This window comes from Erpetoichthys calabaricus, chromosome 3 (assembly GCF_900747795.2).
Source record: "Erpetoichthys calabaricus chromosome 3, fErpCal1.3, whole genome shotgun sequence".
NCBI lineage: Eukaryota > Metazoa > Chordata > Cladistia > Polypteriformes > Polypteridae > Erpetoichthys > Erpetoichthys calabaricus.
In genome coordinates this window covers 68,166,803-68,304,058 of record NC_041396.2, presented here as the reverse complement: position 1 = coordinate 68,304,058, position 137,256 = coordinate 68,166,803, and the positions used below count along the sequence as shown (strand labels likewise).

The 137,256-nt window shown below is 37.4% G+C and overlaps 2 protein-coding genes across 2 annotated transcripts; both read left to right on the top strand.

The window, feature by feature from the left end:
- Positions 1-1,896: 1,896 nt before the first annotated feature.
- On the top strand, positions 1,897-14,235 carry rsad2 (radical S-adenosyl methionine domain containing 2). Its single transcript, XM_028796905.2, has 6 exons — positions 1,897-2,541; positions 3,793-3,954; positions 6,534-6,763; positions 8,062-8,211; positions 9,746-9,778; positions 13,499-14,235. The coding sequence occupies exons 1-6, from the start codon at positions 2,172-2,174 to the stop codon at positions 13,661-13,663; spliced, it is 1,110 nt and encodes a 369-aa protein (XP_028652738.1). The 5' UTR covers positions 1,897-2,171; the 3' UTR covers positions 13,664-14,235.
- A 31,771-nt stretch (positions 14,236-46,006) lies between these two features.
- LOC114648087 (probable E3 ubiquitin-protein ligase RNF144A-A) lies at positions 46,007-109,580 on the top strand. Its single transcript, XM_028796903.2, has 8 exons — positions 46,007-46,822; positions 84,751-84,896; positions 87,585-87,689; positions 89,768-89,828; positions 98,843-99,053; positions 100,144-100,291; positions 101,660-101,749; positions 108,046-109,580. Exons 2-8 carry the CDS (start codon positions 84,762-84,764, stop codon positions 108,175-108,177), a joined length of 882 nt encoding a protein of 293 aa, XP_028652736.1. The 5' UTR covers positions 46,007-46,822; positions 84,751-84,761; the 3' UTR covers positions 108,178-109,580.
- The last annotated feature ends 27,676 nt before the right edge of the window (positions 109,581-137,256 follow it).

Genomic DNA, 137,256 nt, shown 5'->3' with positions numbered 1-137,256 from the left:
TTTCACACCTAAATTTGTGATCATGGATTTCTCAAATTGAGCCACAGTGGAAAGGTCGATGCAGGGGGTCCCGCTGGTGCCATTGGGTTTAAATAGCATGACTTCTGTTTTGTTCTCATTAAAATTTAGAAAATTCTAGCAAGATAGTGTTTGTCTGTATGTGTTACTGATTGATGTCCCCTTGATGACTGGCTCCTGCCTTGCCCATTAAGCACCTTACTTTACTTAAATGATAAACAAAACAATAAAATTTTAACAAGATCAAGCCATTGTGCCAAAATATAATACTTTGACAATTACATTTTATCAAGGTTTTCTAAAATAGACATTCAATTGATTAAGTATACCTGTTAATGCAAGTAATGTGCTCCTCAAAACAGCTAATCAAATGGCTCTAATTCAATATATGGCATGCAGCTATGGTCAGGTAGTTTAGTTGCTGTACAAGCAAACATTTAAATAATCAAACATTACAGAGACTTTTACTTAATGCAATGGCCTGCACAGTTCAAGGATCTTGGTATGATAGAGCAGCTTTGGGATGAAGTGAAATTGGAGCTTTGTAGCATTAATTAATTTTCAAGAACTGCATGGTGCTATTTAGCCAGCCTTTAAACATATGAACAACTGAGGCTGTTCTATAGGAAAAAATGGTCCTACCCAGTACTTGGTAGGAGGACATAATAAATTGGCCACCAAGAGTAAAGTCTGGACCTGAAAGTTCAAAAACTGCTAGTATACTGCTGGGTACATCGTTCTCTGTTTTTTTCAGTTAGCAGCGTGGAAAAATGTTATGTAACTGTTTTGTGAAATGTTCCCAAAAACATTCCATTTCTATTATACATCTTATTTTCATACAATTAGTGCCGTTTTTTTAATATATATATATATATATACCGGTTTTGTGTAGGCCGAAACTTTTCAAGTCAGTCATAGACTAAGGGTAATACCTTCTCAGAACTTTCTCCAGCACTGTTACAGCCTTGTATTATGAACACCAAAAGTGCCCACAATATTCCAGAAGTCGCTTTATAAATGCATTATGCTGCATTCACCTCTCTAAGGTCGGTGATCCATGTTATTTTATCCAAGTAGTAACCATTACACTGTCTGTCCTTTTTAGTGAGCACTATGTCTAATATTCCACGTTATCTAGATGTATACTCATGAAATAATAACTCTAAAGCGGCACTTTACTGGGATGTATGGGTTCCGAGAACCACTGCGTGACAAATACATGGGTGAGTTCTTTTCATATGAGCGTGGTTTTTTGGGATTAGAAAAGGTTCATAATACATGAAAAAAAAAAAAAACCAGAATTCATTAAGGGTGGTACGGTGGCGCAGTGGGTAGCGCTGCTGCCTCGCAGTTGGGGGACCTGGGTTCGCTTCCCGGGTCCTCCCTGCGTGGAGTTTGCATGTTCTCTCCGTGTCTGCGTGGGTTTCCTCCAGGCGCTCCGGTTTCCTCCCACAGTCCAAAGACATGCAGGTTAGGTGGATTGGCGATTCTAAATTGGCCCTAGTGTGTGCTTGGTGTGTGGGTGTGCTTGTGTGTGTCCTGCGGTGGGTTGGCACCCTGCCCGGGATTGGTTCCTGCCTTGTTCCCTGTGTTGGCTGGGATTGGCTTCAGCAGACCCCCGTGTGTTCGGATTCAGCGGGTTGGAAAATGGATGGATAGATGGTAATCATTAATGTACAGTAGACTATAAGAAAACCTGAACTAAGCCTGTGTTATTATGTGTAGGGAAAGGAAAACAGCTGGCAGGGGAACTCGAATACAGGACAGAGGATTCGTGAAGCGGCAGCACTAACTACGCCGTCCTCATCTGATCAAGACGTAGGGTAATACTTTCGGGTTTGGTCATATATGAAAAGTGATGCTGTTAGTTAATATGGTAACATTTTTAAAAAGTGTTTACTTTCGCTGTTGTATGTTTCATTTACAGAATTTTTCCTTTAGTAGCATATTCATAATAATTTATCTGATTTTAGGAAAGGTTGTTTATCACTGTATAGCTGTCTACAAATCCGCCCATGAATAAATTAGTCAAGTTTCTGTTTTCATTCATCAGTTAAACGCTTTCAGTTTCCAATTCTCGGGCAGCCAGTCAGGTGACGATCTTGTGTTATCTGCCAGAAGCCGTTCAGTATTTAAGTCAGCAGCAATATTCAATGAGTGCTATAATATTCAACGAATGCAGAAGGCTAGAAGAACATTTGAAAGGGGAAAAAATGTTTGAAATCCCGATTACATCTTTAACGTTTCTGTTGCAATTATGTTTAAGAAAGGTATTCTACATTTTAAGAAGCAGTATCGGCGAATTTGTAGTTGTAATGCATGGTGCTCTTAAGGCAATAAGAACAAAATCAACAGAAGCTCAACATGGAGAAGAGTCGAATAATCCAGAGCCGACAAGTGTCAACTACCACTTCACTCGACAGTGCAACTATAAGTGTGGATTTTGCTTTCACACAGCAAGGACGTCATTTGTTCTCCCACTTGAAGAAGCAAAACGAGGGCTGCAGTTACTGAAAGATGCCGGTATGTTAAAAAAAAGACATACGCAATGTTTTAAGTTTATTCATTTTTCTCCTGTTACCCTTAATGAGCTTATACATCTGCATTTCAAGTATTATTTACAGTATTAAGATATTATAGCGGCTATTCATACTGTTAGTTTAAGCAAAACTGTAAACCAATGTCTGTTGTTGAAATATTCTGCATATAGTTCCTTAGTATCAATACATATAAACAAAAAGTAAACATTTTAGCTCTTTTTGTAATGTATTTTGTTACAAAAGAATCATTTTGTTTAATTTAGCTCAGATGTCGACTAGGGTAAAGTCGGCTTGACACTCGACATTCGTTTGATTTTCACAGCTTCTGCCTTCGCGTCTCCGTTGCCCTGCACCTTCATTCGGATGTTTAAAACTATACTATAGTTGCGAAAAATGGAATATATTGAATTCAAGATCTGCTGCATTTTAAAAACGAACTAAAATGTTTATTTTTATTTATTTATTTTTTTTACTTAAAACTTGTGTTCAATTGTGAAAAATCTCATCTCTATATACCTTCTTAGGGATAAATAGGCGTGAAACGTTTGAGAAATCATAAAAACTTAAGTTCAGGCTCTGAAATCAAGATTGGCAACCAAATGTACTGTTTCAGAAGTGATACTGTTTGTGGATGAAAAATAAACTTTTAAGAACTTTGAACTGAACTCTGTTTATTAGCTTTCTCCTGCATCCTGATAAGGGAGACACGTAGACTGAAATTCTGAACTGACGTTAATAAAACACTTAATTTGCTCAAAAGTCTGAACTTGTTATCGTTTGGATGTCTGAGTTCATGCATTATGATTTGTTTGTGAAATGTTAATATGAAGTCCATTTGACTGGTGTACCATATGCGCTCACATAGCTGTATTAAGTGTTTACTTGGTGTTTTGAAGTTTTATTAGATAAGAAGGAGGAGCCCAGCACTTATTGTAGATTGTACACACCACCAAATGATATTCAGAAAACAGCTTCACTGTTAAAATGAAACTGATGAATTATCATTCTTTTTATAGACATTATAATAAATAACAATAAATAAAGCTAAAAAAAGCTACCTAATCCAACTCATGGTTTTGGAGTAAGCTATCCTGGTAACACTGGGCACAAGGCGTTAAACAACACTGGATACATTGTCAATCCATCACAAGTCAATCATAATACATATAAGCTTAATAGGTAATTATTTTTCTTTCTTGGTATGTTGTTGGTAATCTTTTTTTTTTCTTTATAGGAATGGAGAAGATCAACTTTTCTGGAGGAGAACCATTTTTGCATCAACGTGGTGACTTTCTGGGGAAGCTGGTTCAGTTCAGTAAAGAAGATCTTCAGCTTGCAAGTGTTAGCATCGTGAGCAATGGAAGCCTGATAACAGAGAATTGGTTTAAAAAGTATGGTATGTGAAATCGACTGAAACGTTATTGAACTATCCTTAGTGAATGCTCATTTGGTTTTGTGTTGGCCTTTCTCTCGCTATCTGATATTTGTAGTTAACTAAAATATCAAAACAGAAATTCCCCTCATATTTATAGCATTAAAAATGTGAAATTCTCAAACACCGTTTTTCATCCTGGTCTATACTCTCATATTTTCCAGCTCTTGTAATCCATCCTTTCAATAAAAGGTCTTTTCATTTTTATAGATACAGTACTTCTGCTTTTATTGTGCTCTGAGATTGCTGTACCCTCATGTCTTATTTTCTATGTTCATGTTTAAAGTCACTGTTTATCAAGTGATTTAACTGCCTTAAATTTCCCCATTGTTTGTGTCACTGAGCTTGTGTGTTTTCTTTAATGAACTGACATTAAATCTAGGGCTACTGTCTCACGACCTTTACTATTGTGAAGTGGAGAGATGGTGCTGTGCACCTACTTGCACAGCATATGATATTTTTATTTTTAGCTGCCATAAGCTTCTTAGATTAAAATATCACTGCATAATATATTATATAGATCTAGTAAAAACAGGTACTGCTACACAAGATGTTGATGGTTTGATACAGCTATGGTTTCTTTTCTATCCACCCATCTATTAATATTTTAACCTGCTTATTCCACTATATAGATACCCAAGTCAAGAGCAAAGTGTTTATATTTAAATGCATATCAGTACATATCAATGTAAAAAAATATCCAGTGTTTGTCATTTTATGTCATCACATAATACCCAACAATATCTATTTTGCTGCATGATTAACCAGCATGTGAAAATGTTCTATACAAAATATAAAAACAATGACCCATTTGGAAATGTGAAGCTGAGTATATCAAAAAAGAAGCAGTTCATAGTAAAGTGGTAAAAATTTACCAGTACACGTTTACAGCTGAGCATTGTATTGTTTAGCCTTTAATCATTCTGTTTAAAGAGGAAAGAGAATATAGAATAAAAACGAGATATTCTCCAAATGTGTACTCTATTAATTAATTCATTAATTGTAAACAAGAATTTTCATTAAATAGTTTGATTTGATGATGATGATTGGTTTTCTGCTGTTCGATACTTTGTATTTATAATACTGTACTTCTATAATACTATTATTAAACACATTACTGTTCATGCATTTTTACCACTCTAGGTGGCAGCAAAGCATGAGCACACACAGTAAATGAACCTAACTTTACATTAGGTAATGCAGCCTTTGAGAGTGTCAAGCTCCAAGCAATGATTGTTTTTGATATTTAGCTGAGGTTTTGGAAATATCATAAAAGTTCAGTTTTGTTTATTAAGCTTATAAATTTACACTGATTTATGAATAATTTTATTTTTATATCAATTTATGTACCCTTAATATTTTAAGAGTACTTTCTCAATATGTTATACTCAAATGAAAGACATGAGCTTAACAAGTCTTTATATGGTCAATATGCAGGCTGCAAGGTGGTAAATCTAATATTTACACTTAACAGTACGTAGTTCTCATTACATTACCCACCAGCAAATACCCAAAAAATCCTGCCACATACACAAAGAGTGACATTTGCCAGAAATATATGCTTAAGAAAATAAGGTAGGCCTAAGTGGAACCACTGACTTTAACTTGTAAGAAATTTTAAAAAATGTATCATGTAAGCAGTGCAGTGTTAGCTCCTGACTTTTATCCAGTGTTGCCCTGGCTTCTCTTGGCCCTGTATTGAATACTTCTCGTTAATCGAGAATGGAAAACATTAATTATGTCCTTTCAGTGTGTGTTCTTCCTGTGTATGCAAAAAAAGAATGAATCATGGACAAAGTTAGAGTGGGTGTGAAAATGTGCCCTGTCGTTTGCTCATAGTCAATCCACGTTTACTTCTCAGCACTGACAGAATATATTTCAGATTTGTATTGCCCTGTAATTGAAAAGGTGATTTTAAAATGGAATAAAGTGGGCATCATCTTCTGTAATACATCCACACTTTCTTTCTTACCTGATGCTGAAATTCTAAAAGTAGCACATAGTGACAACATTATAGTAATATAATGTAATAATATTAACATATAATAATTAATAATATACTGTATCATAATCTTTTTAACACCAACAGCAATAATAATACTATTAATAATATTACATATTTAATTAATTTGTACTATCACATTACAGAACAGCTTAATCCATCATCACCCACATTTTATTCTTGGTATGGTATAAAAGTACATTTACCAAAATTCCTCATTAGGTAGCCCATGACCTAGTAGAATAAGCAGGCCTAAACATGAAAGAATAGATTGAATAATTATCACGTAACTTTCACCAGAATTCTTTCTGTTTCCTACTGTTTTATCTCTGTCATACTGCAAGTTATAAACTAATATACTATATACTACTGTATGTGTTTGCATGTGCAGTATGTATGTTTAAATCGTATACGTCCTTTGTAAGAGTTGAATAAAATTACAAAGTAATCCAGGTATTCCTAAATATTCTAAAATTATTCTAAACATTGTGTCATGTCAGATTTGTTGCACTGACCTTCACATTTTCTTTTACTATGACAGGAGAATATCTTGATATTTTGGCCATTTCATGTGATAGTTTTGATGAAGAAACCAATGCTCATATTGGAAGGGGAAGTGGGAAGAAGAGTCACCTCAAGAATTTATACAAAGTACAAAGCTGGTGCAAAAAATACAAAGTGGCCTTTAAACTAAACACAGTTGTTAACTTCTATAATGTCCAAGAAGACATGAGTGAACATATTAGAGAACTTGCCCCTATCCGTTGGAAAGTAAGTCGGTGAATTTGCTTATTTAAATTTCAAATTATTATTTCTGCATTTTTGTGACCATTTTGTACATGATACTCAGTCTAGGTAGACATTTTCTGCTTTCTGAGCAAGGCAAACTTAATATAGATGATCAGATAAATCAATCATTGGTGATACATCAACAGAACACTGTAAATGTACAGGCATGCATTTTCATACATCAATATCTATCAAGGGTAGAAGAAATTTCTTGATGATTATGTTTAGTTTGAGTAGTGTTTGTTCCTGTTCTGTGATTAGAGAAAACCAGCAAAACATTGTTTAGTTAATATGGAAGAATAAAGCTTATAAGTTAAAAAAAAAGGTTTTGTTAAATAAACTAAGTAAGTTCTTAGAGACAGTAAGTCAAAATCATTGTATTTTTACTATTGTTATTTTGTAAATTTAGTTAGGAGTTTAAAAAAAATGTAACACTAAACTAATATTCAGCTAGTATTATTTTTTCTCACACACTCATGAAAATATTTCATTCATTTGAAGTGGTCATATGTATGCAGTTTTTAGCTTCATCAAAGCCTTCTGAACAAGGACAAATTGGGCCTACCAATTAAAGAGAGATACCATTGGCCTCTAAAGAGTGGCTAATTTGCATCAATTTTAAGAGTGATACAATTGGTCTCTATAGAGTGGCAAATGTGCATCAATTTTTTAAGTGATTGTTTAATATTGAATGAGTTCCACTTGGTAAAATTAATTTAGATAGTCTTAAGATTAAAACAAAAAATCTAAGCTGTGATCATTCATAGTAATACACATAAATTATATTATGCATGTTCCAAAGACTGCATGTGTTTTGTAGACATTTGACTTTTTGGGCTAAGATTTAGCTGTCAGCATGGTTGGTTTCAACTGGGCCCTATTTAGATACTTGCCAGTCCACTGTAGGACACACTCATGCACACACCAAATCTCAATGGCTGACTGAAATCACATGACTGATGCACCGAAGACAGACTCTGGATCTCAAAAACCCTATACTGAATTAGAAATTGGACTGACAAAAGAATGACCAGATTTAACTTAACCATATATTTGAAGTTATATTAGACCTGCAAACATTTATTCATTGTTCATTCTACACTAATAATTATATTACAATACTTACAACAGACTCTCTTGTGCTGTGTTTAGAAAAACAAAGTAAGGATCTTACCTCTATTCAGCATTGTCTCTCAGGAAGAACTATAAAAGATTTTTTCCCCATTATTTAAACTGTGTGTACCTTTCACTGATTATTTTTCTAATTGCTTAACTTAAAGGTATTTCAGTGTTTAGTCATTGATGGGGAAAATGCTGGTGAAAATGCTCTGCGAGAAGCTGAAAAGTTTGTGATCAGTGATGAAGAATTTCATCAATTTCTGGAGCGGCACAAGGACATAGAGTACTTGGTTCCTGAGTCAAATCAGAAGGTACATCAAAAAGTGTTAGTTTTTCTCTTTCGACTGGTATACCTTATTGTATCTTTCTGTTTTCCCTCTGTTCTCCATTTTATATAGACTTTTACATAATATTTGAATGTTACCCTAGAGGATAAATTATATATTCAGTGGAGAAGCCCCAATTATATATTCAGTGCAGAGGCCCCATGATGTTAACAAAATTTAGCTTTCAGAAAAGAAGCATATGCACAAACCTGTCATACTCAGTTTTGCCATATTTTCATTATTCTTTCTAAAACCACTTTGTGCCATTCATATGTATTTCCACATATCCCCATCTTTAACTCTGCAGCCAGGGAAAACTGCAGGACTGACATGAGAACTGCATAAAACAACTATAAATAATAAAAGACATCTATTTCAATGACAACTTAGATAAGTGTGGATAGGTATACAATGCTAGATCACAATAATTACTAATGCTTTCTTGCCAGATTAAACTCATTACCTTTTATTTCATTAGTGCAGAATTAATTTCTAGTAAGATTTTGCAATTTTATTTAAGTTTTAACAATGTTATTAATGTTTATTGTTATCAGTATTTGTGCTGCCATTTTGTTTTTCATGGGCACCACCATTGTGTATATTTTTTCATGGTGACAGCTGTGTTCTTGCTGGCAACAGTGCTATGCAGCTTCATTGAGAAAAAAAGAAGTTTCATTTCTTGTCATCATCACTAGACAGTATTTAATCTGTTTGGTGTTTAACACGAATGGCTTTCAGCATAAGATATTATGATATAATATATAGCATTAAGCAAGAAAATACTCAAGGCAGTATTCTCATCTAGGGTATAAAATGACACCATTTTGCAAACATGTCATAAATAATTCTACGCCTTTTGCCACTCTATGGTAACTTACCAATATTCATGGATGGGCAGAGCCTTGAACCATAAAACAGAATAGCATGAAAGTGAAAAACTGCAAATGCAGTTATAGAACAAACTTAAACTGAACCATTAGTTGAAACAAACAATAGGGGTGACAATTTGAACTGGTCATCAGACGTTGACACGTATAGTGAAACTGATGTATACGGCACTGTAAGATGGAACTACTGTGATATGCCTGGTGAATTTGGTCATATGAAGGTTGACCATGGTGCTAGTGCAGTGGATATAAAAAGTTTACACACATCTACCAAAATCACAGATTTTGTGTGATAAAAAAATTAAACCAAGATAAATCCTGTCAGAATTTATTCCACCTGTATTGCCAAATTGCAATCTATGTAAAGAAGGTGAAATGAAATCATAAACTGTTTAGTGAAAAAAGGAAAAAAATTCATACAAAAAACTGTTTGCATTACTGTCATATTATTATTATCACTTTGTTTGTTCTGTCTTATCCTTAAAAGTTGTATTAAATTGTTTTCTTATTTCACATTTTACTTTGGTTTAAAACTCTGAGTCCACCAAAAACACTGATTATACTATTATGAATATGAATAATATGAATTATAATTATGAATACTATTTAATCTTTCTATTTCCCCTATGCAGATGAGAAACTCTTACCTGATCCTTGATGAATATGTAAGTATTTTATTCTTAAAATTAGCTTTCAGTTAATTTTGTGTTTGTGGAATTAGATTAATGACTAAATATGTTGGTAAACATTAAGATTAATGATTAAATATGTGGTAAACATTAACCAATAACAGCATAAAATGTCTTTATTACTGAAGTGTTGCCTTGAGGTCAGTTTTATGATATCCATTTAGACTAGTTCAGTTCAGTTTGGTCCTATTTATATAATATAGCATGAGTCATTACCAATCCTAGAATGTTGTAGCACTGCTAAAACAAACTAATAAAATATAAAACTTCAGTAATGGACAAACTGCAATGTATAATACAATATTTAAATGCTCATTTTATAATTGATTTGAGAAGGGATAATTATATTAAACCAAAACAAGCTGGAGAGCAAAAGAACAAAATTTCAAATTGTACAATTTTTTTCAGCATCTACCCTTGATCAATGAGTAAGCCATGTCCTCACTCTGCTAACTAATAATAGACTACAATTCACAGTGAAACATTCACTCTGTTTTCAGCTCCATAACCTAATTATATTGGCAATGATGTCAAGGGCCACCACTGTATACAAAAAATGCTACAATGTTCAGAAATATTCTTCTTCTTCATTTACGAGTTGCTTATTTTTATAGAAGGTATCCAGGGTGGCAACATTGTAGCAGGGCTGTTGACACATATACTCCAGTCAGTATCACCGGAATGGCACTACATGGTCATCTTGTGACAAACTACTCACTTAGAAAGTGCCGCAAGAGTGCAGTGAATTAATGAATATGAAGCAGAACATTTCACACTGGCGTAGCATTGCCACTCTATACTGGTAGAACAACATATATTAGCAATGCCAGTGCATATTGCACATACTTCACTATGAACTTCTTTTTGAGCTCTGTGTTTATAAACATAGCTGCATTTGGCTAAAAAAAGTGTCCATCCAATATTAAAATCCTTTAAAATATAGAATACTATGAAACAATGTACCTGTAAGAACTACTTCTCTTGTGCATGTAAAACTGAGCAATGTATTTAGCTTTTCTTAAATGACTTCTTTTGGTATACATTGCAGTTTTACAGGAGTTGAGGATAGGTATCTTCTATTTTATAACTTTCACAGACAGATGAAATTCTTAAAGTCTGCACTCACCAAATGATAATTTTGAAGAGCATAGCCATAAATGAGTCACAATATTAGTTTGGTAGTGTAGGATTTTCTCACACTCTTTGTTTCTTTTTGCGGCATACCCCTGTCCTGTGCTTCCCTAATTGCACCTTTATTCTTGACGCTACTTTGTCAAGCAGGCAACCATTAACAAACCCCTCCCTGTTAATGCCAAAAGATGAGCATAAAGTCAAATTATAATATCTGATTGAATTACCCAGGTTACATTTATGTGCTGTGCTTTCAGCTCTTTTACTTTAAATGTGCCACATGCATTTAAAAAAGAAAAATAAAGTTTGCTATACAATTATAACTAAGAAGTTGGGATGCTTTGTAAAATTTAATTAAAAACAGAATGCAATGATTTGCAAATCTCATAAACCAATATTTTATTCACAACAGAATATAGAAAACATACATATCAAATCTTGAAAGTGACACATTTTAGTATTTCATGAAAAATATTAGTTCGTTTTGAATTTGATGGCAGCAACACATCTCAAAAAAGTTGGGACGGTTGCAACAAAAGGCTGGAAAAGTAAGTGATACTAAAAAGAAACAGCTGGAGGAACATTTTGCAACTAATTATGTTAATTGGTAACAGGTCAGTAACATGATTGAGTATAAAAGGAGTATCTTAGAAAGGCAGAGACTCTCAGAAAAAAAGATGAGCAGAGGTTTACCAATCTTCAAAAAACTGCATTTACAAATTGTGGAACAATTTCAGAACAATGTTCCTCAAAGTAAAATTGGAAGGATTTGAATATCTTATCATCTACATTACCTAATATCATCAAAAGATTCCAAAAATCTGGAGAAATCTATGTGCGCAAAGAACAAGGCCGAAGATCAATAATGGATGCTCGTGATGTTTGGTAACATTGGGCGGTACTGCATTAAAAACAGGCATGATTCTGCCACGGAAATCACTTTATGGGCTCAGGAACACTTCCAGAAATCATTATCTCTGAGCACAGTTACCTGTGCCATCCACAAATGCAGGTTATAGCTCTATCATGCAAAGAAGAAGCCATATGTGAAAATGATCCAGAAACGCCGCTGTCTTCTCTGGGCCAAAGCTTATTTAAAATAGCCTGAGGCAAAGTGGAAAATTGTTCTGTGGTCAGATGAATGGAAATTTGAAATTCTTTTCAGAATACATGGACTCTGTGTCCTCCAGACTAAAGTTCAAAAGCCTGCATCTCTAATGGCATGGGGGTGTATTAGTGACAATGGAATTAGTAGCTTGCACATCTGAAAAGGCACCATTAGTGCCGAAAGGTATATACAGGTTTTAGAGCAACATGTGCTCCCATTCCAAAGATGTATTTTTCAGGGAAGGCCTTGCATATTTCAACAAGACAATGCTAAACTACATACTGCATCTTTTACAACAGCATGGCTTAGTAGTTAAAGAGTCTAGGTGCTAAACTGGCCCACCTGAAGTCCTGACCTTTCACCACTTGAAAACATTTGGTGCATAATGAAACAAAAAATACAACAAAGAAGACCCAGGACTGTTGAGTGGCTAGAATCCTATATCAGACAAGAATGGGACAACATTCCTCTCCCAAAAGTCCAGCAACTAGTCTCCTCAGTTCCCAGATGTTTACGGGCTATACAGTGGTAAACATGGCCCTTTCCCAACATTTTTGAGACATGTTGCTGCAATCAAATTCAAAATGAGCTAATATTTTTCGTGAAATAGTAAACCGACTCACTTTTTGGATTTGGGGTTGTATAATAGGAGCAGCACACAACAAATTTTCATATGGTATTTTTTGTTATTTAAAAGAAGTAAAGAAGGCACTTTTTTTGGGTGCTTAATATTATTTGTTCTTGTATATACAATTTTGATAAGGGTCTGTGGTGTGTTATAGGATATACAGAAATTTGTATAGACTACATTTTTATTAATTATGATGCCAATTAATGACAATGTTTCAAATATTAAATGATTAGTACTTCATTTGTGCATTTTTAAAAGTGAAACTTAATATATTTAGACTATTTTATTCTTACACTAAAATGTTGCATGTATAATTAATACATCCATTCAGTTTTCTTTTACCTGCTTCTTCATTTAGTTTTGAGTGATACAGAGCCTGCTTCACCCCAAGCCTAGAGCACACCCCTAGATACTGAATCATTATGTCTCAGGACTCACTTATGTGCACGCTGCTGTTAGCATTTTAGAGTCTTCAGTTGACTGTGATAGCAAACCTGAGGCAGTCCACCAACGAGAGGAACTCAGCACAAAAGACCCTTCAGCCCGTAATAAAACTTGTGTGAAAGCATAAGGACATGGCCACATTAGCGTAATTTTATTCTGAAAGTTAGAATATTTAATGCAAGGTTTTTTAGCATGGAAACTGTTAAAATGTATAGAATATTGTTTCCAGAAGAAGTTCTAATGTACAATTAAATATATTTGAATTTAATAAATGACTTCCATTTAATACCATATTAAATTTCTTTTTCAGAATAAAATGTATGTGTAATTATAATCTTGAATGATCATACGTAATTTGCTTGTCATTTTTCATATTTTTCAGATGCGGTTTTTGGACTGCAGAGATGGTAAAAAAGACCCATCCAAGTCTATCCTGGATGTTGGTGTTCAGGACGCCATCCAGTTTAGTGGTTTTGATGAAAAGATGTTTTTGAAGCGAGGGGGCAGATACATATGGAGTAAAGCTGACATGCGCTTGGAATGGTGATTTACTTGTATTTCTCCCAGAACAGTGCCAAACTAATGTGTTATACTGTATGTGAAGTGCCATGCAAGATTTTTCATTATTTTGCAGTTTAAAAGATACACCCATGTTACAGTATAGTATCAGGTCTATAAACCTGAATTTGGAAAGCTGTACACATTAGCCTGTAGTTGCAGTGATAATGTTTTAATGCTAGATTTTATTTTCACTGGTCAAAGCCAGAATGCACTGAAGGAACTTAATTATCTGAGATACCTGGAATAATTTACAAAATATCTAGAAAAACATGAAATTTATTAGTAGTGACATAGATACCTTCACCAGGGCCCAAGGATGAAAAGGAGCAAATAGTTCCCATTCCCACACAAGTGGGGTAAGGCTATCAAGGATTTATATTCTGCTCTTTTAGAAGTTCTAAAGTGGATATATAAAATCTGTATAAAGACAAAAATTCTTTCATTCTACAATTCTAAAGTATTTTCAATAACATGGTTGTTATATCATTTAAAGTATTTATTTTTCTGGAAAAAGTGTATATAGTCTTGATTTGTAAATAAATGTATATAATAATATTATACCGCTGTTAATTTTTTATAAATTGAAAGGTACTGTGAAACTGATCTTCATTATGAGCAAATAAGGATTAGACAACAGTATAATGAATAGAAGCAATATTGTTTGAAAAGAAGGCACAGATAGAAATGTGAAAACTGAAAAACATCAGTTTTAGTTTATTATTTTTTATTTATTAAATTGTATTTTCTGGCGCAATGGTTAGTACTGCTGCCTCATGGATCCAGCATCTAAGTTTGAATTGATGGTGTGAGGTTCTCTGGGTGGCTTTATGAAACCTTCCCAAATATATGCTGTTCAGGTCAATGGGTGATTCTAGATTGCACCTGTGTGTGTTTAAGTGTAGGTGCGTTTGTGTGTGAGCTTTGTAATGGACTAATGGCCTGTCAAGCATTGGTTCCTGTCTCGCACCTAATGCTCCAACCTCCATATGACAACTGAATTGGATAAACAGTGCTGAAAAATGTTATGTAATTATTTCCATAAAAAATAAAGTTTTTAAAATTACTTACATGATTTTATTAGAGGTATAAAAAGTGTGAATGGTATCCTTTATATGTCATCCTTTGCGTCAACAAAAACTGAAATTTCAGTAAGTATGTTGACTTTTGATATTGAAATTCTTAAATTGGGTGGCACGGTGGCGCAGTGGGTAGTGCTACTGCCTCGCAGTTGAGAGACCTGGGGACCCGGGTTCGCTTCCCGGGTCCTCCCTGCGTGGAGTTTGCATGTTCTCCCCGTGTCTGCGTGGGTTTCCTCCGGGCGCTCCGGTTTCCTCCCACAGTCCAAAGACATGCAGGTTAGGTGGATTGGCGATTCTAAATTGGCCCTAGTGTGTGCTTGGTGTGTGGGTGTGTTTGTGTGTGTCCTGCGGTGGGTTGGCACCCTGCCCAGGATTGGTTCCTGCCCTGTGTTGGCTGGGATTGGCTCCAGCAGACCCCCGTGACCCTGTGTTCGGATTCAGCGGGTTGGAAGATGGATGGAAATTCTTAAATTTGGATGCTTTGGAAATGTTTTGGTGCTACATAGATAGATAGAACTTTATTTGTCCCCAGGGGGATATTTGGCTTTTTACAGAAGATCTTTCAATAAATAAATAAAGATACACACACGCTTTTGTCTGAACACACACCACAATGACTATAAAGCAAGAAAATTAAAAAGAAAAAAAGTTCTGACTTGGCTGTTACAGTGAATCATTATGCAGATGTATTGCTGGTGGTATAAAGTAGCCCCAGTAGTGTTTCTTGATGCTCTTCTGGTGAATAATTTGTTGGCTGAAAGTACTCAGTGTTAGTGTGTCCGAGAGTGGATGTGCTGCATTGTTTATAATGGCACTTAATGTGTTGCTGGGTAAAATATAATTGCATATTTATATCCAATCTCTGTTTTATTTCAAATCCACATGCTCAAGAAAAAACAATTAAATACAACGTATTACATAATGGTGAAAATGTTTTGTGTACACTATTAAAAATAAAGGTGCCAGAGTGGTTCTTTTGAGTGATGCAATAGGGGAACCATTTTTGGTTCCCAAAGACTCATTCACATGAAGGTTCCAGAAAGAACTTTTCTTTATTTAAACCTGTGACAGGCCCCATGCAGTAAATAACCAAAAATAGATAGCAACCGATTTGTGAAATACTAATGTGTTATGATTTTAAAAGGACTCTTTTGGTACAAACAGTAACACAGGCCAAGTCCAGGTTTTCTTAATCTGTTAATGTCCTGCTAGGTAGCCTACCATACAGTAAAGATTGCAGGGTTTTTTTCTACATATTAGGAAGTTTATCAAAGCACAAAGAATCAACATCATATACCAGAATGACATGGTGCTTTGTCAAGCAATGGTTCTATGAATGCCATTAAAGAAGCATTGTTTTTAACAGTGTAGTTCTGCATATAGCCTGAGGCTGTGTAAAGCATACGACAACAAAGGTAGAGTGTCACATTTTATGTAAAAATATCGATTGATCAATAAGTAAATAAATTAAGTATCTATTCCTGAGTATAACAGCTGCATTTTTTTAAAAGTGAGCCCAGTATAGTGATTTCTAAAATGTTTTGGGGTTAGTCCATCTGAAATTTTTATTTGTGTCTTATAATAAAATTATACAAGATTTAATAAAAAAAACTCTTTCCACCTTTAACCAACAATATCCATGTCTAAGTGGTGCGGCGGACGGCTGGGACTCTTGCCCAGCCGGGAAGCCTGGAGGATGAAAGGACCGGGAGGAAGACAATACCTCCCCCGGGACACAAGAGGGCAGTCCCCCTGGTTTGCATCATGGCCACGGGATTGGAGTGTGGAAGCTCAGCCCTGTTGGGGACCGTGGCCACCGCCAGAGCCCTGGACTGCAGCACATCCGCCACACCAGGAAGTGCTGCAGGAAGATCAACATGGAGCACCTGAAGCACATCTGGGGGAACTATAAAAGGGGCCACCTTACCCCATTCTGGGAGCCGGAGTCGGGATTTTCAGGACAGAACTTGAGAAGGGAGGAGTAGAGGCAGCAGAAGAGAAAAGGGAAATAAAGAGAAAAGGAAAAGAAAGAAGGGACTGAGCTATTGTAGTGATTGGAGCACTTTGTGCTGTGTGCTAAAAAGAAAAGAAAAGAAAAAGTGTGAGCTTTTGTAAGTGTGTCTGTGGTGTCATTCTGTGTCGGGTGTTGGGTGGCTGGCACACCACCTAGAGTTGTCACAGTGGCTACACGCTTTGTGCTTACGAGAAAGAACATAAGAATAAAAAATTATTTGAATTACTTGATAATATTACTTAATAAAACAAGCAACTCCTGATAATTCCAGTTGATTTCATTGGAAAAGACTGCTCTGTGTGATCAGTTGTCTGCCTCATTTTCATATACCAAGCAGCACGAAGACAAACCACCTGCTGGAACAGTGTGAAAATGTTTATTGTGAATTTGCGGTGAAGTGCTGCACCATGCTAAGAAAGTGGATCCGGGATATTCAACTTTTATTTCAGTTTCTTATTTGTATTTCCCACATTCTGTGAAATGTTCAAAACATTTTCCTTTGTATTACTTGTGATTACAGTCATCTTTTTAATACTTCTTCTTCTTCGTCTTTCAACTGCTCCTGTTAGGGGTTGCCACAGTAGATCATCGTTTTTCTTATCTTCCTGTCCTCTCCATCTTGCTCTGTCACACCCATCACCTGCACGTCCTCTTTCACCACATCCATAAACCTTCTCTTAGGCCTTCCTCCTTTCCTCTTGCCTAGGAGCTCTGTCTTTTCAAAACCCTCTACATTCAAATACTTATTTTTTGTTAAATAATATAAATGTTTGGGGAGTGTGGTCATATTCTTAAAAATGAAGAACAATGATGAAGTGAACGTGTGTGCCTGGTACTTCAAAGGATGGGCTCAGACATTTGAACAGTTTGGGTGACTGGTTGCCATTGATTCTATTGATTCTCTGTTTAAAAAGTGATCCAGGCATGCTTTTTTTTTAAATATTACTCAGAATGGCTTTTCTTTTTGGTTTTAATGAATTATTCAAAAGATTTATAAAGTGTTGCCTTCATTATATGCAAGCATGCTAAGCCATTTTATACAGTATATATGGAGTATGTAAAATATGCTTTTAAGAGTAATCATAGAAGCTATTAAATATTTTAGATTTTTTTTTCAAGGTGAAGTCTTTTGTCTTCAATGCATTGAAAAAATGCAAATGTGATGTGAAATGAAAAGGGCTCACACACACTTTACAGCATGAAAAAAGAGATGGGAGAAAGGGACACTTTTCTATTGAGTAAAACAAAGGGGAAGGGACAATAGAAAAAGAAAAATCAAAAAGACAAGGATATTTTGGCAAAACTAACATTTTAAACTAGATAAGCATTAGCATTTTTTCAAGTAAGGTAAAAATTTGAGTTTAGTTTATTTAATACAGCATTCCATGAAAACCTCTAAAGCTTAATAAACATTCACATTTAAAATTTTTAGAACATTTTGTGCAAAGTGCCTGAAATTATTCATAAATTTATAAGGACTTGTCATAATATTAACTTAATTATTGCTCAATTCATGATTTTGTAATAAATTGCTAGAAGTCAAGTGGAAATATTCTGTTCAGAATTATTACTTTATATTAAAATTAAAATTGATTTCTACTTGCTTTTTGTAGAGTAGTTCATATTTTCATGTCTTTATTGAATAATCTTTTTAGAAGGTCATATCTAATTTCAGAACTGGCTGCTTGCTGTTCAAATGTTAGACAGTGGAAGACAATGTATTCATCTGAAACATTTATTCATATTTTTTTCTTTGTTGACATGGTGACGAGAGAAGATGAATCACTCTATCTGTGAAAAGGCTACATTTATTATCTGAGAAAGGGTAACTCAACCCTGTGATTAATATACAGTATCACACAAACATACACCAGTTACTAAAACGTTTGTGATGGTCAGGTGTTTTATTATTTTTCCTTTTTGCTTAAATAAGCAGCACACTTCTATTTTCAGAGGAGACAACAACTTTAGCTTGTATTTATTTCACGTGTCTATAGTAGATTAAGCACATGGCATAATATAACATTCTCAGACTCGCAGGGTCAGTAATGTCTTGCAGCAATATTCAGATGTTTGAAGGTTTCCAAATGTAGCTGTATTATAGATATTGTTACAATCTGTACTCAAAAAAGTCAAAAGCTTAAATATACATTAACAAGAGTTCTGTAAGTGTTTAACCACATACAAAGTTAGTACCCAACAGGGTTGAGCTTCCAAGCTCCAATCCCGACAAGCACACTTATATGGAAAAGTAGGCAATCATTAGGGTTTTTCTTTATTATTTGAGTATATGGTGCATGCTTTTTATCTTCTTTTTGGTGTACTGACAAGTACAACTGGGAAGTATAATTTAATTTCAATCAACATTTTATTTGGAGATAATACAACGGGCCACAAGTGTCACGGTGGTGCAGTGGTAGTGCTGCCACCTTGCAGTAGGGAGACCAGGGTTTGCATCCCGGGTCCTCCATTTGTGGACTTTGCATGTTCTCCCTCTGTCTGTGTGGGTTTCCTCCCACTGTCCAAAGACATAAAGGTTAGATGTACTGTCAAAGCTAAACTGGCCTCAGTGTGTGGGTGTGTGTGTGTGTTTTTGTGAGTGTTTTCCCTGCAATGGACTGGCATCATGTCTAGGGTTTGTTCCTGCTTTGCACCATATGCTAGCTGGGATAGGACCCATCTTCCAACCATGACCCTGGTGCGGATTAAGCAGGGGAGTACATGACATGACAAAACTGGTCACATTTTGTGTAGGGGCACATACTGTACATATACAGTAGTGCCTATAATGAGTAACATGTAGTGCTGGTTTACACTGGAAAAGTTGCAGCATTTGATAGAGACGGGTTTGGGTCACAGGTTAGCGATTCAGTAAAAAATAGCAAACTTTATTAAAAACATTCTCGGAGTTCATGCACTTTTGCAATTTGGTATATTGAAAAAGCCAACAAATAATGTTACACTTCTTCTTCACAATGAGGTTTTCTAGTTGATGTGTGGCAAAGTTTTGAAACATCCTTTTAGGCTGAGATTATTTATGCTTTAACATAAGCTCTATATTAATTTTTCTAAATTGGCTACCTTTATTTCTTCGCATTATACAAAATACCTGACTTCAATAACTAGTATGCCTGGCAGTGAACTGAATACACGTCTTCAGGGTCCCAGCATTACTGAGTTTAACACGTAGGACTAGGCTGAAGGAATAATCAAATCCTAACATACTGATCAAGCAGCATAAATTCTAATACACTTTAATGTTTTAATTTGCAACAAGCATTTACAGGAACAAATGTAGTTGTGATGTGTAATCAGATTTTGAAACTAAGTTTACAATCCACATGAAGCACTGGAATTATCTCATGGTGTGATAAATGTCTAGTTAAAATGATAATTACCCTACATTTCTGGGCAAAAAGAATAGAGAGTCACCACGCTTACTGAAGTAATAGCACTGTTGCAGTTTTTCAAAAACGTCCTGAATGAGGCCTATTGCTTTGCACCTTCCCCAACCATAATCTATTGTCTATGGGAGATGAGCAAAAGCTTTAGTTTCATCAAAAAATTACGATTTCCAGTCTTCGACAGATCTCTACGTTTTAGGGTCCCATGATATCGAAAACATTGATGTCTCAATGATGGGTGTGTGTCTGTTTCTGTGTGTGTCTGCGTGTCACAGTTTCTTGAGGATGGTCTACTGCTAAAACGGCTGGATGGCAAAATACCAAACTTGAAATTGAGGCCTCTTATGAGATAACGATGTGCTGATTCGTTTTTGGGCCAAATCGTGCAAGAGAAAGAGGTACTATAGAGGAACCCTCAAATACTGTAATTCTGTGATTAATTATGAATTCTTCTCATCAATTGCTGTCTTAATGACCTATTTTATGATCAGAAATATTAGCAACAGAGAGGTAAATAATTACTGAAATGTTATAAAATAGTTCAGGTAACTTCCTAGGGCGCAAAGCCTACTGATGCCCACGTCCAAATTTTTTTTCAGTCCTTTCATTTATGAAGACAAATTATTGTCAAAGTTTGAAATCAGAGATTTATCTAAGGATAAAGCTGCTGCCAGTTGCTTTCCATATAGCTGTAACAAAAAGCAGGGTCACCATCTTACTTAGAAGTAACCTTTTTGTTTTTGGTGAGATGCTACCACTTTTTATACTATATGTGGCTGGTAATGCATCATACATTGACAAGTTTTGTGTGAGTTATGGATAAATTGTTGTTCAAATTAACTGCTAAAATGCATGATCCCTTGTGCAGAAGTGGAAGGAGGAAGACAAACTTTTCTGTTCATTAGAATAATATTCACACAAATTTAAGGAAATGTAATGCTTAACATGAAAAACTTTTTTTTAGGATATTTTAAATAATAAAACTAACATTTGTTTTTTAATACATAGCTACACTGAGAAAGTCTCCAGATTTGGTTTTAGCTTTACGTCACCTTCACGTGATGTCCCAGGCCTACTTCTTGGGAAGGTGACTTTCTAACAATTACACAAATGCACAAAGGCACTGTGGAAATAATTCTCTAATAAAGCAAGCATGATAATCTAAGGCATTTTATATCACAAATGTGATCAGAATTGGATAATCTCATGATATTTATGTAAAGCTGACATAAGACATTGTCTAGCTGTGGTTAAAATTTTTTTAGGAAACAAGGAAGAAGAGTGTGGTGGATTGATCTAAAGCTAAGAATTGTGCTCAGAGAGTGGATAAGTCTGCAAATGAGGTTACATAAAGTGTATTTTGAAAGGCATGCTGGTATGAAGGATAAGAGAAATGAGACACTTCCTATACCTAATCAGTTAATTCACCAACAATTGTATGACTGAAAATGGTTTAAGGAGGACAGGATGAAAGAAAGAATGCTGATCATTTTCACTGTGTGCTTGCATATTAAAAGAAAGCACATACACACACAAGATAGACTACAACAGGGTTATATTGGTAAAGCTGGGGAAAGGGCTGGTTGAGAATGTTGGAATTGGTCAGTTGTTAATTGGTTTTCATCTAATGCTCTAGAATCTCTGCTTTTGGGTAAGCTTTAGGGATTGTTAGGTATGCTTTTAGATGGATACCTTTTAAACTAAACTGACACTGTAGACAGAGGACTTTTTAATATAGCATTATATTTTGATCTTCAGTTATCCACCTCACTGAGGAATAGACCAGAGCCCTGTGTAGGTCTCCAAGACTTAAAGTATGCCTATTTCTGTAGCACATCTAAGTGATAACCATTTACTTTAACAAGGCACTCCTTTTAATTTGGTAGGTGAATGTTGGGTTTGTGAAATGTCAGATATGAGATGTCAGTTGTGGGAGATATGCTTCATCATGTGGTGCTTCAACTCCAGTGTCGCCAACGCAGTATTTACAAACCTCATTTGTTATTAAATCATTACATATATATATTCCAGGGCTCCATTCATTATCGACAACGTCCTCAGATTAAACTTTTCTTTCAGCAGCATGTATTTTATTCTCATCCCCTCTTCCATTCATATTGCACAGCCAATATCTGCATGATCTTTATGTTCTGCTAGTGTGCCCATGCTTAGAAAAAGCATCAATGCTGTGCCTTTTTTAGGTCTCAGGCACATTTACTTTGTGCTTAGACTTTCTCGTTATGTTAGGTCAAAATTCAGTTCTCCATGTCTAGCCTTCCCTGGGTAAGGGTTGCAAAGAACCTTTGCTGTAGAGAACCTTAGACTAATAACTAAGAAATTGTATTTTTCTGCACTACTCTCTTTTACAGTCTCAAAGTGGAAAGTCCAAGTGATTTCTAAATCAGACTTCCATGACATAGCTCAGGCACTGCTGGTGTCCTCATCTTTTCAGATCTTCCTCTTTCTGAAAGCTAGCTTTTTGTCCACAGTGTCTGTAAATATTTCATGTTCCAATGCTTCCATATCCTTCCATTATTTTGTGTTTCAGTGTTGTCATACTGTTGATCATTCCACCCTACTTCCAACTGCTGATTAAAGTGAACCAATTGACTTTGAGCTCACTGGGTCCCAATTTAACATACCATCCATCCTGATCTGAAAGTCACTCCACTGTCTAATCCAGATCTTATTATTTTGACTGATCACTCCTACCAACAACTGATGGACGGTTTGCTTGTTTCTGGTTATTCTATGTGAACATTATTCTCATGTACAGTAAAAGGCTGTCCGCCTCTTTCCACTTTTGCACACATGATCATTCATTTTAGCCACTGGAAAAGCTGCAAACATCAAATTCTTGTTAAGCTTTTGGAGGTATAAATGATCTCGGTGCTCTCTGGAACCACAGAGGATTTTCAACTTCTTCAGGAATTCCAATTAAGTATGTTCCCCTTGTTAATAATCTTTTGATTGTATTGCTCCTTCCTGATTCTACTGGTTATACTGGTGCCCCTGATGAAATCTCTGAAAATATTTCTTTTGGCAGATTTACACATTTTGCTTTCTAATGAGCTGTCTATTGATGATGTTAAAACTCTTCATGCTGCTGCAGCCAATGTCGAAAAGCCCTCTTGGGTAAATTTTAATTGTGCACAACACCTATTTGATGGCTCATGTGTTGCACCTGATGGCCACACGGTGGCACTCCAGTCCCTTTACAGTTTCTTGCAGTAACAGCCTATGGCCTCTGTCATGTTTTAAAGAAGAACATGGGTGCATTGAACAAACAAATGTGGTTCTCCACGGGGCTTTCAACCTTAGCAATGCACTGCTGTACTCACCGCACAGTGTGTCAGCAATATAATGTAAATAAAGGGCCAGCTGTGACAGCAGCAGCTATAGAAACTTATACTTTATTGATTTCCTTTACATAGAAATTTATAATTTATTGATGCATTCATAGATTTCATTAAAGTGGGAAAGCAGCTAGTATTTCAGAATGTGTTGGTGGCTGTGGTTGTATTTTCTAAAATGGATGGGAGAAGTTGCATGGAGGAAAGTTGACTCTGTAGCTCTATTGAAACAAGTAAATCATAGGTATTGAATTCCATGAAAATTGGCTAGCGACAGAGGTTCTCACCTTGTAAATAATGAGATGAAAGACTTATATAACAGACTTCAAATTAAACGAGTACTACATTGTAGTTATTGCAAATAGTCTGCTGGACTACTGTAGTGGAATAGTCAAATAAAATTATTATTAACAAATTTGTAAATATGTATGCTGAAAGAGACATCAAATTGCTTGAAGAATTACCTTCAGTCTTGATATCAATAAGTGGCTAACCCAACAGAAAAACAGGACTTTCTCTTTATGGAATTTTAATGGGCCATCCCATGAGGCAACCAGCGTCAACACCTTTCACTGCTAAACAGATATACAGTAAATGAATTTTTATTTTATGGCAGAGATAAAATTAACTTATTGAATAGCATTAACAAAAGTCTTGTGCTCTGCTGATTAATAGGAAGCCACCCTTACTAACGTAGTAATCACATCTATACTTATGTTTTCCAATTAGAAAGTTCCTTGGCTCCATGACGAAAGGGTCCACTCCAGGTGCTCCTCACCATTCATGCTACCCTCGAGCTCACCCGTAAAACAGTGTGGATCTATGCATCTCAGTGTCATCCAGCTCCAGTCATGATGAGATAAAGACCTTTCCTTTCCAAAGTTCTGGCTGTTAAGTCTATTCCTGACCCTGTCTGTAGTGGACATTTGACTGTACAAGATGTATATGGATATTTCAGCCCCAGCACTGAGAAACCTCAAATCAACAGCTACCTTGACGTCAAAGTGGAACCAGGACATCATCAGCCTTGCAGTATCCTGGTGCTGATGAACTACATTTGTGAGGCAGAGGATAACAAATATTGAAGTAGACTATTTGAAAACAACACTTATGTGGCCAATTAGCGGACCTCACATTCATTGAATGTCTCATCCTCATTCCTTACATCAAGGTTTTTTGTTATCTCGTATTTCATTTAGAATAGTAGATTTTTAGGCATAACCTGTTTTATTGAGCCCTACAGTGGGCTGGCGCCCTGTGTTGGCTGGGATTGGCTCCAGCAGACCCCCGTGACCCTATGTTAGGATATAGTGGGTTGGATAATGACTGACTGACTGTTTTATTGATTTTTATTTATTTGGCTGATGCCTTTTTCCAAGGCAATTTACATCTTGTGAGATACAATTAATTACATCTCTTTTGTTTTCCCAATCTGAGCACAGGCAAGAGAAGTGAGTTGCTTCTAGTCATAAAGTATCAGTAGTAGGAATTGAACCCACAACCTTAGGGACTGAAATCCAGAGCCTTACCACTACACCACACTGTTTATTGCCTACATTGTCTTCTACATATTGTATGTTTGTGGTAATACCTCTGTTTGAAAGAAAGGATGGATTTCTTTAAACTCCACAGCCTGCTTTTTGGCCATACTGGCATGGTAAATTGTATAGATACTAATAAATGCATCCCAGTTTGGAAACCCATTACTAAAACAAGCTTCTTCTAACTCATCTACCAAATGTAGATATTTTTCTCAGTCTATTCACTGCATTAATCTTACTTTTTTGGTTTTTATATGCCCAGAGTTCTTACTGTTCACACCCTACCAGTTACTTACAGCGCCGTCTACCCCGTCACTGGACACTCAATTCCAAATTTTTCTTAATTTGTCTTTATCTCCATGATCCATAAATGATCTGTGTATTTTCAATCATGTTCCACTATAACGGTGCTGGCTACTGCTATATTTGGACACTTGAATATGCTTATAATTAATAAGACTTATAACCATGGGGAATTTAACAATGATCTTATTTAGAATATTATGCAAGCTTTTTCACTTTTTCCTATTCAGTAGTCTCTTACTCTGTATTGCTTTTAGCAGCACTAATTTTGTTTGTGAACAGAATGTTCATTTGTAGTTTCCCAATGAATTGCTTTATTTAGCTCATGTGATTCCCCATGTGGCTGTACACTCCAAATTTCCACAACCATCCTATTATGAAAGGCAAAAGGATGCCCTGGCCTCTTAGAAACCAGCACCAGTGCCTAATAGGCCTTGGTATGTTTATTCTTCATCTGCTGTCATTGTAATGGACATGAAGGCAAATTAACTGGCTTCTGCAATAGAGGCAGTATTCAATTCTACACACTCTGCCCTGAACATAGCATCAGCAGTTATCGTCTCTGTTGGTACTATGGTCCTGCAAAATTGAATTGCACTGGATATGTAGTTGGCCTCTCGACAAGGCACATATGCTGCTGTTAGATAGCGATATTGCAATCTGTAAAAGAACCTGCCTCGACACACACAAAAAAGTTTGGGGCAGCCACCCGTATATTATCCCAGGCTGCAAAAGGGTTATGAAAATCGCAATGATGTGCAAAAATTGGAGTCCAAGATTGAACAGAGGTATATGGAAGTTGACTGGTCTTTTAGGGCAGGGAACCAGAAGTAATGTCATTGAGGTACAGAGCCGGAAGTGATATCATCCTTGGGGCAGAACTGAGAGTGACATCATCCTTGAGCCCAGAACCGGAAGTGACATCATCCTTGGGCCTGGAAACAGGAAGTAACGTCATCCTTGGGTCTAGAACCGGAAGTGCTGTTCTTAGGGTCGGAACCAAAAGTGGTGTAGTTAGGGTTGAATCAGGCAGAATTTCCCGTATGTGGTCTGCAGAAATAACAGAGGAAGGTTTAGTGCACCCTGCCACCCTCCGGCCTGGTGTGGAATTACTTTCATTTGGTCCATTCATTCCATACATGCTACACTGATCCCTTTCCCACTTGGATAGAGGCAGTGGTGCAGTAAGAATTATGTTTCTGGACTTCTCTAGCGCCTTCAACACCATCCAACCTCAGCTCTTTAGGGACAAGCTGACAGAGATGGGAGTAGATTCATACCTGGTGGCATGGATCGTGGACTATCTTACAGACAGACCTCAGTATGTGTGTCTCAGGAACTGCAGGTCTAACATTGTGGTCAGCATCACAGGAGCGCCACAGGGGACTGTGCTTTCTCCGGTCCTGTTCAGCCTATATACATCGGACTTCCAATGCAACTCGGAGTCCTGCCATGTGCAAAAGTTTGCTGATGACACTTCTATTGTGGGCTGCATCAGGAGTGGGCAGGAGGAGGAGAATAGAAACCTAATCAAGGACTTTGTTAAATGGTGTGATTCAAACCACCTACAGCTGAGGACCAGGCCCATCATGGACCCCGTGCTCATCAGAGGTGACTGTGTGCAGAGGGTGCAGACCTATAAATACCTGGGAGTGCAGCTGGATTATAAATTGGACCGGACTGCCAATACTAATGATATTGTTAACACTATACAATATTATTGACTATTATACCTGCCTCGCACTCTCCACCTTGCATTTTTTAACTTGCACCGTGTTTTTATCACTCTTTAATTAATATTGTTTTTTGTATCAGTATTCTGCTGCTGGAGTATGTGAATTTCCCCTTGGGATTAATAAAGTATCTATCTATCTATCTATCTATCTATCTATCTATCTATCTATCTATCTATCTATCTATCTATCTATCTATCTATCTATCTATCTATCTATCTATCTATCTATCTATCTATCTATCTATCTATCTATCAGCTTCCTCCTATGCGCACGTGTGTGACAACTTATATTCCAGATTCCTCTCATAACATTTCCTCCCTGACTGAATGTATTTGTAAAGCTGCAGCAGATGCAGATCATCTGGTGTTCACCCTCACTTTTACACTTATAAAATGAATGCCAGTCTGGATATAGCACCATAAAACCTGTACCGCTCTTTTATTTTTTCATTGTTAACATTTGCATTTTGTATTTCTGCATTAAGTTGTGTGTTAAGACTGTTTCAGACTATGTTCAGATTTACCCCACAGCTTGTATTCCTGTTCTTTCTTCTCTCTTCTCCTTCTACTCTACTTCTATACCTCCTTCTCTTCCATTTTCTTCTACTCTAGAGTATGATGACATGAAAGCTAAGAGGGGCATGGTAATATATATATTATATACGTAATATATATATTTATATATACGTATAAATACTTATCTAAACTGACTAAATTAATGTTAGCTGCAAAGCATAATGCAATTGTTATAAAAAAGAAAGCGCTGGCCTAGCTATATCACCAATACAGTTTATATAATTGAAAAAAGTGTTCTTTAGAGAGTTCCTTTTTTTCTGACTGAAAAATCTTTCTTAAAGTCTCAACAGCCTATTTTAGGAGACGTAAGATAGTATGATATAAGTGTTCATTATAACTTTCTATAAGGCTTAGTTGAAGGCAAAAAATTAGGTAAGTGTCATTTTTCAGAAACACAGTGATTCTTGGATGCTTAATGTGAATCTTCTTTTCACCAGTAAAGCTGCTGTATTTATTAACTCCAGATCAGTTATAGTTCTTTAAGAGTGTGTCAACTCTATAGAGCCAAGTCCACCAATTAAGACTGGAAGCATCTAAATGTAAATGCAATCATGAAAGTCATGCTGACTATTCATGTGGATATGCAGTCAAAGATTTTATACTGCCACATGAAAATGATGGGCAATGATATGGCAAAATAATGTTTTATTGGGAGATCAGAGAGAACGTGAGGACAAAAGCAAAGTGTGGGTAAAGAGCCTGAGAAACAAAAAATGAAAAGATCACAAAAGTCCAATGCATTAACCAGAAGTAAAGTCAAAATAAAAACACAAAAAGATCTTCAGAGAGTTCCTTTTTTTCTAACTGGAAAATCTTTCTTAATGTCTAAACAGCATTTTTAGGAGAAGTAAGATAGTATGATGCAAGTTTTCTTTAACCTTTCTGTAAGATTTTCAAATAGCTGATACAAAAGAAGTTGATTGTAATTATCCAGGAACCTGAATGATGTTAATAGCATGCCACCATCTTTTATTATGGTGGCATGATGACATTGCCACTTCTGGCCAGTAAAAATGACACACTGTTGCCAACAACATGGCCTGAAATAGAATAAACTGGCAAATATAAATAAATAATAATAAATAAAAAACAAAATGGCAACATAAATTTTACATCATGTGATAATAAAATTGTATGGCAACACTTATGGCAAAAATTGTGTTTTTTTATTATATGCTTCTGTTGTTTGAACATTTTGCATTTTTTCCTCACTTCCTTTTTTGATCTCTACTGTAGTAATGTTTTTGTTATTCTCCCCATGTCACCTTCTCCACTATTAATATATTAAGACTATTGGATTTAACTGAAGGAGGCCTATATAAATTTCTTAGCTTAAGGTTTCTGTTAAGGCATTAAAAATTCCAAGTTGGCGTTGTTCAGTTTCCGTTGGTGCTTCCTTTTCCTAATAGTGAGTTTTATTGGCCTTTTGCTTATTTTTAGTTAATCTGTTGGCTTGCTGACATTTTTTACTACAGCATTCGTCACTATTATAATCTGATATGGATTTTAAAGGTTATAAATATTGTCAATTAATAGCAAAATTGTTAATAAAAAAGCTGTTGAAAACATTAAATATTACATTAACATGAAGAAGCATTATCATCACCATCAACACAAAATTTTTTAGTCATTTTCTTGGTTTACCCAGGTTCACTAGTTGTCCTCCATAATTCAATTTCTGCAGTACAAAGCAGGTATGGCAGCATACATTTTTCAGCCCAGATGCCCTATATGACAACAATTTAATATATTATGACATAAGACCTTATTCCAACCCCACATTACAGTGATATCAACTTAAGGCAGCATCATTACCTATTAAAAAAAACAAACAGAAATGCCTTTAGTATTTACTGTATGTTGTATTTCATAGTTTCAGGAGTCCGTTTTCTAAACAGCTTTCCTGGAGTTTTACCACTGTTATTGTCTATAGTCTAACATATACTGTAATTAATGTATCAATACTGTCCCTTACTTAAATATAAAGTAAAAAAAAAATCCCTTGTGGGTATCATGCCACACAAATAAGTCTACAATGCTATTTATGGCTGTGTACTTCGCACATTTATCCTTTCCTGCCAAGGATGGCATCAGGTTGTGGATCAAATTATATGGTAGAAATATGGAGAACTGCAAGGAGGTGTTAGTGACTAAGACATAGTCTAAATTTGGACTTGAGATTGGATAGTGAAAGCATTTTTGCATACTTAAATGCTGCCAAAGACAGATGGAAATTCAACAGCAAATTGAATAAGTTTAAAAAAATGTAGCTGAAAGATTGGCATAAAATTCAAGCAAATGTTCTAAACTCAGTATTAAAACATTTAAATGTTTTCTGTTCTCTGTATATATGTTTAAGTGTGAATAAATGCACACAGTATACATATTAAACATAATACTATGCACACATAAATACACATATACATCATTCACACATTCAACTGTTTTCAAATCTCTTTAATCTAATTGACCACTGTGGGAAAAACAGATTCAATTGCTGTATTGAAAATGATTTAAACACAGGAAACATGCTCTCTTAAATAAAGTGTATAATAATAGGTTTTGGCATTACAATAATTGTGTGTATATTTAAGTTACCCTGGCCTAGAACAGAATGACTTAATTCATACTGATGAAAAAGGAAACACAATGTTTCCTGAAATGAGAAAAACTATACCTTTACTTAAATAAAGTTTATGAACTTCAACAAAACGCAAGGCAGAGGATCATTACAATGTCACAGGCAGGAATATCATGTACCAGTTCTGCCAGACACTATGAATTAAGCTTCTCCACTGTGACCCAACTGCAGGCAAGGTTTCAGTAAGGCAGCTGGACAGATGGCAGTCTAAGATACAGTATGTTCAGACTTAGGTGACCACACCAGAGCATGCCCGACACATCAGACAACTAAGAGATTGTGTCAGATCTGCCACAATTACAGCTTCTGAAACTGCTGACAGTGGAAGCCCCTGTTGAAAGAAAGGAGAAAACTGGGAGTAGAATTAAGATACTGGATTTGTAAACCTTATGCCTCACATCCAGTATCTTTTCTATTTCATTCTCAAGCTCACAATCTACTACCGCTGTAGAGAAGGTGTCCTTGGATGAGAATATTTACTGTTAAATAATGGTTGTAATTGTGAAATGGCAAATACTGGTTTCATTTGAGAAATGAAATGGGATCAAAGATATGCACTTAAAAATGACCGGGGAAAGGTAGTTGGTAGCCTAGGTAACTGGACTCACCTTTACAATAATTTACATAAAATACAATACCTCTTTATACCCTTTTGCCCTAAGCCAGAAGCCCCACTTGCTAAGCCATACCTGCTGTATGTGGGGAAACTCTTAATTTTCTGTCTACCAATAGTTAGCAGAGGCTCAACAGAACTTCCTACACTATTCACCAATTACTCTTTAACCTCTTGAAATGTTCACTCAAGCTTGGAATTAAAACGCTTGAAGAATCAGTATGTAATGAAGTAGACTGAAAGCCACCTGGCACTCAAAGGGGCACATTTTTGTAGGCGCAGAACTTTAAATATTAATAGAGAATAGTGCTAAGTGGAGAATCTCTTTCCAGTTTTTCCAATTTTTTTTTTCAGTAGGTTACACTGCAAAAACTTTTACAATTAGCCAGTCAGTATTTCTGTTTGTCCATTACTCTCTGGACGTTATCCAGAGGTAAGATGAATTCTTTTGTTCACTTTAGCAAAAAAAAGTATCCAGAAAATGATTAAAAATTCCAGGTCTTCTCCAAGTCAAATCCTTTATAGTGCTAATTTTGTAAGTAGCAGTGAGTGTACATCTTTTAAACATGTATCAGCAACAACGAAACTTATACAATACACTTGGTAGGAAATCAGTAATGCCACCAAAAAATTTTATAAAATGTCTTTTGTATTAGGAATTCCCAAAATGACCTAACTGTTATTGAATAATTATAACATTTCTGCTCTAATAGTTTCTGAAACAAACAATCATTACTCTGGTAGGTTATCTAGTGAGGTAAGGCCTACCTGTGTTTTCTTTACTAGATGCAGAATCTCACTGGCATCTTTTGTTTCAGTGACACAAAGAAAATCAATCAGAAGATATTAAAAGTTTTAAAACCACATTTATATCATATTTTCCAAATTGTCTTGTCAGGGTACTTGCTCTATGAGAAATATCAAACGAATTGATTAATGAATAAAGCCCATCAAACCCACCTTGCATTTAATCCCTTCAATGTTTTAAGATAAGATAAATTCTTATGATATGTAAACATCAAAAAGGGTGTTAAGCTCCATCAAGTTAAATATTCTTGGATAGAATATCCTACAATTATGATATAAGAATTAAAAATTAATTTAGACATTTCAAGTGCTATCCAGTTTGTTTATTGTATTGATTTGTCGTTATATCGAATGTTGGGCTCCTGGTCAATTGCTCCTAAAATGTAATTTAAAATTCATTCAGCCATTTTTGTGCTGTAAAATAACAAATGGACAGACTTATTTTCCAATTTATTTAGAATATATTGTAATAGAAAGTTGGCCTTTGTGGCAACTCTTCTTATCTAGAATATCATCAAGGATGCCAAATAGAAAAAATGGTATTTGTTAACAAAATAAATATAAGTGAGGGAGGAATACAGGGAGAACCAAAATACAAATAAAACAAAAGTAAAAACAACTCGTCTCTCTGAGTTTATCTACATGGCATTTGTCTAGTGAAGGGCTGGCTCATCCATTCTCCAGTAACTAAAAGCATTTTCCATCTCTGACTTTCTCTATCTCTCTATTTGGACCCTGACTTTTTTGTCCTGCTGTTGGAACTTTCATGCTCAAACACTTCTCCTGGCCCATAACTATAATACATTTTAGGCATGAGGCAGCTTTAAATTCCTTGTGAGTGTCACTTCTGTACAAGCGTCAGAAGAATTTCTTTTTCTACAGAGACACCAGGCTAGAGTTACCACACAGCACTTAACTTTCTTAAAGTGCAGAGTCTCTATTTAGTTGGCTTGTACCTTAGAAAGACTCCATTAGATAGGTGTGACCGTAGAACCAAAAAACATTAATACCATTAGCAAACTATGGCTATATCCCCACTACTACAATCTCATTTAAAAATGGTGCTTTTAAATGAAAATGATCTCCATCCATATTAGTATTTTCACATCGTATACAAAAGTATCTTTGTCCACACTAAAATGACCAAAAATGCATATGATGTAAATATTTGCCCACATTGGGCATGTGTGCTTCATGTAGAAAAATCCTTGAATGGATGATGTAGTGAAAACTTCAGAGCCCTGTGAAGATCAGATTGCCCTGTGCGCACGTAGGGCTCTAGTAATGCATTCACAGCATAGAAAAAGAAATAAAAGCCATCATGTCATATTAATGCATGGATCACAGTTGAAAGTAGCGGTCTTCAGAAGTGGCAATGGTAGTCTTGTCTTTCAATAAAATTACCACAAATGTTAAAGTGACACTTAACATAAAAGTGATCATCTCTTTGTTAACTTGTGAGAGGAGTAATCATAAGCAATTCACAGCAACTGAAGTGCATCTTGTATCAAACTGCATTTGTAAAACTAGCTCAGTAGAGAAAATAAATTAAAAAAATGCTTTAGCTTGTGTCTGCATCTTAGCTTTACTGCATTGTGCTTCTGTGTCTGTGTCCTGTATTCTTGTGAGCCTGGCTGCATTCTACAACTGTCCACTTTATTAAGCACCTTTATTATTAATTTTGCTACTCCTCACTGAATGAATCAAATTTAAGTAAGAAGCATTGATAAAAGGCTGTCAATTGAGTTATTTGCAATCTGATTTTCACAGTGCTCTGAATGTTTCGCTACAACTGTAACATCACCAGTATAGTCAGTCAGTCAGTCATTGTCCAGCCCGCTATATCACCAGTATAGTGACCAGTAAATTACTTGCCTTTTGTGCATGTATGCAGCATTCAGACTGCACAAAATACAATTTAAATTCATTAAGGTAAACAATGCAACAAGTTCCATGGAAAGCAAAACTTCTGTGTCCACTATGTTGGAAAATAGTTTTCTTCCATGGAGGGTAATATGAGACATTGTAATGTGCAGGATTAAATCGGGGAAGGGCTACATAATAAGCACAAACAAATGAGAATGCAATTAGAGTCTATGGTTTTGAAAAACTGCATTTCTTCCCTCCACACTGAAACGCCAACTTGGCATTTTCAGAAGTATATGGCTTTGGAGAGCATTTTCAAAAGTGTTTGTCTTCGGGGGTTGAAAATGCTGAGGTAGTGTGGATAAACGACGTTTGTGTTTTTAAACCAAAGCATAATAGTGTGGATGTGGCCTATATTCCAATTCTATCTGAGTTTGCCTTAAAATAAATATTGCATCTTCCCCCTGAGGCCATATTACCTTCTTTTGTACTGTGCTTCGCTGCCTGTTTACATTCTGGGTAATCCAACAAACACAAAGGACATAGGATCCTGGTGATGTCCTTGCCCCTGGCAACCTCGCCATTCATTAAGTAGACTGAATAAATATAAATATTGACTATTCTATCAGGACAAAATATTGCAATGAAAAAGGAAAAGGAAATATGATGACAAAACAGAAAATGAAGTAATGTGTTGGGTATTTTTAAATTGTGCAAATAGGGAATGGGGCAATGGAGTAAGAACAATCCTTAGTTTAGAAAGATTCAGTGGATTGGATTAGGCATTGCATTGTTAGACTAACAGTTAGATTGTCTGTATTGATCCAATATGCACCTGGCAGTGCACTGATAACTCCATGCCCTCCACCTGATGATATTTAGTTACACTCCAGCTCCTCCTAACCCTAGTCAAGATAAGTAGTTTAAAAGGGATAAAAAATACTACGCCACTATTTGAGTGATTTCGTAATTAATGTGGTTATTATTTAACACATGTGGAGGAACACTGTGAAAGTATTTTTTTCTCTTAGCACACAAAAAGTAAGCTAGGGTGCATACCCCTTGAATGAACATCCTTAATGGTGTGCATTTGACACTTTGAAATGTGGTTATCTTACTAGCAAGAGAAGATGGACAGAACTTGGTGTTAATGATATATATGTAGGCTTGATGTATCTTCATATTGTCACTTGCACTTCTTCTTTTCACGATGCGATATGTTTTGCTTGCATAGTCACAGGCACGCAGGAGTTGGATGTGCTAAATTAAATAACTTATAATTAATTTTGATGAGAATAGCCTGAAAATATGCATTTACTTAGACATTGTAAACATTTCTTTAGGTCGAGTTCTATATAAAAACAAATTAACACTGTTCAAAAATTATAAATTATTCAGCTGTCCTATTCACATGCTCTGCATGTGACCAAAAATATTAGCTTTATTATTATTTGCATGTGTAAGTTAAGTGCTTCAATATATAACAGCTTATTCATTCTCAATAATTCTTTTTTGGAAAGCACAATTTTCTATTCAACTTTCAGTATTCGCCCAGCAGGTGTGGACACAAGTCAGAAAATCCTGCATGGCAAAAGAGTCCATCAAAATACACACAAACATATAAGCAACATTATGTAGACAAATGAGTACTACCAATGTACCTTTGGACAATGAATGCATACATAAGGACAACATAAAAATGCCATACATATGACATAATGATGCTCCATACTCAGTAAACATACTGCTTGCGTTGTTATATTCTATATAAAACTAAACATTTCATAAACCTGAATGTTGAATATCTGCTCACTTAACAATGAAGCATGCACATTTGTTTAATTACCTCGGTGACATTTTGCATTCGATAATTTCTAGCAGGGCTTTTTTCCTGGCTTCCTTTCATAAATTCCTTTCTTGTGGAATGCCTTAGAGATTGTTGATTCACTTCAGCTACTGACTTTTTCTGCCTCACTACAAGTCATTTTAGGTTTTGCAGTGGAGCCCATGAAAGAAGAGTTATAAAGGTTAAACAATTTAGATGGATGACTAGATTCAGACAATGTGGTAGTAGTTTAACATTTTGTTTTACTCTGATACATTGGGATGCACTGAACTCAATGTCTTTAAAATGTTTTTGTACCCTGTCAGAGACTTGTGCTTCATTGTAATCAGAACTCTGACTTGCTTAAAATGCTCTTTTGTTTTCAGTTTGAAGCTTTCTTTCTTTTTCTTTTTCTGACACAGAAACACAGAGAGAGAGAGAGAGAGAGAGAGAGAGAGAGAGAGAGAGAGAGAGAGAGAGAGAGAGAGAGAGAGAGTGCTAGTCCTCAAATTATTTTAAAATGGGCGGTTCACTGATTTTCAACACAGATAAAGTCTAACAACTTTCTCTGCAACTTGTTGAGATAGCATATTGTATTTAACCACATTTGACATCACAGGTACAAAGAGGGTTGCTTTTACTCTATATTCTATTTTTCATTTTCAAAAGATTTATAAAAGTTTTTGCCACTTTCTATCTCATGTATCATGCAAAGTTTTGTAAAGTAATTCAAGGAAAATTTCTAATTCCTAATGTTTCAGGTTTTCAAGACGAAAAATATAGAAAAAGATGAAAGAGACAAAATATTTTAAATTAACATGAAAACTGATCTTACACAATAACCTAAAATCCCACTGATATAATGAACCTAAATGTTTTGTTAGAATAACTGGTTCTAAAGATATCACCCTTACTCTCTGATCCTTCACTAGTAATCCTGCTCTACACTGTATAAAAAGCTACATGTTAAAAATTAATGTCACAGTGAAAGGACACTATGAATGTGGCTTCTGAAGAAAAGAGGACACCAAGAGGCCAAGAGGTAGAAAATAGAGTTTTTATTTTATTTTAATGATTACATATGTTCTCCCCGTGTCTGCGTGGGTTTCCTCCAGGTGCTCCGGTTTCCTCCCATAGTCCAAAGACATTCAGGTTAGGTACAGTGGCGATCCTAAATTGTCCAAAGTGTATGCTTGGTGTGTGTGTGTGTGTGCGTGTGCCCTGCGGTGGGCTGGCGCCCTGCCCAGGGATTTGCTCCTGCCTTGCACCCTGTGTTGGCTGGGATTGGCTCCAGCAGACTCCTGTGACCCTGTGTTATATAGTGGGTTGGAAGATGACTGACTGACTGATTACATATAAGAGAATGATTAGTAGAGTGTGTAAACAAAGTAATAAAAAACAATGTAAACCCTAGAGTCAATAAGGCATTAGCATGGAGAAGGCTTTAAATCCTATCCCAGAGCAACTTTTGGACATGCCCTGGAATTACTTCTAGAGTGAGGGTGGCCTCCTATTTGCTCTAGGAGAACTACACTTGAACCCCCTCTAGAGGCCACTGGTGCACCAGGACCAAAAGGAAGCCAACCAGCATTCTGCTTGCTGTGCCAGATGTGCCTACAGCCTAGTCTTTATTGTAATGTAGTTTCTTTGCTGCTTGTCCTGTCAGAGGGACTCTTTTGGTCACCTCTGGCATTTCCTTTGAAACCATATTTTGTTACATAATAAAATTAAGAACTTTGGGGAAACTTGCTTCTCCTACTTATACCTCTTGCTCTCTCTGTTTGACTAGAAACCATTGTGTAATGTATTTCCAGGACAACTACTGAATCTGCAAAGAAACATCACCCTGACATTACATTTCTTTCTAATTGAACAGGACAAAGCATGACGTCTTTCACAGGGTTTGTCTCATTCTTCTTTGTAGGCTCTTGTCTGGACCTGTCTCTCTCAAACCCACATACCTACTGTCCCAACCAACTTAATATATAAACTAGTTTGAAATAAACTTCAGTCATGGTGCCTTTTAATCTGTTGAGAGAGCCAAAGTACCTGGCACACTGGCTAACAAACTGATAAATAATTACCCAGCAAAAGTACTAGGAATTGTTAATGGTTTATTTTGCACTGATAAGATAGGAGTGTATGATTACAAAATTAAAAATGTCACAAGTCTAACAGACTATAGTTCCTGGATACTTTGAATAAGCATTTTATAAAAAGAAGTGTCAAGTTCTGGGCCTACAAAAAAAAAGTGGACAACCAAGTCAATACATTTCTTTACAGGTTTACTGCACAATTTTTTCAACTTATTAATACACTGTGAAAACGTATAATAGGTAACCTCTCATTGGGGTTATGTACAGGTAGATCATTCTCATTCATACATGTATAGGGTTTTAGTACTATGCTATAACATTTAGGGAAAATGAGAAATTTATAATATCTTAAAAACAACTGAAATTACATTAATTAAAAACAAATCCTAAATTGTTATTACAGTATCCTCTTTGTTTTTAAACTACAATACATTGGAAACAAGTACTGTGTTTGGGGCAGCTTATGGTTACTGACATTTCATAGAAATTTCCTTTAAGTTATAGAAATTGGTATTATAGCTTTAATCACAAAACTGATCAAAATATAACTACCTCTGGTTATATGTTTGCAATGCCAGGACTACTTCAAGTTGTGCAGTATGTTAATGCTAATAAACACAATATTAAAAGTGTATTCTGACCTTATTTCTACAAAATCTTTATTTTTAATTTTTGATAATATGATGTACTGGTTCCTGTCCAGTAGTGCTTCCTGCATTGAGCCTGATGCTTTTGGGACAGGCTCAGTCTCCCACGACTCTAAACTCAGAATGACATGTTTTGTTATAGCTTTATCAACATAATAATATACCCCCTGCCCCCATTCCCTACATGACACTGACTTGGATTAAGTTGATAGGAGAATGCCATGATTTGTGTAACTTTGCATGTGTTAGTTTAAAAAGATAATTGCAATACTTTGTGTGCTGAAGACTATAAGCACTGGGATTTGGCACTATTAACACGTTTAGAAAATTATTCTCATTACTGCCACTTTTCCGTTGGTATCTTCAATAAAGCTGCATAGTTCGTATTTGTGGATAGCAAATACTTCTCTTTTGGCTTTCTTTTCCATTAATTACTTTGCAAAGACTGTGATGAAATACTGTCAAGTAGATTCCAGCTACAGAACTCTTCTGTTGTTTCTGTCTTGTGCCCTATTATTGCCAGGATAAGCTTCATTTGCCCCACAGCCCTTCCATGGTTAAGAGGGTTAGAGAAATGGATGGATAGACATTTCCCTATGGGTGCAAACACTGCTCTTCATGCACCTAAACAAATACACTGTACATTTTAAATATTGAAGAACCTAATTAATCATAGGTACTGAGCTCTTGCCACAAAAAATCAGCAAACCTGTGGAATTATTCATATCTAGCTGTTAGTTGTGCAAATATGAATTGTAAACTTGCCCCAGGGCAAGATATGCTTATATATGCTTATACAATCCAAAGTACCTGCCATTGCCCTGTACAGTATTTCTGTATAATGGATTAAAGTAAGTAAGTCAATGTTTATACGTTTTTAAAATTATGAACCGTTTGTCATTGCTGGCTGAAATGCTGGTGTCCTGTCTGCCATCTACACTAACTCGCCATCCTTTTTGCGTATGATTGGATTCTGTAATTCCTGTAACTCCTTGCTATGTTGGAACCATGAACATTATTTTGTTGTACTTACTGGTTTACAAAAAGATGAAAACAAACTGGATAACTTGTTAAATAATTAAATAATTGATACTGTACATACTGTAAGATGGGCAAAACTACTGTATTTTGTGTTGTTCCCTCTATTTAATCCCATAAACTGCATATATTAGGTTGGGTTAATTGCAATATAACTGCAACATTTCATTAACATCCACTCAGCTGTTTTGGAGTAATGCATGGTTTTTGTGATGTTGGGCTTCCGATTATGACTCCCCAATGAAATTCCTGAAATAACATAAAGCCTGTATTTTAAATAGCATGTAGAATAGCTTAAATACAAAATTTAGTGAAAGTAGACAAGGTCATTTTTGAGTGACGCATGATTTTTTTTTTTAATTTTATTTATTAATTTTATTGTAATCATTCCATACAAATAGATCAATTTATAACAAAAAAAAAAACTGAACACAAATCAAACCCCACCCCTGAGAAGGAGAGCTTAGCCAAAGGAGAATTGCTTAGGGCTTTTTAATAAGGCAACAATAAACAAAAGAAAGGAAGAAGTATATATAGGTAAATAAAAAATGGAGAAGGGAATTAAATGCGGTAATAGTTATTTCTCTTATTCTAAAATAATATTGATTAGATCCTGCCAGGTTTTTAAAAAATTCTGTACAGATCCTCTAACTGAGAATTTGATTTTTTCCAATTTCAAATAATATAAAACATCGGTTTCCCACTGACTTATCAGAGGAGAGTTAGGATTCTTCCAATTTAACAAAATAAGTCTGCGTGCCAAAAGTGTAGTGAATGCAATCACCGTTTGCTTGTTCTTCTCCACGTCAAGTCCATCTGGAAGAACACTGAACACAGCTGTTAATGGGTTAGGAGGGATTGTGACACTAAGGCTGTCTGAAAGGCACTTCAAAATTTTGGTCCAAAATGATGTTAGTTTGGTGCAGGCCCAGAACATGTGACCCAGTGAGGCAGGAGCTTGGTTGCAGCGTTCGCAGGTTGGATCTTGCCCTGGAAACATTTTGGACAGTTTTATGCAAGACAGATGAGCTCAATATATAATTTTAGTTGAATAATTCTATGCTTTGCGCATATGGAGCTCGAATGAATTCTCTGCTTTGCTACCTTCCATTCCTTTTCTGATATATTGATTAAGAGATCTTCTTCCCAATGTCCTCTTGGGTCTTTGAAAGGTAGGGACTCTAATAAGATTTTATATAATGTGGAAATGGTGTTTAATTCCTTGAAATTGAGCAGTATTTTTTCCAGCATGGTGGAGGGTACGAGGTGAGTGACGCATGATTTTTGCTATGGTCTGCCATTACACCACACCCACCATCCCTAGCTGTCATTTCCACTGAACCACTGATGATGAACATAGCCTTCCCTATAAGAAAACAATGTGCCAAATTCATTACCATCGGTTGAACCAGTTTATCATAGTAGCAGGGTTTTGATTTTTTGATGTAACTTTTAAAGGACAATAAATACTTTAATGTCTACAGCCAAATGTCATGAACATTGACTAAGCTATTTTCGAATGATGCATTTTGACCCCCTAGCCCCCCGGATTTTAAGTTGGTTCAGCTTTATTATGCATGCAAAATTTTATTAAGACTGACTCAACCATTTTGGAATAAAGTGTAGTTCTTAGGCTGCCCCATTACACTTCCCACCTTAATTAGATTGTTAAAATGCCATATGTCCTATATTTTAAGTTGGATCAACATCAAACTATGTGCACAATTTCATGAAAATGAAAAGCCATTTTTGCATGATTGGTAAACAAACAAACAGGGAAAAAACTAATAATATGTAATCTGAGGGTTGAAATGAGGTCCTTAATGTGCAAAATGGATAAATAACATTAATAGAAGCAAAAAACTTCAAAAGACAAATAGTGGGTATTTTTTATTTATAAAGATAAAGACTGGTTTTAAGTAAAAATTCCAATTGTGTTAGGCAAAGCAAATTCTAAAAATGTCCATTCTGTAGGCAAATGACTGTTTAATTCAGACAGAAAAGAACTGAAAATTAGAGCATTATATATACAGACACAAAAATCAAAACCAATGTCTAATAAATTATTGGAGGAACTTATTTTATATAATTTCTTTTAGGACTTCCAGCTGCTTGTATTAATTTCTGTTCTCCACCCACAATATCATATTTACAAAAAGGTGTTGCAGTTATTAAAAATCAAAGACATTAGACATTCCACCACTTTGTATGCATTGAACTTTGAATTTGAGTGCTCATTGGTTATCAGCTTTCAGACACAAACTTGATCCTGTCCCTAACAAAAATCATATGATTATGTTAGGATGAGTCACAAACCATTTCAACTGAGTTTCTGGGAAAGTTAAACTGCATGACTGGATGTCAGAGGAGTAAGCCGTTGACTGCCCTTAGTTCACTAAGATAATTTTAATGAAGAGTACAACTGAACATGACTGGAAAAGTTGTGAAGCGTGATGGGGTTGTGAGTGTTATCGTTATACAAATCAAAGTTAATATTATGTTAACAAATTACATCTCCTAAAGGCAAACTATTAAAGATAAATGGTCCCAGCTCCAAGTCCTGAGGAACACTGTGTCTAACCGTGGGGAAGAATAAGGAGCTTCAAAAACTTTCTGCACATGCTGAAAATTATTTGGTCTGAAGTAAACCAACTAAGAACTGTGCCTGATGGGCCAACTATACCCTCAAGCCAATATTTGTAGTGCATTATATTCCCAAAAAAGTAGGAAACCCTAACCCCTATAATATAAGGACTTTTAAAATGCATTTCATAACAGTTAAAAAGAGATAAGAATCGTTCCTTATATGTTAGGCCATAGATGAGCCCTAGAGATTTTGAATACAACTTACATTCAGATGTAACTTATTGAAGCTAATGATATTCAGTTGTATAGAAAATGTAGTTCTGGTGTTATCAAATTTACAAATCTTTTAACTGATTCAGCCATAGATAGGGGTGATGATCCCTTATTAACTATGGAATTGGTTCTTATTATACAGAAAACATGAATATGTCTTTTACTTATTCAGAAAAAAGTAATTTACAAGGGATTTACCAAGCTATATGGAAATGTAGCACTGTTGCTAAAACATTTATATATAAACAGTGAACTACTGGGAATTTTTCTCTAATAAATGCAATTAAATTTGTTCTGAAGACAAAAAATGCAACCTTTCATTACATTGTCATTCTACACTTTTTTGCAGGTGTTACTCAGTCTCAAAGAAAACACACATTAAAATACAGGATATGTAATTGAACAGCTGCATCAATTGATACATGTTTAATATTTCAAGAAAAACACTTTACTGCTGGTTCTAAAGCTGGGAATTCCCTCAACTCTATATGATAATAATTTGTTAAGAAAATGTAAAAAAAAATCCTATGTTCACATTTTACACTGTTATATGGATGATGTAATCTGATCTGTGCATGACTTATGATTTGAAGACATGTCAGTAAAACTACAAGAGTCATATATGCAGTAGCAGAACATTTAGGCTTTGATGAAAATTTCTCAGAATATATTAGCAGACTTTGTTCTGGAAATAATTAAGTTATGCAATGTACAGATGTTCAGGTAGGTGCTGTCACATTTAGAAGTAAAGAAACGTATTAGACATATATTACATCTGCAAATGGGAACACAATTGACTGCCAGATTGAAAAAGAAGCTGATATGCTATTACTATTACTATTTGCATTTGTCCTCTCAAAAGAGAGCAGTATTGGTGGTCTCCAGTGTCTCAAAAATCTACGTTGACATGATAAATGAGGAAGTAATATCAAACCTCAAGCAAAAATGACCTAGTATGTCTGAGACTTATTTTGCCAAAGACATAAAACAATATTAATTAGAGCAGGCATCTCAAACTTGGTCCTTAAAGAGTAGCAGTAGCTGCAAGTTTTCATTTCAGCTACTTTCTTGATTTATAACTGATTAGTTCTGCTAATATCATGTACTTTGTTGCCTTGCATTTCACTGAATCACATTTTAAGATTACAAAGCCTAAATTGTTTATTTTTTTAATCTAACAGGCTGCCAGTTAACAAACAGTAAGTACTGAAGTGCTTAAAAACATTTGCATGTTCTGAGAAAAAGAAAATAAACCATATTATTCATCAAAGTAAATTATTATTATTATTTATTTAGCAGAAGCCTTTATCCAAGGTGACTTGCAAAGCTACTTACAATACATATAAGAATTAAGGTGCAAGCATCAAAGCAACAGAAAACAAGATTAAAAAAAAGCGCAAGAGAGTAGAAATACTAAATAATTATATCTATAACTAGACTAAGACAACAATCAGCACCCTAAACTCTTTGTCAGTGCAACAACAGCTATCCTTTAGGAGAGAAACTAAGCAGGTACAAAATATCAAGTGAAAAGGTGTGTTTCCAAAAGATGCCAAAACAAGTAAATTAGGTACAGTGAGAGTAGATAATAGGAAGATCATTCAAAATTTATGGGGCAAGAATAGAAAATCACTGTCCAGTCTTGGCAGGTCTGGAAACACGAGGGATGGTCAGCAAAAAAGGCAGAGGCAGAACGGAGACTTCTTGAAGGGACGTATGGGGAGACCAAGGTTTAAACATACTGAGGAGCACAACTGATCAGAGAAGCTTTAGACCAATAGAAGAGTTTCGAACTGGATCCTCACAGCAACAGGAAGCCAGTGGAGAAACCAAAGCAAAGGAGTAGTAGGAGTGAAACAACGAATATCAGTCAAGCAGTTGCATTTTCTAGGAACTGAAGGGGGCTGATAGGAACTGAAGGAAATCCCGCTAGGAGAGAGCTGCGATAGTCCAGCTGAGAGACAACCAGTGCCTGAACAAGGAGTTGCAGTGCATAATTAATAATAATTATTTTTATTTATGTAAAAAGAAATGACAGGAATGAATGAATGATATATGAAAGCAATGAGTCCGGAGTCATACTAAGATTCCTGACCATGACTGATAGTAAAAGGGTGACATCTTCAACAGCGATGCTTAGAGACAAATTTAAGGAAGGGGAATCAGAGGGCGAGTACAAGGTATCTGACTTTGAAAAGTTAAAGTTAAGGTGATGATCATTCAGCCACAATGAGATAGCAGAGATACAGCTGGATATCAGGGCTGAAACCTTTGGTATGTAAGAGGGAAATGAGAGGAAGATCTGTGCATCACTAGCATAGAAGTGGTAGGAGAAGCCATGAGAAGAAGGTGAGGAAGAAATAGTACTGCAGGGGTTAGAATGGCTGCCCCACTTATCCTGGGACTTAACTTTTATTCCCAATCTGTTTTTGCCTGCATTACATCTATTTCTTTCCACGGTCATTTTGCTTGGCTTTTCTTTCCACATCCTAAAAGTTAATAACTGAATATAAAATGTAATAAAATAGGAATATGACTGGGCATTGTCATGGAGAAAAGTCTCATTCAGGAGTCGATCTCCATGTTTCAAGTAATGTTTCCACAATCCTGTACTGGGTAAAGTTGTTGTCAGGTTGAACTCAATGACAACAAATCAGCACTAATTCTGTGTTTTTATTTGATTTTATTTAAACACTTGCCCTTCCACTGGAAGTTAACATTACTATTTTTAAATCTATTAAACTCCTGACTGTGGAGACATTAGTCTACAGCTCTAATTCCTACGTTGCTGTGCTTCTCAGAATAGACGCTGCACAACAAAACATAATCCAGTTCAGGGTTGTGGGGTGTTAGAACCTCAGCAGCACTAAGCACAAGGTGGGAAACCATCTCAGATGGCGCACCACTCCACTGCAGACCTCACTCAGGCACATCATTTGGAGATGTGGAAAGAAAATGAGATTGCTTGGAAGGCACGCAGAATAGAGAGAACTTGGACAACAACCAGGCAAGGGAATCAGATAAAGGATGGTGGAGCCATAAGGCGACATTACTATTTACTGCACTTCTATGAATTAACTTCTTTGGAATGATGTGAAGTTTACTGTCTTTGGAAAAGAAAACACAAACTGATCATTTGAGGTTGAAGAATAAGAAGTCCAATTAAATAAAATTTTCAATACATTATGCAAATCAGCATTTTATTGAGAGATTGGTTGCAATAAAAAATTGCAGTCAACAGGGATCTTCATAGAATAAGCTGTGTCACCTCATATTATCCATAAATACTAAAACAGGTAGTTTCCAATTAGTATATTGTGCATGGAATAATCCAGTCACAGATGTAAATGACTTAATAGAATTGAAAAATGAATGATACTTTGTAATTTTTGTTACAGACATGTCAGGTTGACACATTTCCCTTTTGGTAAACAGTGTTCTTGCCTCTGATTTTAATAACTAACCTTTTAAACCAGCTTAGAAATCATGGATGACCTAATTGAGACTATTGAAATATACCAATTACCTCTGATTTTAATAACTAACCTTTTAAACCAGCTTAGAAATCATGGATGACCTAATTGAGACTATTGAAATATACCAGTTAAAGTACAATATATATTAGGACTAGTGGGAAAAATTATATTAACAAAGAGAGAACATTCAAGCTTCTTACAGAAGGCATTCCACCCAGAATCGGAGCGTTCACTACTCTCTGGGCCACCCAAATATTTTTTTAATAAATAATTAATAAACTGCCTTCCAAAAGACTGAGCCCACACGTACTGCTTTCACTCATCCTTAAATTTATATACAGCTGAAACTGGTTCAATTAAGTACGTTTAAATCCACCGTGAACTTACGCACACTTAAAACAATTTTAAACATTAATGTGGGTATTATAAGTCATGTAAGTGAGCAAGCAGCTTGTCAGATTAGTTGAAGTAAAAGAAAAACGAACTGATTGAGTAAAACTGAAGTTGACACTTCTCAGTCTACACACGACGTTATTGGCAGCGCTGACACCGTTATTAGGCCGTAACGAGGCCCAGCGGCCTGCAGGAGGCAGTACCCACTCATTGGCGCCTCCCCTGCTGTGGCTGCAGCGTTTATGTCTGCAGTCCTTGCAGCTCCACCGTCTGTCACTCTTTGCAATCACGGACTTAATGGCGTCTTTCCAGTCTGCTCGTGCGACCGTGTTTTAACAGGGGGTTTATAATGTAGCAATTAGGTGCCCTGTGTTTGACAGAGCCGTCGCTCGCTGTACATTCAAGATCAAGAATGAAATGAGTAAGGTGCAAACGACATATGGACGTCACCCCGATGGTTGGCAGGAAATAGGAACGGTTCCCTTTTTCGCTACTCTTGTGGGGTAAAACGCGTAATAAGGAGCGACTCGAGAAAAAGGTGCTGTGACTTGATTTGTTTTCGTCTGATTTGAATGATTTAAGGATCTGGATGTGGATTTGAACGCTGTGAGCTTGTCTTTTTTTCTCTTCGGTTTTCTTGGCTTTAAAGACCGCTGAGGACACGGGCGGGAGTGGTGCCCCATACTGTAACCGTATGTTACTTTTTGCATCCAGTTAGCGATACAATTGCAGGCACCATCATTTTCTTGTTTAATCTGATTGGAAGGATAATCTCTTCAAAGCTCGGAAAATCACCACCACTACACGCAGGGGTTGGAGAGCAGGACGTGTGTGCCTAAACGGAGAATAAGGAAGCGATCGAAGGATTGAAGAGAGGAGGTGAGCCACCCCTTTTAATTGTGGGCGAACAAATACTGTAATTTAATAAAGCAAGCAAGTTAGCAGAGGTACTGCAGGGTGATTTTTGCTGTAAAATCTGAAAAGGGAAGATAATCTGTATCTGATGTTAACATGATGTATGTGAAAGTAAAAATTGACGATGGGGCGAAGCGATGGGATTGTGCCAGCTTTCAAGATCATTTTTATGTACAGTACGTGTGAAGAAGTGGGTAAGTGTGAAAGAAAGCTGTTCAGTTCGTAGTGTTTGGTTATAAGCGCAGTAGCCGGCCCTGATTAAGCACTGAGATCATCGCCTCAGGTGAAGGTGTACTGGATGTCACGTTGAATTTCTTCAAGTACGAGAATAAAGTATTACAGTCTCGACAGAAGACTGGCGCAGCAGATTGAAAGATAAAGGATGCTGGCATCATGCTAGTCAAGGCCTGTAGGGATTTCTGGTGAAAATGGAAAAGCGGAAATTTATAGAATAAAGGGGATTTTACTTTGAGGACTGGACGGCAGTTTCATGCTGAATAGTTTTGGTGCATTCTATCATACTTTTTACGAGTTTTTTTATTTTAGGATTCATAATCCGTTCATTTAAACCTCCCCGAGAAGAATTATGTAAAGGGGGGGAAAAAAAAATGAAGAAAAATCATTGCCTGTTCTAATCATGTTGGGTCGATCTTCAATTATTATTATTTTTTAAATGATTGTAAGCATTCTAGGTGTTCTTTTTTTGGCGGATCCCTCAAGTTAATACATTTTCCATAATCTGTTTTTATTAATCAGCAGCTTTTGAGAGGGAAGCTCCATGATAGTGTGTTTTAAGTGCATCGTTCCTCATGTGTTTCAAATCCAAGCGTCACTTCTCACATTCTTCAGCGCTCATATGAGTGATGGATAGATTTTGGGTGGCTGGAATGAACAGAATGTATACCAAATTTTTAGTTTTTATGTCGGTCTAGAAGGCATTTTGCTTCTTCACATTATAGCAACTGTTCCGTTATTTAAGGGCTATGGAAAACACTGTACAGTGTCAATATTGGTTATAATCGTTCATTTGATCTTGTATAATTAAACACAGGTTCATGGTATTCTGTGAAGGTTTTGCCCCTGCTTTGCTGCCAGTCTTGTATTTTTACTATATATTTCTTTGTCAAAATATTGAACTAAGGTGAAAATTTTATGGTAATTTTTATTTGTGACTTGGAAATCCATCTCACCTGTGTCCCATCTTTATCACCCTTATAGTGTTCAGGTATTTCAACATGTCTTTTGCAGTCTGCTTTAGTAATAAAATGTATAATAATAATAATATATCTTTTTACTATTGAATATCTTTTTTACATCAGACTAATTTAGAATCAAAGGAAAATGTGTCCTGTTAATAATACATTTTTAAGTGAGAACTAATAAAGTAGGAAACTGGTCAGAAGTTCTGTGATACGTTCTAGCACTGCTTTAAGGCTAAAAGACTTTGGGCACCTCCAAAAATGCTAAAGTAATACAAAAATTATTTTTCCCCCTGTAATGTAAACAAAAAGTATATTTTTCACAAAACTGGTCACACTGAATATTTATATATCCGCTGTAAACACAATCCCAAGCCTCATTATAAATCAAAGTAAATAAAATTATAATGGAAGCGGAGGCAAATTTTCTAATTTGTTAAATATATGCAATGAGTCTTTTGTAGAGTATCAATTGACAATATTTTGGTTTGCAGTACTTTTCATTAGTTAATGATGCAAGCATTCGGGTCATTTAGTAGTAGTATTATTATTAGTAGTAGAAGTTTTGTCATGTGTACAGGGAAAGGTCGAATCGGCATGTAACACATCACTACACTCCAGCACCATGATAAGCAAGACTTTATTAAAATGGCTAATTGATGTAAATATCTTTCCAATTTTATTGACAGGCAGAACTGCTATTATGGTGGTGTTTTTTTTGTTCTTTGACTCAATACATTTTTTCTTTATGACTTAACTCTACATACTGCAAAACCTGATTAAGTCTCACTTATTCTTGGAATCAAAAATAGAGCACTGTCTTTATTACAGTTCATTGAGAGCATGTTTTAAAAGGCTGAATATTTTACATTTTTTGTTTTTCAAATTTCTGTGATTTCCTTGTGTATTTCAGTCTTCTGAAGCTGTAAGACATCGAAAACCTGTTGCAAATTTTGAATATTTTTGTATTTATGGTGGGCTGGATATTCCTGGATGGTTATTTCTGTTTACTTTGCTTTTTCTGAGGGGAGTTGGGGAGTGGTGTAAAGGTGGAACAGTGCACCGATATTTCACTGAGAAATCAAGATAATTTAACATACTGTAATACAGATGAATGTGTACAGAAATATATGCCCCTTTTCTGAAGATAGTGGTCAAAACAAGGGAGAAAGCATCCCTAAATGAAATGCCATCAAATGCACTTAACTAAGTGACCAGTGTGCATGGTGTGTTCTATAAAAAAAAAAAAAATGTAGCTGTAACCTTGGATAAAATTGCATGTCACAGTTAATTAGAATATCTATTCGAATAGAGCTTGTGAGAAGTGCAATGAAGTTTTTCAAGCAAAAGAGAAAAAAATTAATAGAAGGCAGGGCATTAATGGAAAGGAAGAATTCAGAAGTTTCAAGGCAAGGTCCACATCTTACTACCAATACATGGTAGGGATGACTCCTAATTTTTCATGTCTCCAAAATAAACGAAATAGTAAATTATGCTTTTATTTAAAGAAAAATAGTGTAAGTTCTATGCAGTCTCAAAATTTAGACCCTTTTTAATCCACTAGAGTTTGCATCAGATGGTTTGGTCCAGTAAAGGAAAAATGGAAGGACATCAAAGAGATGAGGAAAATGAGTATGACACAAACTTTTCTGTGTAAAGCTAGTATTTAAGTCAACTACAGCAATTGAAAACAAAGGACCTAGAAGAAGTTCCTTTCCCTTCCACAGGTCAGTTATCAATGGCTAGTCTTTTCATCACACAATGACACAGTGATGACAGATGAACAGAGCAAACCACATTGTATTAATGTTGGGGAAAGGGCAGAAGTTTAAGTTTCTGCGACTGATACTGTTTACCCTATAAATATACTTAATGATGCCTTCTACCTCCTTGGCAACAGAAAAGGTGTTTTTCATGGCATGGGCTCATTCTAAACTGGATGTGATCATGTTGACATTTTGGTTTATATAGAAATGTGGACCTGTAAGCAGGAGAAGTGTTTTTAGAAGTGATCCATAATTTTTAATGCAAAGAGTTTTATACTATGTGCATGAATAGTATGGCTGTGTGCAGTTATGACAGTATAGACAGCCAAGAAATTTAGTGACACCAACCAGGTCAATCTTTTTATTCGTTCCAGGACAAGGAAAAAAATAATGAAAAAAGAGCATCAATAGTGCAGGTCCCTTCAACGTAATTCAAAAATAAATTCAAGTGGTCTGGCTTAGTGGATCTTCATCCTGTGACTTGTTCTTGTTTGTTGGTGGGGACTGGAATGGGCAGACCTAAATTGTCTTCACTGGGCAGATCTCGGTACTGCAGGAAAAGCACCCTTTCTTGCCCTGGCAGGTTATAATATACCCTAACAGAACCTGCAAGGGAGTCCTCTAGCATGCATGAAATAGCAAAGACTTTTGTAACCATTTACTACAGCTGTAGCTGGTTATTCCAGCATGTTCAGTGAAACTGTTGTGTTTACTGTACCACTTTAAATGATTTTTCAACACATGCCAAAAAGTACATTACATAAAATGTGGTGTTGAAGAGAATCTTTTTGAATATTTTTCGGGTAATGAATTGAAAATCTGAATAACGGTTTTTCCTGACATGACCATTCCTAATGCTTGTTAACATGGTGCCAAAGGGTGGCGAGATGTTGCACCTTAGCCATTCAAGTAAGAATTTCACTGTATTCATTAGAAAAAAACTTTTTACATACAAGTATTATCCATTTTTGACAACCTAGCAATACTGGGCAGCTTTGCTTTGCAAAAAGATGATGGCACATCAAATTATGCCTTAGTGTTACAAGCAAATTGAACTAGGTGATAACTATGATTTGGAACTTTCGGATCTTATATAAATTGACTTGTATAACTATTTAAATGCCGCATATTACAACTCCTCTGTATATATTCTTTTTATCTGTTTTGTCAAGTTTTCTGTCCTGTAGTCTGATGTGTTTTTTGGAACCATGCATGCTCAAAATAAAGTTAATCTGCAATCCGTAAAAAAAAAAGGCAGTAAGCCACAGCGGTTGATCAAATCTCTATGGATCAGCTAAATGCAGAACTTATTGTAACATAACCTTAATGATCCCGCTCATTCTCTACACCATTTCAGCTTTACCATTTTAATAAGCAATACCTTGCCAGTACTAAGAATTAAAATGAAACAACTTCCAGAAATCGATAAGACGGAGTACCTGTATAACCTGAAACTGATTCAGCAAATATATATAATATATAATATGCTGTGTGTGTGTGTTATATGTATGTATGTATGTATGTATGTGTGTGTGTGTATAATATATATTAGTGATAGTTTTAGGGTCCCCTTGAACCCTCAGACCACACGTCAGACACCAGGTAAAAGTCCAATAATTGAATTTTTATTAATGCACAAAGCACCCTCCTCTTCACAATACTCCTACAACTACACAATAACTAATAATTAAACAATTCTCCACACTCCCAGACCCGTTGCCACCCTTCCACCCAGCTCAGCTCAGTGTCTGGGATTTTCCCCATCGTCCTTTTATATTCCCTGACCCGGAAGTGGTTCCAACCCTTCTGTCCATGTGATTCCTTATCACTTCCGGGTCAGATAAAAAGTCATTTCCTTTGTCGCCTTGCCTACAACGTACTTCTGGGTTATAGGGCACAAAGAACTCCCTGGGCCTCCCTGCAGCATCATCTGTTGGCCCCTGTGGTATCCAGCAGAGAAAAACTCCCATCGTCCATGATTCCCTGCTGGTATTCGGGGCACTTCCATGCTGCAGGGAGAGCTCCATCTGGCAGCCTGGGGGTGTTGGCTGGGATGATCGGCCAGCCATATCCCACAATGTGTGTGTGTGTGTGTGTGTGTACCACAAGCGTTACCTGGTAGGTAACCACCCATACAATCAGATTGTGACACCAGACTACGAATGCCGTGAATATATATATATTAGTGTGTATTAATATGGATATTTTCACTGTAGATTTTATCTTATTATATTTTGTTACATAACTAACTTACTTTATCCTGGAAAAGGAAATTCAGTTGATTAATTTTACCTTGACCACAGACATTTGAGAATGTGGAAAATTTTAGTGTGTGGTTAAAAGTAACCCATTTACAAAAGGGAAGTCCTTTTTTTTTTTTTTTTTTTTTTTTTTTTAAATCTGCCCATTTACTTGATAGACAACTACTAGTCCTAAGAATCTGGTGTATATCCAAGCAACATTAAATGCCAGGTGTAAATCATTCCTATAGGTGATTCAGTGCATTGTTTCATTGCTTTGTAATTGTCTCTTAGTGTCTTCCAGTACTTTCTCCACGGCTTCTGTGTATCCCCTGATAGCAACAGTTCTGATTTAAATTACATTGCATGAACAGAAAAAATTGTGTTGAGGATCCACAAGCTTTGCAGTATTCAGGGTAATATACATGGTAAAATAAAAGATGATTTTTGGCAGGTGGGGGGTGAATGCTCCATTTTCTTGGATATGATACAGGAAACAGTGGTTGAAATATGACCCACATAAAGTGTTTTCAAATTTAAAATCTAGTAATATATTAGACATCTTGCAATACAAAGGTGAAGGGGAATTACAATTTAATAACATATGGAATCTAAACCTAGCTACAAACACGCAAAAATAACCTAAAAGCTAGGATTTTTTTGCAAATTTCATAATGTTCTCTAGGCTTAAATACCTAATAAAATGTAAGTCTCTGAAAGAGAGGTAAAATGGCAAATGTAATAACAAGTGTCATTTGTTTATTTCTCATTACTTTTGAAGAATATTTGTTATGGTAAAGCATCAACAGTAGGGCAAAAATGGGGTGGGTGGGGGAAAGACATTAGATTTTCTTTTGCTGGTGGATTGGTTCCTGCCTTGTGCCCTGTGTTGGCTGGGATTGGCTCCAGCAGGCCCCCGTGACCCTGTGTTTGGATTCAGCGGGTTGGAAAATGGATGGATGGATGTTACTACATGAAAAGTTCAAGGCCATGAGATTTAATAGCAGAAAGTGTGGTGCAGTGTCTAAGGCACTGATCTTTAAATTACAAGGTTGCCAGTTTAATTTATCTCTGACTCGCTGTGTGATTATAAACAAGCCACTTTACAATTGGAGCAAAAACAGATTAAGATTTGTACAGTATTCTGCGCTGTATCGGCGAAATAGAATAATAAATATTGAAATTAATCCTGCATACATAGCCTTCCATTTGAGAAGTGGTACAGCAATTTGTAAAAAAAAAAAAAAAAATCACCATCCCTTCTCACAACTTTGTTGATCAGTGAAATTTGCCAAAGCATTTTTAGTAGCAAATACTCTGCGAACAAGATCATAGACAAATACAGCATATTTTCCTGGAAATAAACTGTGCAGTAGGCTTCGGCATGGTTGTTTTTTTTTTTTTGTTTTTTTTTCCTTCCATCAAAATGCCCCATGATGATTTGTGAGGTCAGCATGACATCACGGAGCTGTAGCAGCCATGTACAAGTTTTTCTTGGATTCTTACTGAAAGATCGTTGTCAATGTGGCCATTGAAAAAACACGAGTTTTTTTTTTTTTTTTTTATATAAAAAAAAAAAAAAATTGTCCCTCTTGGCGAAAGGAATGAGGTTAAAGCGTAAGACCCTGCTCTTCCACTTGCAGCTCTTTCAAAACCCCTTGGTTGTTCTATTTCTGTATGTGGGTTATCTGTGAGCTTAAGGTAAAAATGGGTCCCAAACCCTTAAAGGTTGAGAAATGCAACTGTATTTCCACCCTGCATGTATTTTAAAAAAAAAAAAAAAAGAAGAAGAATACTTGCAAAATTTTCATTTGAGGAGTATCACCGGATATATAACATGAGTTCTTATGAGCTGGGAGTGCAGCACTGCTTGACTAAGTATGCATGCAAGTTTACCCAGTTGTGATCCCAAACCCCCCCCCCCCCCCACTCATCAGAAAACATAGGACATGCTATGAAATAAAACATCCAATGGGGGGTGGGGGGCACACCTTTAATAGTAGTAATAAATGTTTCTACCTAGATAAATCAGAAGTGCAAAAGAACTACTAGGTGTGCTCGGAGCTGCATCAAACATTGGAATGAGCCTGTCCCACACTGGCTCTGTGAGCACAATGATCTGTATTATATTTACTTGATTATTGTGGTGTTTTTGTTTACATCTGTTGTTGCTTGAGGAAAGGTGGAACAGTGGTTAGCACTGCTGCCTTACAGCTCTGATCACATATTACATATTATATAGTTCAAGTTACACATCTTCAGTTGCTCACTTGTAGCAGTCACATTAATCTGTCTCAAATGTTTCCTGACAGTCCTCGGACAAAAAGGAAGCATTTTAAAATGAGGATCTAGAGCTGATGCTTGTTGACAGCAGCATTGAATGAATGGGACATAAAAGAACCGACCATCATGACTGATAATGCAGCTATTCTGGAGAAATTTCAAATCGGCTGCTTTGTGTATATGCTTACTTTTGTATCACAGGCCTGGTTGTTTTGCTGGGTGATGTGCGTTGCAAACATTTTCCTGCCATAGATTTATTTTTATGGGCATGAGGCGAACTAAATGGATGCTTGTTTTAGCCTAGGCTCTACTTGTTTGGATGTCAACTGAGATTATGTAAATGGGTGACATCGGGGTAAATGATTTCTCAAATTTGTGGTAACAACAATAATTAACAAAAGTTGCACAGCTTACATATGGCTTTTCTTTTATCCAGTTGTTTTTACCAGTACATCGTCTGAATCTGTAGTAAGTCCACACATCTGATTTAAGTGTCTAAGACACTGATTTCATTTAAAGAGGACACACCATTTTATGTGAGATAAAGTGCTTTTTACATAGAAAGCCTTAACAGGTGCATTAGTGCCATCTACTGGACTGGATGCCAAACACAAAGATAAGCAAAAATCTACATATAGTAATTGAGCAAGATAGAGATTCAAGAGATGCATCTTGAGAATTTAAGAATCCATACTGAATCATTTAAATGAAAAATAATAATTAATTAGAAAATCGATATTTTCTTACCCAGGCCTACTTGTCAATATGTCAGCCAACATATCATGTCCCACAATTAGTCTCCATCTTGCATGGCTGCTGGTTTAAATCATTGTGTCTAAATCAATAAGGTTTAATTAAAAATAATTTATTAAAATATAGCTGCATCTATGGATCAGAAAAAATTAGGCAGATTGTGTGGACCCTGACTTGGTAATGTAACGATCCTGCTTTTCTGGGAGAGACCACAGGTGCCGACTGGCTTTTTATTCTGAATGCTGATATAAGCGCTATCTACTGCTACCCATTGGACACTTCCAAAATAATAAAACATGTCAACTTTCGACCTGCCCGCCTCTTGCATTCTTTCTTTTCCTTTGCTTGCTATTCTCACCCTATTGCTCTCTTACTAACTAACCTGTATTCCTTCTGATCCTTGTCAGGATGGCAAACCATAAAAGCAACCACAAAAAAGGCGCTTCAATCCTTGCAAGTCACATCTGCTAACAGTGCACTTTATCATGGAAATGCATATGAATGTTGTCTTGCAGTTAACCGTTATATTTAGCCTGAAAAATGTTTATGTATTCAGTGACTGTGAGGTACAGTAGTCTGTAGGCCCTCTAACCCAAAAGGCAACCTCAGTGCTTTTTGTAAATATTTTTCTCTCAAGGCAGGGACCATTTCTGGATGGGCTGGGACATACTTTTTCCTCATACCAGGCTTATCTAGAAATCCGCTGTCGGACGAACTTGTAAGATTTTGTTTCTGATACTGTGTTTTTTTTCTATAACATCCCAAATAATGGTAGAACATGTTAACTTCACAGAGAGCATTAGTGGACTGGGATTTGAACCTAGCACTCTTGAGTTAGGAGGAAGAGGTAGTAATTGCTACACAGCCATATTGGCCTGTTTATTTTTCTCAGTTCACTTTTCCAAGGCTTTCCACACAGTGCTATAGTGAGGAATGTGTGGAAAGCATGTGAAAACGTTTGTTTGATGCACCATGCCTGCATGAGCAGCATTAGAGTTTCTAAGCATTGATTTCATATTGCTCTGCTGCTACAGACCCACTGAGGTGTGAAACCATCCATCCATTTTCCAACCCGCTGAATCCGAACACAGGGTCACGGGGGTCTGCTGGAGCCAGTCCTAGCCAACACAGGGCACAAGGCAGGAACCAATCCCGGGCAGGGTGCCAACCCACCGCAGGTGAAACCACATATTTAAAGTAATAATATGTTTGAATGGTAGTATATTTTGTAGTGTAGACGTTGTATGAATGTGCTATGTGCTGCAACTCCTGCTTAACTCTTTAATATTAGAGGGTGATCTAAGTGGAGAAAACCGACGTGTTCACATTTATTACTGCTTGCTCAGCCTACCTTCCTCTTAAGAGTAATGTTGCAACAAACAGGACTGACCTGGCTGGGCATGTCACAGAAGAATATTCTTTATTGATTAGTTTTAATGAGTCTAACAAAGCTACAGATACAGCCTGTTATTTTTTGCTTGCTTACACCTTTGAGGGCGTGGGTTAAACATGTTAACAGTTACTGTACCCTGTGTATTTTAACTAGGACTCCATAGTTCAGCTGTGCTTAAGCAATTTCAAGAGTTTTTTCTTAAAAGGTCTATATTGTATAAAAAATTGTGTGCTATAGAAAGTTTCTTTTCATCACTGGAAGCCAAAAATGTGATTGGGAGGTCTTTTTACTTAAAACTGTGTATATTATCAAATGGATCTTGCAGAGAGGCAGAATGGCATACCAATAACTGCATCTAACTGAGTAGTAAAGATTTCTAGTACAAACTTGAGTAAAGGTGTTAGTCATAGAAAAGCAAACGCAGGTTAATTTTGGCATTTATATTATTGCCTTTGTGGTGCACAATTAAAGAAATACCACAGGTATTTGAATCCTTATAGCTTTGTTAAAAAATGCCTGAGGCATAATTCCTTGCAAGATTTTAAAGTGGACACAATGAGAGCTATCAAGTAAATATCACAATTTGTAGTGCACCAGATTGGCTCATCGTATAAATAGAGCCATACTTTTATTCAATATGTTTTCAATATAAACGCCCAAAAGTGTTTTTGCAGGAGATACAATGTCAGTTTTTAGGTATTTGTGTGCTTCAGTGGTGCTTGATAGTTAAAAATACATACACTGTACATTTTTTTGCTGCTGTATATTTTAATTTGTTCAACTAAAAATTTTCCAAATGCATAAAATGTTATGGTACATGGAACAAGTGTATATGTATGGTGACTCTTCCTATGAAGTCAGTAGACTGATTGGGAGAGCATGGGGGTGTCATGAGGTCGCTGGAAAGGGTTGTGTGGCGCTCCTGATATCTATGCAAAAGGACGAAGGTCCAAGTCCTTAGAGTCCTGGTGCTACCTGTCTTGCTATATGGTTGCAAGACATGGACGATATCCAGTGACCTGAGATAAAGACTGGACTCCTTTGGTACTGTGTCTCTCCGGAAAATCCTTGGGTACCGTTGGTTTGACTTTGTGTTGAATGAGCGGTTGCTCATGGAGTCCCAAATGAGGCACATTACCTGCATTGTAAGGGAGCGTCAGTTACAGCACTACGGCCATGTGGCACATTTCCCTGAGGGTGATCCAGCTCGTAAGATCCTCATTGTTGGGGACCCGAGTGGCTGGACCAGGCCAAGGGGAAGCTCACATAACACCTGGCTGTGGCAGATAGAGGGTCATTTCCGAAGGGTGAGATTGGACCGTGTGTCTTCCTGGGGGGTTGCAAACTGGATCCCGAGTTGTTTCGTCGTGTGGTGGGTGCAGCAACGCACTGCACCAGTGCATGCTCCCCAACTTGACTTGACTTTGTGTGTGTGTGTGTGTGTGTGTGTGTGTGTGTGTATACATGAATGTTCATCTATATTTTTATTGTATATATTAATATGCCTACATAAATCATTACCCTCAATTTATTGTTACAGGAGTACAGGGTGCCAAAGTCTATTTTTGTAGCATCGGACACCAGGCACAAAACCGACTTGCACTCTCAACACTTCCTGGGAATCCTAAAAATATTTGGTTGTACATGGTTGGTGCATTTTGGGAAACTAAACTATTCCTAGAAAACAGTAAGTGGGCTGGGGAATGAACACAGTACCTTCGAACTGTGTGGCAACAGAGCTAACCACAGTACCATTCCATCTATAAAGTATAACTTGGAGTAATTTTGAATATTTATTTTCTTGACTGTGACTGATTAGATTCATACAGGCCGATTAATAACACTTCAACGTACATAGCTATACAGTTCCTTCTTGCCAGACTTCGAGTACTTTTCCTGTTTTAGCTAGAGTGAACAAAGTTGGAAGGCTTAACAAAATGATGAAAGCTGCTACAAGACAAGCCATTGCAAAGAATTTATATTTTAAAAAAAAAAAAAAAGTGTGCTGGCCTGTTCTGCCAAGTATGATTGCTGCTAAGTAAAGTTCTTATTGACTGAACCTAGGCACAGAGCCATTTGGCGGATGCATGTTCCCACATTCAGTGTTCAGTTGGCCATTTCCTGATCAGTAACTTGATTATTTAAATTTGAATCAGTGCCAGAGAATTCTACTGAGCAAAATTAATAACATTTCCTTGTTTTGATTAGTTTAAGTAGGACATTTTTAATGTTTTTCCACTTTCAAATCTTTTTAAAGAGTCTATATCACATCATTTTCATGTAATTCAGTTTAGCATCATATCGATATTCTGATTAATAATACTGCTCAATTAAATGACTATCGCTCTCTGTTTTGAGTTCGATGGAGCCGCATTTTAAACTGTTAGAATAAAATTTGTATTTTTACAATAGAAACTTCATGTTACATGTATAATGAATAAGAATTTTCATCTTACAAAGTACTTCATTTAAGTGGAGGTCAAAATCCAGACTGTCTTCTGCATATTCATACACTTTTTGAAGATTATAAAGTAAATTATTTATGGCATATTGATTTACCATTTAATTCACATACAATATATGTATAAAGTACACATATGCAGTTTTTATGCAATATACTGTGGTAAACAATTTTTCATTCCACGTTTTTGGGAAGGGTAACATTAGCAATATGATGAGCATTGTTTTACCAGGCTTCCCTATCCCCAACAATTATGTTACAATAATGTCTGATTTAATGGTACGGATTCTCATCCAAAATGTCTGAGGCTAAAATACATCATTATCTGCATGTTGCACAGATTCAATCCTTACTTTCCCAAACTGGATACCCTCCAAACATTGGTTTTGCCTTGATAGCCTGTCCATGAAAGTCATGAATAAGTTGAGAAGACCAAATGCATCCTTAGCAGAGTCCAACACACAAATTGGACTGTCTTGATAGAATAAATAATAATAATGAACACATCTGTCACTCTGCAAATTTGAGACTAAATAGCTAGTCTTTGTAGGAACAAGAAGTGGGGCTGTTGTTGCATGGCAAGGTTGAATCTGGGCTTCACCCATCAGATGGAGTCTCTATTCCAGTATCCCAGCAAAGACTTTTCCAGTGAGGCTTTGGTGTTTGATCCTGTAGTAACTGGAACATGCCCTTTTATCATTCTTTTTAAAAATGTGGTCAACAAACCCAGTCTTGCACTAACCCAACAGTATTAAGTGCTTTATCATTTCTAGTCATAACTTCTCAACACTTGTTGTTTTGCCGCTAAAGAGCTTTTTAGTCACTGCAACGACCCCTTCCTCCCCCAGCCCCAATCAAAGTTTCTGACACTTGACCAAATGGAACTTGCCAGTGAGCACCAATCCCTGACCCAATTCCAGGAGAGGATCCTAAAATATATCTTGTTTCAGGCAAAGTTCCCTTTGATTTGATTAGAGCATTCAATTGTGGATCAATTATGAATTGAGCTTTAGTCTGCTCTTTTTCTCAGACAAGTTTGCAGGGGATAACCATATCTTATGGATTCCCGTCTTTAGGTTGATGCTACAAATGCAAGAGTTTGAAAGTTAAGGTTGTATTTGCAGTTTATATAAATTAATCACTTTTTAACAGGTACAGAAATAGGGAGATGTAATTAAACAGTTTTTATAAAAACTTAATTTGATTTGTTATGTAATTGTGTTTATGAGGCATAGTGATAACCAGAACTGAGTATTCAGCTACATCATTTTCCACTACTATTCTATATGGCATGACGCAACAGCCACCCTCCTTGCACTGAAGAAAGTACAGGCCACACAGCAAGAATTACATACAGTGGAACCTCGGTTCACGACCATAATTCGTTCCAAATCTCTGGTCGTAAACAGATTTGGTCGTGAACCGAAGCAATTTCCCCCATAGGATTGTATGTAAATACAATTAATCCGTTCCAGACCATACGAACTGTATGTAAATATATATATATATATATATATATATATATATATATATATATATATATAATTTTTTTTTTAAGTTTGTAAGCACAAATATAGTTTACTATTATGCTGTGCAGGCGGCACGGTGGCGCAGTGGGTAGCGCTGCTGCCTCGCAGTTGGGAGATCTGGGGACCTGGGTTCGATTCCCGGGTCCTCCCTGTGTGGAGTTTGCATGTTCTCCCCGTGTCTGCGTGGGTTTCCTCCGGGCGCTCCGGTTTCCTCCCACATTCCAAAGACATGCAGGTTAGGTGGATTGGCGATTCTAAATTGGCCCTAGTGTGTGCTTGGTGTGTTTGTGTGTGTCCTGTGGTGGGTTGGCACCCTGCCCAGTATTGTTTCCTGCCTTGTGCCCTGTGTTGGCTGGGATTGGCTCCAGCAGACCCCCGTGACCCTGTGTTCGGATTCAGCGGGTTGGAAAATGGATGGATGGATTATGCTGTGCATTCTATGGTTTAGTTAACTAAACGTAAAAACATTGAATAACACTGAGAAAACCTTGAACAACAGAGAAAACTAACACTGCAATAGTTTGCGCAATAGCGCCACCAACCACTGGCTAAACTTTTTTTTTTTTGAGTTTTAAGTACAGGGAAAAAAATGCGGATTTTTTCAAATGTTCAGTTTAATAAACCACCAAGAAAAGTAACATTGCAACAACGCATGCTACGAACCGATCGCTGTAAACAGAAGTGAAAACAAAATCAAGCCCAGTGCATTGTTTAACTGCCTTCCTACCTTATGCGTCCAGCTCTCTCTCTCGCGCTGCCTGTGTGTGCATGTCTCTCTCTCATGCTGCCTGTGTGTGTGTTGTGCTCTCTCTTGCTCGCTGCACAGGAAATGCACAGGGAGAGACTGAACATGTACAAACCGAAAGGGAAACTGGCTTGTTCATATACAGAGTGTGTGGTCGTAAACCGAGGTAAAAGTTTGGCGAACTTTTTGGTCGTAAACGGATTTGTATGTGTACTGAGATGTTCGTGAACCGAGGTTCCACTGTACATCGCATTTCATTCTTTTTGTTGACATTGGTGATGACCTTTAAATATAGAGACGGCAACAATTAGTTGTAGAGTAAGATTACATATTGTCTCCAAACACAATCAACGCAAGATTAAAATGTAAATAATTGTAAATACAGACCCCAGTATAATGGAAATATTTTTCTGCCTAAATTTAAGACTATATTGTACTTTTATTATGACAGAATTGTATTTGAATGGTAGCGAAAGAATAATAAAGAACTGATAACACATTACAGATGGTAAAATTATATTTGCACATTGTTGAAAAAAAAAAAGAGTGAAATTGAATTGAAGATGTATAGTTAAACCTGCACTTTAATTTCTGTGTAACATTATTAAAGTATAAAAGTGGTTCAAGGAAAGCTATATTCAATTTCTTCATTTCCAGGATAAATTGTAAATCTCATGTTGCAAGTCAAATGTAAAAAAACAAATGTAGACAAGCAGAGCATATAATATAAAAGTATACTGGTGTATATGCACAGGTCTTTGCCTAGATTAACAGTGTATGGTGATATTTGTTTCTCTGCCCTTCCCATGAAGCTATCTGCTCAGTTAGTCCAATAACTGCATCATTTGTAGAGGTAAGTGGATGCCAATAGTAATGTATCTTTGTTTGAATGTACAATTCAGAGATATAATTGTCTGGATTAAGTACCTTTTAAATGTTGCATGATAGTAGTGCCACATGCTTTGTCCTGTGTGCATTGGGTACAGCAACATTGCAGGGATTAAGTACAGTATTTATTTTGTATGTAATTCCTTGACTGATCATTTAACAGTCTTTCCCATATTTAAGAAACTAACCTTTTTAGTTGTAAGAAATGTAAAGATCACCTTTTTCTTTAACATGGGGTGAGAGAAAATATGCAGTTAAATAAAAATAGCAATTCTGCAGATTGTTTAAAAATAACTGCAGCAGTATGTACATATTTTTAAAGCTGGTTTGAACAAATGGTTCTTGTATTACTAAAACATCTCTATGCTCAGACTGTTTAGTCTTGGGGATTAAGACGTTAATATAAAAGCTGTTTTATAGGTTCATATTCAGACAAGGTCACTGTGACGCTGAGCAAGTTATCAAACAAGCTTATATTTTAGTGGAAAGGCTAGGAGTATTCCAATATTTTGAAGTAGACTAGATTTATGTGATAGTGACCCTTAATTTATATATAATGGTTCACAAAACAAATGGCTAAATGGAAATAAATTTGGTCATGACACATGAATCATGGTTGCCTACTATAAGTCTGCTATCTACAGGAAGGAACGTTTTAATGGTGTGTGTGTGAGAGAGAGAGAGAGAGAGGGAAGCGGTTCAGAGAGGAAACTACAAACATTAATTCTTATAAACCCTATGTAGGTGATATAATCATTTACAAAGTCAAAATTTCAGCATGCCTCTATTCTCATTATAAATACACATATACACCGTGCATCCAGAAAGTATTCACAGCGCATCACTTTTTCCACATTTTGTCATGTTACAGCCTTATTCCAAAATGGATTAAATTCATTTTTTTCCTCCGAATTCTACACACAACACCCCATAATGACAATGTGAAAAAAGTTTATTTAAGGTTTTTGCAAATTTATTAAATAAAAAAACTGAGAAATCACATGTACATAAGTATTCACAGCCTTTGCTCAATACTTTGTCGATGCACCTTCGGCAGCAATTACAGCCTCAAGTCTTTTTGAATGTGATGCCACAAGCTTGGCACACCTATCCTTGGCCAGTTTCGCCCATTCCTCTTTGCAACACCTCTCAAGCTCTATCAGGTTGGATGGGAAGTGTTGGTGCACAGCATTTTAAGATCTCTCCAGAGATGTTGAATCGGATTCAAGTCTGGGCTCTGGCTGGGCCACTCAAGGACATTCACAGAGTTGTCCTGATGCCACTCCTTTGATATCTTTGCTGTTAGGGTTGTTCTCCTGCTGAAAGATGAACCGTCACCCCAGTCTGAGGTCAAGAGCGCTCTGGGGCAGGTTTTCATCCAGGATGTCTCTGTACATTGCTGCAGTCATCTTTCCCTTTATCCTGACTAGTCTCCCAGTCCCTGCCGCTGAAAAACATCCCCACAGCATGATACTGCCACCACCATGCTTCGCTGTGGGATGGTATTGGCCTGGTGATGAGCGGTGCCTGGTTTCCTCCAAACGTGACGCCTGGCATTCACACCAAAGAGTTCACTCTTTGTCTCATCAGACCAGAGAATTTTTCTTTCTCATGGTCTGAGAGTCCTTCAGGTGCCTTTTGGTAAACTCCAGGCGGGCTGCCATGCGCCATTTACTAAGGAGTGGCTTCCGTCTGGCCACTCTACCATACAGGCCTGATTGGTGGATTGCTGCAGAGATGGTTGTCCTGGAAGGTTCTCCTCTCTCCACAGAGGACCTCTGGAGCTTTGACAGAGTGACCATCGGGTTCTTGGTCACCTCCCTGACTAAGGCCCTTCTCCCCCGATCACTCAGTTTAGATGGCCGGCCAGCTCTAGGAAGAGTCCTGGTGGTTTTGAACTACTTCTACTTATGGATGATGGAGGCCACTGTGCTCATTGGGACCTTCAAAGCAGCAGAAATTTTTCTGTAACCTTCCCTAGATTTGTGCCTCGAGACAGTCCTGTCTCAGAGGTCTACAGACAATTCCTTTGACTTCATGCTTGGTTTGTGCTCTGACATGAACCGTCAACTGTGGGACCTTATACAGACAGGTGTGTGTCTTTCCAAATCCTGTCCAATCAACTGAATTTACCACAGGTGGACTCCAATTAAGCTGCAGAAACATCTCAAGGATGATCATGGGAAACAGGATGCACCTGAGCTCAATTTTGAGCTTCATGGCAAAGGCTGTGAATACTTATGTACATGTGCTTTCTCAATTTTTTTTATTTTTAATAAATGTGCAAAAATCTCAAACTTTTTTCACATTGTCATTATGGGGTATTGTGTGTGTGTGTGTGTGTGTGTGTGTGTGTGTGTAGAATTCTGAGGAAAAAAATTAATTTAATCCATTTTGGAATAAGACTAACATAACAATGTGGAAAAAGTGATGCGCTGTGAATACTTTCCAGATGCACTGTGTGTGTGTGTGTGTGTGTGTGTAATATATATACTGTATTGTTTTGCAGCTGGAAATCCACAAAGGGATCAACTGAATCACATATCTTAAAATAGTTTTTTATTCCTAAGCTTTTGAGCTTTGTATACCTAAGAGGAATCCTAATCAGAGGGGAATGATTAGATTTACAGGAACCCTAGGCAATCCATAGCAAATAAGGAGAGTATGATGGATGGATTGGGGGCTGCGGGGATTGATGAGGTGGGTTCAGAGGGTGTTACTAATAAAGTTTTTTATTTATTAGTATTTGCATGTTCTTCTTTTCAAGCCTGCATATGCAGGGTTCCTGTCCAAATGTCTTTTAATGGCGTTTTCATTGGATATCTATGTTTCAGGCAGTCCTCTGGCAAGGAAATGAACTTCTATGCCATTAGCATTCATATCACTAAAGAATACACAATTGATCGTGTACAGTTTCTCATAGTTGTCTTGCCTACTGAAATAAATGTGTTTTAAGCCTAGCAGTGTTCACCAGGAAATTACTTTGGCAATAGTCCTTACAATGTAACCACATTAACTGGCTGCCAGTAGTAAATGTGTCAAAAATTGCACCAAAAAACTCATGGTGTATATCCTTGAAATGTTTATCCATAAAACAGGAGGGAGGAGAAACGGAGACTGCACATCAGATAGTGTTACCACCTTGATTAATTTTATCCTGTTAATTTAGTGCCTTTATAAAATTATGTACCATAAATTTCAACAGAAGAAGGGGACCTTCTTCTTGGATGATTCAGGCTAGTTTTGATGAGTATATTACATTGAAGAGGGATGGGGTGTTGCCTTGGAGTTCTGTACCAATAAATGACAGAACATGAAATGCTTAAAAACTACAATTTACTTCCAGTACCAAAAATTAATAAATACTAGTGCTGTACAATTTTAAAGATTGATCTTTTCCATCATTTTTCAGAACTGGTGTACTGCACAACCCTAGTGTATAGTACATTGAAATTCTTACTTGCATGTCTCTTCAGAATAGTGACAATAATACAATACTAAGAAAGATGCCTGCCCTGCACCCACACACACTTTCTGCTTATGCATGGTTAAATTTGTGTGTGTGTGTATGATAAATAAATACTATAACCCCTCACCAGCCACTTTATTAGGGACACCTTGCTAGTGCCAGGTTGGACCCGCTTTTGCCTTAATGTGCTATAGTCTGGTCACTCTCTTCTGACCTTTTGACATCAACCCTGTTAACCCTAGAGATGGTTGTGTGTAAAAATCCCAATAGATCAGTTTCTGGAATACTCTGACCAGTCCGTCTGGCTTGCCACATTCAAAGTTACTTAAATTGCCTTTCTTCACCATTCTGATGCTCCGCTTGAACTTCAGCAGGTCATCTTGATAATGTCCATCCATCCATCCATCCATTTTCCAACCCGCTGAATCCGAACACAGGGTCATGGGGGTCTGCTGGAGCCAATCCCAGCCAACACCGGGCACAAGGCAGGAAACAATCCCGGGCAGGGTGCCAACCCACCGCAGGACACACACACCCACACACCAAGCACACACTAGGGCCAATTTAGAATCGCCAATCCACCTAACCTGCATGTCTTTGGACTGTGGGAGGAAACCGGAGTGCCCGGAGGAAACCCACGCAGACACGGGGAGAACATGCAAACTCCACGCAGGGAGGGCCCGGGAAGCGAACCCAGGTCCCCAGATCTCCCAACTGCGAGGCAGCAGCGCTACCCACTGCGCCACCGTGCCGCCTCTTGATAATGTCTACATGCCTAAATGCATTGAGTTGCTGCCATGTGATTGGCTGATTAGATATTTGCGTTAACAAGCAGTTTAACAGGTGTATCTAATAAAGTGGTCAGTGTGTGTGTGTGTGTGTTAAATGCACAGTGTTTTTTGTGTTGCAGTATTTTCATTTTGTTATGATTGGCTGTTCTGTAATTTTGCAGTTTTTGGATGGAAAGTGTTTCTAATTCTACTGGTGTGAGTGCCAATAATTCCGTCTTGTTTGCCAGAAGGAAAGAGTGAGGAAGACTGACTGCAGGATGGCTGAGATCTTTTTCGGCCATGCGTATTTTAACCTAGGCAGCTCTGTGCCAGTTATATTCTATACCACCTTCATCACCCCTTTCAGTGCTATGTTCTTGAGCCAAACAGTTGCCATACCTCATTGTGATGCAGGCAATAAGGATGAACTCTGTAGTGCACCAGCAGAACTTGGTGAGAACAGTTGGAGAAATCTAAGCTTTCCTCAGACATCTGAGAAAGCAGAGGTTATTGGTGAGCCTTCTTGACAGTAGCAAAAATTGTTACAATTCACTTAATCAGTAATGGTCAATCACCCTCTCAACAGCATCTTCTGTCTAATTTAGATGAAAGTGTGGTTTGCCTTCTGGTTGTGCCGACATTAAGGGTGAGATTGTTGTCTTGGCACCACATTGTCTGCAGGTAAACTTCTCTCTAGTAAGCTTTCTTGTCATTTCTGGTGATCAGGCCTATGATACTGGTGTTCTCCCAAACTGAGTGATGGAGCTGGAATTGTCTGACCACTGACATGAAGCTAATAAGTAAAAGTGTAAAAAAAAAAAAAAAAAAAAAAAACCTGCAGCTCTAGTTAGTGGTTGAGGGTGTATGCTGCTGTAAACCTGTGTAGCCGCAGGGTGTACAGTGGGAGAGCGAGTCAATTTCCTTCTTAAAGTGCAGTCACGATCAGTTCAGATGTTTATTATTGACACTCCATGGGTTATTCGGCAGAGCACCTGCACCAAAAAAGGAATAAAAGGAGTCTGGTTAAAAATGAATAGGATCTAAAATAACCTCGGAAGGAAGGTAAAAGGACAGAATGGGTTTGGCAGCCAGTGAGAAGAAAAGAATGTGAAGCGGTTGGGGAAGCTTCATGAAGGAACTGAGAGATGGCACTATTAAATTAAAACTATTAAAATAGGTTTTTACCTTGGGTTTTTTTTTTTTTTAATTGGATTATTATTGACTTATTTACTCCATTTTAACTTCCTCACAAATGCACTTGATTATATGGATTATTTATTTATTAATGAAGAAGCACTGCACTCTGTTTTAGTCACTTATCGTTGAATAAAAATGCAAAAAGCACTTTTGCACCAACCTCTGTTATGTGTTTTCAATGCACTATTCCATCTTAGTACATGGCTATTTTTGTCTGGGTACCTTAAAGGATGATGCCATCTGTGGGCAACCTGCGCATCACAGCCAAACAGTTGGAGGTGAGCAAGAAGTAGAGAGGGTGGCTCAGCACTCTACCCTGTGTAGATGTGTAGAGGCTGTGTTGAGGGTCAACATGAAGGATTGGATACTACCAGTCCATAAAGCTGAGGTCTACTTGATAGAAAGTCCAAATTTCAACTGTAGAGGGTGGTGCCAAGTCCAAAATCGGAGTTTGGTGGTCATCTGTGACATTTAAGTGTTGTTAAATTCTGAGCTGTAGTCTATAAACAAGAGTCTTGAATAACGGTTTATTATTCAGATGTGTCAATGACATTGGTGGAAGAGTATATATCTATAGCTGCAGCTAACAATTATTTTGATGATTGATTAAACTGGTCATTTATTTTGTGGATTTAATCGATCAGTTTGAGTGTTTTTAAAAAAAAAAATAAAATAAAATAATAATAATTTGATATTACACATGAAGTGCATTAAATGGATCCTTTCACCAATTAATGTCTTTTCCTATATGTACAAGATAAAGTTAGATTAGAAAATTGCAAAAGTTGACTTCTGGGCTACCTAATTATGATTTTACCAAGGCTATGCCGCTTCATTTGACATAAATTCCATCTCTTGTAGCACAGTGATTTTAAAAAAAATGACCGGTGGGCATTTATTAAAGGACTGTGGGATGGTTTAGGTGCATGCTTTGTTTGCAGTTTTCAGTCTACACACTCGTATGAAGTCCCTGAGGGATAAAATGTATTTTTTTTTTTTTTCTGGGAAACAATTTAGTGTGTATGTAACTTACTATATCATGTGCCCTCCACATACTATCTTGTGCTCACCATTTATACACTGCCTGGCCAAAAAAAAAAAGTCGCCACGAAAAAAAAAAAAAGGTCACACTCTCTAATATTTCGTTGGACCGCCTTTAGCTTTGATTACGGCACGCATTCGCTGTGGCATTGTTTTGATAAGCTTCTGCAATGTCACAAGATTTAGTTCCATCCAGTGTTGCATTAATTTTTTACCAAGATCTTGCATTGATGATGGTAGAGTCTGACCGCCTCTCTTCTTACCCTGATGCGCCCATCACTCTGGAACAGGGTAAATCTGGACTCATCAGACCACATGACCTTCTTTCATTGCTCCAGAGTCCAATCTTTATGCTCCCTAGCAAATTGAAGCCTTTTTTTCCGGTTTGCCTCCCTGATTAGTGGTTTTCTTACTGCTGCACAGCTGTTCAGTCCCAATCCCTTGAGTTCCCTTCGTATTGTTTGTGTGGAAATGCTCTTACTTTCACTATTAAACATAGACCTGAGTTCTACTGTTGTTTTTCTTCAATTTGGTTTCACCAAATGTTTAAGTGATCGCCGATCACGATCATTCAGGATTTTTTTCCGGCCACATTTCTTCCTCGAAGACGATGGGTCCCCACTATCCTTCTAGTTTTTAATAATGTGTTGGACAGTTCTTAACCCAGTTTTAGTAGTTTCTGCACTCGCCTTAGAGGTTTTCTGTGCTTGATGCATGCCAATGATTTGACCCTTCTCAAACAGACTAACATCTTTTCCACGACCACGAGATGTGTCTTTCGACATGGTTGTTTAAGAAATGAGAAGCAACTCATTGCACCAGTTGGGGTTAAATAACTTGTTGCCAGCTGAAAGATAAATCGCCCATGCAGTAATTATCCAATAGGAGGCTCGTACCTATTTGCTTAGTTAAATCCAGGTGGCAACTTTTTTTTTTTTTGGCCAGGCAGTGTATCTCATGCTCTCCACGTACCATAGCCTGCACATTCAGATGAGGACCAAATACCTTTGTGTGCAACTGTACATCATTTTTTTGGAAACACAACATATTGCTAAACAGTTTGTTGTTCTACTCGCACAGTTACATTCCACAGATATGGATATTGGCCAAGTTTATAAAAACAAGCTACACATTCATTCCCAAATTGTTGGATCTGTGAATCAGCATCACTTACTACTACACTAATGTTTAGTAAAAGGAAATTACATTAGTTAGCGAAGTACTCCCATCTGCTTACTAGCTCATGTCCAGGTTCTTATTCACAGATTTTACGAAAGGAATTCATATTTCACATATTGATTGCATGTGAAGTTTACCCAGTTCAGTTCTGGTGCACTAATTTAGTTCTCTGGTAAACTTGGCACGCTCACTTATCCACACTAGTGGACTGTGGTATTTAGCATGTATCTGAAGAGTTGAATCCATGGCACAACTGACTCAGTTTTATTACTGGGCAGCAAATATACAAGCTATAAAAACCTGGATGTCAACACAAATCAATGAATATACACAAGCCTGGTCTACAATAGAAACAAAATCTTACAATACTTCTTTATATTCCCTTTTCTGTGCTCCAGTTAATACACATTATTGTCAATACACTAATAATCCAATTGCCCTATATTCTTTCAGAATATGGAACCAATGTAGGAAGCACTTTAAGACAAGGAAACTTTTATCTGTTGCACCTCTGCATGACAACCACCTTTTCTACCCTCACTAACATACACAGTACTTGATGTTTAGAAAATTTCCGGAATTAAAAGACTTGTACATAGATAATGTCTTTGCATTCTGTGAACAATTATGCTTCAAATTTAACTTCTCATCAACAAAATTCTTCCACTATTTTCAATCTAGAAACTTTGTTTGTGATTAGGATGCAAGCAGCAAGAGAATGATTGACTGGAAGTGTGCAAAGGCTAAGAAAAGGAAAATTGCTGGAGACTTTTTAATCTTGTGTTCGTTTTGTTTGCAGTCATCTGCATTGAATGATGTATGTATTTTTTTTTTTTGTAGTAGTAGTAGTGCAAAGATAAGAATGATTGTGACCTTATCCATGCAGTTAAATATGGTAGAAAATAGTTAATAATGATCATGATTAATAAAAATGTGTTTTTTGACATAATTAAAATGTGCAGATTAAAACAAATGCCCAAAAATCTAAAAGTATTTTTAGTAAAATTCATAAATAGTTGACTGAAAGATTTTTCCATTGACTTAAGAGTAACCCTAATGCTGCATTCATCAGGCTGATTTTCAGTCTTTACCTGCAGTAATCCGTCTTACCCTAGGTGGAGAGGCTGACTTTTTTTTATCCCTCTAAACTTCACAGAATGCACAATGTGGTGAAAAAACATGTCTAACTTAGTACACAGTGGCAAAGGCCGTGAATCACTACTTTCTTTTCATGGAGGACAAGAATGATTGCAGCTCTTCTGATCAAAACACTGAAATATCACCTACAGATGCTAATGTTTGTAAAACCACATTTACACATTTAAAACCCAGGAAGGGGCATCTGAAGCACTGCAACTTTACAATCATAAACAAAAGAAATCATGCTTGATTGGTTCCCTCCCTACAGCTGGACATTAATGATTGTGGCATTTAGATTGCACAGACTGCCATAATTATTTGTAAGGTCAGTAGACAGAATTAATCCTAGGGGATTTTTTGGAACTTTGAAGCCTGCATAACTATATGGATGAGGCATCTGCCATATACTGTATTTAAACAGGTGAAGATCATCTGTGACCTAATCTTTGTTTGCTACATAAATGGTATGTTATTTTTGCTATGGGACATTGACGTGTAAAAATACGTAGTGTGGAGAAAGACATTTTGTTCATATTTTTTCATTTTAACCATTTATGCCAGAGCAATAGATGAATAAAGGCCCTCTGTATGTACATATATTTAAATTTAAAGAGCTATCTGTATTACAGAGCTAATGTTTCTGGGATTGTATAGCAGTATTTGTGGAAAATAAGGGCCTATTACAAACCCAATGGGAATCCTATTCTTTGTATAGTAAATACACCTGTTGATTAAGATATATTCTAAGGTTTTCAAATTATCACAAATAATGCTTGATCATAAGGCATTATATACCAACTATCTTTACTAATGTTTTATGTAAAATAATAGTGTTATCATAGTGAACATGAAGATCACTTATATTTAAACAAAGTTATAAATGATAGTTGGCATTAATTTAAAGGGAGGCACATTTTACTAAACAAATTCAAAATGATTTTTAGCAGCACTCAACAAAGAGAGAAGAATCAATAGTTATTACCTCCAGAATAAAGGCATTCATTTTTATGGTTTACATTTAAACCACCAAATTGAAAAGGATTAAGAGAAAACATCTGAGCTAGTTACATTTAGAGTTTTTTAAACCAAAGCCTTTTTCAAACAGACCTAAGGTGTTTTTTTTTTTTTTTTTTAAAGCCACCTTAAATAGACCGTCGGTTCTTTCTTTCTTTTCTGTCTGTTAGAAGAGGGTGACCTTAACAGATAATGTATATTTAAAAAAAAAAAAAAAAAAAAAAAAAATGCTAATCTAACTGGATTGTATTTAATGATGTGGTTGTACCTAGAGGAAAATCCAAGCAGACACAGAGACAACATGCAAACTCTATTTCGAACACTAAGCGGGTAGAGATTTGAATCCAGGACACTGAATCCATGAGGCATCAGTGCCAGCCACTGAGCTTCCAAAATGTGCAGAATTTTTTTTTTTTTTGTCAGATTATTTAATAATGTGTGTTTTTTTTTTTTTTTTTTTTTTTACATTCACTTGCAATTCAGTACTTAAAGTTTCTGTTGTTTATTTTATACGGTTAATTAACATTTGATTTTTACTGCACATTGGAGCTTAATTTCCTAGTATGTATGCCATTTAGACTTTGTGATATGGATTGTTTCTAGCACAAGTATGCATTTCCTTTGAAGTCGCATAGAATTTACAAGCCCTGATTGTAAAAACTTGCAGTCCAATTGTTTATGAATTGGGTAGTGGTTGGTCATGAGAAATGCAGTGGTAGGAAGCATTTAGTCGGAAGATATACAGTAGCTGAGAGCAGAAGCTGGACTGAATAAAAAATTATTTTGGTATAGTGATAAAATATGTATTTTGCATAATAGTTAATCGGGATGCCAAACATGCAACAAATGAACACGTATCATAATCTGGCTTCAAGCATGAACTTCTATGGCTTTATAAATCACATTCCTCAAACTCTGAGCAATGAAACTGTATACCAAAGATTCAAATTAGAGATTTCATAATTGATTGTCAACCCCTTTGATTAATTTAATAATCATTAAAAGAGACACTATTTAATAACACAGAAAATAATGCAAAGTTAAATTTTCTGCAAAAGGCCGTCTTCATGCATTGTGTGTGTGACAAGCCACATTAACTGAAAACATGCCATATTGTGTAGTAAAATAAAATCTTTACATGCTCTGGTTCACATACTCTACGCAATCTGTTGCATGACAGGGTCGCAGTTGAGAACAACTGTTCTGATAGCATTGATATTACCGGTATGATTGCATAGACTTTCACTATTCTTGAGTTACATGTTAAATCTGTCCTTTTTATTGTGACCTAGCAGTGTATGAAGGAAACCTAGTACCAAGGCCTACTTCACGGAGGTGCATAAATTAATGACCCTAATGATGTTATAAATGCACACTAAATTGCCTGAAAGTTATCATGTCTGTATGATAGAACTTTCATTCAAGGCGTGTTTCTGCTTGTGCAGTCACCAACTGCATTTATCAAGGTTTACGTGGTTAGCTATTTATTACTGTTATTTAAATTATACCTGGTAACACAGCCGAAAAATTGGCTTTGAGAACAAACTTGATGGCTGCGGCTAGCTAAGGTTTCTGCTTTTGCATCATCTGTGTGTGTGTGTGTGTGTGTGTGTGTTTTTTTGTTTTTTTTTATCAGTTGGTGGCAGTGCTCCTAGATGAAATGTAGTACCCTTCTTCCAGCAGCACTTCCTGGTATGGCGGAAGTGCTGCCATCCAGGGATCCATGAACACCCGGGTGCCCCCTGGCAGTGGCCAGGTCCTCCCACAGGGATGAGGTTCCCAACTCTGTTCTGGTGGCCCCAAAGCAGACCAGGGTGGCTGCCCTCTCGTGGCCCAGGAAAGGTATTGTCCCTCTCATGGACCATCCAGGTGTCTTGGCTGGGTAGGGTCCCCAGCCGTCTGACACACTGCCCCACCACCAGCTGAAGCCCGTAGGGCAAAGCGTCCCATCCCGTGAGGGCTGGGTTTCTCCCACAGCGGGGTGCCAACATACTTTCGTCCACGGTTTGGTCCTGTAAAACAACAAGAATAGGGTGTGGAGATGTCGTCCTGACGCCACCACCTACTGGCGTCTTCCGACACGCCGTACGGACAACGTCTCTACAGATGACCAGCCCTATGACACTTGTAACATCGTCGTCCCCTCTGATTTTTCTGGTGCCCTCCAGACCCGAAAGCAGGACGGGAATGCCCGTGCTCACATCTCCCCAGCCAGGTTTGGGGCTTCTCTCCATCCCCGTGGAGAGCCCTCTTTCACTGTGCGTGACCTCTTGGGCTCACTTTTCCTTCTGTCGGGAGACCCTCCCTTCTTTCTCCAGGGCCTCCCTTTAGTTTGGGGTGCTGCAACAGCCTGGATCCCCTTATGGGACAAAGATGGACTCCGTGCAGTTTGCACTCCTCTCGATCGAGTTACGAGTGCTGCGACTTCTTGGAGCAGGGCGGTCTGTGTGCCGACACATACAAGCCGACACCTCCCCCATGCCTCAGCTCCCACTGCATGCTCGGTATTCATCCCCCAATCTACTGTAGGCCGCCCTGCTACTTGAGTCCAGTGACCCATGTTTCAGTTCCCTTTGCCAGGGCTTCCTCTTTCCTTTACGGAACTGGTAGTACTCTCCTGTACCGCATCGACACTTTGGCTGGAGAATCCGAAATTGTACTCCTCCCTCTCTCCCATTAATCCCACCCCACCCCACTCCTTTATGGCCATCAGGGGAGCCTCCGCTTTCTTCTCCAACCCATCGATGACCTCTCTCATCATCCGCAGGACCTTAAAGAGCGACTGTACGAGCTGAAGGGCTTCCTCCAGCTCCCGTACAGCCGCCAACAAAACCAAAACATCAGCCGGTGGTGGACTTACAGTTCATTCAGTCCTACTGACCAGCTGTGAGCTGCGGAGCTCCTGCGCATGCTCAATTGGGTCATCGTCTGTCTCAGGATTGATGTTCATTGGGCCCGCCCTCAACCAATCACCAGCAGGAACACAACACACCCCATCCAATCCTTTGCCTGTCTCTGGGAGGGACTTCCAGTCCTCCAGCGCTCCCTCCACCCTATGAGTGGACTCGATCGAGGAAGATGCTTCCGGGTGCTTTCCGCCCTGTGACCCTTCTACGGCCCGTAGCAGCGACACTTCTTCTCCCGCTGTTGTCTCACCATTGCTCCATGGGTCGGCAGGCTTCGGCCAATGACACGGAACCGAGCAGTCCCTGTCTAAAAAGCAAGACCAGGCAGCAGGGTAAGCCCTGCCAAGTATATCGCCATCGTGTGCAAGACTTACCTCCCGGATCCTGTCTTCCCGAGTGTGCTTTGGCCAGGTGGCCTCTTCCGCTGCACTGCCGACCCGTGCGTCCATGAAGATGACACTGTATGCAGGCGCCGCTACCTTTGGGATATGTTCGCCCTTCTTCCCCATCATACGGAACGACTTTTTGCATGGACCTTGGTGAGCGTCGTAGATCCAGCTGCTGGCCTAGTTGTGTGGGCTGCCTCCACAAAATTATTTTTAATGAGCTGTCCCCACCTTTTAGCAGGTGGAGAGTCCCATTCAGGATGCCATTGTGAAAAGCCAGCCCCTGGACACAGACAGACAGACACCAGAATGTCCAAAACACACACACGTTTTATTTTTATATAGCACCTCAATGCCTTCCTCACCAACTGTCTCTACTCTTTCTCTTTCTCTGTCTTTGTCGCCTCTACTCCCCTCCTCACAAGCTCCGTCTCCTTCCTCACAAGCTCCGTCTCCTTCCTCCCAACTCCAGCTCGTCTACTGGAGAGAGGCAGCCCCTTTTGTAATTACCTGGAAGGGCTCCAGGTGCTCTGTCTAATGACACTTCCTGATGTGGCGGAAGTATCGGATGAGCACCCGGAAGCACCGTAGACTGTCCAGGTGTCCCGGCTGGGTAGGGTCCCCGGCCGTCTGCCACAAATACATACATACATATTATATATGTATGTATGTATGCCATTGTCTCAAAGGACAATACTTACAGTAAAATATATGAAAGTGCTTTATAGCACCAATGCATATACAGTACTTTTATACCAATAATGTTTACAATGTATACCCATCTGAAAATTGTTTTCAGCTTAATGTATTTTATTGTAAATGCAAATAAGCTCTATTGGCTTCCCTTTCTCTTGATATGTTGCACTTCCAGACTTACATACATATACACTGGGTATTTTTTATATATATAAATTTAATGACTGATTTAAATCTTTAATATCCAGGGTGTATATTCAATTTTTGTTGTGCATTCTTCACTAAATTAACCTTTTCATGCATTTTCAGAGGGTTGGTGATGACGTGCTCTTCCACTGAAATTATACTTCTGAATGTCTGTATGATTTTGAAGAGTTACAGGAGATACAGGGCATGTAACATGATTTAATGAATTGACACATCAGTTGTTTTTTCTGTCCAGCTAGTGAGTCATTTATGTATTCATTTTTAACACAACTGGTTACAGTATTCCATTTCAAAGTCTTCAAGGAGTGAAAGCCTATCCTAACATTATGAGTTGTAAGGCAGGAGTGAACCTGATATTACAAGTCTGCTGCCTGTTGTGGGTTCGTGCCCAATATTCCCAGAGTAACCTCTGATTCCCCAGGACCCTGATGTGGGTTAAGCAGTGAGCTTCATAAATAATAAAAATTTAATTTTACAGCATTCAGGAAAGAGTAAATACTGTTTTAATAAAGCAGATTATTTGGATGTTATTAATGCTAATGTATGCAAATTGTCACAGTAATGTGTGTGTATGTATGTATGTATATTATAAAAAATAAATAATGTGTGTGTATTTTTAAACCCTTTGGAGGGAAACTGGTAATAAAATTTTCAGAAGTTTTTTCCTGTGTAAACTGTCCTTTACATGGTAATTCCTTAAAATACAATGTCAAAGAAATTCCAATCTACACAATGGTTATAGATTTACTGCTAGATAAAATGAAATTTTTACAAACACCATGACCCAACTGGCTACCTTTTTAAAACTGTGATCATGTAATATGTAACAAACATCATTATTTTTTTTTTTTTTTACAAAGTCATGCTGAGTGCATGGCTTTTGTTTTATCCGCTATTCCAGTATTTTAAAGGTATAAAGGAAGAATATATAGTTATTCTATAGTTGTTAAAATTCTTATTCTTTATGCTCAAATGACATTGTGCCAGTCACTGTACTGTATCTTATGATGTCACTTTTTATTTGTACTTTCAAATTTATAATGTCTGTGATCGTACTTTTTAATCAGATGGACATCCGTCCATTATACAGCATGACCTGTGTCCAATGTGCACCTCAAAACCAGACTTAGCTGAATTTTTGTAATATTTACATTCAAAGTTAGTGATACCCTTTGGGCAAACTTGCATTTAAATTAGCTTATGGTGTTTTTTGTCTGCCAGCTTTTTTGGCATTTTTCTTCTCTGCAGTCTTTTTTAAAAAAAAAAAAAAAAAAAATGTGTTTTACTATACAAAAGTACATTATAAGCCTCCTTTCACCTCTCAAATATTTGGAAAAAGCAGAATGCATTTCATATTTGGTTAACGGACTTGCAAAGAATATCACTTCATTGTGAGTTGAGCCAGGATTATGAGCAGAGAAATATTTTTTAAAAATAAACCCACAAAAATCAGTGTAGTCGCCAAGGAGAACAAGTAGGCCTTAGTTTACGGTTGAGCAGTGAATTTGAAATGAAGTCTTTGAACAGAAACCAAGGAGGCAGCAGAGAAGCTTTGAGATTGGGAAAAAAAAACTTGGTGTTGCTAAGAGATTTTTTTAACCTATTGCATTATTTTTAACACATTATTTTCTTATTTTTACCCTTATTTGTCTACTAGACAATTTTACCTAAAGCAGATTACCAATCTCAGGCATGTATTGTAAATACAAAGAAGTGGAAACAATACATGTATAATGTATGTGTGGGAGTGCACAGTAAAACTGGCCAAAATACTATCGGATAATGGGGTAAAAATTTTAAATAAAAAAATTCACTATTGGTGATTTCCAGTATGTTTTAGATCAATCTTCTTCTTCTTCTTCTTCCTCTTTTGGCTGCTCCCGTTAGGGGTTGCCACAGCGGATCATCTTTTTCCATATCTTTCTGTCCTCTGCATCTTGTTCTGTTACACCCATCTCCTGCATGTCCTCTTTCACCACATCCATAAACCTTTGCTTAGGCCTTCCTCTTTTCCTCTTCCCTGGCAGCTGTATCCTTAGCATCCTTCTTCCAATATACCCAGCATCTCTCCTCTGCACATGTCCAGACCAATGCAATCTCGCCTCTCTGACTTTGTCTCCCAACCGTCCAACTTGAGCTGACCCTCTCGATATTACGTATATGCCACTCAAGCCAAAATGTGTGTTTTAAACCATTAATTCCAGTGACATGCAGGACTAGATTTATTTGATCAGATAAAAAAAGATTTTTATTAGTGATCTAAAAGGGCACCACTTGGGCAAATACACTACATACCTGAAATGGGAAAACTGTATTGTAAATACCGGTTGTATTTTGCTATTGTACGTGTGTGTGTGTGTGTGTGTGTGTGTACCTTTCAGAATGACCTTTTTTTTTTTTTTCTTTCAGGCAAATAAGTCATGATCAACATTTTACTAGCAAATCAAAAGTGTGTGTTTATATTTAATCTGTACAAACCTTTTCACTCCTATTGTAAGCTTTATATGTTTTTCCTAGGATCTCTTTGTTGCCAGGAAGCAAGTTAACGTTGCTGAGCTACCTTTGTGCTGCTTGAGGAGGCTGGTTATTTGTAATGTGAAAATCAGTTTAAACTGTGTAACAACGATTGCATCAGTTGAACCAGTTCTTTTGGGAATAAGGGCAAAAAACACAGTGTCTTTCTTATCATTCATTGCACCTCACAACCATTATCTCTCTATTTTTTCTGTGCTGTGCTGACAGGCTCACAGAGTAGTAAATAAATCACATATCTAAAATTGTATGCACTCCGAGTACGTCCACGGATAATCTTAAATGTGTGTCTTGCAGGCAGAACATTTTATAATCCACTCCAATGTGTCTGTGGTCAATTCATGGACAGTGTGACCAAACTACTACAGTCTAACTATAAAGTACAAAAATAAGGATTTTAAGTCCTTTCAACTTATTTAGCGTGTGACATACAAATCGTATATAAAAATAAAATATACCCATATAAATGACAATATAAAACTGCTGCAAATTACTCAATTACATTGCACATCACAAAGAAACATCTACATTTTTAATACTTAATTGCACTGTGAGTCCCACTCAGGAAATTGGTATAATCGGCAGTATAGGCTCTCAGAGGGTATTCTTCAATGATGTGGTGGATTGTCTGTCTAGCTGCATCACAGTTGCATTATGAAGATGAGTTTTCTCTCCATTTGTTGAGTAAGTCTACACAACTACCATGATTAGCTCTGACTCTATTGATTCTAGTCAGTACTCTTTGGGCAGGTCAGAACCAATTGGTTTTTCAGATATAAATGGTAAAATGTAAGCATGGGCTGGTAAGACAACTTCCCATTCTCTTCTCCAAGACAGTGCAAGCTTAAAATCATTTTCATATACATTTTTAGCTTTTACAAGTGGTGGGTCCCTGGACTCGAGTCTTTTAATACTCCAATAGTCAGAAAAAGAATGAAAGGGAAGTTGCACATTTTTTGAATTTTCTGATATCCTCCGGGCGGCACGGTGGCGCAGTGGTAGCGCTGCTGCCTCGCAGTTAGGAGACCCGGGTTCGCTTCCCGGGTCCTCACTGCGTGGAGTTTGCATGTTCTCCCCGTGTCTGCGTGGGTTTCCTCCAGGCTCTCCGGTTTCCTCCCACAGTCCAAAGACATGCAGGTTAGGTGGATTGGTGATTCTCAATTGGCCCTAGTGTGTGCTTGGTGTGTGGGTGTGTTTGTGTGTGTCCTGCGGTGGGTTGGCACCCTGCCCAGGATTGGTTCCCTGCCTTGTGCCCTGTGTTGGCTGGGATTGGCTCCAGCAGACCCCCGTGACCCTGTGTTCACACACCGCAGGACACACACAAACACACCCACACACCAAGCACACACTAGGGCCAACTTAGAATTGCCAATCTACCTAACCTGCATGTCTTTGGACTGTGGGAGGAAACCCACGCAGACACGGGGAGAACATGCAAACTCCACGCAGGGAGGATCCGGGAAGCGAACCCAGGTCCCCAGATCTCCCAACTGCGAGGCAGCAGCGCTACCCACTGTGCCGCCCAGCAACAACCAAAAGACCACATTTTTACACAATTTAACAGTTTCATGTGATTATATTGTTTAATATAAGGTTAGGTTTGTCAGTAATGCATGAAAAACTAGAATGCGGAAACTCTAGTGGCCCTAATAGATCCATAATTTTTGTGAGAAACCAATTCCTGACTTTTTATTTGACTTAAGTCTGGTGACTCATGTACTTCCTGCTGACTCACTTCTGTACTTATTTATTTAATATTGTGGTATTATTTGCTTTCTGTTTAAGGTATTTAGTAAAGATGAATTGTGTTCAAGATACTTGTTCCTAAAATACAGTATATACTATATTCAGTACTAGTTAAGACCTGTTTGATAAAACCATATGCAGTTCTTTAAGTTGGATGGATTATGTGCTTGGATTGTTTTTAGTTTATTCCAGTTGTTCATAAATCCAGTGTGTGTGAGACATATATGGCTACAACATTTCCACTGTAAACATCCTTAGTTCACATGGGTTGGCTACATTTTAAGGTTCAAAGTAATTCAGGTTTTTAAGATAATGCAGATATCTTTTTATTAAAATCTTTTCAGTCTCTCTGGCTTTGATTTATTTTTGAAGACAACAATAGAATCTCATCTGCAAATGCTTCAGTCTTGGTAACCAGTCACAAAAGCAGTTTGTTTGTTGACAAATGCCTCTCCTAAGGACCCTTTTAATACACTTTCCATTTCTCTGCCTTATTTCCTTAGTGGCTGCAGCTGCTTAAACTAATATGTCACAGGCCGACACAGTCATCTTGGGAAATTAATATGCAGACTCCTACAGGCTATGTCTCCCTCAATTTCTCTGTCTACTTTAGTATTTTGCTTTTTGATAAAAAGAAATGTCAGTTTCATAATATTTTCTACATAGTAAACTAAGCATTAGTGTGCCTATAAGTCTTCAGTCATGTACCATGACAATAAGTGCTGTATAACATTCTTAAACCTGCTTAGTACATTTTAGGGTTGCTGAGAGCCAGAGCCTTTTTTGTCAATACTGGACACAAGATCGCACTTAACCCTGAGTAGGGTGCAAGTTCATCAGAGTAGGGTTCACTCAAGAGCACATCCACACTTTCAACCAGTTAGGGCTAATTTTGGATTTACCAATTAACCTAATGCACATCTTTGGGAATAGTGGAGAAAATTGAAGTTCAAGAAGGAAAACCCACACACAGAGAATGTACATATTTTACATGGACTTGAAGTGACCTGGGCATTAGGATTCAAACATGAGATGTCATATCTATAAAGAAGCAAAGGCTAACCACTGAGCTACTGTACCACCCTGGCCATATTTATTTTGTTAATAAGTGACATAGTGATTAGTTAGTCACATCGTATAATAAGATTTTATTCTGGCCCCTTCCAGGCATGGCATTTAATTTTTTGTTTGTTTTCATCTTCATTTATTGTACTACTTTAGCTGTCTTTAGAAATGATAGCTCTTCATTTAGTTGTAATCATGTGTTCTGATTTAGTTTATATCAAAGTAGCTATACTACTTGTCAAAGACGGATTGGAATCCAAGTAGTCAAAGTAGACTTCCGCGTTAATGTTTGCAGTGCACCATGCAATGCATATGTCTCTGTTACATGATATTTGATATGGGATTCATAAAGGCAGTGGTAAGGTTTGTGGTGCCCCATCTTTTGGAATGACGGAGATATAGCACCTGGATGGACATACAGACCCATCCTATCTGAACTTATAATTTCATGCAAAAATAAGTGTGGTTTAAGATCTCAGGATGATGGTCTACTAAGGATTCCCCAGGTTAATGCAACAACAGTGGGAGGCTTTGCCATCAACTGTGGTGCTCCAAAGCTGTGGAATTATTGCCTGCTTGTATCGGAGATGCCCTTTATGTCTCCATTTTTAAATTCAAGCTGAAGACTCGCTACTTTAGTCTACCATACCCTTATTAGAGATGCTAATTGAATTTCCCCTTGGGATTAATAAAGTATCTATCTATCGTTGCATCTTTGTTTGTTACTTCAAGAAGTATTACAGTCATTGTAAATCATTACTACATGACCTCCTATTCTGTTTCTCTTCTCTGTACACTACCATGGCATTTGGTGCCATTGCTCACCAAGTTGTTTTATTACCCTGTTAGAAATATAATCAACACACAGGGAGCCTTGGAATTCAAGGATGAGAAAACAATATTGTCTACTTAGACTTGCAAGCACAACTTATGTAATACTGCAGAATAGGGTTGAGTCAGACAGTCCGCCTACATCTTCTGACGGTGTCTTTGACTTTTTGTTATCACTGACCACATTCCCCAAGAGGTTTATTTTCCCTAGAGAAGTTACTGTGTTATACAGTAAATTAACCTGTATGTGTTTGCATTTTATAATTTGTAAAGTTTATTTTCCTTGTATACTTGTTAGAGTGATCTGCGTTTTATACTCAAATACAAAAATAAATTGACTTGATAGGGCAGTTTGTGATCATAACATCTGACAGATCCTTTATATAATTAAAAAAAAAAAAAAAAAAAAACTTTCATTGCAGAGAGGGAAAAAAGTTGCATTTCATTCATGCTGTTTGCTGAATTTTTTAAAAAGAAATTATGCTGATTAATTTCTTGGTAATCTCATCACACTTTAGTGTACTGCCTTACAAACTGGCTTTACAATGGTTGTATCTACTACATGGTGTTGGTGTTATTATTTATTTTATGAAGAGATATGGTGCTTCAGTGGTTAGTATTACTCATTCACTCGTGGATCCATCATTTGGATTAGACTGGAGAGACTAATAGTGATTTTTCTCTAGCTTTCACATATTTGGAATAGGCACAGCTTGTAAAACCTAATGAAATATACAAATGTCTAACTTTTTACTAATATCTTCAAAATACATTCTACCTGGTGACTAGTATTATTATAGGAAGTGTTATGATTGTTATCTGTGTAGCATTACATCCTAGTCAAGTGTTTTTTTTAATTAGATTCATGATACTGCAGTGTACAACTATATATTATAGCTTCTCTATGGTCTCGTAGGATTACAAAATCATCCACCGAATATGAATTTCACGGAAAGCAGTGCTATGAAAAATTTGTCATTGCAAGTGTCCTTCTTGTTTCTCTTACTAAGCATTAACCCATTTTGTTGTCACTCAGGGCACACATTAGAGAGAGAGAGAGAGAGAGTGTGTGTGTGTGTGTGTTTTTTATTTTTTCCTTGTTGCGAACTGTTATTGTGTTGAATAGTTTAAAACATTTGAAAATTATCTGAACAATTAAATTATAAAGACAAAGACAGGATGAGCCAGGAAAACACATGCTCGTGATCACAGCGATCTGGTTTTGATTTCATTAGAGCTTTAAGATAACCTAAAAACCGTCATCACTAGAGTAATCTGGCATTTTTAATACCATCCGTAAACCTCTGTACTTAAACTGAGAAGGACTGCAATATTTTAAATATCCAGCTACTGTGGGATTCTAATCCTATTAATTCATTTTGCTCTGCTTGTGACATCTGATTACTGTGCATCTGTTAATGTTCATATCAGGGAAGCATCTTTCAAATTGATTTGTCCTTGGTAGGTGTCGATTTGTTTGAAAATCTATAATAATCATGTAAAAATTCTAGGCATCATTACTGCACACCTTTTAGCATCGTTTTACTCTCATTGAATATAGTCAGAAATATGTAGCTTGCCTAAAGTGTATTAATTTTCAACAGCAGCTGTGAAAAATAAAATTCCATTCTAATGGGTTTTTTTTTTATTTATATATATTTTTTTAAATTTCAAAATGAATCTAATCATTTGTTCCTTAAATGTTAAACATTTTTAATGGAGAAAAACATAATCAGTTATTTCTACTCTTATTCATTTCGAGTTTTCTGACCCAGTTATTGGAAACAATGCAGTTTGTTGGATTGGCAATGTCAAACTGCTAAGTTTTTTTTTTTTTTTTTTTTTTAAAAGAGGCCTGTGCCTTATTCTATGTGAATTTCTGCCATATGCTCAGTGGGTTTAATTATGTTAGAAACATTCTAACTTTTAGAATTTATAAATTCTATATTTATTAAAGATAATTTGACCAGTTATCTTGATTAATAAAATATACCACATTATTTTAGGAGAATAACTGTTGAATTTGTTTAGGCAGTTTAACCATTCCACTGATCATTCGAAGTATGGATATTTTCAATCTGAATTAACATGAAAATTGTTCCACTCTTAGTGTTACTTGGATAACAGGGTGAAATATTGCATAATACATTTCAGCTTCATCTACAATTATATAAGATTATTATAATTTTGAGCAGGTTGTCTCCACCTTGTGGTTTTGCTGTAACTTCAAGATTATATTGCCCTGATTATTGTTTCTTGGATGACTGAATTTTTTTTTCTTTCAGTAACTGGACTAATGAATGCACGTGAATGTTTTTTTGTACATTTTTCTTCATTTTAGTTGTATGCTGTACATCTTAGTTTTAGTACCAAAGAGATGAATGATTTATTCTCTCTGTCATTTATCTTTTAATAGTCACAACTTTTACTCTAATAATTTTATGTTTATTTTTCAGATTTTCTTACAATGACTACAGCAAGGTATAGACCAACTTGGGATCTGGCCCTAGACCCTTTGGTGTCCTGCAAATTGTGCCTTGGGGAGTTCCCACTTGAAAAAATGACAACCATAAGCCAATGCCAATGCATCTTCTGTACTCTGGTGTGTATCAGTTTGTGATTTGTTAAATTTAACAAAAAATTCTTAACTGCATTTTTGATTTTTGTCTAATGCTGTCTAAATCATGATGAAACGTTGTATATTGCATCTATGTCTAAACTCTGTCACTTAATACTAGTTCTTTTGGAGAATTTTAAAAAGAATTATGGGCATTCTGTTTCCTATTCTTTAAAAATACAATCTTGAATAGGACTGCCATATTTTTATAACATTGTATCAGTTGGAGTAATTTTCTTACCTTGGGTTAACATAATTTGTCCCACCTTAAAAAAATGTTTACCACTCTCTTTTTTTTTTTAAATAAATAAATAAAAATATTCTGATTTTTTTTTGGTATTTACTTATTTGTAAATACATTCCATAGCTAATTCTTTGACGTTCACATTTTTACTCAAGAGTCTTTGTCTTTGCCTTTCCTCCATATTTATTCTGCTACTTCATATTTCTCAAATGGGTGCCATGTCGGTTCATTATTTAATTTTTCTCTTTCATGTATTACAGTTTTAACAAGTCTCCTGTCATAACTAGCCTTGTTGTGAAATTAATTTTATATATATATTTTTTATATCAACATAATAAGTTTGGTCTGTTTGAACCTCCTTAGGTAAACTCTCACCAGTCACAGGGAGGGGAAGTATATGACTGGATCAAATTTAGAGAACAAGAGATTTGGTGTTCAATGAAATGTATACTTGTATTATTACAGTTAAAAGGTGTATGATGTTATTCTGTAAGTAGTACAGGCCAAAAAAAAGACGCATACAAAAAACTGTTAGTCATGGGAAAAACAAAATGGGGTAAAACTACTTTTTAGTTGATCACACCCAGATAAGCTTTTTAAAGTTGGTCACTTTTCACAAATAAAATGAACTGTGATATCATATGTAAGTGATCTGTAATTTTTACCATAAAACGAAAACAAATCAAGATTTCCTTTTAGGCACCTCTGTATATAGAGATTTTTGTATTTGAAAAATGTGGCTAAAACTGGTGTGTGGCTTGATTAACTGAGAACCTGAAATGGCAACTTTTATCTTTACAGTCACTCCATTAGTTTGAATGTGGTTAATTGAATTTCTTTCTTAATTAATCATCCCATTTCATGATTTTTAAATGTTCATAAATCTACAAGCAAATATCAGATGTAGTAATTTTTGAAATATGCTTTGCTGTTATCAATAGTAAAAACAAATGGCTATATATTTAATGCGGTAGTTCCAGAAATAGGCCGGTGAAGTTGACTTTGAATTTACTATTGCTTACTAGGGTAAATTGTCAAGAGAATATTTTTGTACATTACCAATTGGCAATTTTTCAAGTACCATTTTTTTTAAATGGTGTTACAGGAGAGACATAACCAAAGTGAAGAATTATGTCTGCCATAATTTTAAAAGTTTGTTAGAAGTGAAAACCAGCTTATACCGTTGTGTGAAAAAGTCAGTACACCCTCCTTCAGCTGTTGTTTTGGATATAACTGACAATCATCTAGCCTTTTAAGGAATTCACATATTCACATTGGTTGACAAACAGATGTCAGATTTTATTTTGTCAATAGTTATGTATGTATGTATGTATGTATGTATGTATGTATATATGGTAAATGAGGGTTGATGTGTGCCATGCAATTGACTGAGGTGCTATCTACTTTGGATTTCTACAGTATACCATATACTATTTATTTTGAAATATACCTTCAAGCTTCTCCTGATAGATGTTAGTGCTGAATTTTTTCTGTATTTGCAGATATATAATATATGCAGTATTTGATATTGTAATCTTGTTTCCACTATAAACCATCTTAGGATGTTGCATTATGAAATATAGAATAATTGGTTCTGTGTTGTATGTAGTTTTATCTACTTTTATATAATCAATGACCTAGAATTCCAAAAGCATTGTTTCACAAATGTAATATAAACTTTGCCTGAAATCTAATTAGTTGCCAAAAAATTTTAAATACACCATTATATTTAATTTAGTCAATTAAGGGTTTAAGATGTGCATAACCAGAATTTACTGGATAAACTGAAGGTTGCTAAATTTCTTTAACAAAATAAGCATTTCTTTAATTTTCAATAAATCGATTGAACTTATTTAACAAAAAATAGATGTGCGAGTACAAAACAATGTTTTTTACAGTGTGATTTTTAATGTAAATACAAGTCTGACAAACCTCACAGCTGTTATGAAAATATTAAGTAAATACATACTGTATCTGCAAAAAATACATTTCATTTTACTTTTTTGTCAGGAAACCTCTTTTTCACTAAAAGTTTAAAATTAGTCCTAGTTTTTGGTATTAATGGGCAATTGACTGACTTATTAGGAAAAGCAATCTTCAGTTAATTACTTAAAAACCATTTATTGTTTAACCTTGTAGGTTTTAGTATTTGCTAAAGAGGTACAAATTAAATTATTTTATTCTAAATGGTATTGCTGTCTAAATGCTGTAGTGCTTTTATTTTTGTCTTTATTTACATTTAGTGTTTGTTTATAATATTGCTAATATAGATCTGTTCTGATGTAGTTGTAGATGACTGTGCTATATGCATTATATCTGGGGTCATGTGAGAGTCTTAACATTTTTATGTTTCTAAGTTGTGTGTATAGATCGTTGAGTCATGTATAATCTGGAATGTTATTTGTAATATTTATATGGTTTATTCATAGTGCCTGAAACAGTATGTGGAGCTTCTTATCAAAGAAGGCCTTGAAGTGGCAATTAGCTGTCCTGATGCAGCCTGTCCAAAGAGAGGACATTTACTGGAAAATGAGGTATTTTATTTAATGGCTAAGATTTACAATTTTTGGGTATAAATTTCAAATTTTGAGTTTGTACAGTATATTTCTGACGGTTTCTTACACTGGAGTGGCCTGCCTGGTTTAGATGTGCTCTGTCCCTCCCTGTATTAGATAAAGTAAGCTCAGAAGATAAATGAATGGGTTGACATTTGTAAAATTTAACATTAGTTTCCTTTCTGTTTTTAATTATATCTAGTAAATTTATCATATTCTCTATTCTTAATATGCTTTAATCAGTAAAAAATCTTGTACTGCATAATACCACTTTGCATTTAAATATTTTACATACTAATCATGTGAACATTTTAAAATTAAATAAATGAATAATATACAGTATATATAAATATACACACACACACAATCTCACTTTCCACTTTTGTGGTATCACTTTCTCCAATTGACATATTATTCAAAGATAACTTTAATATAATAGTATTTTGCAAATTGTGCATTCAATCATTGCAGCATGATAACTGAAAACTTTTTACAAAAGTCAATTCAGCAAGGTATAAAACTGTGGCCCAAAGAACGTGAGACCATTTCAGCTGCTGTTGTCACCATAATTGCAGGTTTCACTTAAGTCACACGTAAGTAGCGAATCATCTCTTGGCAGCAGTTTAATTTTAGAAAAAGGAAGTTGAGTACCGGTGTACATGTTTTTAAACTATATTGTGTAACTCCTTTTCTTACCGTTTTTCTTTACAAAAGAAGAGTAAAGAATCACTAAAAAAAACTTCACCTTTTTAGGTAGGATTAAAAGAAAACACTGAAGGCTCTAATTGCAAAGTGGCATATTAAACAAAAGTATATTATTCTATGACTAATCACACTTGTTCCTGATCTGAAAACACATAAGGACAATAGACAATTTGGAACACACAAATAGCATCAACTGCAGTGTAAAGGTAACATGTATACTTCTTAATGAAGCCTTAGTTAAATACAAAATCATATAACTATAACTACAGTATATTGAAATACGTGTGTGTGTGTGTGTGTGTGTGTATGTTTATACTTACAAGATAGTACAGAATCATGGCAAATATGGATGATTATTTGTTTGATTCTTTAGTGGCCTTCCCCGTAATTAGATCTGAATCTAATAGAAAATCTTTGGAATTTGGTGCAATGAAAGATTTGCAGCATGAATATGCAGCTGACAAATCTGCAGAAATTGTAAGATGCAATCATATCAATGTGGACCAGAATCTTAAAGGAATGTTTTCAACATCTTGTGTATCCGTGCTGTAAAGAATCTGTTTTGAGAGCAAAAGGATGCCCTGCCCAGTAATAGTGTAGTATTCGTAATAATTTGCCCAGTGAGGTATATATGCAAGTAAACAGACATATTTGTTATCTAATGTGTAGATCAGTAAGCCAATGGATTTATAGTTAATTCAGTGAACCAATAGTTAATACACTGAATAATAAACCTAATGATCGGAAGAGTTGTACCTCACTTTAAAAGTGCTAACTAATGCCAGTGCAGTGGCAGGCCAGAGTCTTTCATAATCTTTTCAGATGACTGCAGCTCTAACAACCACAGCCGTAATTTTGCTTTAGATCCTGCCACTACTGACTTGCACCTTAACTGAAAATAATTTATAATTAGCGGGAAAATAAACCTGGAAAAATTTAAACGGTGCTAAAAAAAAGAAGTTGGGGCACATCATTAACATAGTCTTGAGAGAGAGTGAATTCGATTAAGCTAGTTGAAGGCCAAGTTCTCCTATGGCCATTGACCATACATCATGATCTTTGTGATTTTTAACAAATTTAAAAAAATGACAAATTTTGTATTTTTTTTTTTTTTTACTTTTGTTTTTATATGAGTTATTAATATCACAATGAATTCTTTATTATGTGTATTAAGATAAAGGTGAAATTCCATTTTAACATGTGTTATAACTGACCAAAATGGGTTAGTTTTTATTAATATATTTTCATTTTCAAGGTCTCACTGTACTTAATGTGTTATATATTCAACATGAAGCTAATTATTTAATGTAATTTATAAAAGTGATGTTAAAGCTTTGCTTTCTTCTTAATAGATTGAGTGTATGGTTGCTACAGAAATTATGCAAAGATATAAAAAGCTACAGTTTGAAAGAGGTAGGTATCGTACTAATTGAATTTTGTATAGTTCCTTGAGGGGTTAGCTGTTTTTGTTCAATTGCTAAATGATTAGTTTAATAATCCTTTTTTGGGTTATCCATTTTTTTAAATGTTTTATTATAGGGTTAGGGTTGTTTGATTACATCAGACAAGGTTGTGTTTGATTACAACAGACAACCTAAAGTTATATACCATTTACATAAGGGGGAAAAAAGATCATTAATGTGTTTTACTCATTTAAATCACATAGCCATGACCTTTGTTGGGTTATGTTCTATGTTCAAATGAATGTGTTAAACATTATAATGAAGACTGTTGGAAAGCATTTTATAATGCAGTATATTATTTAACTTGAAAAATTGTGCTACAAGTGTAATTAATGCATTAAAGTAATAAGTGAATTTTGAGCCCAGGCCTGGGCACTGTCTGTGTGGAGTATGTATGTTATCTCGGGCAGTTTTTCTCCTCATAATCTAAATATGTGGTGGTTAGCAAACGAGAGCAGACCATTCAGTCCATCAAGCTTGTTTGTTTAGCTAATAGCTGAGCTGTCCCAATATCTTATCATTAACTTGTCTTGATAGTTTGTTCCAGATTCCTAAAATCTAGGTAAAGTGCTTCCTGGCTTCAGTTTCAAATGCACTTCCCCATAATTTCCTTATGTGTTGTTGTTTTCCACCAGCGGTGTTAACATGCCTGGGGTTCTTTCACACTTTGCAAGCAGCGAGTTATTGGCTTCCTGAAACCCTGAACTGGGTAAGAGAGTTGAACTGTGGATTGACAGAATGCTAGCTATTCCCTGAATAGCCTACTCCGGCCTGTCCGTCAGGTTCCTTAAGTGTTCATTTGCTGAACTCCATTGAAAACGCACCTTGTTCTTTTGCCAGTTGAATTTGTTAACATTCATATACAGTACATGTGCCATTTATTTATCATGTTTCTTGCTTAGGCATTCATAAATTTTTCAGAGAGTATCTGTTTTTGATTAACATGTTGCAAAATTTTGGTTAAGTATTAAAAAAAACAAAAAACTAACTAATGGGAAGCTTTATTATTGCTTTCATTTACTGAAGAAGATGCGTATTATGTGCATAAATAGTAGATGGGGGGGGGGGGGGTTACTTACAACAAGATAATTTCACTGCTTAAATTTATTATTTTAATGAAAATGTATTAGTCAATAACCTGGTATTCAACCTCAGCAGCAAAAGTTAGATTTAATGTGTTTTACATGTAAATTTGACTTTGACAGAAAAAAAAAATCTTATAATATTTCATCTGACAGTACCGAAGCAATGAACTTACATACTGCCCAAAAACTGAAGATGACTTTAACCTACATACAGTATTTTATGAATTTTCATTTCATTTGAACTCTTACATGCCATCTAGTGGTATACATTTATAAATACAGCTTTGATTAACAAAGAAAATAGCCTTTTTTGGCTGTCCAGTGCCCTCTAAATACTAGGGCAGTTTTTAGCTGGTAATACTAGCTGTTTGGTTTCATGAGATGTCTATCGTTTAAATGTGCAATTCAAAATTAAATACTTTTTAAAATGAAGTACTGAAAGAGATCTGTCTTTAAACAAGAGTAAACCATTTTCCTACAAACCTCCTGTTGTATATGTTGGAAACTTTGATGCTAAAAATAAAAAACATTATAGTTGAAATGAAAAATAACCTCTAAACTGCCACATATGTTACATTTGCTTGACCGATTCTTGAAGTCTGCTTGGTAGTACTGAATTAAACTTTCTTTTTTGTCAGACAATGAGAATGTAGTTGTTAAGGATTTCAGGTTTGAATTTATGGCTGTATAGTGGTCATGGCCATTAACATTAAACAGCATATTTCATTAACATTGGACAAAGTCTTCATTTTTTCTCTTAAGCCAAAATTGCTTAGCATTGGCAGCACAGTCAACTACTTGTTCAATAAAAGATTTTATTAATTAAGGCACCTAGTGTAGGTCCCAAAACGTCAACTAAAACAAAGTGCAGAAATGATTCAAATAAGATGCTATGACAGTCACTTCTGAAGTTTACAAACTGAAAATGGATTGGAATAGTACAACTGTTTTTTAATTAAAACTTTTAATTAAAACAGTTTAAAGTAGCATTGCCTGCTTTGGCAGTTATCAGATCCACAAATTTGTTATCGGAGTGAATGCTTCAGTTTTTTTTTAATTATAGTTTGGCATGGTAACCTGGAAATAAAACTTTAGGCTGGCAGTTATCATATTCTGTTTCCTGCTTCTATACAGTATATACTGCATATACTGCAAAATTGACTGACTCATTCACTCACAAAAACACCATGTCCCATTTAGTTAAAAAGCTGGAATGTGGCAGAATGGTACATCTAGGTCAGTAAGTATCTGCTATGAAAGGACATTTTATGGTACATATCAATGTTTAGGGGTAAAAACGATGCAAAAACTAAATACCCCAACATTTCAAAAAAGTCTTGATGGATTTGGTTGAAACTTGGTGACATTATAGAAAAAAAAGTTGGATACAAGCTTTTTTATATATCTCAATTTGTTGATATTTTATTAATATTATGTTAACGTATATGCGTGGCACTGTGCCGAGTGCATGCTTTATGCAAATGAAGATCACAGCAGAAGTGATTGACGGTGCCACATGAATACCACCAGTAACAGTAGAGGGTGGAAAGACCACTGAGGACGGGACAGTGTTCTGGACAGGAATAAAGGAGATGTGATCATGTTGTAAATTGGAAAAAAGAAAATTTGGTGAAGATGCAGAGTTCAGTGATAACAAGTACTTATTTTTGCACTCTTAGATGCATACTGGCTGTCATCTTGGTTATCTGTTCCACTCCATCCTCCTGGTGTGAAGTATCAAGCTCCACAAATGACAAGCAAGCAAGCGTATTTAAGCCTTAAAATCATTGAGCGCTGTTAAGCACTCTTGCATGATAAATGATGGAAAGCATGGAGTGCTGCATAGTACCAAATCACAGAAATTATAACTATGAGGCTTGACCCATGGAGTTTTTGGGAGCAGTGGATGGATTATCAAAGGTGAAATGCAAGATGACAGCTATGCAGCTTTTTAAAAATGCTGCATTGAAAGGGATAGTGTGCTGCTTGGCAGCTGCATGGCAGTTTAGAAATGCTGTGAAGCACCCAGAAAAAAGGTTTTCATCAGCCACAGTTTGGAGAAAACAATGCTGTTTACCAGTTTCAACTCAAAAGAATCCACTTTTCCTGTAAAATTGTTTTGCAATGACCATAAGCAAAAGACACGTCACTGGGAAAATCTGAAAAAGGGAGGAATTAATGTTGTACTCATGGACAATTTGTGCGTATTCAAGAGTAAGCAGATACAGTGACCTATTATATATAGCATAATGCCTACCAATAATAATGGCTCTTGTTTTTAAATAAATAAAAAAAAACGCGCACACACACATAAAATAGTGTACAGAAAAGCCACTTGTGATACACCAAATTAACTGAAGGCCATTGTCTTACAAAATATCCTGAGCAAGGCTTGGTAACACAGCTTGTAAAACCATATAAAATTTTTCAAACACATTTAATCCAGTTTAGGGATGCAAGAGGTCAGGATCTATGATTGTATCACTAGGTTTAAGGCAGGAGCCAAGCCAGGCATGGTGGTAGGTATTGGTACTGGCATTGCAAGACTTCTACAAGCATACACCCTCATTCATGCAGTCCTTGTTTTCTGTGTACCAGAAAGAAAATGCACACAGTCATGTAGGCAGAAAAACTGTAAACATACAATGGCAAGGGATTTAAACCCAGCACATTCGATTAATGAGTCAGCAGTGCTAACCACTCTTCTACTATGCCATCCCTGAAATTAATTTGCAGAAATTGAATTTGCTGTTAATACTGTATTACATTTTACCCCCTTTGTCTATAATTTGAACTTGTAGAATAGGGCATGTCTGTGCATCAGCATGACACATAATTGCAAGTATAGCTTTATATTTTGGAGTACCTCTATGGAAAGTACATTGTTTAACAAAAAGGAAAATCTCATTCTCTTGTTTTGCACAAATCCTACCCTCCATCAAAACATCCCCCACCTATTTAATTTTTTTTTCTCTCAAATGGCAGGAATTCCCCAAACTGGCAACCTTTGTTATGAGGCTCTATGGAAAAATAATGGCTAGAGATAATATAAAGTAGAGTAAGGAGAATTTGATGATGTTTATGATATTTAGTTTGTATAGCATCTTCATTATCGGGATAAAAGGACCATCTTATGTTCTCACAGAGGCTAGTTCAACCATTTGGTAAAATGAAATCTGTCAATGGAAACGTAGAAAAAAATTGAATTTGAATTTTCATGTTAATTATTAAACTAAGACTTTGGGTTTGTAAGTGAAACGGATTTTTTTTTTTTTTTTTTTTTTTTTTTTGTGCAAAGCAATGTCTGTAATGGTAATAAAAAACAAACAACAGTGATAATCCGAGCAAAAGTACTTGTCTGTACTGGTAGTTCAAAAAGCAGCATTGTGCAGAAGAGAATAGAACTGTAAGGTCATATAAATATAGAATTATTATGATACAGTAATCCCTCCTCGATCGCGGGGGTTGCGTTCCAGAACCCCCCGCGAAAGGTGAAAATCCACGAAGTAGAAACCATATGTTTTATATGGTTATTTTTATATTGTCATGCTTGGGTCACAGATTTGCATAGAAACACAGGAGGTTGTAGAGAGACAGGAACTTTATTCAAACACTGCAAACAAACATTTGTCTCTTTTTCAAAAGTTTAAACTGTGCTCCATGACAAGACAGAGATGACAGTTCCGTCTCACAAAAGAATGCAAACCTATCTTCCTCTTCAAAGGAGTGCGCGTCAGGAGCAGAGAATGTCCGAGAGAGAGAGAGAAAAGCAAACAAAAATCAATAGGGCTGTTTGGCTTTTAAGTATGCGAAGCACCGCCAGACAAAGCAGCTGCAAGGAAGGCAGTAATGTGAAGGTAGTCTTTCAGCATTTTTTTAGAGGAGCGTCCGTATCCTCTGGGCCAGTGTGCGAACAGCCCCTCTTCTCACACCCCCTCCGTCAGGAGCAGAGAATGTCAGAGCAAGAGAGAGCGACAGAGAAAAACAAACAATCAAAAATCAATACGTGCCCAAGCTTTTAAGTATGCGAAGCACCATGCGGGAAGCATGTCGCTTGACAAAGCAGCTGCACAGAAGGGAGCAACATGAAGATAATCTTTCAGCATTTTTAGACGAGCGTTCGTATCGTCTAGGGGTGCGAACAGCCCCCCTGCTTACACCCCCTCCGTCAGGAGCAGAGAATGTCAGAGCAAGAGAGAGAGAGAGAAAAGCAAACAATCAAAAATCAATACGTGCTGTTTGATCTTTTCAGTATGCGAAGCACTGTGCTGGAAGCATATCGCTTAACAAAGCAGCCATATGTAAGCCCAGCAAGGAAGAGAGCAATGTGAAGGTAATCTTTCAACGTTTTTTGAGGAGCGGCCGTATCCTCTAGGGGTGCGAACAGCCCCCGTGCTCACAATATAGTTGAGGAGTTTTATTTAATACGTAATATGTGCTCTGGTTGGGTAGCTTCTCGGCCATCTGCCAATAGCGTCCCTTGTATGAAATCAACTGGGCAAACCAACTGAGGAAGCATGTACCAGAAATTAAAAGACCCATTGTCCGCAGAAATCCGCGAACCAGCAAAAAATCTGCGATTATATATTTAAATATGCTTACATATAAAATCCGCGATAGAGTGAAGCCGCGAAAGTCTAAGTGCGATATAGCGAGGGATTACTGTATACAGAAATTGCAGCCATGAGTTGTTTATAATATAATGTAAATACTGAACACATGCTTATTCACTGTATGTGTCATGGTTTACTGAGTCACACGTTTGCTACAAAGTTTATTTGTTGTTCGTGTTTGGATAACTTATGTGACTTTGAGCTTTCATTACTTGCAGTTTTTTAATTTTAATGTAATGGAGCTCATTTAATTTACCTGACAGGGCTTAAAGTAGCAGGAGAAATTAGTTGGCGTGGCAAACATTTGAACAATCAGTGGAATGCATGGTCTCTGCTGTGCACAAGATTCTTCTGGCCTTTCACTAACTTGAACAGGGAATCTATTTAGCCAAGAAGAACAGCTATCAAATGAGTAAAACGGAAAAATATGCAACATTTTCAAGTTGACGTAACCTTTCCGTATGTAAATTTTAGATGACCAATGAATTGGTAATTGAGGTTGCACCAAATGTTTCTGTTTTAAGTTGGGAAGTTTCATAAATTTTGCTAGGCCTTTGACATGACTTTTTCCAATTTAAACAATTGAAATTTATTTCCTTGAAGAATACTGCATGTATACCAAATGTCAACAAAATCAGTGTACTAAAAACCCAGTTGTTTCATGCAGCCTAGACAGATGTGTTGATGACAGTAATTGCTTTTTGCACTTTGAAGGAGTGCATCAAAACTCCTTTTGCTGATTTTGTTTTTTACCATCATAGAAGCATATCACTGCTATTACTCAGTTAAGTGAAATCTGGCACACATATTATGTATACCTTAAGCTAAGGCAGAACTGGAAGTTGTGAAGAGAAGGACAAATTTACATTTATACAAATTACAGGGGAAGCAAAGTTCTGTCAATCATAGTCAATAGGGCAGTTGAAGTATTTTGACCTGCCTTCACCTACTTTTGGTCAACAGATGCTCTACGCTGAACCACAGTGTTGGCAAATGTTGCTTTTGATGGAAGAGTATAAAGGTCTAATGCTGATTTTTGTCAGTGGTAATGCCATCTATTATAATAAATTTATTCCAAGGTCAGGAGGGAGTGTAGCTTAATCAAAATAAGTGCCACTGCAGTACAGCAATGAGAGAAAGAGTAGGAAAGGAACCAATAAAAGCCAATCAAAATAATTCTTTTATAAAGAAAGGAAAATTAAATACTTTACTAGAAGCTCTAACAAAAGAATGCTATATGAACAAATACATTGTCATCCATAATTTACTGTTGAGACTGATGGGATACCTCTAGTATTGGCAGTTATGTCATTAACATTTGTAAAAGCCTACTTCTCCCTACACTTCTTTACTTTAGAAATTTTAAAGAAGGCTTGCATCATGCAATCCATAATTGTACTTATTTCACGTAATGGTCCTTACTGTTGTGTTTTGAATGAGCTGTAGATTTTTAACAACATATCAATATAGCATTGCAGTAATTAGTTAATAAAAATGAATAACCAAGCTTTACCATATCTCACATATTAAGTAACAGCTTACTCTGTATTATTTATGAAATGAAGAAATGTGTCGGTTTCTTATTTGGTTCAACGATAATATGCAGATTTTATGTGGATTAGCACAAAATAAAGAACTTCATTTTTCAAAATTTAAGCACGTACAGTACACTTTGCATTCATTTACTGTTTCACCTCACTAAAACAGTTAAACATAAAACTTTGTTCATGGAGCACTGGCAAGATGCCCTATACTGTATATCTGACAGGTGACCACTAGCTTGGTTATTCGACACCAGGTATATTCCTATTGTGTTCCATGTTTTTTTGTGGACTTTGGAAGCAAGTCTTTCACTTTAGATTCCTGAAAAATTGCAATGTATTTTATGCACTGTTGTGAGTAGTCCTGTGCACATATACTAAGTCAGGCCAGTAGTGGCAGATGTTTTGCCTCATGTGTAATCTTGACCTTGGCCTCATGCTGCTGAATTAGAGTTCACCTTCTTGTACCTTGGATAAGTAATTGTCTGTTTTTTTTCCCCCTCATCTTGCTTACAGATTTCGTTATAACCATTGAAGAGTTGACATGTATTTGTAAAATTAAACTGAATTCAAATTTAAACTACAGGGTGGCGTTATTAGAGTCTCATGACCTTTCTGCTCAGTGTTTTAATAATTCCAGTGTGTTTATGGACTTGTAACCTCTCTAACTTTCAGACAGAGCTACATCCAGTAATTTTAAATGATGTAAAGGTACAGAATTTCGGGAACATTTTAAAAATAAATAATACTTAACATTCATTAATTTAGATTTTTGTTTTCAGTCTCCGAACAAATGGTCAGGTGGCTTGAAGATGTTTTAATTACTCCTCTGGAGTAACAGAAAATATTTTTTTTCAGGCCCCTCCCCAGAAAGTACTAATGCATTTACCCTTAACCTCATGTTGTAATACTCTTAACAGCCTCTCTAAAAATATATATTAACTAGATGATTTAACTACATTTATTTTATGATTAACTGGATTGTTTATTTTTTCTGATAGCCTGATAACGCCTGCAACAGTTTTTAAAATCCCTGATTACAAAATAGAATGAGAAATCCAATATCCATCCTTCATGATAATCTGAGCTAGTTTTTTTTTTTTTTTTTTTTTTAAACCTCCGGTTCCCTTTTAGCTTTAGTTTTAGTGCATTTTGCCAAAGACGCAATACAGCTGCTTTCAAAATCAATCAATAAATGCCTCTCCAACAGTTACAACATGAGTAACACATCATCTACTGTTAAATTCTGCTCTGTACTTCTAAAATTTATATATTTTTTTTTTTATTTCTTACTATATTGAGAAATTGTTCTGTGTACTGTACTGTATTGTATTGACCCCCTTCTTTTGACACCCACTGCACGCCCAATCTACCTGGAAAGGGGTCTCTCTCTGAACTGCCTTTCCCAAGGTTTCTTCCATTTTTCCCTACTAGGTTTTTTTGGGAGTTTTTCCTTGTCTTCTTAGAGAGTCAAGGCTGGGGGGCTGTCAAGAGGCAGGGCCTGTTAAAGCCCATTGCGGCACTTCCTGTGTGATTTTGGGCTATACAAAAATAAACTGTATTGTATTGTATTGTATTGTATTGTATAAGGAATGTTAGTTAAAAGTCAGCTATTTACACAGGACTTTGTTTTCTTCAGTTGTTTTATTATTTATTATTATAAACATACCCCAAAACATTTTTAACTTGGTTCAATGTACTATTAAATTATGCCTTATTTTTCAGAGGTGCTTTTGGACCCTTGTCGGACCTGGTGCCCATCCTCTTCATGTCAAGCAGTATGCCATCTTAAGGATATGGAGCCTACAATTCCACAGTCGGTAGAGTGTACATCCTGCAGTCTAGAATTTTGCTCTGCTTGCAAAGGGAACTGGCATCCTGGGCAGGCCTGTCTGGAAAACATACCGGTTGCATCATATCTACCAGGGGAAACCAGGTACAGTCAGCTTTTCATTTTTAGCCGCTGCTTAACTGTGTTGACTAACACATTCTGTCCATCCTCCAAGGGATTACAAATGAAAGGTTTGCTTTGGACATTAGATGCATTAATTACTGTCGGCAGTATATTTTTCTGTGATCTCCACACTGCAAAAATGCTAAGATTATTTTTTTTCTGATATTCAATTTTTTATTCATGTTTTACGTGTATATCCTAAGGACAGAGTAAATGTAAGCATTAAAACCTCATGTGCTGCATTGCTACATCTGTTATTTTGGAATGAGACAGTCAACTGCTACACATTAAAATTATCCAATATGTTGCAATTTGCTGCTGTGATTAAGCAGGATGATTTTGAATCTTCCATGCCATGTGTTCTTGCAACAGCAGGCCATTGGATTACGGGCACATTTTTTGTTTTCTGTTTGTTTTTAAAATCACATTTGAGCTTATTGGCATTTTATTTTAAATCCTGAAATAGCTGATTAGGCAGATGTAGTAGAGATTACTTTTGTTTGTATTCATAATGATCTTCTCCTAACACCTCAAGTGACAAAAGCGATCATATGCAGAAATACAATTGCTATCCTCTGTCAGAACATATCTTTAGTATACTTTTATACTAACCTTTAGAGTAATTATAAATTTAAATTGGGGAGGTAAGCAAATTAAAACTACATAAATCTTAATCAATGGGAAACATTTTTTGACATTTTGAAGGAATATTGACATTTTATTAAATAATGTTATCTGTTAACATCTCTTTAAACTAATGCCTCTACAATGCACCTAAAATATACAGGTACTTATAACAGACAAACTAAAGAAGATACCAAAGTCATCTTAAATGGGAATTAGGCCATCTCAAGTCCCCAGAATACAATGAATTCACTTGGCATTAATGCTGCAAGTATTTAAAACTGAGATGGAGAGAAAAAAATGACAGTTTCGTTTTAAAAATGGGGACATAGGGAATACATTTTTAAAATTAAGAAAAAGAATCTGTTAAATTTTAATATGAGCAATTATTTTAGAGGAGTCTATAAATTATATAATTCAAACAGAGTCTTTTTTATTTTAATTCTAGCTCATTTTTCAAGAGTGAAGATGATGATGCCCCAATTAAACGCTGCCCAAAATGTAAAGTATATATTGAACGTGATGAAGGCTGTGCACAGATGATGTGCAAGAACTGCAAACATGCTTTCTGCTGGTATTGCCTGGAGTCTTTGGATGTAAGTTTTTTGTTTTGCTTTGTTTCTCTCTCTCCCATCATATTCCAAAAATATTATTACTTATCAAAGTTTACTTACCAGAAGCAGATGATTGTGTTATGTGTATAGATGTATTTGTGTTCTTTCTTTATTATCAAATTTGTGTTTTCACTTGAAACCTTTTTATATTTATGCATACAGCCTATTTTTAGCCTATTTTTATATAATAATTTCTCTATTGGCTAATGTATAGTCAGTAATGCCTAACTCCTAGTACTTTTCAAAAACATAAACATTATTATAAAACAAAGAAAGAAACTTATTCATGTTCTGTCTGTATAACTACAGTAAAAACTGAAAATATTGAATATGCATTAATGATATAAGTTTTTAAAATGTGTCTTTCAAAGATCACTGCCATTCCTGTAGCACTAAGGTAATCATTATCTGATTATATCTACTGTGGAACTTTTCAATTTTTAAAGATGGCAAGAAACTTAAAAATGCATCATACTTGTTCACAGCTTTGGTATTTGTACTATTTGACGGTACAAGTATTTGTGTGTGTGTGACAGATTAATGTCTTGGCCAAAGGGTTGTCCCTGTTTTGCAACAATTAGTCTTAGGAGGAGTGTAGCTGTGTTTGTCCAAAATTACCAAAGTTCTGCAGCATTTAGTTTACTTCATAGAATAGTTCTGGCAATAGTGTAATGCATGTTCAAATAATTCAACAATCCAAGCGTCGTCATTTTAAAAGTTTTAGTAAAATTCAAAGCAAAACAGTTCACACAAAAATAAAGAAATACTGATATTACAAAGAAAAGTTCTTGTTTAAAGAAAGCTCTGTTTAAGGCTTACTTTTCTTGTTTCATTTCTCTTTGTTTGATCATACAGTCGCATTATGTGTGGAAAAGTTAGCACTGTCATAAAACTATGCCAGTGCTCTATTTGTAAAGTAATTACCTTGCTAGCAGTGAGAATATTTCCTAACTAACTTAATTAACACTCTGTTTTACAGGTATAGCTAAGAAAGTTGCATTTCATGTTAACTTATAAGGGGTAAATGACTATACCATATTTAAGTAGCTATGAGAAACTGATACTCTACTGAAATTAAGCAGACACTTGTGTGGATTTAAAGGTAACTTTCCAAGATTGGCTCTTACAAGAAGTGTATTGTAATTCTGCCTAACATGAAAAAAATATACTTTAGTTAAAAGAAAAACCCAAAGTGTGTTTTTTTTTTTTTTTTTTTGTTTTTTTTTGTTTTTTTTACAACAAACAAAACACTGATTTTATATGTACTCTGTACTCCATTTAGAGTTATGAGCTATTTTGTACTTGTGTACTGTCTCTTATGTATATCATTTCTGCCTTTTTTTACCATAGGATGACTTCCTTTTGATACATTATGACAAAGGACCATGTCGCAACAAACTTGGCCATTCCAGGGCCTCTGTAATTTGGCACAGAACTCAAGTAGGTTTACTAGTTTTATTTTTTTTTTAAACAGACTACAAATTATTATGATAATGCATAAAACAGTATGTGGCATAGTGATTTTGTATAATCTATAATTCCACTTTAAGACCACAATAACTTTCTTTTGAATACTTTCAAAACAACAGATCTTGATATATTTTATGTCTGTTGTTTGGAGTTTACATAAAAATAGATTTCAAGGGAGAAGGCATTAAATATGATGCATTGTATGGTAAATAAAAGTGTGCATTTTAATACTGTATTTTTTATAAGTATTCAAAATCTGTATGGCAAACAATCAGCTTCACAATTTCGTAACTCATTCCTGAATTATTTCTTCTTCTTCTTCTTGTCCTTTTTTTTTTTTTTTTTTTTCCTGGCAGCTCTATCATTAACATCATTTTTTCAATATACTCGGCATCTCTCCTCTGCACATGTCCAAACCAACGCAATCTCGCCTCTCTGTCTTTGTCTCCCAACCGTCCAACTTGAGCTGACCCTCTAATGTACTCATTTCTAATCCTGTCCATCCTCATCATACCCAGTGCAAATCTTAACATCTTTAACTCTGTCACCTCCAGCTCTGTCTCCTGCTTTCTGGTCAGTGCCACCGTCTGCAACCCATATAACATAGCTGGTCTCACTACTGTCCTGTAGACCTTTCTTTTCACTCTTGCTGATACCAGTCTGTCACAAATTGTCAATGTCAATTTATTTATATAGCACATTTAAAACAACATAGTAATGCTGTGGCCAAAGTGCTTTACAATAATAGAATAAAAGAAAAACAAAATAATTAACATAAAACAAATAGAAATAAAATATATGAACATAAAATACATAATAAATAGAAGTAATGCTATATACATAAAAAATAAAAGTAATGTTATATAATCACAAAGAGGAAACCATCAGTATTACTGAAGGTCATGGAATGCAAGTGAATAGAAATGAGTCTTTAGTCTTGTTTTGAACAGTTCAATTGTAGACGACTCCTTTATGTGATGAGGTAAAGAGTTCCACAGGCAAGGAGCAGCAGCTGCAAAAGCCCTGTCCCCCTTGGTTATACATTTGGTACGAGGGACAACCAGAGACAGATGACTAGAAGATCTAAGCACTCTGGATGGCTGGTGTAAAACACACAGTTCAGATAAATAGGCAGGAGCAAGCCCATGTAAAGATTTAAAAACTAGTAGCAAGATTTTAAAATCAATTCGAAAACTGACAGGCAGCCAGTGTAAAGAAGCTAAAATAGGAGAAACATTATTCCTGACACTCTTCTCCACCCATTACACCCTGCCTGCACTCTTTTTCACCTCTCTTCCACAATCCCTGTTACTCTGAATTGTTGATCCCAAGTATTTAAATTCATCCACCTTCACCAACTGTACTCCCTGCATCCTCACCATTCCTCTGACCTCCCTCTCATTCACACACATGTATTCTGTCTTGTTCCTACTGACCTGCATTTCTCTACTCTCCAGAGCAAACCTCCAACTCTCCAGGGTCTCCTCAACTTGCTCCCTACTCTCGCTACAGATAACAATGTCATCAGTAAACATCCTAGTTCAAGGGGACTCCTGTCTAATCTCGTCTGTCAACCTGTCCATCACCGTTGCAAATAAGAAAGGGCTCAGAGCCGATCCCTGATGTAATCCCAACTCCACATTGAATGAATCCATCGCTCCTACTGCTGTTCTCACCACTGTAACACTTCCCTCATGCATATCCTGTACAAGTCTTACATACTTTTCTGCCACTCACGACTTTCTCATACAATACCACAACTCCTTTCGAGGCACCCTGTCATATGCTTTCTGCAGGTCCACAAAGACACAATGCAACTCCTTCTGGCCTTCTCTATACTTCTCCATCAACACCCTCAGAGCAAACATTGCATCTGTGGTGCTCTTTCCTGGCATGAAACCACACTGCTGCTCACTAATCCTCACCTCCCTTCTTAACCTAGCTTCCACTACTCTTTCCAATAACTTAATGCTGTGGCTCATCAATTTTATCCCCCTGTAGTTACTACAGCTCTGTACATCTCCCTTATTCTTAAAAATTGGTACAGTACACTTCTCCACTCCTCCAGGCAAACTCTCATTTTCGAATAATCCATTAGACAATCTGGTTAAAAAACTCCTCTACCATCTCTCCTAAACACCTCCATGCTTCCACAGGTATATCATCTGGACCAACGGCCTTCCCATTCTTTATCCTCTTCATAGCTGGCCTTACTTCCTCTTTGCCAATCCTTTGCACTTCCTGATTCACTATCTCAACATCATCCAACCTTCTCTCTCTCTCTCTCTCATTCTCTTCATTCATCAGCCTCTCAAATTACTCTTTCCATCTGCTCAACACATCCTCCTCACTTGTGAGTACATTTCCATCTTTATCCTTTATCACCCTAACCTGCTGCATATCTTTCCCAGCTGTCCCTCTGACTAGGCAGTCGGTACGGGTCCTTTGCAAAACACTGAAAATAATCAGAAACCAATAAATCCAACAAGAAAATACCAATATTCATAACTCCAAATACATATTTGGTGATCTCCTGATCTAAGCCATTTCTGCTGTAGCCATAAATAGCAAGAGGGGGCTCAGAAGTGTTGCTGTCAGGGTGGCACTGCCGCCTGGGGCTCCACCACAAAATGCAAGGAATGGAGGCACATTTAAATGGATAGCTCATAATATAAACATAATGGAAAATACTTAGAAATAAGAAAAAATAATAAAAATTAACAACACACAAATACATGTTGATACATAACATTTATCAGTGTTGCTTTTGGCAAAAGCCATGAAAATATTTTATTCACAGGCTGATATAGGATAGTAACAAAAAGCAAGAGTGATATGATTACAAAAAAAACATGAACATTGCAACATAAAGTAGAAATAATGTATATGGTTCATAAAAAATATGTCTTAAGCTTTGCACTTATGTAATCAGCCTAACAGAATGAGAAATGAATAGACAACATGAAAGGATAGGCTACCATCAGAATAATAATGGAGGAAACACTTTATAATCTCATTGGGACAGGAAGTAATGGACCCCAATTTAATTTTACTATCCATAACATTGGTGGTTGGGGTTGGGTTTGGGGTGGTTAGAAAAAACATTTTGTGGAGGTGCAGAGCCAGTAATTTACCAGGATGGTTCTTGGTTTAGTGCCTGCTGTCCTATGGAGAGGATAGTATACTTGGCACAGTACAACAGAGAGAGAATTAAATTTGGTTAGTGTTTTGCAATTTACTTTTCATTATCCTGATGTACACTGACAAGAATTCTGTAGCAGCAAAAGTCAAGACAGTTCAGTGACTTGCTGATAAACCTGTTGTGCCAAGTTACTTGTAAAGGCAACAGAGTTATTGTGCCAAATCCCCATCACAACAACCTTAGTAAAAACTGAATCAGAAGCAGTTCCACAGTTTTTTTTTTTTTTTTTTTTTTTTTGTTCTATGGAAAACCATTAATTGACTGGCATTCTTTTTCTTAGCAAGTTCATGTTATCTTATATAGTGTCCTTTTAATATAGCATACATTAATTGATCTGCATCTGTTTGATGTACATCTTATCTTGAGGCATTCCAGCTTTGTGAGAAATTTATAAAAGAAATAATTGCCGTGAGCCTCACTTATTTTCATGAAGTAAATAATAGTATATTTGAATACATATTTGGAAGGTTTAAAACATAAAAATGTATTCCTTTTGAGAATGTTAGGAGTCAGTGGAGACCGTTTACAGTAGTGGCCAAAAGTTTTGGTAATGAAATGTGTTTTGCAAAATGTGAGGCTTCAGTTTTTGTGGTGGCAATTCATTGTTTTTATATTATTGTGCAGAGTGATCAGATGCATATTAATTCATTGCAAAGAGCTTTATTAGCATAAAAAGTTAACTTTATCACAAAAACCCATTTTCACTTATTTTGGCCCTGGTACAAAATGATCAGCTACATGGTCTTGTGGCCACCAGTGCAGAGCTTGCTCAGTACTAGCAGCAAGTGGGTATGAGTGAAGACTTTTCTACAACGGCCTTGTATCAAGAAGGGCAGCAAAGAATCCACTTCTTTCCAAGAAAAACCTCAAGGACAGACTGAAATTCTGAAGGAAGTACAAGGATTGGACAGCAGAATGGTGCAAGGTTATTTTTCAGATGAATCCTCCTTCCGACTGTTTGGGACATCTGGAAAATTAATTGTCTGGAGAAGGAAAAGGTGAATGCAACGAGTCCTGTGTTGTGCCAACAGTGCAGCATCCTGAGACAATCCATGTGTGGGGTTGCTTCTCATCCATTGGAGGGGGCCCACTCACAGTTCTGCCCAAGAACACTTATAGTATAAAATGTCCTCCAAGAGCAACTTCTCCCAGCAATCCCGGCACAATCTGGTGATGAACTGTATTTTCCAGCATGATGGAGCACAATTTCACAAGGTTAAAACAAAGTGGCTTGGAGATCATAACATTAAAAGTTTGGACCTGTGGCCAGAAAACTGTCCAGATTCTAATCCCAATAAGAACCTGTTGTCCGTTCTCAAAAAGTGGGTGGACAAGCAGAAGCCCACAAATTGTGATCAACTCCAAGTACTAAAAAGGCAAGAATGGATCCCAATCAGTCAGGATTTGGCCCAGAAGCTGATATCCAGCATGTAAAATTGAATTGCAGAAATTATGAAGAAGGGTCAACACCGGGAAGATTGATTCTTTACATAAATTTTATGTATTTCCCAATAAAATCCTTTGAAACTTCTGAAATGTTTATAATTGTTCTTCAGTATACCATAAAAGCATGTGATAAAATAATTTGAAAATGCTGAAGCAATAAAATTTGAAAAACACAACATTTGAGTCACTGCCAAAACTTTTGGCCAGTACTGTACAGAAGGGGTAAGGAAGGTAAACAGGATGTTATTTTGCCTGACGTGTGGAGTGCAGATCAAGGATGTTATACTTAAGCTACATAATGATTTTTTTTTAATATCCCCATCTTGAATATCATGTGCATTAATAATCTCCATATTTCAAACAGACATAGCAGCACTAGAGATGGTTCAGAGAAGGTTTTGGGACTTTCAGGAATGAGTTAAGAAGAAAAATTGAAGAAGCTGAACTTTTACTACTTAAACAAAAGGAGATAAAGTGTTGCAATGATTGAAGTATTTTAAAATAATATGGAAAATGAGTATAGTATAATCCAAGTTGTTACTTTAAAATTAGTTCAACCTGAACGTAGGAACACATATGGAAACTTGGTAATTGTAAATTGTACACAAATGTTAAGTTTTTCTTTTAAACCGAGAACCATAAGCACATGAATAAATTACTGTGTAGTGTAGTGGGGACCTTCAGAATTTGTTGTTCTAAACCTAATTTTCCAAAATAGAATTGAAACACTTTGTTGGAATGAATAGCATGTTCTCAGAATTGTTTTGTATATTTCCCTGTATTTAATAGGAAGATATGAAAACAGAAAAAAAAAAGGTGCAATTGCAAGAAATACTGCATTATTGCACATTGTTTACTGAAATCTGTATATGTGATAATAAGTTACATGTATTAAATACAATGGTGTTAAGTTGGAGAATGATGGAGCAATGTTGGAAAGGTGCAGAAGTAAAGTGATTAAAAAATTCTAAAAACAGAAATGGTAACACACACCTGTCCTCGCTGAAGTTATTACTGTGAAGTGATTAGTGCACTCACTTAAAGCAAAACATTCCTGAATTATAAAGGCTGTTTTTGTGCTAACTGACAGCAAGGTGTCAACAAATTGTTAACATTGTTGTGTGTACTCAAGAAAAGAGTTACCTACTTCTTACTATTAGTAAAGCCTCCTTATAGCTTCAAGCATCTTGACTCACCAAGTGAAATAAGTCATCATACTGAGTTTTCACCTGTAAACCCCACCATTATATTCACAGTCATCCCATTTATACAAGTTATTTTTAATTAATTTTTTGCTTTTAGTTTTATGTAACATCTCCACAATTAAATTATAAGTAAATTCTGCATTACTGCAGTCCATTCTTATGATTTTCCTTAACACTTCATTCATTTTTTTTGTTTACTATATTTGTTTGTGTACTGCTTACCCTGCTATAAATAAAAACTTATTTTTTAACTATTGAAAATGCATCAAAGTCTACTGTCTTGCGTTGTTCTAGTAATTTGCAAAACATATAAGTAACAGACTAGTTCAACTGCTTTGGGAAACATTTAGGTTAACACATTAGGTTAAATATTCATAATATGTGTTTAATAAGTGTTTGTTTTTTTCCCTTAGGTTGTTGGTATATTTGCAGGCTTTGGTCTCTTGCTGTTGGTGGCTTCTCCGTTTTTGCTTCTTGCTACACCTTTTGTTCTTTGCTGTAAGTGCAAGTGTAGCAAAGGAGATGATGATCCATTGCCAACCTAGGCACCAATCATCCTGGATGTGTTTTCTGCTTGAGTTGTCAGCCTTACCTGGTCCTTTTTGATTTAGTATCCAGCACAGTTTTCTCTTACACAGTCTCCAGATCTTTAGAGACTTGTCTATGCTGGAAGAAGGACAAACTGATTAATATTTATAAGCTGGCAGAGGTGGAGCTGAAAAAAAAAAAAACAGGCCATGTTGAGACGCTGTGGGTAGCTTTCAGTTCAGGGCAACGTACTGCACGCTAACCTTGGTGAAGGGATGTGTGTGCATGTATGTCTGTGTGCCAGTACCTCCTCTGTGACAGCAAAGAGGTTGAAAGTTGCTTTCAAAACAGTTCACTGTAATGAGAACTGTGCACAGCTTTTTTCTTTTAACATGTTTACAGGTTGTTTTGAGTTTAAATAGTGATTGTTAAGTTTCAATGTGTGTAATTACTTTGTAATTTATTGATAATATTTTAATCATGATTTGTGTATATATATATTTTTTTTGTAAATGAAAACATTTCACAGACTACTTTGAACTGCTGAAACACACCAGCCTTTTTTTTCCTTTTTGCCAAAGCACGAAAGTGCAATATTAGGGCCTCTTCCTCCAAAAGGGCTTATATTTTGTTAATGACTTTTTACCTGTGTTCTAGTAACATATATTATATTATAAATGAATACCAAATGGTGAATTAAGACATACAAGCACACATAAGTAAATCACGATTTTCTAGAGAGGGTAACATTTAATATATCATATGAATGAATCATATTTGAAAATGTGAAGCACAAGTGTTCTGTGAGTAAGAAAGGTGGCCTAGATATGTTCATGTGCCTAAGTATGTAGATTTTTTTGAGTAAACATGTTTTTGTAACCATTATAAAAATTGGTTAAAGGAAAAAAAACAAAAAAAAAAAACAAAAAAAAAAAAACTGCTGTACTTTTTCCTTTTTATATTGTTAGTAAATCCACTAGTCTCCATTTAAGAACTGTTCATAAGTACTTTTTTATTTTACTGGTTAAGAATCATTAGGTTAATAATAACTATATAATATTACTCTAGAAATAGTGAAAATTATATGTTAGTTTAATTTCAGTGACAGCTGTTACTTAATAAAATTGGACACTGTATCCATATTAATTTGATGTACATATGCATGTAGATTTGTATTGGTTTTTGTATTTTTTTATGTTTCTGTTGAAAGTTACAAGAAGACCCCAATAAATTGTTAAAGCTATGCAAATATGTTATACATTTTTCATCTTAAAGGCACTGCAAAATTTTCATTCACTTGCAAAATAAATTAAGATATGATTAAATTACTGGAAATATGTTTTCTCTTACAGAAAGAAATGTTGTCCACATAATTTTGTGGTCAGTCAGGTAACAAATAAATAAAGCAATCTTCTACTTTTATCAGTGGTTTGATTACTTTGTTTTGTAATGTGGTTTGTTAGCAGCACAATGAGGAGTTTGTTTTTTTTTGTTTTTTTCATTTGTTTTTTATTTAACTTTTTCATAGAAACCAAATCAATCCATTCAAGCATTTATTAATAAAGACTAGGCATTTTAAAACATGGAATTTTGTTTCCGTTTCACCTAAGGGTTTGATTTCTACCCTTGTGTTAGGTTTAAGGGTGAGAATGACAAAAATAGTAGAAATTAGGCAACATGCATTGTTTAAGCCAAGTTTTAAAGACCTTTAAGTCCATATACCTTTGTTTTAGATGCAAAGAAAACTGTCAGACATGTTTCTGTAATATGGTATTTGAATATTCAAAGCTGATATGATTTAATTTGTTTAAAAATAATGAATCCATTTAAGTCAGAAATGATCCTGTTTTACTTATCTTTTTATATGCATCTGTTAATGTATTTATTCTTTTAAAGAGTCTTGCATTTTCAGCTTTTACACAATCTATTAAAAAGCTCCTGCACTGCTGACAGTGAACCATGCTTAAGCACCTTTGTAAAGTCCTGTTCTTAAATTTAATTTTAAAATGTAAGGATAAGCTCAAATGGTTTAGCTATGGAATTTTACTCTGAAGTTGACCATTTTCCCCCTTACCAAAGATTGTTAACTTCAATATTGTGGACCATCATATTAACTATTAAGCATATATATATATATATATATATATATATATATATATATATATATATATATATATATATATATTTGTAAGGAATTAACATGTAAACATTACATCTTCATTTTCTGGTCACTGCAATGTAACACAGCTTGCCAAAGCCTATATCAGATTGTGAGTTAATATATACATTATAGTTTTGTTTTTTTTTTATTTAATACTGCTATATTTAAGTAAGTGCCTTGAAATTATTTTTTTGAGTGTATGTAATATTTTCATTTACAATACATGTTGCAACCATGGAAATGATGATCATGAATTGGGTAGAGCCTACTTCAGACTGACTGATTTCTGTGCTTCTGTTGCAAATAAAGTTTAACAGACACACACGACTTTTTTTTGCTTATATTTTGCTCACTCTGAAGTATTTAGGCTGGGATGGTTGACATTGTTGTTTATGCAACTTTCTGGAAACCTACATTTTATGTCTGTTTTACATATGCCAATACACTAACTGACCAAATTTCTAATGAAAAAACAGTCTGTTCTTTCTGCACTAGACACAGTATATTCAATCTTTTCAGTTTGTCTGTATTTTTCTCCACTTTAAAAAGGATGGAAGAGATGTACATCTATATTAGACTGTATTAGAATTATTTTCTTAAATTTGAGCTTTAGTGTCAAATTAATTTAATTTTTTTTCCACCTTTTCCTATCTGTTTTTTTAAAGTTTTTATATGTAAATTGATGGATGGAATTTTATAGTTCTTGTTAAAAGTTGAGTTAATGACATATGAGAAACCACCAACTTGGATAGATTCATGAAATGTGAAAGTGGTTTTAATGTTTATATTTATTGATTTGTTTATTCATATTTCCTTTAGTTCAAGGTAAATTTTGACCTAAACCTATATTAAAATGTTAATGTAATAGTCAGGATGCTGCAGTTTGAGAGAATTATTGGGAATAGATGTATCAATACCTTTAGTTTATAGAGTTTTTTTTTTTATTTCGATAAGCTATAAAGAAAGTTTCCAATCTAGTGACTTAAAACAGTGTTTGTCAACTTTTCCCTATACCGTAAATATTACAAGAGACTGTGTTCAAATAGCCTCTTAGCAGAAAAATAAATACTTTTTAGAAAGAAAAATGCAAATATCCACATAAACATGCATTTAAATTGGTTTGTTCCTAAAGTAAGTACAATTTGTTTCATGTTTTGTTCAAGCATGATTGCCCAGAATTCCAGAGATTCTGTTGCCCTTTGTTTTTAATTTGCCTTTAGTATATGTGTAAATTTAATATATTATTGCCATTTTATATTTATGTATGCACCTAAAGTCTAAATATAGAACTTCATTATTGTATATGGGTAAGCATGACAAATCATGTAAATAAACTGTAGTTCAATTTGTATGTATAACTGTATGTATTTAAACCATATATATTGTGCCACTAACACTGTGAAATTAAAAGCAAATGTTGAGCATTTGAAGTAATTCTGTCTTGCATATTTAAAGGTTAATCTATATTACTAAACGAAGGTTGTATATACTGTATGCACGGATGCCAGACGCCAGAAGCAAGCCATGCCGAAAGCGCACCTACACAGCACCTCAGCGCCACAGAGTCAAACCCAGCGTCCCAGAGTCAGTAGGTGGCGCCCAAACAACACAACACAACCTGTAAACTAAACTTGAGGTAAAGCGTGCACGCCAGGTTGTATATATGCATGGACGCCAGAGGCCTGAAGCAAGCCGTGCACAATACAACCGCCACCCGAACGCGCACACCACTGCATATACAACCTTCGTTTAGTAATGTAGATCTCCAAGCCCTGATCCGTCGCCATGGTCACTTCAGCACATGAATCCGCCGCCGTCAGCAAACGACTTCTAGCTAACGACACAGCCATAGAAAAACAAAAATGAATCTGCATGGATAAAAACAATGAATGAAGGCGCCTACAACGCACTTCTGAAACACCAGAACCAAAGGAGTCACGGCTCCAAAAAGAAACCGCTTTAGTACAAATATATTTATTTAACTAAATGAAATCTTTCCCAAGACGCACTCACCCTCCATGATTTTTCATCCCTCCAAAGATCGGAGGGAACAGAAAGTGATTGCCATTCTTGGATTTGCGATTCTTTCAAGAATCGGGGGGTTTACTGGTTATATATAATATAGTGAAATAGTAGTCTTGACATGCAAAAAACGTGTGTGGCAGCCACCTGTATACTTGCACCCTTGCTGCAAAAGGCAAATAACAAGCACAACAAGTACAGTTTTGAGTCCAGAATAGAATTGATCAATGTGGGGAAGGTGGTGGGCTTTTAAGGTTGGTAAAAGGAAGTGAAGTCCTCGGGGGCAGAACCAGAAGTGGCGTCTTTGTGCTGGAACCAAAAGTGACGTCTTTGGACTTGGGCAGAATTTCACATGTTTGGTCTGCAGAGATAAAAGAAGGTTTAGTGCACCTCACCCCACCTGCCGGTCTGGCATGGAATTTCCTTCTTTTGGTCCATGTAGCTGGCTCCCATGCACACGTGCATCTATATACATACAGTGGTACCTTGAGATACAAGTTTTAATTCATTCCATGACTGAGCTCGTAAGTCAAAATGCTCGTATCTCAAATCAATTTTCCCCATTGAAATGAGATTAATTCGTGCCAGCCCCCAAAAAACCACCCCAATTTTTTGTTACATTTTTCTTATGTTGAAAACATTTATTTATAATGAACAAATATTGTATACAAACAAAATAAAACCTAATACATATAAGAGAATCTAAACAAATAAACAGATGTTGGTGGAGCCGGTTTTGCGTATTGTATTTAATTTTTTCTTTCACTTCACTTTTGCTTAACGTTAATTTTCTTCTTCACTTTCATTCACAATGTGCTTCAATAGAAACCTGTCCAAGGAGCTTTGTTTCTTCCTCCCCTTTAGAATGTTTCTAAAATGAGTTAGGCAAGTGTCATTAAATTGCACCACTGCAAGACCAGTTGCAACTTTTTCAGGGTGTTCCTTTTCAATAAAGTCTGAAACTTTTTCCCATAGCCAACACTTCCTTTATCTCACTTGAAGCGATAACCTCCTATGCCTCAGGCTCCTCTATGATACCAATCTCCTGCAGAATATATATATAATATATATACATACAGGTGCTGGTCATAAAATTAGAATATCATGACAAAGTTGATTTATTTCAGTAATTCCATTCAAAAAGTGAAACTTGTATATTAGATTCATTCATTACACACAGACTGATGTATTTCAAATGTTTATTTCTTTTAATGTTGATGATTATAACTGACAACTAATGAAAGTCCCAAATTCAGTATCTCGGAAAATTAGAATGTTGTGAAAAGGTTCGATATTGAAGACACCTGGTGCCACACTCTAATCAGCTAAGTAACTCAAAACACCTGCAAAAGCCTTTAAATGGTCTCTCAGTCTAGTTCTGTAGGCTACACAATCATGGGGAAGACTGCTGACTTGATAGTTGTCCAAAAGACGACCATTGACACCTTGCACAAGGAGGGCAAGACACAAAAGGTCATTGCTAAAGAGGCTGGCTGTTCACAGAGCTCTGTGTCCAAGCACATTAATAGAGAGGCAAAGGGAAGGACAAGATGTGGTAGAAAAAAGGGTACAAGCAATAGGGATAACCGCACCCTGGAGAGGATTGTGAAACAAAACCCATTCAAAAATGTGGGGGAGATTCACAAAGTGTGGACTGCAGCTGGAGTCAGTGCTTCAAGAACCACCACGCACAGACGTATGTAAGACATGGGTTTCAGCTGTCGCATTCCTTGTGTCAAGCCACTCTCGAACAAGAGACAGTGTCAGAAGCGTCTCACCTTTGGACTGCTGCTGAGTGGTCCAAAGTTATGTTCTCTGATGAAAGTAAATTTTGCATTTCCTTTGGAAATCAAGGTCCCAGAGTCTGGAGGAAGAGAGGAGAGGCACAGAATCCACGTTGCTTGAGGTCCAGTGTAACGTTTCCACAGTCAGTGATGGTTTGGGGTGCCATGTCATCTGCTGGTGTTGGTCCATTGTGTTTTCTGAGGTCCAAGGTCAACACAGCCGTCTACCAGGAAGTTTTAGAGCACTTCATGCTTCCTGCTGTTGACGAACTTAATGGAGATGCAGATTTCATTTTCTAACAGGACCTGGCACCTGCACACAGTGCCAAAGCTACCAGTACCTGGTTTAAGGACCATGGTATCCCTGTTCTTGATTGGCCAGCAAACTTGCCTGACCTTAACCCCATAGAAAATCTATGGGGTATTGTGAAGAGGAAGACGCAATACACCAGACTCAACAATTCAGAAGAGCTGAAGGCCACTGTAGCTGCATTTTCCCCAAAGTTTCTAAAATTCTGCAGCTCAAACTCAAAAAATGGGATTCAGCAAAGGCCTGATGCGCAGAAATGATTCCACAGACAAAATATCTTCGTTTTTAAAAGTTTAGTTAAATTTTAAAGTAAAACAGTTCACACAAAAATAAAGGAAGAAAAATTAAAATAGCAAAAAAAAGGAAAAAATTATAATAAGAAAAATGTAGTTCTGAGCTTAATCTTGTTACAACTTAAATCGTTATTAATTTCTTATAATTTCTGAACCATTTCAAAACGGTCAGAAAACTGTATGCTTATCCCATTTCTAAACTTAAATGGGTTTATCAAGTCCCTCTTTACAGGGACCTGTTCTAAACACAACTGAGTTTATTATCTCACTGTATCTCAGTTATAGCAAGAAGATTCTATCTCTTACTAACTTAAAGGGGGAAAAAGACTATACCATTGTCTATGACTATATAAGAAATTATGTTCTATTCAAATAAAGCAAACATTAATATGAGTTTAACTCAAAACTTTAACTTTCTAAAATTGGCTCTTACAGCCACTATCAGAGCAACATGGGCTCTCATAACACCTGAGCAGTGCCACAGACTGATCGACTCCATGCCACGCCGCATTGCTGCAGTAATCCAGGCCAAAGGAACCCCAACTAAATATTGAGTGCTGTACATGCTCATACTTTTCATGTTCATACCTTTCAGTTGGCCAACATTTCTAAAAATCCTTTTTTTGCATTTGTCTTAATTGATATTCTAATATTCCGAGATACTGAATTTGGGACTTTCATTAGTTGTCAGTTATAATCATCAACATTAAAAGAAATAAAAATTTGAAATACATCAGTCTGTGTGTAATGAATGAATCTAATATACAAGTTTCACTTTTTGAATGGAATTACTGAAATAAATCAACTTTGTCATGATATTCTAATACCACCACCTGTATGTGTATATATGTGTATATATATATATATATATATCTCCATCCATTTTCCAACCTGCTGAATCCGAACACAGGGTCACGGGGGTCTGCCGGAGCCAATCCCAGCCAACATAGGGCACAAGGCAGGAACCAATCCCGGACAGGGTGCCAACCCACCGCAGGACACACACAAACACACCCACACACCAAGCACACACTAGGGCCAATTTAGAATCGCCAATGCACCTAGCCTGCATGTCTTTGGACTGTGGGAGGAAACCGGAGCGCCCGGAGGAAACCCACGCAGACACGGGGAGAACATGCAAACTCCACACAGGGAGGACCCGGGAAGCGAACCCGGGTCTCCTAACTGCGAGGCGGCTGCGCTACCCACTGCACCACCGTGCCGCCCATGTATATATATATATGCGTGTGTGTATATATATATATGTATATATATGTGTGTATATATATATGTATATATATGTATACAGTATATGTGTACAGTATATATATATATGTGTGTATGTATATATATATATATATATATATATATATATATATATATATAAATTTTATTTATAATATTTTGTCACACATGTGCACATGGGAGGCAGCTAAAGGGCTTGAGTAAGGGCAATTCCAAATCAGACCAGGATGTGACAGAGTGCACTGACTCTTTTTCTCCCTTTCCTGCAGACCATTTACGGGAGATTCCACCTGGCCCTCTTGACGTCGCCAATTATATGGGTGGCTGCCCCAAACCTTGCTATGGCTCTGTGTGGAGTTTGTGACACTGGTGTAGTCAGCAGGATGGAAAGGTCCCAGAAGAGAAGGGGACAGGACTTGCACGTGCCCAGGTGGGAGCGTACTGGGGCCAGGTTTTTCAGACAGGGATGGTGTCCAGCGATTCGGAAAGATCCAGTGCAGGTTCCTCTCCCGGCCCACTTAACTGAACAACCCAGGCGGGCCAAGGGGTGTATGGGAGGGGCTCATAGACTTGGGCTGCCCCGTAGGAGGGAGGCGAAGGGGGCTTATTATGCTATCTCGGGGGAGAGTGCTCATCTCCCTGTGAAGGCAGAACCCTGAGTTTCACCGAGGGGTGCCCCAGACTGGCAGGTGAATAAAATATGAAAGTGGAGGTTCGACCCAGAGCGGCCGACCCACAAGCAAGCCTGGTTATTGTGGGGTGCGGTAGGGCACTGGTTACGGCCAGGTGAAAACAAGCCCTACCAAATAATAGAGCAGATGGCTTGCTACCTGCTCCTAAAGGCACTACCCCGTGGTTTCGCCCAGCCGGTCTGGGGTAAAGACTTTCAAAATATGAAAGGTTTAATAGACCTCATTGACACGCAGGGGACAACCTTGCAACCTGGGCGAGCAGAACCATCCCTTATTTGAGCTCAGCCGCTGTACATCCCTAAACCTACAACCCGGAGCTTGTGCCGATGTCCCCAGAGTCATGGGAGCGAGGAGGAATGCAGGTGGAGGGGTTGGTGTGCTCTGACTAACCTGTTGGCGGTCCCACACACAGGCGTGTGGTGATCGTAAACAGGTACAATACCACAGCCTTGTTTGATTCTGGCAGCAACATTACCATTGTTGTCTGCTGATTTGTGCTACCGCAACAGTGGTTAGAATTTTTAAGACCAATATAACCTGTGTCCACGGAGAAATCCATTGGTATAGGTCCGCCATCTGTGTCGGAGGATTGGTTCAGAAATTAACCGTGGTGGACCTCCCACACCTGGTGATACTAGGGTGGGACTGGTCTAAAATTAAAAGCGGTGAGACACATACCACTCCTGGTGTTAACTTAGGCCTAGTTATAGATGTGGATGAGCCATCTCAAGCTGCCTCCACAGTGTGTAACCAGCCGGCGAAGAAAGATGAAGCGGCCTCCCTGAGGGACGCGGCAACTCCCGGACTGTCGCATGTCGATACTTCCTCCACCAGCGCTGAGACAAAATGGGAGGAAAACACGCCCCTTGAGGTCGGCCCGGACCCTCTCTCTTTGTTGCAGTTTCAATTTCGAGAAATGCTGGCTTCTTTTAAAAGGGAGCAGTGGAATGACGATTCCCTTAAATTTTCCAAAAATGCAGTGGTCCTGGCCAACGCACTCGCCAGTCAATGCCACAGGGTCCTCACTTTGTGTCGGAAAACGACCTTCTGTATCGCGTAGCAGAGCTTGAGGGGCAGGAGAGAAGGCTACTGCTAATCCCGCGGACCTTCCAGTGGCTGGTCTGTGAGTTAGCACACGCCCACCTCCTAATTGGCCATCGGGGCACTGAGAAAACCCTAGAGTGGATCAAGCTCCGCTTTTACTGGCTGGGAATCAATGAGCAGGTTTGTCGTTTTTGCACTTCCTTCCTGGAGTGTCAATTGTGACAAATTCCTAGGAAGGACCATTCTCTTCTCATTCCTATACCACTAACTGATGTCCCATTTCACAGAATTGGGGTCGATTTAGTCGAACCCCTGGAGCCTCAGCCTGAGGACACAAGTACATTTTAGTCCTCGTGGATTATGCTACCAAATACCCCGAAGCTGTTCCATTGTGCTCAGCCACTTCTAAAGCCATCGCATGGGAATTAGTAGGGGTCTTTGCACATGTAGGCATCCCTAAGGAAGTCCTGGCAGACCAAGGGACGCCTTTTACCTCGGAGACGTTCAAGGAGACTGCCAAGTTGCTTAAAATAAAGCATCTAAAAACCGCAGTATATCATCCTCAAACTGACGGTTTGGTAGATTCAATCAGACTCTCAAACAAATGCTTCGTAAGTTGGTCAACGAAGATGGAAGGAACTGGGATCAGCTCCTCCCCCTCATCCTTTTTGCCTATCGGGAAGTCCCACAAGCCTCCATGGGGTTCACCCCTTTTGAATTATGCCCTGGGTTTGTCGCCCATACAATATTAGATATCTTAAAAGAAGGATGGGAAGAAGGGGCTCTTCCCTCTACAAATATATTGGAATCTATCGCACAGTTTTTTTTTTTTTTTTTAGCCCCTGCTAAAAACAAAATATAAATATTGTATACAGGAAAGTACTTGGTTAGTTACATGATATTTCTGATAAATCCAGTTAACCAGTAGCACTATAACTGTGGCCCATTGCCTTTAGAAAATATCCTGGCTTTAACCTGGTCACACAGCAAGTATCAGTATATAGTGGCATTTTTTTTTTTTCTTGTAGATTTTGGAAATCTATTTATCATAAATCATTTATCTTGTTTGTTACTCTTTTTCCTGAAACAAAGTCAAACATTTTATTACAATTTACTGTACTTTCTCCATAATACACTGATTCTCTGCCCCTCAGTTGTTTTTATTATCCTTTATTTGGCAAGCACCCTTCTTTTAGGTGACCTGTAATGTCAATACAATTTACCCCTTTTATTTTCATACAATCTTGAATCACAGTGGATTGAATTTGGCTTTTTGAACAGTGATCAATAGGAAAAGACTCTTTAATGTCAAAGTGAAAAACAATCTTTACAATGTGCTCTGAATTAATTATGCAGCACAACCATAAACCTTGAATATTTATTTGTCTTCATCAGTGACATCTGCTAACATTTTCCAGAATGGGATCATCTTCCATCCATCCATCCATTTTCCAACCCGCTGAATCCGAACACAGGGTCACGGGGGTCTGCTGGAGCCAATCCCAGACAACACAGGGCACAAGGCAGGAAACAATCCTGGGCAGGGTGCCAACCCACCGCAGGACACACACAAACACACCAAGCACACACTAGGGCCAATTTAGAATCGCCAATCCACCTAACCTGCATGTCTTTGGACTGTGGGAGGAAACCGGAGCCCCCGGAGGAAACCCACGCAGACACGGGGAGAACATGCAAACTCCATGCAGGGAGGACCCGGGAATCGAACCCAGGTCCCCAGATCTCCCAACTGCGAGGCAGCAGCGCTACCCACTGCGCCACCGTGTGGGATCATCTTCTCCTGTGAAATCTCTTTAGGGGTGGCTTCTTCCTTTTGGGATGAAGGTTTTGCTCACTTTGCATATACACTCACCAGCCCCTTTATTAGGTTCACCTGTTTAACTGCTTGTTAACACAAATATCAGCCAATCACATGGCATCAACTCAATTTATTCAGGCATGTGGACATTGTGAAGACAAACTGAGCATCAGGATGAAGAAAGATGATTTAAATGATTTTGAATAGTGGCCAGACAGGTTAGAGCAATAGAAAGGCAACATTAACTCAAATAACCACTCGTTACAACTGAGGTATGCAGAAGAGCATCGCTGAGTGCACAACACGTTGAACTTTGTAGCACATGGGCTACAGCAGCAGGAAACCACACTGGCTGCCACTCCTGTCCGCTAAGAACAGGGAACCAAGGCTACAAATCGCACCGGCTCACTAAAATAGGACAACAGAAGGTTGGAAAAACATTTCCTGTTCTGATGAGTCTTGAATTCTGCTGTGACATTTAGATGGCAGGGTCAGAATTTGGTGTCAATAACATGAAAGCATGGATCGATCTTTCCTTGTATCAACAATTTAGGCTGCAGGTGGTGGTGTAATTGTGTGGGGTCATATTTTCTTGGCACACTTTGGGCTCCTTAATACCAACTCAGCATTGTTTAAATGCCAAAGCCTACCTGAATATTGTTGCTGACCATGTCCATTCCTTTATGTCCGCAGTGTACCTATCTTCTGATGGCTACTTTCAGCTGGATAACACACCATGACACAAAGCTAAAATCATCTTGAAACTGGTTCCTTGAACATAAAATTGAATTCACCGTACTCAAATGGCTGTACAGTACTCAGATGTCAATCCTATCGAGCACCTTTGCTATGTAGTGGAACATGAGATTTGCATCATGGATGTGCAGCCTACAAATCTAAAGCAACTGTGAGATGCAATTATGTCAGTATGGACCTAAATCCCTGAGGAATGTTTGTTAGCAGCACCATGTTGAATCTATGCCACAAAAACCGTTTTGAAGGCAAAAATGGGTTCAACCCGGTACTAGCAAAGTGTACTTAATAAAGTGGCTGGTGAGTGCAAACCACTCTGTGGCATGCCAAATAGAAGAGGATAAGGGTCCAGGAGGACAGAAACTGAAGTAAAATCCTGGAGTTGGAAAGTTAAAGTAAGACCAATAGAGGGGGTACAATTGGTTTTTGTGAACGTCTTCTACAGGGCTATTGATGCAGCTTCAAATGTTTATCAGCTAACTCCTTGAGCCTGGTTTGTAGACAATTGGCTTGTCTGAAAAGAAGATATACAGTGTAAAAAGTCTGAGTAACCATAGAAGGGAGTCTCTCAAAATGGAAGCCTGTAAGTCTCACAAGGCAAGACTTAATCCTTTGTGCAACAAGCCATAATGACAGCACTGCACATGGGAGTGGTTTAGTCAAGGAATGAGAAACTGTGCATGTGTCTGATATATGTAAAATACAAAGCTGATTGACACACTCACTCATCAATAAAAAAACAAGCTGCATTTTAGCAGGATGGTAAATATAGGTCAGTAGGTTTCCACTAAGAAAGACCATTTCAGGTCAGGTCAGGTTGGGGAGCATGCACTGGGTATAGCACATTGCCACACCCACCACATAACAAAACAGTTCAGGACTCTGGTTGGCAACACCCCAGGCAGACACACAGTCCAGTTCCACCCACCAGAAATGACCATCTATCTACCACAGCCAGGTATTACGTGGGTGTCCCTTTGGCCTGGTCCAGCCACTCGGGTCCCCAACAATGAGGATCCTGTGAGCTGGATCACCCTCGGGGAATCACGCCATATGGCTGTAGTGCCGTTACTGACGCTCCCTCACAATGCAGGCATTGTGCCTCATTTGGGATTCCATGAGCAACCACTCATTCAACACAAAGTCAAACCAGCAGTTCCCAAGGATTCTCCAAAGAGACACAGTACCAAAGGAGTCCAGTCTTCGTCTCAGGTCACTGAATAGCATCCATGTCTTGCAACCATATAGCAAAACAGAAAGCACCAGGACTCTATAAAGAGTCCTTTTGCAAAGATATCGAGAGCACCACACCCCCACTTTCCAGTGACCTCATGACCCCCCCATGTTCTCCCTATCCATCTACTGACTTCATAGGAAGAGTCACTAAAGACATGAATGTCGCTGCCGAGGTAAGTAAACCTCTCAACAAGGTCGACGCTCTCTCTGCAAACAGACACACTGCTGATGGCTGTGCCCAAGAGGTCAGTAAAAGTTTGGATCTTGGTTTTTATCCAGGACACTCAGAGTCCTCGCTCAGTCTCTCAAGAGCCCTGATCAGAGCTTCCATTAACTCTGCAAACATCACACTATCTCCTCCAAAGTCAAGATCAGTGAATCTCTTCACCAACAGATGCCCCACAGCCACTGGACCCCACGACCCTGCCCAACACCCAGTCCATGCAAGTATTGAACAGAGTAGGAGCAAGAAAACACCCCGATGAACCCCAGAATCAATTGGGAAAAACACAGTGGTTCTGCCTCCACTTTGCACAGCATTAACAGTACCAGTGAACAAGACAGCCATGATATACAGCAACTTTGAGGGGATCCCACAAAGTCTCAGGATGTCCCACAGGCTCGAACACTTTACGAAAACTGACAAAAGCTCCAAAGAAACTCTGCCAATATTAGTGTTTGCACTCCATGAGAAACCTCACTGCCAGGATGCATTTGATGGTAGACTTGTTAGGTGTAAAACCAGACTGCTCTGGTTGCTGGTAGATGAGCAAGTGATCACAGATCCTACTGAGGATGACCCTAGCAAGGACCTTACCTGGCACGGAGAGCAATGTTATTCCCCTGTATTTGCTGCAATCCAGGCCATCACCCTTCCTTTTCCAGATAGGGACAAGTCCCATTTTCCAGTCAGTCTGGATGACGCCTGTCTCCCAAATGAAAGCACAGATTGCATGCAATGCCAGGAGGACAGCCTTGCCAATAGCCTGGAGAAGTTCACCCCAGTACTACAAATCACTGTAGCCTTCCCTACCCTTAGCTGGTTCACCACCTGTGCAATCTCAAACATCAAGGCTTAAAGGCCTCTTCTATTTCATATACTAATGTCACCACGTTCCAATATTAAGCCCCAGCACTCCCCTTTATGATACGATAAAGTAAACACGCTCTGATATCCAAGGAGGACCCCAAAAATGTCAGGTTAAATTTATAACATACAACAAAGGTAAATAAGATGTCATGCAGAGTTATCCTGTATGATGTCACTTCAACGACTGGATGGTATGGTACGAGGCGTGATCTGCAAAGTGGAAGGTGGAAGGTTTGACTAAGCTCAAGTAAAGGTGTGTTTAGCAATAAAGCTCAAGGTGGGTTTCCAGGGAAAGTGAATAACAGGAGAAGTAGTTTCCTTGCATCCAACACAAGCAGATAGTGACTGCATCAGTTTAAATACCAGCACAGCTCAGTTAGCTCATCCTACCTGACCAAAAGGGGTGAACAATTGTGCATTCACTGTAGTTCATGGATTTATATCTTTTTACCTCTTCTCTTCTGTACAATTCTTACTTCTCTCCTGTTTGAATCTCATTCCTTCATAAAAAGTTCTTCCCTTCATTGTTTACATTTCTCATGTGTTCCCTCTATCACCAGAGATGTCACCACATTACCGTTAAGGGGAGAAAACCTCTGCTTAATGTTGGCCGGTGCAAACCCTCCCCAGCAAACCACACTACCGGCTGTTATCTTGTTTCACTTCAGCCACTACATAAAACAACCACAAAACGAACACATTCAATTCACTGGAAGACTGAAATGTGCAGCCTCTAAAATACATTGCTGTTTGTAATAAGTTAACGTCCAACATGATTCAGTGTTACAGGTTTATTGTCTGGCTATGGCTAGGACAAAAAAACCCAAAAAATAGAAGCTTGAAAATACAACTGACAAAAACCATGAAAAGTCTTGAGTGAACATATAAAAATAATAATAGTAATAATAATAAATAATAGTAAAAACTCCTAAAATTCCCATTATTCTTGCTGATTACCTATTTCAATTAAAAAGAATAGTTTACCCTAAAATTGTGTTTTACAAAAAAAGCCAAGGCTACTCAATAGGAAAAGCAAGAATTCATCAACTGCAGGAATGCTTTAATCATCTGTTACTGTATGTAGTAAATTCAAGAGTAAGACACTCCAGTGAACTAATAACATTAGCATCTGGTGACAAAAAAATTGTATACAAAAAAGTTGTGAAGCATTATTGTCTTTTGAAATTACTACATATTTACATATACGAAATATATGTAGAAATTTCTACATACATACATATATATATATAAATTTCTATATATATACCAGGGGGCACACCAGTCTCCCAAACACCTGACATGACAGACACAGTCACAAGTGCCATAATATAAAAAGGCTTTTATTCCGTGGGAAACGTTTTCCACCCATTTCCCACTAACACCAATTATAGTACAGCCCAGGAATACAGCACTTCTCTCTCTTTCTTTCTTTCGCCTCAATTCCTCCACAGGCAAGCTTTGTCCCTCTTCCTCACGACTCTGGCTCTGTCTGCGAGGCAGCTGGCTCCTTTTTAAGCCACACTCAGGAGCACTATAGGTGGCTCGTTAGGGAGGTCTGGAATTGCTCCTAGGTATGGCCACAGTCCAAAGTAGAGCTCTGCACCTCACGCAGGTCCCACAGCTCCCCCTGATGGCATCCACGGATACCCAACAGGGCTGCACCAACCAGTAGTAATTCCCATACAGCCCTGTGGGAATCCGAGGCATCGTTGCAAGCCAGAGAGAGTGCCAAGTAGCAGGTCAGAGGAGATAGCGCCCTTCAAAAGCCTTCTCCTCCTGTCCTTCCTTTAAGGAGGTGTCCCAGCTGAGGAAAGATGCCGGCTGTCCCTCAATATATATATATAAACACATACAGGTATTATATATACACATATATACATATACAGTATATGTATGTATACATCACAATCAGAAACTTTAAACATTTACCAGTCACTTTGGCATATTTCTGTTTATCAGCGTCAAAGCCTAAAATACATTAAATAATAGTGAAAATGTCCAAGAAAAGGAGGCAAGCAGGAGAGTATACTTTTCATGTATTACTCCAACCATCCATCCATTATCCATCCATCCATCCATTTTCCAACCCGCTATATCCTAACCACAGGGTCACGGGGGTCTGCTGGAGCCAATCCCAGCCAACACAGGGCACAAGGCAAGGAACAAACCCTGGGCAGGGTGCCAGCCCACTGCAGTGTATTACTCCATGAAACTGCAAATTGTTCATATGTGGAAGATAAGATCTATCCATCTTCTGTATCAGCACAGCAAACAGCAGTCCTGTGTTTATTTGTATGCATTTAAATGTTGTGGCATTGAAGAGGTCTAGTATTGTAAATGGCCAGTAACATTAAAAGATAAAATGTAAAATCAGCAATGTTTTAAAACTGACCATAAATGAATTCTAGCCTGTTTGTTCAGGGAAAGCCAAATGATAGTAGACTGCAACTGTGTTAGTGGCTCAGTTTTATTTAGTGTGCTTATCCTGACCTCTAGTGGTCACTATTTGAATGTATACTTGCTTAATTTTTATTATGTTAGATCATTTATTTAAAAAATCTGCTCCTTTTAACAGGCATGTACCTAAATGAATAAAAATACATTCAGCATAGTGCACATTTAGTTACACAATTTTAGGTCTTTTATTGGGAGAAATAACATTGTATTTTCCCATTTAAATGCACATACACCTCAAATCAAGAACTGAATGAAGTTTGAAGTGTCAAAGTGTTTTCAGGTCCTTGTAGACCTGGACGGTGTGTCTGAAGATTCTGAGGTGGTAGGCAGGGATGAAGAACCCCGACAGATCACCTCAAAACCAGTTCCCAGAAAGAGAGAGGTAGTGATACTTGGGGACTCTGTCATTAGGATGATTAAAGCGCAGGTTTGTTCCAGAGACGGAGAATCTTGCACGATGTGTTGCCTTCCAGGTGCAAAGTTAGGAGACCTCCCAGGAAGGGTGGATAGGCTCTTGGCCAGAGCGAGGGTGGATCCAGTTGTCATTGTCCATGTTAGAACAAATGACATACATAAGGATAGTCTGTCAGTTCAGCAAACCATATTTAAAAAGTTAGGTGCCAGGCTAATGAGCAGAACTGACAAGGTAGTCTTCTCTGAAGTTCTGTCTCTGCCATGCACCAGTCCATGTAAGACTGAGGAGATTAAAATGCTGAACATGTGGCTCAAATCTAGGTGCAGGGTAGACTAGGGGGCATTGGGACTCCTTTGAGTAGGTTAGTCAAGGATTGTTTAAACTAGGGAATGGTGGGGCCGGGAGTTTGGGACAGGCCAAGTTTAGAACTGTACATGCAGGAACAAACAATAATGTAATAATAAAAATGTAAATTCTAACCCAACATTTAAATATGAAGGTAAAAGGAGGAACACATTAAAAATAGCTTACCTTAATGCTAAGGTATCAAAAATAAAACAAGTGAGTTGGAGTTGTATGTAGAGGAGCATAATTATGATTACAGAGCAATAATAGAAACCTGGTTAAATAACAATGATGGGGATTAGTATAACACAGAGGGATACACATTTTTTTAGGAAAGATAAACAAAACAGAAAACGAGGTGGGGTTGCTGTTTATATCAAACAGAATTTAAATGCAAGTCCTCTTCGGTTGGATTATGAGCCCAATCATAGTGAGGACATGTGGCCTCACCAAGAAAGCTTTAGGGAAAGAGGCCTTATTTTAGGAGAGTGTTATAGTCCACCCAATGCATGCAGTAATTTCAACACACATTTTTTTAGTAATGTAAAAAAGGCAAGTTTACAGTGGAATATTATAGTCATGAGGGCCTTTAAGAGGGACTTTAACTACGCAAATATTAACTGGGATAACCTTACAAATAGTGAAACACAATAGCAGGTGTTTTTAGAACTAATTAGTGACTGATTTTTAACAAAGTATATTACAGCACCAACGTGGGGTGAAGCCTGTCTAGATTTAGTATTTTATAATAATCAGAATAGAATTGAGGGTGTAGAGTTGATTGAACCATTAGGGTCAAGTGACCATAATATAATACCGTTCTCAGTGTTTTGTAAGTGTACAGATGCAAAGACTAAAACTGTTAAGTTTAACTTTGGTAGGGCTAATTTTGAGCAGATGCGACAATGTCTAAGGATGGATGGATAGATAGATAGATAGATAGATAGATAGATAGATAGATAGATAGATAGATAGATAGATAGATAGATAGATAGATAGATAGATAGATAGATAGATAGATAGATAGATAGATAGATAGATAGATAGATAGATAGATACTTTATTAATCCCAAAGGGAAATTCACATACCCCAGCAGCAGCATACTGATACAAAAACAATATTAAATTAAAGAGTAATAAAAATGCAGGTATAACAGACAAAAACTTTGTATAATGTTAACGTTTACCCCCCGGGTGGAATTGAAGAGTTGCATAGTTTGGGGGAGGAACGATCTCTTCAGTCTGTCAGTGGAGTCTGTGTCGCTGAAGCTGCTCCTCTTTCTGAAGATGATACTGTTTAGTGGATGCATTGGATTCTCCATAATTGATATGATCCTGCTCAGCGCCCGTCGCTCTGCCACGGATGTCAAACTGTCCAGCTCCGTGCCTGCAATAGAGCCTGCTTTCCTCACCAGTTTGTCCAGGCGTGAGGCGTCCTTCTTCTTAATGCTGCCTCCCCAGCACACCATGGCGTAGAAGAGTGGCGCTCGCCACAACCGTCTGATAGAACATCTGCAGCATCTTATTGCAGATGTTGAAGGACGACAGTCTTCTAAGGAAGTATAGCCGGCTCTGTCCTCTCTTGCACAGAGAATCAGTATTGGCAGTCCAGTCCAATTTATTATCCAGCTGCACTCCCAGGTATTTATAGGTCTGTACCCTCTGCACACAGTCACCTCTGATGATCCAGGAGGGGCTAGGCCTCCTAAAATCCACCACCAGCTCCTTGGTTTTGCTGATGTTCAGTTGTAGGTGGTTTGAGTCACACCATTTAACAAAGTCCTTGATAAGGTTCCTATACTCCTTTTCCTGCCCATTCATGATGAAGCACACGATAGCAGTGTCGTCAGCGAACTTTTGCATGTGGCAGGACTCCGAGTTGTATTGGAAGTCCGATGTATATAGGCTGAACAGGACCGGAGAAAGTACAGTCCCTTGTGGCGCTCCTGTGTTGCTGACCACAATGTCAGACCTGCAGTTCCCAAGACGCACATACTGAGGTCTGTTTGTAAGATAGTCCACGATCCATGCCACCAGGTATGAATCTACTCCCATAAGCTTTTAAGTCTGGAGACAGTCGAGGAGCAGTGGAACAGGATTAAAAATGTTTTGCATGTAATGCAGGACAGGTACATACCTAAATTTGAAATTAATAGGAAATTTTAAAAAACTCCGCAGTGGGTTAATAAAGAATTAAAAAAGAAACATGAGGTCAACCATTAAGAAGGATATTAGGGAGGCTAAAAGGCAGTTGGAGAGGAATATAGAAGATAAGGCAAAAGCCAACCCAAAGAGATTCTTTCAGTATTTTAGTAGTAAATTATCAGTCAAGGAAGAGGTGAAATGCATCTGGACTAGTAATGGGGAAATAAAAAGTACACACAGTGAAATAGATGATGCTTTATATAAGCATTTTCTGAGGTTTTCATAAGTAATGAGGTAGATAACCTCCCAGCGGTAGATGAGACTACTAAGGAGGTACTGATCATTTTGGAAATTGTAGAGGGAGAAGTGCTGCTCAGATTAAATTGGCTGAAATCAAAGAAATCTCCAAGACCAGATAATATTTATCCTCGAGTTCTTTAGGAGGTTAGCAAGTACATACAGTATATAAACCATTGACACATATTTTTAGGAAGTCACTGCACACTGGGGAAATTGTGAAGGACTGGAAAATGACAAATATTATCCCGTTATATAAAAAGGTGTGACTTGGCAGATCCAAGCAACTATAGGCCAGTAAGCATCACAAGAAAATTAATGGAAGGAATTATTAAGGATAACACTGAGCAGCACATGGCAATTACAACAGTTTTTCTGAACAGTCATCATGGGTTCAGAAAATGGAGGTCATGTTTTGCTAACATGCTGGAATTCTATAAGGGAGCAACAAAAGGATATGATCAAAGTTTATGATATTATTTATCTGGACTTTCAGATCGCATTTGATAATCTACATGAGAGGCTGGACATCAAACTAAAAGAAGCAGAAGTAGAAGTAGAATGGGCTTAGACACAGGAAGCTGTGGGTGATGGTGCGAGGAACCTTATCAGAATTGGCTGATATTAAGAGTGGGTCAGTGCTAGGGCTGCTGGTATTGTTAATATACAGTATATATAAATGATTTGTATTGGAATATAAGTAACAAGCTAGTTAAGTTTGCAGATGATACCAAGATAGGTGGATTGGCAGATAGTTTAGAATCTGTTAAATCGTTACAGAGGGACTTGGACAGTATACAGGCTTGGGCAGATTTGTGGCAGATGAAATTTAATGTTAGTAAATGTGAAGTAACAAATGTAGGAAGTAAAAATATTAGGTTTGAATACGTAATGGGAGGACTGAAAGTTAAGAGTACATTTTATGAGAAGGATTTAGGAGTCGCTATCAACTTCCATACAGTGTTCAGAAGCCATTAAGAAGGCTAACAGAATTTTAGGTTATATAGCATGATGTGTGGAGTACAAGTACAAGGAGGTTATGCTCAAGCTTTATAATGCACTGGTGAGGCCTCATTTGGAGTATTAACGTGTTGCATGCTGCTCCTCACAGACTTTTCATTTTTGTGTCTGTATTTTTGTTATTGTCGTTGTTTGTACAACATTGGTAAACATCGGAGCAATAAAGGCACCAGTCGCTACCTTTGAAGTTATCGACCAGGGGCTGCTCGCCACAATAACTCAAGATCAAAGTGGCGGATGTGACCCACCTGACCACACCCAGAGGACGCAGAGGAGAAAACGTGGCCGGCGTGCCAGGATCCAAGCGAGGATGAAACGCCGAGGACTGCAACTTCCACTGCTTAGCATTTTCCTAGCTAATGCCCAGTCTCTGAACAACAAACTAGATGATCTCCGTGGTAGACTTCGTTTCCAGTGAGATCTACGTTACTGTTGTGTTTTCTGCTTCACGGAAACATGGCTCACCACCTGCACGCCGGATTCGGCTGTCCAGCCAGATGGCTTCTCTATCCACCGCGCTGATCGGTCTGTCTCCTTCGGGAAAAAGAGAGGTGAGGGGTATGCTTCCTCATCAACAATGCGTGGTGTACAGATGTGGAAGTCATTTGATAAAGCTGTTCACTGGACCTGGACTGACTGCTCATCAAGTGCCGACCGCTTTACCTGCCTAGGGAGTTTACATCCCCCCCAAGCAAACACCAGCACCGCACTTAAGGAACTGTACAGCATCATTACGGACTGTGATAACACACACCCCAAAGGTTTGGTTCATCGCCAGAAACTTCAACAAAGCAAGCTTCAGGTCTGATTACCCCAAATACTACCAACACGTCTCCTGTCCCACCAGGGGTACTAACACGTTGGACCACTGCTACACTGCACACAAAAATGCGTACCACTTGCTTATGCGGCCGAACCTCAGCCAGTCAGACCACCGCTCTGTGCTGCTCCTCCCTGTTTACAAGCACCAGTTGAAGTGTGTAGAGCCGATCTTGCAAGAGGTGCACTGTTGGACCCCAGAAGCAGAGGAGAAACTTATGGACTGCTTTGAATCTGTGGATTGGGATGTTTTCAAAGAGACCTCTGAGAATCTGGACGAGTATGCTGCAGTTGTCACAGGCTTCATCGGGAAATGTGTGGATGACTTTATGGATATTTTTAATACTGTACATCTCTGAGTGTTTCATCTGTCCCCACCTGCTTCAGGCACACAGCTATCGTCCTTGTCCCAAAGAAAAATAAAGTAGACTGCCCTAATGATTACCGCCCAGTACCACCTGGACGAGTATGCCGCAGTTGTCACATGTTTCATCGGGAAATGTGTGGATGACTGCGTACCCACAAAGTCTGTACACGTATTTCCCAACCAGAAGCCCTGGATGTGTGCTGAAGTACGCCAGCGGATCCATGAGCGCAGCAGTGCATTTCACTCTGGAGATACACAGGCATACAAAAAGAGCAGGTATGATCTCCAAAAAGCCATTAAATATGCAAAGCGCCAGTACGCCCATAAACTGGACTCTCAGTTTAACAGCACAGCAGACACTCGTCGGATGTGCCAGGGTATCCAGCTGATCATGGACTACAAACCCCAGAAACATGCGGCCACCTTTACCGCCGCTTCACGGCCAGATGAGTTGAACGTGTTTTTCGCTCACTTCGAGCTCGCTAACACAGACAGGCCTGTTCGACCCCCCGCAGCACCGCAAGACTCCAGCCTGAGGCTCTCTGAGGATGACATGAGGAAGACTTTTTCCCGGCATAGCATCCGCAAAGCACCCAGCCTAGACAGAGTCTCAGGTCGTGTTTTAAAAACACGTTGCGACCAGCTAGCTGCTGTCTTTATGGATATTTTTAACACATCTCTGAGGGTTTCATCTGTCCCCACCTGCTTCAAGCACACAGCCATCATCCCTTTCCCAAAGAAAAATAAAGTAGACTGCCCTACTGATTACCGCCCAGTAGCACTTACCCCCATAGCCATGAAGTGCTTTGAGAGGCTGTTGCTAGAACACATCAAGGACATCATCCCTGACCATCTGGACCCCCTCCAGTTTGCCTACCATTGCAACAGGTCCACTGAGGATGCCATCTCCATAACACTTCACACCACCCTGTCTTATCTGGAGAACAAGAACTGTTATGCCAGGCTGCTGTTTGTGGACTACAGCTCTGCATTTAACACCGTCATTCCATCCCAGCTCATTGCTAAACTCCTGGATCTGGGGCTTAGCTCTTCACTGTGCAACTAGGTACTGGACTTCCTCACCGGCAGACCTCAGCAAGTACATATTGGTGGAAAAACCTTCTCCATCATCACCATCAACACTGGCACCCCACAGGACAGCGTGCTGAGCCTCCTGCTTTATTCTCTCTACCTCCATGACTGCGTAGTTAAGTGCAGCTCTAACACCATCCTCAAGTTTGCTGAAGGTACCACTGTAATAGGTCTGATCAGCGAGGATGATGAGACAGCCTACAGGGAGGAGGTCAGACTCCTGGCAGGACAACAACCTCACCCTCAACGTTAGCAAAACTAAGGAGATGATTGTGGATTTCCGCAAACATGCAACAGAGCACAGCCCCATCTACATCGGAGGTGAGGCAGTGGAGCAGGTCAGCAGCGTTAGGTTCCTGGGAGTCACCATCACTGATGATCTTAAATGGGCAAGTCACACTGTGGCAGTAGTCAAGAAAGCCCAACAACGCCTCTACTTCCTCAGGAGACTGAGTAAGGCCCGGATGTCTCCCACAATCCTGTGCAGATTCTACAGGTGTACTGTGGAATCCATCCTTACAGGATGCATCACATCCTGGTACAGCAACTGCTCAGTTCAGGACTGCAGAGCTGTACAGCGTGCGGTGAATACAGCAGATCACGGGCACACAGCTCCCTGCGATCCATGACATCCACACTACACACTGTCTCAGGAAAGTGAACCGTATTAGGTGGGACCCCAGCCACCCTGCACTGTCATTTTTCAGCCTCCTTCCATCTGGGAAGTGACTAAAGTCCATTTGGATGCACACCTCCAGGTTCAGGAACAGTTTCTACCCAACTGCAATCAGACTCATGAACAATCAGTAACCTTGTGTCACCTCCACTGCTACCTGCACATATACTTCTGCCACTGTCTCTATTTATTCCTAGGATTCTGGTTTTATTTATTTACTTATTTATATTAATTAATTTATTGTGTGTTTTTTGTCTATGTTCACTGTCTGCGGGGGCACATGCAAAAAAAAAACATTTCATTGTTCATGGTACTTGCACTTGTACACATGACAATAAAGAATTGAAATTGAAATAGTGAAATAGAGTACTGTGTCTGTGGTGGGTTGGCACCCTGCCCTGGATTGGTTCCTGCCTTGTGCCCTGTGTTGGCTGGGATTGGCTCCAGCAGACCCCCGTGACCCTGTGTTCGGATTCAGCGGGTTGGAAAATGGATGGATGGATGGATGGAGTACTGTGTGCTGTTTTGGTCTCTAGGCTACAAAAAGGACATAACAGCACTAGAAAATGTCCAGAGAAAAGTCTCATTCCAGGGCTATAGGGGATGAATTATGAAGAAAGATTTAAAGAGCTGAGCCTTTTCAGTTTAGGCAAAAGAAGATTAAGAGGTAACATGATTGAAGTGAAAAAAATTAAAAAGAGAATTAGTGTAGTGTATTGAGGGTAAATTTCACACAAACGTTAGGACGTTTTTCTTTAAAACAGAGAACCATAGACACTTGGAATAAGCTACCAAGCAGCGTGGTAGACAATAAGACTTTAGGGACTTTCAAAACTAGACTTGAATTTTTTTTAGAAGAATTAAGTGAATAGGACTGGCAAGCTTTGTTGGGCTGAATGTCCTGCTCTCATCTAGATTGTTCTAATGTTTTAAAATACATACACAAATTTTTATGGTGAATATTGTGGTTAGGGGCGGTATGGTGGCACAGTGGGTAGCGCTGCTGCCTTGCAGTTAGGAGACCCGGGTTCACTTCCCGGGTCCTCCCTGCGTGGAGTATGCATGTTCTCCCCGTGTCTGTGTGGGTTTCCTCCGGGTACTCTGGTTTCCTCCCACAGTCCAAAGACATGCTGGTTAGGTGCTTTGGCGATTCTAAATTGGCCCTAGTTTGTGCTGTGTGTGTGTGTGTGCGTGCCCTGCAGTGGGCTGGCGCCCTGCCCGGGGTTTGTTTCCTTCCTTACGCCCTGTGTTGGCTGGGATTGGCTCCAGCAAACCCCCGTGACCCTGTAGTTAGGATATAATGGGTTGGATAATGGATGGATGGATGGATATTGTGGTAAGTTTCTGACAGAACAGTAATTTTACCAGAGTATGGTGCTTCTCCTTTTAACTGGAGAGCTGGTGCAAGAAAATGTAGTGTTTTACTAGTAATAAAAAATAACAAAGCTTATATTTTACTTGAAAAGTTATTTTTGTTATTTATTATTATTTAAAGAATGGCAGTGACTATTATAAATTCTGTCTAAAATGGTCTCTGCTGGCAGTGATGTTAATTTTCATACTAATAACTTATCCATGTTGATGTGATCTTTGCACCTGTCTGTTGTGATAACTGTCATGTAGACTTATGAGGACTTTTTTCTATACAATCTATATCAACAACGTCTGGAATATGAATGGAAGGGCTTCTTGGTTTCAGTGCACCAAACTAGGAGTACCTGCAACAGTAATTGAATCCCTGAAAATGGCAATTTGAAGAGAGCCTGTTTAAACATAAAGCTCCTAAATAATAATACCCTGATTCACGGAATCAGTTTTTTTACACTGTGTTATATAGCGGTAGTAGCATGAGAACAGGACATGTCAAAAAACTTTTCCCAGGAAAGCTCCCTCTATTCTATGGACTCATGTGGATTCATTGGAGGCAGTAGCAAAACTATCATTAACATTTACTTCTGCCATCTCAATGACACCCAGGAGAAACTGTGGAGCACCTTCAGGAAAAAGCAAATTGTTCCACTGTGTCCAGGTAGCACAACCAGTAGTCTTGTTTTTTTTTGTTTACTAGCATGCTTTAAATATTATAATATATCTGTGTGTGCTAATTTTGAATTGATAGCCACTTTTATTTTAAATTGTTCAGGAACATATTTATTTGAGCATACCTTTGGGGAAAATCAAGGTAAAAATGCTTTGCCTGTCTGTCTTCTATTACCTCCAATGTGCATTAGGTTATAAAGTTGACACCTTTTTATATAGCCTCAGAGTTCACAGCCAGGTCCAGATTCATGCCTAAGTAAGCTCCCAGGTACAGAAACTGCCTGGTTTACCATAATGTCTGCTTCCTGGAGGAAAACCAAGGTCTTGTTAAATCTGAAGTTCACCGTCACCCCTTTAGTTCTGCTAATGTCAAGTTGCAGATGGCTTCAGCAAAGTCACCCACCATGCCTCTATATTCCTCCTCTTTTCTACCACATGTACATCCCAAAGCCTTTTGAATATCACTGCAGGTGATGTGCCTTAGAAGTGTATTTAAAGTGTGATGTGTGTGTGTAATAACTACAAACAGCAATCCTCAGACCTTTTGAGTGGTTTCATTAAGCCTCAGCTTTGTGCCACGAATATGTGAATACATCAGTTAGTCAAAAATGTAACTATTCAGCTCAAGTAAAAATATATGGAAATGAGGACAATTGCCAAGAGACTGTCTTGGTGTGTGTCTATTCCCCCACAACTTTTTGTTAATGTCTTATTAAAAGTTTTCTCATTTTTATTTTTCACACATAATTTTATTGAATCACAGAACCACTATGCATATAAGCTTTAAATTATATTCTCATATTCTTTCTCACAAAAGAAAAATACATAAAGATTATATGGGTTTCTTGTAGGAAGTTTGTCTTCTCTTGTATAGCAGAAAATAATGTTCCAGATATTTTTATTTACTACTAGCCGTGTCCCGCGGCTCCACCCGCGTTGTAGTGAAGCAGGACAGTGAGGAGAGCCCTGCCAGGCTCCCCACTCCTGACGTCACTCCCCTCGGCCTGCAGCCTCTGTTTTGAATTAGCGCGAATATACTGTATTGCTTCACAAGCGAACTATGATACATAGCGCAAAGAGAGAAGTCGCAAAATTAACTGGAATGTACAAGCAAATTATAGAAAAAAACGCAATCTAATTTCGTTAAGTAGTTCTCTCGTTAAAATCGGACAGACAGACAGACATTGGATTTTATATTTATAGAGATATAATATTATTTTTTTTAGTTTTAGATGTGTTGCATGTGTAAACTAATGGTGAATTTCATAAGCTATCTAGTATACAGAATGGCAGTGGGGAGTGGCCTCTGGCAGTTTGCCTTCTTGTGTGTAGTGGACGCTCGCATTGATGTAATATGTGTCTGACTACTAGACTGGAACACAGAGTTGTGAACTAAATTCTTAAAATAGTGCTGTCTGCTCATGAATTTTTTTCACTGTTTATTTTAACTTAATTCAGATGAGCATTTTACCTTTACCTTTGTCTAATGTAAAGGACTTTGATCGTGAATGTTTTGTGGTGTCTATTTTGTAACAGAAAAGAAAATGGCATTCTCTTTTGAAATGACCTGCACTCTCTATATGATTATAGCCTATCACAAACCATTAATTGTAAAGCCATGAGTTGTTCTTGTGCTGTAGTATTATTATAACAAGATAGGTTATTATAACAACTGTCAGATCTTCTTCATCTTCTTTTGGCTGCTCCCGTTAGGGGTTGCCACAGCAGATCATCTTATTCCATATCTTCCTGTTCTCTACATCTTGCTCTGTCACACCCATCACCTGCATGTCTTCTCTCACCATATCCATAAACCTTCTCTTAGGCCTTCCTCTTTTCCTCTTCCCTGGCAGCTCTATTCTTCGCATCCTCTTCCCAATATACCCAGAATCTCTCCTCTGCACATGTCCAAACCAATGCAATCTCCTAATCGTCCAACCTAAGCCGACCCTCTAATGTACTCATTCCTAATCCTATCCATCCTCGTCACACCCAATGCAAATCTTAGCATCTTTAACTCTGCCATCTCCAGCTCTGTCTCCTGCTTTCTGGTTAGTGCCACCGTCTCCAACCCATATAACATAGCTGGTCTCACTGCCATCCTGTAGACCTTCCCTTTCATCCCTATCTTGCTGATAACCGTCTGTCACAAATTACTCCTGACACTCTTCTCCAACCATTCCATTATAACATCTGTCAGATAATTACCAAAATTCACCTCTCTGTTCATCCAAATCTTGAATGCTTAATCCATGTTAGAGAATAAAGTCAACTGCTGGGCACACTAACATACATCATCATACCACTCTAGTATAGAGTCACCAGTTATCATGAATTTGGGAGTACCTACTCTTAAATTCTCAAAAACTGTAGCACAAAACCCGTAAGGGGAAGGAACAATCAACTTTGGGTTGTTTACTACAGGGAAAATAAAGAACTTTTATAAATTAAAAATTTATATAACAAAAAATGCACTTGAACATGAAAGCTGCAAAAGCACAACAGTAACATATATGCTCACATATAAGTTGGGTCTTGAAACCCGAAAAATCGATCATAAAATCAGACCCCGAGTTATACGTCCGTTCAAAACTGTGACACTTAATATTTTTTTTTTTTACATCTTCTTGCCTCCTCCAATCTCGCATCTGTTTCTCAGATGCATCGAATTTTGTTGCAGTAGCGCAGTTACCAATTTCTTTTGCTACTTCAATATTTAATTTAAAACCAGTTTATTTTCTTCTGATCAAACGCTCCATCGTAGATAAGGGATGCTCTTACAATAAAGGTGTATGAAGGTGTGAGATACAAAAAACACAAATCATTGCAAACGTTGCTTCGGAATAGTTTTGGGTATTACTGTGTTGTCAAATAGGTACAATAGAGAGAGAGAGAGAGAGGTTAGGAGCACACGCTGATACAGAGCATTGCCTCACCCACACAGAAAAAAGTCGGTGTGCTGCGTGGTTACTCT

Bases quoted from the DNA above. Each gene is read 5' to 3' on its own strand.
- rsad2 (XM_028796905.2), top strand. From the start codon at position 2,172: ATGAGTGCTATAATATTCAACGAATGCAGAAGGCTAGAAGAACATTTG. The intron at 6,764-8,061 runs GTAAGTCGGTGA...CTTAACTTAAAG, and splicing joins TTGCCCCTATCCGTTGGAAA to GTATTTCAGTGTTTAGTCAT. The intron at 8,212-9,745 runs GTACATCAAAAA...TCCCCTATGCAG, and splicing joins TTCCTGAGTCAAATCAGAAG to ATGAGAAACTCTTACCTGAT.
- LOC114648087 (XM_028796903.2), top strand. From the start codon at position 84,762: ATGACTACAGCAAGGTATAGACCAACTTGGGATCTGGCCCTAGACCCT. The intron at 84,897-87,584 runs GTGTGTATCAGT...GTTTATTCATAG, and splicing joins AATGCATCTTCTGTACTCTG to TGCCTGAAACAGTATGTGGA. The intron at 87,690-89,767 runs GTATTTTATTTA...TCTTCTTAATAG, and splicing joins GACATTTACTGGAAAATGAG to ATTGAGTGTATGGTTGCTAC.